Source organism: Urocitellus parryii, chromosome 4 (assembly GCF_045843805.1).
Source record: "Urocitellus parryii isolate mUroPar1 chromosome 4, mUroPar1.hap1, whole genome shotgun sequence".
NCBI lineage: Eukaryota > Metazoa > Chordata > Mammalia > Rodentia > Sciuridae > Urocitellus > Urocitellus parryii.
Genome location: NC_135534.1, coordinates 66819606 through 66951635, shown reverse-complemented (window position 1 = coordinate 66951635; position 132030 = coordinate 66819606). Strand labels below are relative to the sequence as shown.

Genomic DNA, 132030 nt, shown 5'->3' with positions numbered 1-132030 from the left:
CCTCACACCACCCTGAACCCATTTCCTCTGAGCGCCCCCTCAGTCTTCCTGAGAGTGTGTGGGGGGGAGACAGGCCTGGAGACAAACCCCCCCAAACCAAGCTCGGGGCTAGCCTTGGGCCTCCAAGGGCCCGTAAGAGGCTCCACCTCCTCAACTGAACAGGGCTGCCGGACAGGTACAGCCCAGGCCTGAGAGGGAACCGAGAGCCCCGTCCTGCTCCACTGTCATCTGCCTCTTCACGTCTGGCCTGAGCAAGGCTGGGACCAAAAGCCTGATCCCTCTCTTTCAGATCCTTCGACAACTGCAAGCGCTAGAGGGTCACCTAGCGCTCAATGATGTCATTTAACCCCCGAAGCTCTACGGGGCAAATGCAATGATTATACCATTTCATAAGTGAGCAAACTGGGGTGCAGAGGGCAGGGGCTTCTGCAGCCACAGGGCTGATGCGAGGCAGACCCTGGATCCACTCTGAGGTCTCTGACTCGCTGACCAAGTCATGCTTACAGGCATGGTGGGTCAGCCCCTCTCAAGAGGAGAGGAGATTCCTCGCAGCTGACTCAGGCCCTGGGGCAAAGAAGCCACCTCCCTGGAGTCAGCTGGGAGGGAGAAAGTGACACTGGGGAAGTTCTCACACAGCCTTGGGTTGGTACCAGCTGGGAAGCCGGGCTTTGCCGGGTTGTGGGCTTCACTGGCGACACTCATGACAGGCAGTGGGGTAGGGACAACAGATCCAGCTGTCCCTCTGTTCCTTGGGAGGCTGCATGCTGTGGAGAAGGGAAGGCGGCCACAGGGAGAGGGTCTGCAGCCCTGTGGCCCCAGGGAATGCATCTTCTCCAGGGGCCGCTGGAAACCCAAAGGCACCCTTCCTGGGAGCCACCAAAAAGGTGCCCAGAAAATGACCTCTCCAGTTCCCTAACTGTACTTCCCAGGAACAGGATGTCAGCCAAATACACACGCACATCTCTATATGTCTCCACCATCCACATTAGGATACACTGAATAAGTTTTATTTAACTCAATACATCAAAAAATATTTCAACAAATAATCAATATTTAAAATTGTGAATGATCTGTTTTACATCCTTCTTTTGGATCAGGTCTTGAGGTCCTGTGTGTGTCACACTTCGCCACACGTGGCTACTACATGACACAACACGGTTATAGAGGCTCCAGGGTGATCTGGTCTTCCCAGGAAGGCACGGAGCAGGTGAACCTCAGTGCCAGGTGTCCCCTGGGCTGAGGACCCAGAGGTAACAAGAGGGCCCTCAGTACCAAGTGTCCTATGTCATTTAAACTTTCCAGTAACCCCATGAGACAAGTATTTTCACTCTTACTTGGCAGATGAAGGGGCCAGCTCAGAGCAGACAAGTGACTCTCAAAGTCACACAGCAGGACCAGAATTTAGTTGCCACCCAGCACCAAGAGAATTTTTCAGCCCAGCCCAGCCCAGGATTGCTGACCCCCTGAGGTTAGCGAGTGAGGGGTGGCACATGCCGGGGGCCTCAGCCACCTGTCCCTCGGAGGAAGTGGGGCAGGGAGGTCGGGGCCGGTGGGTGGCAGCAACAGCCTCCTCCTTCACCTTGCCCTGTCAAGGCTGGGACAGATGGTGCCACGCAGGCCCCCGAGGACAGGCTTTCCTCCTTCCTGTCTTTCCACACACAGGACAGAGCAGGGGTGCCCCCCGACCTGAGCAGGGGAGAGACTGCGGTACGAGAACCACATGCAGTTGAGAGTCCCACAGGCCACCTCCTCTGTTTCGGGCCCTGTGTGGCAGTATGGCTGTCTGACCAGACTGTCCTTCTACCCCACCCCAGGACCTGTGCTGCTCTGGCTGGGGCACCGCAGAGGCAAGAGGACAGTGAGGCTTGAGGATGTTCCGGTTTAGAGGGTTGGTCTGGATGCCCCCTGCTGCCCACCAAGCCTCCAGCACCCCAGGACTCCCATGGTGACCAGAGACGTCGACAGAAACGCTGGGCTTTCAGAGGTGGGGGGCACCACCCCAGTGTGATTCGGGTGGGAGAGAAGAGCTGCCCACAGTGCGGTGTGACCTCCCTAGAGACAGGGGTCACCTGGGCCAGGAGCTCCCAGCAGAAGACAGGAGAAAGGCCCCGAAGGACCCCAGGTGGAGAGAGCATCTCGGGGGCGGGGGGAGCCTGCCTGTCTCTCATCTCTGCAGGCCTCAGACGCTGCCTCCGGGGCCACGTTAACCCATAGAGCACCCCGGCCAGTCGCCCTCTCTGCGGCCCATCCGCCTGCACACTCCACTCAGTCACATCCACGCTTAGCCCAGAAAACCTCAGAGATTTATCCTGAGGGTTTGTGCCCATTGTTCAGATGGGAAGATGGGGGTCAAGAAAGTGCTGGGGTTTGATTCTCTAGCCTGAGGGCTGCTGGTCCTGGGATCTGTCTGCAGCCTCCTGCTGGCTCTCATAGGACACATCAGGGAGGGTCCCCAGGAAGGCTGGAGCATTTGACGGTCACAGAAGAGAAGGCAGACGTGCAGAGCTCAGGGTCCAACCGTGGGCTCTGACTTTGGATCCACCAGTGTCTGAGGTCTGGGTTTGGACTGCTGATTAGAAATGGCCCTGAGCCTACGGTCACCAAGACAGACAGGTGGCTGCTCCAAACTGGGGTGCCGTTCCTGACCCGAGTTAGCGCCTTCTGCACTTGTGGAGGGAGCACTCCCAGCTCCCAGAGGTGGACAGGGTGAGGGGCAGGGCGGGACGGGTCCAAGGAGAGAGGCCCAGTAAGGAGCATGGCCTGGGAGGTCCGGGAGCAGGCTGTGGCTGTAGGGTCATCATCCCAAACCCAGTTTAAAAACACATGGCTTCATACTTCTGCTCTCTTCCTGATTCATTTTACCTGTGTCTCTCACATGTGCCCTGAGCCTCTAGCTCACTCACTGGGCCGGGGCGGGGGGTTGTACCTGCTGCTTGTTTTCCCACGGGGCCCCTGAGGTTAGAGCATCACCTGCACCAAGGATGCGTGACTGGGTAAAGTGGGTGAGCTGAGGGCAGGGGACCAGCCACCGAGGTCCTCCGTGCCCTCCTGGGAAAGTCACCCCACAGCCTCGGCTTCGCTCCGCTGTAGAAAGGAGGTGGTTGCTCTCCTGAGGCTGCTCTGACAGAGCCCCGCGGACTGGGTGGCTTCGACACAGGAATGTCTTGTCTGGGGTGCCTGCTGGGTGGCTTCCTTGAGGGCTGTGACGGAGACTGTGCCCGGCTCTCCCTCAGCTTCTGCTGGTCCTCTGGCTTGGAGGTGCCTCACCCCCATCTCTGCCTCTTCTTCACACTCTTTCTGGGCACATCTGTCCCCATGTTCCCTTTTTACAAGGACACTAGCCACAGTGGATTAGGGCCTACCCTAGTGACCTCATTTTAACTTGATTACCTCCGTGAAGACCCCATCACATTCTGAGGCACTGGGGGTTAGAACTTCAACGTGTGAATTTTGGGGTGTGAGGAGGGTGGCAGATTCAAGCAAATTACCTCCCAGGCTCAGCGCCCCCTGACCCCCCGCTGCTACCATGAGGACCACATTATGGCCCGCTGGGATGGACCTGGTGTAATGAACTTTCATAAGATACTGATGCTCCACTCCCAGAGATTCTGGTTTGCTTGGTCTGGAGTGGGCCCTGATGTTCCTTCCAGGGGAACCTGATGTGCAGGCAGGGAGGAGAGCCGGGTGCGGGGTCTGCTGCCTCATCAGCAAACCCACAGGTGGTGGGCAAAGCTGCCATGAGTCTGCCCCAAACCCCAGCCACTCAGGGTGGGGCCAGGCAGGGCCAGACAGACAATGGAACAAGAAGGCCTCGTCCCCAGTCCCACACCCCAGGGCGGTGCCCAGTACCTGGACAGTACCTGGGCTATATCTGAGGAGGAGGGCCTTCTCCAGGCGGCAGGTCTGGGAGGTGTGGAAATTTCCAAGTCACTGCTTTCTGTGGATTGCACCAGGGAATTCCTACCTGAGCTTGGGACAGGGAAGGGATGGAGATCTCTGGTCCAGTGGTTCTAAGGCAAAACCTGGAGGAAGTCAGAGAACAGGATGGTCGAGTGGGAACTGGGGAGGGCAGGTGCTCAGAAAGGGAGTGAGGCCATGGAGCATGGTGGTGGCCTGGGTCACCAATCGACACAACTTCTCCAAACCTCAGCTTCTTTCATCTGCAAAATGTGGAGTGGAGAGCCTGCGTGTGTGGAGCGAGGGTGTGGCGGTGTGAGAAGAAGTGCTGGAGCTGGCCCACGTGGCCCTTGGCTTCAATTTCCATCCTTCCTTCCCCGAGATGGAGTCAGTCCCTCTGCGGCACTCCTCTGCAGCCCTGTTGGGGCCACGAGGTCTCCCACACAGGGCAGGCTGCTTGCAACTTCACACCTGTCTTCTGCCCCCGAGACAGAGGATCTGGAGGGAGGGGCCTGGGCATCAGGCTGTGTGCCCCAGACCCAGGGTTCATGCTCAGCTGTTGGTCCCTTCTGAGAACCACAGCTGCAGTGAGATAATCATCTCTAAGGGTTCTGGAGAAGTCCCTCGCGGAGCAGAGCAGCTCGCTTCTGTGTGAAGCAGGCAGTGCTGGCCTGATGCTTTGTTCCATCAGGTGCTAGCAAGTGTGTGGCGGAGGGATGGACGGATTTCCCCATGGGGTCCGCAGAAAACAGCTCTGTGGGGTGTTTGCGAACGAACATTTCCTGCGCGACAGAGCTCAGTGCTCTACCTGCAGGCCTCGCCGGTTCCTCACAACAAACTCACTCAACAAACAGCTTTTTTTCATCCCTGTTTTGCAAACGCCTAGGAGAGAGGCTAGCGGTGGCACATGGGCCACTCCCACCTCACCTTCAGGACAGAGGGCACTAGGCATCATCTCACCCTCGCAGGGCCAGCCCTGGACACCACATCTGTGCCTGGTTGTGACCTCCCAGCAGACTGGGAGTCCCTGGGAGATGGCATTGGATGCCATGCTTCTCTGTGGTCCCCACACCTGGCCCAGCACAGAGCCCCCACAGTCAGTGATTCACTAAGAGTGAGTGAATGGGTGAGCCAGGGAACTAAGGGAGGAAGGTGGGCAAGCCCCAAGGCCCTGTGACCCGGGGGACACACTATAGTCGTGTTCAGGAAGCAGAAGGCCCTAGAAGCAGCTGACTCCCCGTCCACACTCAGGACAACTGAAGCTCTCAGCCTCTGTGCCCAGGTGAGGAAGGAGGTAGGTTGGGGAAGGAGGAGAAGGGGCTTTGGGCACCGTGGAACAAAAAAAGTGCCCTTTCAGGAACTCCTGAGGACCAGGAAGAAGCAGAGGCTCAGGAGGAGCAGCTGGCCCAGGCCACACAGGCACTGAGTGTCGGAGCAGGCTCAGGGCCTGGTGTCCCGGCTTCCTGGTCAGCTGGAGGCCTCTCTCCTCGGCTTTGATATCATGATGACACCGTAGTGACTACTGCCACTACACTTCAGATGGCCTGTAGAAAGTGTCCTTGAGGGACTAGGCTGGCCCAGCTCGGGGACAACAGAGCAGCTCCTGGCTGTGCTTCCCTGACCCAGGCCGTGGCTCTGGCTCACTCCGTTAGCCTTCCAGCCCGGAGGCCGGGTGACACTCCCTGGCTTGGAAACCAGAGGACGAGGCTCAGAGGAGGCTTTACTCACCTGATGGCACACGGCCACAGAAAGCCGAAGGGTTAGGGATGAGGAAAGTGTTGTGGGCTGGGTTGTGTCTGTGGTTGCACCACAGTGTGAATGTCCTCCATGCCACTCAATGAACAGTACACTCAAACAGGACCCAAGGGTAAATGTTACGTTATGCAAATTTTTCTACACACTCCACACCTATGGCCAGGTGGGATGCATACCTGGGACTACAGGGTACCACACCCCATTGTCTTTGCCCTCTTCTGCACAGGGGGACGCGTTGACCTTCTCAGGGCCTCTGTCCGTTCCTTCTTCACAAGCCTTTTCCTGGCTCCTAGTCTGAGCCAGGCCAGGCTGGGCACTGGAGCCTGGTCCAGGGATGGGCAGGTGGGCACGCCCTCCAGGGGCTCAGCCCAGAGACCACCCAGCTCATTTGGGCTATGGGTGCAGGAAACCAGGCAGCAGTGCCATCCAGCCAGGGCCAGAATAGGGACCCCAGTGTCTGCAAGCCACCAGACTTTGCTGGACACAAAAGATGAACTGGTCGAGGATGAATCAAGTGTTATAAATCGCAGCAGGGCACACCCAGGGCCACCTGGAAGGTGGACCCCAGAGGCCAGGACTCTGTGAGAAAGAACACGGAGGCCAGGCCAATGCCACCCAGCCTCACTAGAAGATGAGGGGCGTCCCATGAGTATAGACTGGAACATCAACGTCCCTCTGTTTCCACAGGGTAAGACGGAAACGGTGACGCGCTCAGCTCCAGGCTTCTGGGAACTTCGACTTTGTGCATAAAAATGACCAGCTTAGAGCTCTTTCTCCCTCCTCTTGAACTCCCTGTGCCTCCGCCTTGGCCTCTTACCTCTGACTGTCCCCTGAACAGAGGACAGTGTTCTCAGCTGTGCTGGCCTCAGTCCATGCCCGGGGACTGACCAAGTGAGCCTGTGGCCTGAGCCGGGCTCCTGCTTGGGCCCCTTGTATGTGCCCTTGGCTTTGGGTTTCATCCTCCAGTGAGGTGGGGTTTATTCATATTCCTTCTACAGAGAACAAACCTGGGCTCCTACGGCCGTTTGCTCTAGGCCGTCCACCTCCAGCGTGTGGGGTCCTCCCCTCCTACCTTCCTGACAGGGTTGTGTGCAGTGGACCCAGGCCCCAGGGCTGTCGCACCCTCCTTCTGCCACACTCCATCCTGGGTACTGGGCTCAGAGCCCTGTAGCTCGTCCTGCTGTTGGGCAGGGACTGTGCCCTGGACCAGCTTCCCACAGCCCTGCTCTCCTGCCACCCTGTGGCTGGACCCACCATACACCCACCTGCAGGTGGACACCCAGTGCCACTGCCCGCCACTCTGCTCTTGCCCTGTTGAGCATGGCTTGTTGAAGCCGGGCCTTGACCACACGCTGTCCCCAGCTCATGGCACATGTTCCAGGCTCAGTAAGTGTTTCAGAGAATGTGGAAAGAATGACCCGCTGACATGTCCCTGGCAGCAAGAGCCAAAGCAGCGGGGGCAGGACCGTCTGCTCCAGAGGCTAAACCAGAGCCCTGAGCTGAGAGGAGCCACCAGAAGGGTGTCCAGAGGTTTCCACCTGTGGGGAAGAATGTGAAACCTGGAGCAGGCTCGGAAAAGGTACTTGGGTTGCAGGGTGTCACCCTGGAGTCAACTCCAGATTCACTGGATCACTCAACAGCTCCCCTGAGCACCTTCCCCGGTCACACCTGGGACACTTCATGAATCTGACCCAGAAGTGGGAGCAGAGCTGTGGCCAGGCAAGAGCATCCTCCACGCTGTGTGAGCCAAGTGCCTCCCAGGTGTCTGGAGACCGCTGCGGGGGCAGCTGGAGCACCAGGGACAGATGGCAACTCCAGGACCTGTGGGACCTGAGGACTGGGCAGACAGCTGGGAGACGGCCAGGCCCAGGACACAGCCCTGGAGAGAAACAGGATGGAGAGGTGCTAGGCCCCAGGGCCCCTGTGAGTGCCGGGGAGCCATGGAGGGACACAGAGTTGACAGCCCTGGCCGAGAGGAAGCTCCTCCCCAAGGGAGCCCAGGCCACTTCCGCCCTCTGCTTGGAGCTGGGTGGTGGATTACAGCTGGCCTCAGGCCTTGAGGCACTGGGGCCTTCCTGCTCAGCACACGGAGGAAATAACTTTATTAGCTGGTGGATGAAAAACAGGAAATGTATGCGATGACTCTGGCACCGGCCGTGGTTCACTCACATCTAGTTTCTAGGAAACAGTTATGAGGCCTCAGACTAGGCTGGGGTTTTCTCAGCCAAGTCTTTCTGGAAATGCCATGCTTTTCTCAGGAAAAACCATGTGTCCCCAGACTGGGGGGTAATAGTGACATACAGCCTGGCCACAAGAAGAAGCCCCACTTTCCTTCCCAGTCCCCCACCTCCAGTCTCCACGAGGCTCAGAGTTGGCATTAGCTCGTTTCCTGAGCACCTATTATGTGCTTATAGTAGAAGTCAATTATATACATCAGTTATCACAATAACAAGATGAAGATCGTCAAAGTGCGCAAACAATAATAATTCCAAGAACCCAGAAAAGTTGGAAGTTAGAAGATGAAACAAAATACTCCAAATATTAACTAAAAGAGACTTGAAGATAGAAACATTATTATAATGTTTATATAAAGTCATCATTAAAGAATCAGTTAAGAAAAAATAAAACTGCTTGATTCATATATACCCAATAGCCTGACATTATGGTAAACAGTAGAAAGTCTATCAGGATTTGAATAAACAAAAATCATCAGTGAGCTGCAGGTGTGGTGTAATCCTAGCTACTCCAGAGGCTGAGACAGGAGGATTGTGAGGTTGAGGCCAGCTTTAACATCTTAGGGAGATCTCATCTAAAAATAAAAATAGCTGTCTGGGGATGTAGCTCAGTGGTACATCACTCCTGGGCTCAATTCCCAACACTTCTAATTAACTAATTTAATTTAAATAAAAATAATCAGTAAGACTTCAGCAACCCCAACAAGAAGTGACTTAATGCATATGTATAGAACCCCACATCCAGTGACTAGAAAACACACCCAATTCTAAACACACGTGGGCCTCCTTTACACATTAATAGTGAACCGAGCTATGGATCAAGTCTCAACAAACTCCAAAGACCCACCTTTATATAAGCCATATTCTCTGACCAGAGAATTCAACACTTGAAAAATTGATAAATTAACTGTTTTTATTAACAGAATAAAATAAAATAAAAACTCATAGAATAATTTCAAAAGGTACTTTTGAAATTTTGAGAAAATCTGATATGCACTCATGATTTAAAATAACACTTTTAGCAAATAAGTAACATAAAGAAAACTTCTAACTCTGATCTCTAACCTTGCCTCCCAAAAAGCCGGTTGGAAACATCTTACTAAATTCTGACTCTTGAAAGTACTTTTTTAAAACAAGAATAAGACAAGTATTGCCACATTTATTCAACATAGTATTTGAAGTTCCAGAAAAAAAAAAGTATTAAGAAAAATGAATAGAAAGTTAAAAGGATTTAAAAGAAGGAAATAAAGCTGTCACATTTCTGAGATGGTGATTTTCTACATAAGAAAACCAAGTAATCTACAAATTGTTAGACTTCATAAGAGAGTTTAGCAATTTGATATAAAAATCAATATACAAAGGTCAATTGCACTTCATTTTAGTATCTCTTTTTCACTTAGAAAATGTACTTTAGAAAGGGCATGATTTTTATTAGGAATAAAAATACACAGTATCTTGGAACAAATCTAACAAAAAGATGTGCAAGGTCTTAAGTAAAACTTCACTGAAAGACAGTCAAGGAGTCCAGATAAACAGGGATGTATACCACATCCATGAACAGGAAGGCTCACCACCTCAAAGGTGTCAGTTCTCTCCAAATTGACCTATGAAGTCAATGCAACCCCAGATGAAATTCCCAGTGATGTTTTTATTGGGAAAAAGTCAGTGTGGGTTTGTTCCCTTGTGATTGACATGTGTTAGGATTTGGATCTGGAATGTCCCTCTCACCCCGCCAAAGCTCGTGTATGAGGCGCTGCAGTAATGCTCAGAGGCGGGATGACTGGATCATGAGAGTGGCAACCTCTGTAACCCATTTGGTGGATTAATAACTTGAATGGACGACTGGGTGGTAACTGCAGGCAGGTGAGGCCCGGAGAAAGTAGGCCGTAGAGGTGTGGCCGTGGAGATGATATCTGTCCCTGGCCCCTTCCTGTCTCCCTGTCTCTCTCTCTCCCCACTCCTCCTACCCCCTCCTTCTTGGCTGCCCTTAAACTGAGCTGCTGTCCTCTGCCACATTCTTCTGCCAGGATGCTCTGCCACACTCAGGCCCAGAGTGATGGAGTCAGGCAGTCACGCACTGACGCCTCTGAAACTGTGAGCCAAAAGCAACGTTCCCTCCTCTAAGCTGTTCTTGTCAGGAATTTCGGTCACAGCAATGAAAAGCTGATTGACCCATAGGGCAGGGTAAAAGTTAAAACAGGCTCCCACTGGTCACTGGGACAATTTGGACATCGATAGAAATAATGGCAAATTGACATACATAAAATTAGGAAGTTTATAATAATATTAAAATTACCTTGCTGAGCACCTTCAGAGAAGGCTAGAAAACCAACTCATTATTATGAAAACTGAGGAGTGAAAGGAAAGGCTCATTTGTCCCGACATCTATTTTTACTGCACTTCAAGGAAATGAACGAGTGTAGTTGATGAAAGGAAGTTGTTATTGTTGTTTTAAAGAAAGGAATTCTAGCTAATAAATAGAGAATAGTACAGTTAGAATATCACAATCCTTCCTTTCCTAGAGAATTCCCATATATAGGATGGGGACAGGAGAAATATAAAATCAACATGGAACATCCTGTAGTGCCAGAAAATAAGGACACTACTTTCTCAAAAGGAAGCAGGAGCCAGCTTGAAGGGATTCCCAGTGGCCACACTGCAGACATTTGAAACATCAAAATGAATCACGATAGCAAGAGACTACAACCCACTGAATAAAACTGCAGGTTATTTTTTTTTCTGAACAAAACAGAAAACTATAAGTCAAACTCTGAAACAAATGAATACATTAAAGATCTGATGAGGAATGAGATTGGCATTGTTTCAAAGTATTTCTTTAGAGAATCACAAAGGAGCTGGGCTTGTAATCCCAGCAACTCAAGAGGCTGAGGCAGGAAGATCCCAAGTTCAAAGCCAGTTTCAGCAATTGAGTGAGGCCCTATCCCAAAATAAAAAGGACTGGGGAGGTGGCTCAGTGATTAAGCACCTCTGGGTTCAATCCCCAGTACCAAAAAAAAAAAAAAAAAAAAGAAAAAGAAAAGAAAGAAAGAAAACAGTAACTTCACAGTGGAGAAAACTGGCAGACATCACCTTTATCATCCTGAGCAGGCAGACAAATCAGTCACACAGCACTGGGTAAGACCCCATGAGGAAAAGGCAGGACAACTGATACAGTGTCCGCACTTGGCCTGAGTCCATGGGCTGTAGGAGGCGCTGTTGGGCAACCGGCCAACAAACCCACACTGGTTTCCTGGAGTGGATGGCTGTACGGCTGGTATAGAGGAGACAGTCCTTATTTGTAGGACGCATGAAAGATTTGGGGGGTGTGGTTCAGTGTGTGATTATTTAAATTTGTTTTAATTTTTTTTTTTAGTTTGAAGAGACAGACTATGTCTGGCTTTTATTTTGGATCTTATTCAAGAAAATTTTTTTTTTTATTTTTTTAACCAACAAGTAAAATATATAAATTTATAGTGTGTGACATGATGTTCTGACATATATGCCATGAAATGGCCACATCAAGATATTTAGCATTATCCCATACACTTAACCTTTTTTTTTTTTTTTAGGTGAGAACACTGAAACTTCCACTCTCGAGAAACACAGTTCCTCCCGTCTAAGTGAAATTTGCAACCTTTGACCAACCTTTCCCTAATTCCATAAACAAATTTTAAGAAAAAGTCAACCAGGGAAATTGATCATATTAGAAAATCATTCATTGTTTAAGGTGTGGAAAAGAGTATCTTTTGGAGAGACTTGCTGAAGTATTTATAGATGAAATCATATGATGTCTGGCATCTGCCTGAAAGTAATTCAGGTCTGGGGTCTCGATGGAACACAGCTAGGAACAGATAATCACTGCAGTTAAGGGATGATTTGTTATCCCATCCAATCTGCCTTTAAAATTTCCAAACCAATTGTAATAAAAGCTGCTTAGGAACAGTGAAAATGTAGAGGGTGGATATACAATGTCTATTACATTCTTTATCTGTTTAGTTATTTTCTTAAAAACAAAAACCCACCTTGTGCAGGTGCCTGTGTGATCCCAAAGGCAGCGTGATTTAAGGCTAGTGAAAGTATAAATGATGCCATCTTTCTGAATGGCAATTTGTTAATGAAAGTAAAGTTGATTTAAAAATGAAGCCGCTGGAAGCAACACCAAAGTGTCTAATAAGGAATTGGTTGACTGTTATTACAGTCCTTCTCCCAAATGGGATACTCTGCAAGCATTGTTTTAAAAATAAGGCAGTTCTCTTTTTCCACCATGAGAATATATCTAAGACCTATTTATGAAAAAGTTAATGTCAGATCACATACGAAGAATGATTCCATCATAACATACACACAGATGCATTGTGTAGATGTTGGTATATACACTGACATTTTTCTAGAAGAATGTGTACCAAAGATTGAGCTTTTGCTGCCTCTTTAAATAAATTTTAACATAAATAATTCAAATTTGTAGTGATACCAGTGCTATTTTAAGAGAATTTTTATATAAATGACCCACTAAGAATTCTTCACATGACTGTTAATAGATATAATTATAGTGCAAAGATATTCCAGAGGAACAAGAAGAAGTTGGGAGGATTTGTTCTACCTGCTGTCAAGGCTGACAAAGCAAGCTGAGGCAGTGGCACCACCTGAAATCCCAGCAGCTCGGGAGGCTGAGACAGGAGGTCGTGAGTTCAAAGCCAGCCTCAGCAAATTAAAGAGCCTCTAAGCAACTCAGCAAGACCCTGTCTCTAGCTAAGATATATATCTATTTTTTTAAAAAGGCTGGATTTAAGTGGCTCAGTGGTTAAGCACCCCTAGGTTCAATCCCTGGTACAATTAAAAAAAAAAAAAGACCAACAAAGCCAAATGCAGTCAAATGACTAAAACTCTAGAAGTTAAGACTACAAGGTATTGAGCAAGGACAGATGCAGGACTAAGATGGAACTGAAGATCAATTAATAACCCTAACACTGGAGGATGAGGATATAGCTCAGTTGGTAGAATGTTTGCCTCACATGCACAAGGCCCTGGGTTCAATTCCCAGCACCACCAAAATAATAATAATGATGATACTAATGCTAACACAGATGTTAGTCTATTCTTTAAAATCAAAACTAGATCCTCCGGTTGTGGCTCAGTGGTAGAGCATTTGCCTAGCACGTGTGAGGCACTGAGTTCGATTTTTAGCACCACATATAAATGAATAAATAAATAAAGGTCTATCAACAACTAAAAATATATTTTAAAAAAATGTTTGGAGAGGCATTTCAATTTTTCAGAAAAATATAGAAGCATCTCTTATGACCTTGGAGGAAAGGGGGGTTTCTTAAAAACAGACAATAAAAGTTCAGAGCATAAAGAATAAGGATGGACAAACTTGATGACATTAAAATGAAGAACTGCTGCTCATCACAAGACACCATAAAGAATGTGAAAAGACAAGTCCCAAACTAGGAAGCATGTTTGAAATACAAAACAAGCTAATGACACCACAGCCCAATGCTTGTCTTTATATATTTATACTTATGTATGCAGTTATAAATTCTCAAAAATCAGTAAGAAAGAGACAAGCACCCCAACACCTCCACCAGGTGGCCAGGCACCCTCTTTATACATATGCCCCGGAGGCAGCCCCTCCTCTGAGGACAGCTCTGACCCGGAGGAAGTTCTTCCCCACATGGTGCTGAAAATAGAGCCCTGCTCCCTGTGCCTCTCCTGGGTTCCAGTTCTGCTTACTTCCTGAGGGGCAGCTAGGCCAATGCCAGTTGTAAGGGTTTTGTAGAGCTGTGGTAAAGTACCACAAACTGGGTGGCTTTAAAACAACAAAATGTATTCTTCCCTATTATTATAAGCATGCCAGTCATGGTTGGGCATGGTGGTGCACACTTTTAATCCCAGCAACTCAGGAGGCTGAGGTAGGAGGATTGCAAGTTTGAGTCCAGTCTCAGCAAATTAAGGAGGCTCTCAGCAACTTAGTGGGACACTGTCTCAAAAAAATAAAATAAAAATTAAAAAGAACTGGATGTTAAAGTATTCTTGGGTTAAATCCCCAGTCCAAAAAAAAAAAAAAAAAACAGTCACGGGGCTGGGGCTGTAGCTCAGTGGTAGAGCACTTGCCTTGCACATGTGAGGCACTGAGTTCGATCCTTAGCACCACATAAAAATAAGTAAATAAAGATATTGTACCAATTACAACTAAAAAAAGTTTTAAAAAAATACCAGTCATGTTGGATTGGGGCTTGCACCAATCAAATTATTTTAACTTGATTACATCTGAAAAGACTTATTTCCAAGTAAGATCACACTCATGAGCACCAGGAGTTAGGATTCAGCATATGTTTTAGGGGGAATAAAATTCAGCCCACAATCCAAGCTCACTTCAGCTGCCTGATCACTCTCAGGACCTGAGACTACCCCAACCCAAGGGAAGAGAGAGAATTTTGAGCACAAATGACTCTTAGGCTCATTGAACCCACTGACCAGCCTCCAAGGGGGCCCTCCCAAAGCCCACCCGTGACCATGCATGGCCTTAGAGCCATGTATGTAAAATTAAGTCCTGATTAGGAAATCTTCAACAGTCCATGCCCGTTCCAAGCCTCAGGTTCTTCATCTGTAAAATGGGAAGTGATTCTAAATACCTCAAAGGTTTTTTGTTAAGGTCAAATGGGATGATGCCTGAGGAAGTGCCTGCTGTGGGCCAGGCACATAGTTGGCACTCAGTAAGAACCCTCCCTTCAGCCTCCAGCTGTGCCTCCTGGTGGACAGAGGTGTGTCCTGAGCCTCCTAACTCCCCCATGTGTCCCTGTAGCTGTCTCATCAGTGTCACCATGTCTGAGGCGTGTGACCCGAGGGAAAGGGCAGCCTGACACTGAGAGCCAGCCGGGGGCCTCTGGGAAAGCAGTGGGAGTCTCCACACTCATGTCAGGAAGCGGAGCCTTGACCCCGAGAAAAGAACGAAAAGGACCGAACCCGGACTTCTGAGTGGGCGGCCAGCCACGTCTTCGCTCCCCTTTGCTCCTCCGGAGTCTGGCCCCGTGGAGATTTAGGGATGTTTATTTTGTGTGTGGCTGTGGTGGGGGAAACAGTGGGACGCGATCTTTCCGTGTGTCTGGGGCTATTTTGAGCCGGGTGATGCTCATGCTGATGGACCATGGCTGACCCAGGAGGGCGCTGCCTGCTGGTGTCTCTCCCTCCCAGGACCCAGAGTTCTGTCTAGGTTCCAATCCCAGCCCAGGGACTCAACCCCCGGGGGGTCTGGGGAAAACCTTGATCCCAAGGGGGAGCCTGAGACTTGTGCTGCCCCCTGCTGGCGATTTTCACAGGGGAGGTCGGAGAATGGCTATTTTGCTATCCAGATATTTAGGATGTAGACAACAGGATTGTCACACAGCCTGCTCAGGCCACCATCCCAGAGCTGAAGGAACACCAATGAGGAGTCTCTCTGATCCCCACCAGTCACCTCCCCTCCATTCCCACTCAGTAGCCACACTGGACCATCTGATTCAACCCCAAGCTCCCGCACCCCTTTCCCAGCCTCCCAAGGTCCTTTAAAAGAAGTCAGCCCCCACCCATGGTCTGTAGGGCTCTCTGAGCTGGACACCCCTCCCTCCCCAGCTTCCTTTCTTTCTTTCTTTCTTTTTTTTTTTTTTTTTTTTCTGAATGCTGTGAATCCAGGCTGGCTTCTGTCCACTCCTCAGACTGCTGACAAGTTACCCAGGAGTTTCCCATACTGCCTCTTATTTCATCACCAGAATGACACTTAAAGACAAGCGTACCTTACCGTCAAGGGTTGGCCAGCAGCCGTGTTTTGGAATGAGCCTGCCTGCCGCACAATAGGATCTTAATAAATGTTGGTTTCTTCCTTCCTCACGAACACACACCCTCTTTTCTTTACAAAATCGCAATGCCATACACACAGATCTCCCTCCAGCAGCTGCTGATGCTGGGTGGGCATGGAGGGAGGGGCAGGAAAGTGGACTGAGCGAGGCTGCTAGGGTGGGAGACCTCCTGGCAGCCGGGCTCTCTCAGCCCTGCGCCTGTGCCCTGGAGCCTGGAAGCTGCCCTCCACAGAGATAAGGCTCCATCTACAAAAAGCAGGAGGAGGGCCCTCTCAAAGGCAGGGAGAGAGGAGCAGCCAGACTGAGGTAGGAAGGAGGGAGAATCCCTGAGAAGGGAAGGCACCCTCCCAGTGAGCAGTTCAGGAACTTCAGGACAGTCTACTGGCGGGATGCAGGAGGGAGGAATCTGGGATCCCAACAGCCCTCAAATACGTGACTTGGAAGCCCTTAGGGCATCTCCAGGCCCTTGCTCTTAAAATCTGATCCCAGGACCAGACACATCAGCTGACCCTGGAAGCTTGTTGGAAATGCAGAATCTCAGGCCCAGCCCCAGGCCTGCTAAGCCAGAATCTGCCCATTAACAAGGTCTCCGGGATTTGCAAGCACATTAAAGTTCGAGAAGCTCTGCTCTCAGATTCCTCCACTTTACAATAAAGGAACCAAGACCCCGAAAAGGAAATCCTCTGCCCAGTTTCCTGCAGAGAGTCAGTGATGGTCGTAAGCCTGGAGACCAGGGCGCCAGGGCTCCCTCCAGGGGTCCTTGAACTAGTTCCGCCCCAGGAAGGAAGCTGCCCCCCTTCCTGAATGTGTTGAGCTAGAAAGTGGCTGAAGCTGGGGTAGAAGGGTCCTGGTCGCAGAGAGAGGAGGCCTGGAGGCTAACTTGAGGTGTGACTTGTGCTCTCAGAGCCTCAGTTTCCCCTGTGGTTTTGAGATGGGCAGAGGCAGGCAATGTAAACAGGCAGGACAACCAATCACATTTAGTTATTCTCAACTGCCTGGTGAGGCAGAGAGCCAAGAGATATCATCCACACTCCGTAGACTGGGAAACCGAGGCCTGCCAGGCCATGGCTCATCGGAGGTTGCCAGACCCAGCTGCCTTTCACTGTCTGCACAAACCAAGTCACTCTGCAATTTGTTCCTCAGCCCAGCCTCCCTCTCTCATGGTCTGTCAGCTCCTGTCAGTTATCAGGGGCCCTGGCTCGGCTGACAGCCAGAGAGCCTGTCTGCTGCTGGTGCTTGGATGCCCACATTCCTGGGTTGTGACAGGGTGTACACCCGGGACCCAGGCTGGAGGCACCCAGAGGGGATCCGCTTGGCTGAAAGCCCTGGGGCCTGGTTGTCTGGGGAATGTCAGGAAGCAAAGAACTTTCTCTTCTTCCTGATGCAGCAGGGGAGATGTCTCCAGTTGCTGGTGTGGCGAGGCTGCATAGAGGGTAGATTGAGCCAGGCCCTAAGCAAGGCCTTCCTCTGGTATTGTGAACCCAGGAGGAAGAGAACGGCAGGGATGAACTCAGGACCCAGCTGATCAGGGGAGACCTGTCCGAAAAGCAAGACTGAAAGAACTCAGGCTAGGAAATCAGGCCTGGCTGGGTTTTTATCTAAGCTTTGTCACTTTTTAGCTGTGTGGCTGGGGGCAAATCACCTGTCATCTCTGACAGGTGATTTGCCCCCAGCCACACAGCTAAAGGTGATTCCTTCCTTCATTCTTTCTCTTTACATGTTGGAGATTTGATCCAGGGCCTTGCACATGCCAAGGACACATTCGACCACTAAGCTACACCCCCAGTCCCCAATTATAACTTCTCTTAAATCAGAGATCTGAGGTCAGAGGACAACTAAGTACCCTAAATCCCAAAGAAGGGCAGGCACCTTTGAGGAGAGATGAAACTGGGACAGAGCACAGGAGGATGAGGCCCTGGCCACCAGAAAAGCAAATAGGAAGAAAACAGCTTAAAGCTTAACCAGCTGCTAAAAGCCAAGTGTTGGCTAGCATGACAGTGTGGAGCCCACACTCCAAGGGAATTTCAACATACTTTCAGGCTCTTTTCACTTGGAAGGGTGAATGAGGCACACAGCCCAGAGCACCTGGCTTGGAGCATCTGTGTGGGAGGTCTTCAGAAATCAGGAGCACAGCCTGGTCCTCCCGCCAAGACCCTTCTCTCACATGAACAAAAACCTTAAGCTACCTGGGCAGAGATAACAAACCTGTTGCTCCAAGGGCACAGGAAAAAAATCTCATGGCTGATAGTGGAGGACAGAGGAAAGGAAACTGTCCCAGACCCAGAATCCTAAATGAATACCACCAGGAATCTCTTATTAGGGGAGGAGAGCGGGAAATCCTACACAGTACAAGAATTACCTTTGATGTTTTTGGTAAAGAAGGCGCAGGAATGCTGAGAAAGCCCCTCCCACAGTATCAACAAACCCAAATCCAACTCAAGTCCTGATCTCAACTCCTCTCCATTTATTAATAGCCCTGTAGAAGACATACCTATTTCCAGATGTAAGAACCATTTATTTCAGTTTCCATACTGTTTCTGACAGTTTCTGACATCCAATCAAAAAAAAAAAAAAAAAGACATACCCAAAAAAGCAAGAAACAATCTACTGTAGAGACAAGGCAATCAATAAATCCAGAGATGGAGATGATCCAGATGTTGGAATTATCACTAGGGGGCTTTTAAACAACTGTATTTTCATAACTGGAACTAAATACGTGAGAAAAACAACTTAGAGGAGGAAAGACTTATTGGGGCTCATGGTTTGAGAGGATTCAGTCCATGTCTGCTGGCTCCATTGCGTTGGGCCCAAGGTGAGGCAGAATCATGGCAGAAGGGCATGGTGGAGGGAAGCTGCTCTGAAACTCAGGAAGCAGAGACAGGGAGGAAGGGGCTGAGGACAAGATATACCTGTCCAGGGCATACCCTCAGTGACATACTTTCTCCAACCTGGCCCCAACTCCTACAGTTTCTACCACCTCCCAATAATGCCATCACATCATTAATCCATCAAATGGATCAGTCGAGTAATGAGGTCAGAGCCTCATGATCTAATCACTTTCTAGGAGCTCAACCTCTGAACACTGCGGCACTGAGAACCAGACCTTCAACACACCATGTCTTAGGGGACATTTCATATCAAATCATAACAACAACAAAGAGGAATATGTTACAGAATTTAGTGGAAAAGGTGGACAATATGCAAGAACAGGTGGAAGAGCTTAAGTTAAGAGATAGAAACTATAATATGGAGTCAAACTGAAATCCCCCAAACAAAATTTGCAATACAAGAGATGAAGAATTCTTTTCATAACTTTTCAAAAAACTCAAAATAGCTGAAGAATAAGTCAGTGGACTTGAAGATAGGTCAGTAGAAATTATCCAACCTAAAACACAAAGAAGAGTGAAAACAAAAAAATAAAAACCAAGCAGAGAATCCAAGAGCAGTGGGATGATACCAAACAGTCTAAATAAGTGCCCTTGGAGCCCCAGAAGGAGGAGAGACAGACTATGGGGAACGAGAACTATCTAAGAGATAATGGCTGAGAATTTTCCAACATAATGAAAAATACACAGACATCAAACCACAGATCTAAGAAGCCAAGAAAATCCCCAAATTATTACATATAAACAAACAAACAACAACAACAACAAAAAACAAGCCCCAAAGCTGATACTTCATATTAAATACACACACACAAACAAAGGGAAAATCTTGAAGATCAACAAAGGAAAAAAGAGGATACATAACTGTGAGAGGAACAAAGGTAAAAACTGTGCCAGACTCTTTGTTACAACCATTCAAACCAGAAGAATTTGAATGGTTGTAATACCTTCAAAGCACTGAAAGAGAAAACAGTAGTAACAGCAAGAACTGCTACCCAGGAGCCTATTCCCAGTAAAATAAATTCATTTTCAGACCAAACAAAACCAAAACTAAGAGATACCATTGCTAAAAGACCTAAAGGATAAGAAATGCTAGAAGTTCAGACAGAACACAGGGAATGTCATGCTGCTATAACTTGGATATGAAATGTCCCACAAAGCCCCGTGTGGTAAGGACTTGGTCCCCAGCATGGCTGTGTGTTCTAGGCTCCATTTATTGCTTGAGAAGCAAGAGGTAAAGATACTGACTACATTGGATTTTGGTAAGTTCAGGAGTATATTTTCTTTTCTAAAGAAACCATTTGGAAGGTAGAGTAGAACAAAAAGGAAAGAGAGGAAGATTCCTTCCAATTTTCCCAGTAGAACAAAAAATCAAAAATACAAAATAGTCCAGGTGAAGGTAAGAAAGAGAGAGCAAGAAATAAAACAGACGGACTACATAGAGAGCACAAAATAGCAATAAATAAATAATAGGTATATATCCAGGATATCCATATTTACATGAAATGTAAATAGAGCAAATGCTCTAGTTCAAAGACAGGTTTTCTGTTCATTGAAGGACATTCAAGAGTGAAAACCAAACCATACAGTAAGGAAAAACATTTGCAATATACAACATCAGAAGAAAAAGAAAAGTTAAACCCAGCATACATAAAGAAATAAGAAGAAGCCCAGCATGGCGGCACATGCGTATAATCCTAGCAGCTCGGGAGGCTGAGGTAGGAGGATCACAAGTTCAAAGCCAACCTCAGCAATTTAGTGAGGCCCTAAGCAACTTAGCAAGACCTCATCTCAAAATAAAAAATAAAAATGGCTGGGATATTGCTCAGTGGTTAAGCACCCCTGGGTTTAATCTCTAGTACAATAAATAAATAATTAAGAAAATAATAAGAGTCAAATGGAAAAATGGACAAAATCTTGAACAGCTATATTTTATAAAAAGAAACATCATATGACCTATAAATATATGAAGATCAAATCTACTTTTATAATAATTAGTAAAAATAAAAATATAATTACACTCAAAATCATTTGTCATTAGGGAAAAATGCAAATTCAAACAACAATGAGATTCTACTACATACATATTAGAATGCATAAAATCCAAAATCCTGACAATAACAAATGCTGGTGAGGATGTGGAGAACAGGACCATTCTCCAGTCCTGGGGGCATGCAAAACAGAATAGCTACAATGCAAGAAAATGTGGTGGTTTCTCAAAAAAAAAAAAAAAAAAAACATAGACTTACAATACTGCCCAGCATCACACTCCTAGTAATTTATTAATGTGAACCAAACATGTAAATAAATACAAAATCCTGAGCATGAATGTTTCTAGCTTCTAAGTGATGGGATGAGGCCACCCACATTATGTGATTCAAAATCAGCTGGTTGTAAATGTTAACCACATCTATAAAATACTTTCACAGCACCACTTACATTACAGTTGGATTAAATAACTGGGCCTATAGCTTAACCAAGTTGACACATAAAATAAACTGTCCCATCGTGGTACAATAGAATAATATTCAGTGGTAAAAAGGTGCAAACCATTAATTAATGGGAAAATTATGAATTTGAAATGTATTTTGCTAAGTGAAATAGGCCAGACCAAAGAGGCTACCTGTTATACGAATACAGGTGTGTGTGTATATAGATTTTTTTCCTGAAAAAGGAAAATGATAGGGATGGAAAACAGACCAGTGGTTGACAGAGGTTTGGGGACAGGAGCTGATAACAGACAGGAAAGCATAGGGGAGGTTTTAGAGTGATCGAGCTACTCTGTATGGTTCTGGAGAAGTGACATTATGCAGTTGTCAAAACCTATCAAAATTTACAGCAAAGTGAACTTTAATGCATGTAAATTTTGAAAATCAATCAACCAGAAGGTCAAGGGCTCCCAGGATGGAATGCAGACTGCGACAAAAGAAGCTAACTGTATTACAAATGTATGAAACAACATTTGAAGGGGGTAAAGGAAAAAGGAGCTGAGCTAAGTAACTTTTTGAAAAAAGTGTTTTGACTGAAACTGTAGAGGGTAAAGACAAGAGGAGTTACTCACAGACACTGTTTTCTAGTTGGTAAAGTTTCTTGCAGGGATATGGGTTCACAATTGTGCATAAATACTGAGGTTGAACAAATAGATAAACGGATGGTGGATGGGAGATTTCTCACTGTTGGGGCAGAGACTTACATTTAAGCAAGGGGGAAGGCCAGAGGGAACAGGGTAATACTGGATTTGAGTCTGAGGCATCAGCATAGTTAAGATACATGGACATATACAGAAATGATTAGAGGTGCTGTAGCCATGAATCAGTAGGTTTCTCAGCATGGGGACTGAAAGCAGTGACACCCCAGTAAGAGTGATCACACTCCTCACTCAGATCTTGGTTTCTAATACCACTCTCCATTAAAAGGAACCAGGGCTACTTGGAGAGATGGCTGCTTCTAGAGCAGGGTTAGAAAATATGCAAGATGAGCCTGAAGAATTTAGCAGTGCCAGAAAAGAAGGAAGTATTACAAAAACGAAAGGCTGGGGGACATGCCAAGGGACAAAGGTTCCAATCTGAAGGAGTCTCCAATGATCAAAAACAACTCCAGCAACAAAATAGTGTGGTAGTATATTATAGCCCAAATTATTTTTTAAAAATTATGTCATATTGATATAAATAAATTATTTACTACAGTAAAAAAAATGGGGAGAAGAGACAAATATTTCAAACAGAAGAATTCCAAATAGCTTACATAGATATTTCTTGTCTCCAGAAGTGGAGCATAATATTCTCCCACTTTAAGTGCAGGGAGAGTGTGTGTGTTTGTGTGTGTGTAATTTTCTTCTGAAGAATATGGAAGGGTCATCAGCAGTGATGAGTCACACTGATAGCAGGTACACTTGATCAAATATGATGAGAATTTTGCTTCTGTGGTATTCTTCCCCCAAATTCATAGCCCAAGATTAACCATGAGAAAAACATCAGACAACACAGACTGAGAAACAATCTTCAAAATACCTGACCAATACACCCAAAAATTGTCAAGGCCGTGAAAAACCAGAAAGTCTAAGAAACTGCCATAGACAAGAGATGACTAAGGAGACATAAATGGAGCGTAGTATCCTGGATGGAATCCTGGAACAGAAACAAAGGACATTAGTGGAAAAATTAGCAAAACCCAAATAAAGGGTATTGTTTAATAGTTGGTTTCTCAGTTATAACAAAACAGCCATGGTAATGTCAGATGCTAGCAATAGAGAGAATTGTTACACAAGACTTCTTTCCTATCTTGGCAACCTCTCTATAAATCTACTCTAAAATTTGTGTGTGTGTGTGTGTGTGTGTGTGTGTATTTTTGCAATATGATCACCTGTTCATCATATTGCAAAATATAATTAGTATAAAATGATTACATTTTGCCCAAGATGGGGAATATACTCTGCTGCTAGAATTATAAATTAATACAATCATCTGAGAAAATTATTTGGCATTATCTAGTAAAGCTGAATCAATTCATACAAATTCCTGAGCCTGATAAAATTGCACATGTACAAAAACATTTCTAGCATAATTTTCATAATAGAAAAACTAGAAACCATTCACCTACAGTAGACTGGAAAATCAATTTATATCTAATAAAAAGAACACTACAAGGCTGGGGTGGTGGTTTAGTGGTACAGCACTTGCCTAGCATGTATGAAGCACTGGGTTCAGTGATCAGCACCACAGAAAAATAAACAAATAAAATAAAGGCATTTTGTCCATCTAGAACTAATAAAAATATTTTTAAAAATAACACTATAGAGGGGCCGGGGTTGTGACTAAGTGGCAGAGTGCTTGCCTAGCATGTGTGGGGTATTGGGTTTAATCCCTGGCAAACACATAAAAATAAAGAAATAAAATAAAAGTATTATGTCCATCTACAACTAAATAATAATAATAATAATAATAAATTCTTAAAAAAAGAACACTATTTATACAATAACAATAATGAATAGTCATACCCTTCCATGCACAAGAATCTTATGAACATAATGTCAAATGAAAAAAAACAAATCATGGAAGACTACATCAGCATAACTCTATTTACATAAAAGTTTAAAAAACTGATTAATATATTATTTAAACATGCATAAGTAAGTAGATGCTAAAGTATTTTTTAAAGCAAGGTATTATAACAAAAACCAGGAAAGTGGTTTAGTCTTGAGAAGATAGGAAGAGTATGACCAAGGAGGAGCACACAGACTTATACAGTAGCTAATAATATCTGTATTAATCAGTTTTGCATCACAGTGACCAAAATACCTGACAAGAACAACTTTGATGAGGAAGGATTTATTTTGGCTCATAGTTTGAGAGGTCTTAGTGCATGGTTGGCCAATTTTATTGCTTCAGGTTTGTTACTGTTTAATCTACTGTGTATATAGCAAAAAACAAGATAAGAAACCATTTTCTCAACAAGTTAACACGATAATCATGATCATAACGTGCTTATTGGTCTTCTGTATATCAACTCTGGAGAAATGTTTATGCAAATCCTTTGCTTATTTTTCAGTTGGGTTAACTTTTTATTATTGAGTTCTAAGAGTTATTTGTATGTTTTAGATTCTATGTCTTTATCAAATATTTGATTTGCAAATATTTTCTCCCGTTCTGTAGTTGTTTTCCCTCCTTTTTTTTTTTTTGGTGTGGGGGGGTGGATATTGGGGGTTGAACCCAGGGCCTTGTGCATTCTAGGTAAATGCTGTACATCCCCAGCTTCACTTTCTTGATAGCGTCCATTAATGCAAAAAAAAAAAAAAAGTTCCTTAGTTTTGATGAAGTTTAATTTATCAAATTCTTTCCTTTAGATTGTTTTTGGTTTTATCACCTAATACAACATGACAGAGGTTTAATCTGTTTTTATTTTTAAGAGCAATTGATTTTATTTAGTTCATCATGGATTCTACAAACTTAATAAGCTCATATACTAATGTATTTCTAGTTTTCAATGAATTTTCTACAAAGATATTTATGTCATTTGTGAATACAATTTTACTTATTTTTAATTTTTAAATGTAAATGCATTTTCTTTTCTTGCCTTATTGCATTAGCTGTAACCTCCAGTGCAGTGTTGAGTAAAAGTGACATGAGCATCCTGGTTTTTTGTTTCTGATCCAATGGGAAAAGTATTCAGTCTTTCACCATTAAATATTATGTTAGCTGTGGGGGCCTTTGTAGATGCTCTTTATCAGGTAGAGGAATTTCCCTCTGTTTGTAGTCTTCTCGGAGATTTTATTGGGCATGCATCTGGATTTTTATAAAGTTTTTTTTCTACACCAATTGAGAAATATATCATTTTTAAAAAAATTTATGATTGTGTTGATTGGTTTACAAATGTTAAGCAAACCTTCTCTCTTGGAATAAATTCCACTAGGCTATGATGTATTAGTCTTTTTAAATTAGATTCAGTTTTCTAAAATTTTGTTTGGAATTTTTACAACTGTTTATGAGTAAGATTAGATTGTGGTTTCAATTCTTGTAGTATGTGTGTTTGGGGTATTAAGGAAGCACTATTTCATAGAATGAGTTAGGACGTATTTCCTTCTTTCCTATTTTGTGTAAGAGTTTGCATAGAATTTGCCTGATTTCTTTCTCAAATGTGGGGTAGAATTCACTACTGAGCTCATGTAGGCTTGGACTAATCTATGTGGGAAGATTTTAAACTACAAATTCAATTTGCCATTTTTCCATGCAGTTCTATCAAATTTCCCCCTGATAGAACTTGAAATTCTATTATTAGGCTTATATGGTTCCAGATTATATAGTCTTGATGAATTGATCTTTTCTTGCTGTAAAATAATACTCTTTATCCCTGATAACATTCTTTGCCCTAAAATCTACTTTATCTCTCATTTATATAGTCACTTCAAATTTCTTCTTATTATTTTTTCCTCTTCTTTTTTAATTTTTAAAATTTCTTTTAAGTAGTTATACATGACAGTAGAATGCATTTATGGACTTTGATATATCATACATAGATGGGATATAATTTCTCATTTTTCTGAGTATACATATTGCAGAATCATATTGGTCATGTAGTCACATTATACACACAGTAATAATGCCTGTTTCTTTCTACTATTTTTCCTATAGCCACATCCCCTCTCCTCCCATCACTTTTCTCTACATAATCTAAGGTAATGCTATTCTTCCCTAGTGCCCCACCAGGTACCTTATTGGGAATTAGCATCCACTTATTAGAGAAAACATTCAGCCTTTGTTTTTTTGTGATTGGCTTGTTTCACCTAGCATGATATTCTCCAACTCCAATCATTTACTGGCAAATGCCATAATTTCACTCTTCTTTAAAGCTGAGTAATATTCCATTGAGTATATATAACACATTTTTTAAAATCCATTCCTCTATTGAGGGACACCTAGATTGGTTCCATAGCTTAGCTGCTATAACATTGATGTGGCTGTGTCACTATAGTATGCTGATTTTAAGTCCTTTGGGTATGAATCAAGGAGTGGGATAGCTGGGTCAAATGGTGGTTCCATTCCCAGTTTTCTGAGGAATCTCCATACTGCTTTCCATAATGATTGCACCAATTTGCAGTCCCACTAGCAATATATGAGGGTACCTTTTCCCCCACATCCTTGCCAACATTTATTGTTGCCTGTAATACATTTACTTTTAACTTATTTATGTCTATTTTGAAAATGTATAATTTGATCTTGCTTTTAAATCAAATTAAGGATCTATGCCTTTTTATTAGGAGGACACCATTTACATTTAATGTGATTGATTATGTGATTAGGTTTAAGTCATCTTGCTCTTGGATCTCTCTCTTCTTTGTTCCCATATATACTCATCAGATTTCCCTTAATGACAACATCCTACATAATAGTGTATTATCTATTTATTTTTTTATGCCGTGCTGAGGATCGAACCCAGGCCCTTGCATGTGCTAGGCAAGTGCTCTACAGCTTACTACAATCCCAGCCCCATAACAGTGTATTATCAAAATCACCTTCAGTTTTGAAAAATATTTTCAGTGGATATAGAATATTGGTACTGATTTATTTCAGTATTTGATATTGTTCCACTGTCTGCTTGCTTGAATCATTTATGAAAGGAAATCTATTTATTTAATCTTTGTTCCTTTGTAACATGTCTTCTCTCCTTTGACCTTGATGCTTTTAAGATTTTCTCTTTATCACCAATTTTGAGCAATTCAACTATGAATTATCTTGCCTTAATTTCTTTCATATTTCTTGTGCTTTAGAGTTTATTGAGCTTCTAGACACATGGGTTTATAGTTTTCATCAAACTTGGGGAAATTTCAGCCATTATTTTCAAGTACCTTTTCTCCCATATCTTTTATTTCCCAAGGTATCCACTTAAGGCATATATTAAACTTCTTGAAGTTGTCTCCCAGTTAACTGAAGATCTATTCATTTAAAAAATTATTCTTAGTACTCTCTGTTTCTCATTTTGGGGTAGTTTTTGTTGTTTTAAGTTTATTAGTTTTTCTTCTGAAATGCCTAATCTGCTGTAATTCTGTTCAGTATGTTTATTGGTAGCTGACCTTATAGTTTTAATCTCTGGCAGCTTGATTTGGGTCTATTTTATTTTGCCCACATCTTCACTTAACTTGTGAATGTATCTAACTAGGCAGCTGTGAGAATGGTTTCAATGTTCTTGTCTGCCAGATTTCACATTTGTGTCAATCCTGGGTCAGTTTCGATTGAGTTTTCTCATTATGGGTTGTATTTTCTTTCTTCTTTGCAAGGCTGGCACTTTTTATTCAATCTAACATTATGAATATTACCTTGAGATTTGGACATTTTTATGTCTATATATATATTTGGTGATGCAGTTATGTTGCTTGGCAACAGTTTGGCCCTTTTGGTCTTTCTTTTAAACTTTGGTGGGATGAGAGTAGCATTTACTCTAGGGATTACTATTGCCTGCTACTGAGGCAAGACCCTTCTGAGTCCTCTACCCCATGTCTTGTCAGGCATGAGGTTTTCCAGACTGGACTGGCAGGAAAAGGCACCATTCCTGGCCAGCTCCATTTACACTAATCCTCTCTGGTGCATCTTTTCTTGGCTTCGGGTAGTTTCTTCATATGCACTCTCAGATCTCTTCTGAATGCTTGGCGCGTCCCTCTGCAGGTTCCTGCATGTTCTTGCTACCTTTCTGATTCAGCTGTCTGCTCGATGAATGGAGTCTACCAGGCTTTGCCTGGGTTCTGCTCCCTTTGCTGGGGCAATCACAGGCTTCCCATCTCTCAAGAATTCTAGCCTTTGTTGCTTGATGTCCAGTGCCTTGAAAACCACTGTCATATATTATTGTTTCAGGCAGAACAGAAAATCAAGTCACTGTTATTCCATATTGGCCAGAATTGGAAGACTATGGCCTGAGAGGTCATATTGAGGTATGTTTGCAAGTTAGAAAGATCTAAGAGAGAGGGAGAAGGAAGAGGAAGAGGAGGAGGAGGAAAAGGAGGAGGATTATTATGTTGTACAGATTGGGGGGGGCAAAGTGAGGAGGAAAATCTTTGAGAAGCCAGGTCTTTGGTGGAGGATGAGACCTTACCAAGGAAATGGAACACTTCTCCACTGTGACTAAAGATAGGTGTGTGGGTTCAGCTGTAAGTAGGTCAGTAGAAATCGTGGAGTGGTTGGAAGAAGTGGGTTGCCCTGCAGACTTGGAGACAGGTTATTGATCGTTTATCATTTGTTTAGGATGAGATCCAGGAATCTGGATTATGGGAAAGAGGAAGAGGAGGAGGAGGAGGAGAAGGCAGCAAATAAGGGAAACACTATCAAGCAAGCTGCCACTGTGAGTAAGCCTCAACAGAGCTGAAAACACTTCAGAGTGGCCCAGCTTAAGAGTTGGCTTAATTTTACTCCAGCTTCCATTAGCCCTTGGTCGAATGAGGGGCATGAATTTCCCCAGCACTTCAGTGCCTTTCACAGGGCAAGGTGGCCACTAATGGCCAGATAAAACCCTTAGGCAGAGAGGCAGATGCTGCAGATCAAGCCTGCCCAGCCTGCCCAAATTCGATGACTTAAAGGGCTGCGGCACTAACAGCATCTCGGCAGGTGCTTCAGGGGGTCAGTCACTGCTGCTTGCAATGACAGTATTTTGGTAATAAAATGAGGCAAGGGCATCATCTGGGGCAGAGATTCAAGCAGAGAGAAAATGCCAGTCCCAGGGTGACCCAGGGGAGCCTGCAGGGCCCCCAGTACTGGCTAGCGCTGCTAGTGATGATCAGTGTTTCGTTCTAACACAGGCACACACACGTGGGACATGCAGCTGGCCCCCATATTCCCACAGTGCCAAGAGTCCACAGGCTGTCTACAGTCAGCACAGACGCACCAAGAGGCAACAACTGCAGTGACACAGCCCTGAGGAGGAGCCCTGATCCAGTCTGGGGAGGTATGTCAGTGGGGACTTGGCTTCCCAGTTGGTACAGTGCTGCTACCTGAACTCCCAGGAGCACTATGAGAATGAAGGGAAACAGGGACTTAGTAAACTTGAGAGCAGGTGCCCTGGAGGAACATGAGTCCCAGGGTTGTGTGCGGATGCCTCAGAGCCAACTCTAAAGATTAGCCTCCCAGTAAGGTCCACCCAAGACCACGAGAAAACCTCAGAGGTCAATTGAAGATTTGAAACCAAAAGTGTAGTCTGTGGCCCCCAGCACTAGTCTGGCCTGAGACCTTGTTAAAAATGCAGAAATCAGATCCCAGTCCAGAATCCAATCTGGATCTACTAGATCAGAAAAAGCTAAAATTTTATCCAATGTGACTCAAAGGTGCGTTGAAGTCAGGGATTCACAGGCCGTGTTTGGGGTCAGGGCCAGCGTCTTTCCCTCACTTGCTCCTTTAATTTCTGTGGCTGCTCAGCTATCATGACCTTGGACTTTGGCCTATAGTTCAGATTCTGCTCGGGAGTGAGACTAAGCTGCCTCCCAGGTGACAGCACTAAATTACCCCTCCTCCTCCTCCAGCAAGTCTCTGTATACTCATCGCTGGGCTGGAAAATTAGAACTATGTTCATCATGATTTTGAAGAAATGAGCCAGTGGAATACTGGTCAGGAAAGTATGATAACACATGTCTGAAATTTACTATCTAAAATGGTTAAAATTAACAACAAAAACAACAACAATGTCCTGTTGCTTAATTTATTTGAACTGCAGCAATCCGGAAAAGTCGTCAATGCAAAATGAGTCACTCACTGAAGGTTCTGAATAAGATTCTAAAATCACCACCCGTGGTTTTCCTGTACTTTGAAGTAACAGAACAAATGACAGCAGAGATGGGCACTGTCCCCTGAGTCCAGAATGGATGATACACAAACATCTCACAACAATAACATCCTCATCTAAAAACAAACTGAAATAAGGATGTTATTTCTGCGATTTGCTTGTGCCTTTCAGTTAGTAAGAATCTGTGCACCTGTGTGCAGAGACCTAAAACCAGGATGGCTTGTGGGGTTTTTTGTACAGTCAGTCAACAAACTTGTTGAGGCTTCCTCCACGCAGACCCTGTGCTAAGGTCAACTCTCAGTGTGAAATGCTCATGGAGGAAGAACTAGGATCTCAGGTGAGAACCATAAAAGAGGAATCAGTGAGGAGGCTAAGGGGGAGGGAGACAGGCAAGGCCCAGGAGGTGAATTTGGAGATGCTGGGTCAACAGGGGGTTTGATCAACAACTAGAGGTAAATCACCACACAAGGATGGAGCAGCCTGTGCCAGGTCCAGAGGGAGAAAAGGCCTGATTGTCAGGGTTCTCCCAGCAAGAAGACAATCCAGCGCTGTGGAGGAAAAACTCAAGCAGCTCTTTGGATCATATAACAAACAATGGGTAACTCTACAGATCCTGGCAAGGCTTTGCTATTGTGCGCTGGCCTCTGGGTGACTGCTCCTGGTCACACATACCCAGCCCGTTGCCCACTCACCTTGGGGTGCCCTGTCTGTGCCTCTTCCACCTCTGAACCCCTGTAGTAAATGCCTAATCATCTTCCAGCCTCAGCTCTGGGTTGCCATTTTCTCAGGCCTCCACCATGCTCAGAACACGGACATTTTCCCTCTTCAGCATGGATGGGAGGCCATGGACAGGAGGTAACAGCAGAGTTGGAAGGAAAGGAGTTGGTCTTGGTTTGGGACAACTTAAAGCTGGAACACTTTTAGGAAATCCAGTCATGGGTATCCCAAGGTTTTGACTCAAGGAAGAGTAGCAATTGCAGATATGGATTGGGGAGTCAACAGAAAATTGAAGAAATGCATCTCTCCACCTGCCTGATTCTGTCTCCTCACATCATCTTTTTCTGTTATAATGGATGAGCCCAGCACCCCTATTAGACCTCATCCCCTCTCATTATTCAAGGACACTGCTCCAGTAATTCTCTTTCCTGCATCATGAACTTGAGATCTCTTCTTCATTGGATCAATCTCATCCCAAATCCTCACATTAAAACAAAACTCTTTAGTCCCAGCAACTTAGGAGGCTGAAAGAAAGGAAGAAAGAAAACTAAACAAATGATCAAACAATAACAAAAAACACCTCTTGATCCCACCTGCCCTTCTAGCAACTGTCTCATTTCTCTGTTCCTCTTCACAGTGAATTGTTGAATTATCTGTACTTAGCCTCCACTCCTCCCCTCCCATTCCCCTTAGTTTTTGCTTCCAATTCCACCAAAACTCATCTTCCCAAGGTCACCAATGACTTCCATGTGGCCAACTCCACAAATCTTCTTACTTAGCTGCAGACACTATCTAAGACACCACAATCTCCAGCTTCACCTCCCACCCTTCTGGCTACTCCTACTAAGTCTCTTTCCTAGTGCTGATTTATCTTCCTGACCTGTGTGTTATCCTACCCCAGGACTCTATCCTTGGTTCTCTTTTCTTCTCTGTCTACCTGCATTCTTTATTTGATGCCTCGTAGGCATCTTGAATTGAATATACTCAAAACTGAATCCGTGATATTCGTCCGCCAAATGCAATCTTCCCACAGTCTTTCCCATTTTGGCTAATGGCCATTCTACTCTTCCAAGGTGTCCAGGACTAAAAGCTTGCTGTTGGGTGATGTCAGCAAAATGGCAGAGTAGGTAGCTCCAACCTCCTATCACTGCAAACAGAATCAGTAAACTAACTGAGTGTCAGAACCAACTGTCAGATTTTAGATGAACAGTCATCCAAACACTGAACCAAGAAGAAAAGGAAAATCAAATAGATAGTGGTTACCAGGAACTGGGGGAGGTAGGAACAGGGAGTTAACATGTAATGAGTACAGAGTTTCAGTTTGGGTTGGTGAAAAAGTTCTGGAAATGGATAGTAGTGATGATGGCACAACAATGAACATACTAAATATCACTGAAGTATCCACTTAAAAATAGTTAAAATAGTTAAATGGGGGCTGGGGATGTGGCTCAGCGGTAGAGCACTCGCCTAGCACATGTGAGGCCCTGGGTTCGATCCTCACACCACATAAAAATAAATAAAATAAAGGTATTGTGTCCAACTACAACTAAAAAATAAATATTAAAAAATACTTAAATGGTAGTTTTGCTACATATATACAATATATATGTGGTATATTTTACCACAATAATAAATGAGAAAACACTTTGTGACATTTTTAATAGGACGTGCCCAATTCCCTGACTTGATGACAGTATTGAAGATGTTAGCCCATGTTTGCACTGCAGGACCCTGCTCCCTAGTTCTGGAAGACGAGAGCAGACTTTACTTATAAATTATTCTGCAAGTGTATTCTAACCTATCTCAGGGCTATTTGAAGGATGCAAGATGCTCACCTCAGTTTTGTCTTAACTTCAACTCACCTAGACCAGAATAGTACCAGACAGCACTCTGGAACACTGTCAGGCTGGTGAACAATCTGCAGATGCCTGAGGCAAAGGATTTTGGTTGGGATATGTAAAAGATCACCTAAGGCCAGAAAGGAAAAGCAGGGAGTTTCCTTGGAAATTAGGACATTTAAAAGCACCCTTGTGTAAGAGGAAATTTAGAAAGTCTCATCCCATAAGACGTGTGAGGTTTTAAGACTTCTGATTGGTCCTAGGCCCACTGAAGTCTGGGTAAGGTTAAAAGAGGGATCAGGGCACAGAGGCCATCTGCAAAGACTGGGAGAGGTGTTTTTGTTTGTCTGCTTAGCTTCTGACATTCAAGATCTGTCAATCACTAGCTGATCACAAGCCAAGGAACAGAAATTTAAGGAACCACATTTGAAAAGAAATATAATCTATGAAAAAAAAAAACAAGTAGAAAAGTCACTAAACAAACAAATTAGTATAACCTCCAACAACAACATCAATAAAAAGCCCAGAAAAACCTGCAGCAGGGTCTAAAAGACAATGATTTACATGGTTTAAAAGACAAATGCATTAAAAAGTAATGATAAATATGTTATTGGACACATAAAGATGTAATCTGTAACAACATGGGGGGGGACAAAGTTATATAATTTTTGTATACTGTTGAAGTCAGTATTGGTTCAAACTGGACTGCAATAAATTTAAGACACTTTATATAAATACCCATAACAACCACAAAGGAGATATCTAAAAAAAATGCAAAAAAAAAAAAAAAAATGAGAAGGGACTCAAAACAACTCTTTTTCTCCACACACAAGTACACACAGGGTGGGGCAGTAATGGAGGAAATGAGGGATTGAAAAGGTGCAAGACGATTAAAAAGGCATAAGCAAATACAAAATTGTAGAAAGAAGTCTTTCCAATCGGTAATACCTTAAATGTAGATCAATTAAAATCTCCAATCCAAAAGCAGAAATAGTAGAATGGATTTTAAAATCGTGATCCAATATGCTATCCACAAAATACTTACTTTAGACCCAAAGATACAAATATACTGTAAGTGAAAGGATAGAAAAAAGTATTTCATACAAATTTTAACCAAAAATGAGTTGGGGTGGCTATCAGACAAATAGACCTCAAGTCAAAACGGTTTCAAGAGACAAAGGACAATGTATACTGTTAAATGAGTTGATCCATCAAGAAGACATAACAATTATAAGTGGATATGTACCAAACTACAGAATCCCAAAATATGAGACAAATATTAATAGAATCAAAGGGAGAAAAAATTCCATGATAATGGAAACTTTTGGAAATTTCAGTAACTGCTTTCAATAATATATAGAATGCCTAGGTAAAAGATCAATAAGGAAATAAAAGATTTCAACAACACTATAAACCAACTAGATGTAAAAAAATACATATAGAACACCCCACCCTCCATTACCAGTACACATCCTCACATGTGCATGCACATACCTGTATCATTAGCAAATAGGCCATATGTTAGGCCACAAAACAAGTCTCAATAAGTCTGAAAAGACTGAAATCACACAAAGTATCTTCTCTGACCACAACTGAAAAAACAGAAATAACAGAAAGAAAACTGGAAAATTCACAGATGTGGATATTATACAACCTATGGGTCAAAGAAGAAATCATAAAGGAAATTAGAAAACAATTTGAGATAATGAAAAATGCACAACACACCAAAAGTTACAGGATGCAGTGAAAGATGCTTAAGAGTAAAAAAAAAAAAAAAAAAAAAGGAAGTAGGGACATTATCACTGATTTTATAGACGTAAAAAGAATTGCTTTTAGCGAGCGACGAGGTTGTTGGTTCGGAGGAGCAGTTCTCTGCCGGATTCTGCTCCTGACTCACCGCTGTTCACTCTTGCCGAGGAACAAGTCGGTCAGGAAGCTGCGCCGCAGCCATGGCATTTAAAGACACCGGAAAGACACCCGTGGAACCAGAGGTGGCGATTCATCGAATCAGAATTACCCTTACCAGCCGCAACGTGAAGTCGCTCGAGAAAGTGTGTGCTGACTTGATCAGAGGCGCAAAGGAAAAGAATCTCAAAGTGAAAGGACCTGTTCGCATGCCTACGAAGACTTTGAGGATCACTACAAGAAAAACACCTTGTGGTGAAGGTTCCAAGACATGGGATCATTTCCAGATGAGAATACACAAGCGACTCATTGACTTGCACAGCCCTTCTGAGATTGTTAAACAGATTACTTCCATCAGTATTGAACCAGGAGTGGAAGTCGAAGTCACCATTGCAGATGCCTAAGTCAACTGTTTTAATAAATTGATTTTCAGTTGTTAAAAAAAAAAAAGAATTATAAGAATACTATGAGCCAGACACAGTGGCACACGCCTATAATCCTAGTGGCTCTGGAGGCTGAGGCAGGAGGACTGCAAGTTGAAAGCCAACCTCAGCAACTTTGTGAGGCCCTAAGCAACTTAATGAGAGCCTGTCTCAAAAAAAAAAAAAAAAAAAAAAAAGATACCATGAACAATTGCACATCAACAAATTTGATTGATATAAAAAGTAAAGAGCCAAGGGCTGGGGTGGTGGCTCAGTGGTAGAGTGCTCGCCTAGCATGCATGAGGAACTGGGTTCAATCCTCAGCACCACATAAAAACAAACTAATTGTATCCACCTAAAACTAAAAAGATACATAAGTAAATAAATATTTTTTTAAAAAGAGCCAGGTGCAGTGGTATACCTCTGCAATCTCAATGGCTCAAGAGGCTAAACCAGGAGGATCCCAAGTTTAAGGGCAGCCTGGGCAACTTAGCAAGGTGGGGATGCAGCTCAGTGACAGAGCACAATGTGTTCAATCCCTAGCCCTCCCACAAAAGAATTGTCCAAGACTAGAAAGAAACACTGGCAAACTCTACCAAATACTTAAAAGAATTGACACTAATCCTTCTCAAACTGCTCCCCAAAATAATAGAAGGAACATTTTCTACTTCATTCTTACATGGCTCATATTACCCTGACCCAAACCAGATAAAGACACCACATGGAAAGAAAGTTACAAACGAATATCCCTTATAAATATAGATGAAAAAATCCTCACAAAATAATAGCAAATTAAATTCAACAACAAATAAAATCCAACACCCTTTCATGATGAAAACACTCAGAAAACGAGGAACCGTATGTATATTGTGTGCACATATGAATATATAACATGAAACCCCATCATTATGTACAACTATAATGTACCCATTTTAAAAATGGGGGGAAAACTAGGAACCAGCTCTCCCCCTCCCCTAATGTCCTACTCCTCATTCTCCATTCACTCTAGTCCTCTCTCTTTATTCTCCTTACCCTTGTGCATGTGCCAGGTGTGTAACTCGGGGCCTTTGCATTTGCTGTTCCTGCACCTGAACACTCCTCCTGCAGACACCTGCAGAGCCCTGCAGAGCTAGCTAGCTCTGCAGGTGTCTTCCAAATTTTTTCAAACCCCTTTCTCAGTGAGACCTTCCTTGTCCGCCCTGTCTAAACTTTCACATAGACCTTAGAATTTTATGTTCTCCTCCCTTACTTATTTTTTTTTTCTTGCTATTGCTAAGATTGTATGCATTTTAAATTTATTACCTGTTTAGAATGTAACATAGGGCGGTGTTTTTTTGGTTTTGTTTTGTTTTTTGCTATTGTTTGCTACTATATCCCTAGGAACTGGAACAGTGCCTATGATAAAGCTCTTAATAAATACATTCAATGAATTATCAATTCATCTATATGTAGGTGGAAGTTGAAAGCCCCAGGAAGACTGCAGAGCGAGGATGTGGGTTGAGCACAAACCCTGATGAACACCAGCTCCGATGCAGGAAAACAGGCGATCCTGTGCAGAACTAAATAGGAATGCAATTAGCTGAATAACAGTGAATCTTATCAAGATTAATGATCTCACTAACAGTAACAAATGAACACTGGCCTAAGAAAAAAACTGAGAAAGCTCAGGGCCTATCACTTAATGCTGAAAGAATGTTTTAGGAAGACTCTCTAGAATATTGTATTTCAAGGACTTCGAGAGGTGTGTTGTGGGGGATTCCAAGGAACCCTCATATTGTATTACAGTGCACACCTAGAATTTCTATCAGGTATCATAAGTACTGGGTAACTTCAAAACATATTTTTTAATGTGAATCCTTCCCTATATGGAATCCTTGTATACTGCAAGTCATTCACAGAAAGTAACCTGGGTAAGTACTATTAATCATGTGTTGTTCCTCCCCCAAATGCTAGAGAACCCAGCAGTGGGGAGGGATGGTTCCTCACTGAAGAGATCTGGGCAGCCTTGTTGAAGGAAGGGGAATTCATCAAGCTGAACTTTGAGGGATGAGTGAGACTCTCAAGTGCAGGGCATAAAGTGTGTTTGGGTTAGGGAGGTGTGCAGTGGGCAGAGGCAGTGCAATGGATATGAATCTAGAATGCAAGTTCAGGCTTTGGCTCAGAGCCTTAAATGCCAGAATCATACTGTCTTGGGAAACTTTAGATGTTCCAAAAAATGACAAGGAAATGAGACTGACATAAAAAAGACATGCCATTTTTTTCCTCTAACAAAACAACATGAGTTCATTTTGCCAGTTCCAACGGCTTAAAGTTTTCTAAGAAATTGCCATTGTTCTTAAAATAAAGGCACACTTTCCTGAGCAGAGTTGTGCACACCTATGACTCCAGTGACTTGGGAGGGTGAGGCAGGAGGATCACAAGTTCAAAGCCAACCTGGGTAACTTCTGAAACCCTGTCTCAAAATAAAAAAATAAAATTAAAAGAGATAGAGATGTGGCTTAGTGGCAGAGCATCCCTGGATTCAATTCCCAGTACTGCAAAAACAAACAAAACAACAAAAGAAATAATAACACACCTTTATCATAACCTGCAAAACTGTTTGGCTTCTGCCTTCTGCCATTCCCTTGCTCCTTGTGCTGCAGCTACACAAGCCTACTTGAGATTTTCTCCCACCAGAATTTTGAGTCTGCTGTCCCTACTACATGGACAATTGTCCCCCCTCCTCTTTGCCTAGTTAAATTCTAATTCTTCCTCTTCCTTCAGGTCACAGTTCACACACTCCTTCGTGAGAGACACTCTCCTCAACCTCCCCATTCAAATGTTATCATGGTACAAAGTATTTCTCTATCATGGCTTACCATGTAATACATTGTCCTTGTTTGAATAATATGCCTCTTTAGTAGGCTTGAAACCCCTGGTCAACTGTGTGCCCAATGTCTGCACACAGAAAGTGTCCAGCGACTATTTGTTGCAAGGAGGAGAAAGTCAGGACACTGGGCAGAACTATGTGCAGGGAAGACTACTTATCAATTATTTTAAGGAATCAAATAATGTAATGCTGCTTTATCCCCTGCTGTCTTAAGCTTTTTAGAGTTTGTCCTAAAAGTTCACAGATTGTCAGCTTGTCTGGTTTTTTTTTTTTTTTTTTAAAAGTACTTTCAGTTAGTGTATTTATGAGCAGGGAAGAGGGAAGAAGGCAGAGTGAGCCTTCTTACAAGTATAAATCTGACCCTATTCTTGTTTCAATTCTTCTTTTTCAATATATAGGTTGACACAGCTCAAAGGCTTGCAAGCCTTCAAGCTGAGGCAGCAGACTGTTTTTTCACTATCTTTTCTGGGAAAAGTCTTACTTATATGGTGCTTTTTCACTTTACTTCCTCTTATATGGGATTTGTGACACATAATTGAACTAAGAAACAAACACACCTGAACTGAGCACCTGTGTAAAGACCCTTATGGCCAACAAGACATGCTCGAGAGTTCCACACCAAGTTCCTCTATCCTTCAACGACCAGTTTCCTTCGGTGGCACAAATGTGGCTTTCTAGAGACAGCACTAATTCAGTGGTTCAGCATGATGCCATTTGCATTTAACCTATGAGTTCTGGTACAAGTCTTCAACTTCTTTGAGTCCTTGTTTTCTGTTTATAAAATGGGAGTGGTATAACAAATGGACTCAAAAAAAAAAAAAAAAAGAAAGAAAAAAGAAATGAAAACCACCAACAACAAACTGAGTACCACACCCAATAATTTTACATGAACAATTCACCTACTCTTCACAATTCTCTCATGAGGTCAGAAATACTTTGGGTTATACAGAAACTAATGTGGAGAGGGAATGTGACTTGCTCAAGTTTACATGAGCAATAATTAAAGGAGCCTGGGACTCAAATCCAGATCACCTAACCACTATTTCCTTTGTGCTGTCTCCTACCCAAGACAGGTGACTGTGAGAACCTTACAGAAAAAATGCAAAACAAACAAGTTTTCAGCTATAAAACTATACTAATTAAGGGGCTGGGGCTGTGGCTCAGCGGTAGAGCACTCGCCTCATATGTGCAAGGCCCTGGGTTTAATCCTCAGCACTGAATAAAAATAAATAATAAAATAAAATTACTGTGTCCAACTACAAAAAAATAAATATTAAAAAAACTATACTAATTAAGAATGTTAAGCAATTTGGTACATTATAAAGGAAGAACTATAATTAACCTAATATTTTAAGGTGAAAACTTACCAGAGACAGATTACTTTTCTCTTTAGAATCATTTCTTATACTTCAAAAGTCCTCAATTTAAGTAAGAAAAAAAATAATTTGACTGAAAAAATGGGCACAGGGCCTGAATAGGTATTTCACCAAAGACATACCAATGGCTAAGATGTACCTGAAAAAATGCTCATCGCATCATCAAAGAGATGTAAATCAGAACCACAATGAGGTACCCACTCTACCTACTATGATGGCTAAATAAAAGACAGACAGTAGCAAGGGTCAGCAAGGATGTGGAGAAACTGGAGCTCTATATAGTGCTGGTGGGAATGAAAAACTGGCATTCTCTGTGGAAAACCGTCTGGCAGTTCCTCAAAAGGTTAAATAGTTACTGCATGACCCAACAACCCCATTCTTAGGTATAAACCCACGAGAACAGAAAACATCAGTAAAATTTATACACAAGTGTTCACAGCAATATCACTCATAAGCAGCTCCAAAGTGGAAACAATGTCCATCAACTGATGGATTTTTAAAAGTGACATATCCACATGATGGAATAGTCATAAAAGCCACTGATATGTGCTATATGAGTTTTGACAATATTGTGCTAAGAAGTTAGTTATGAAAGACCATCTATTGTATGATTGTATTTATGATACAATAAGAGGCAAATCCATAGGCAGAAAGTAAAGTAGCTACCACTACAGGCTGGAGTTGGATGTTCAGTGGAATAGTGTTTCTTTGGGTGTTGATGAAAATATTCTAAAATTTGATTATGGCAATAGATAATTAGTACTCTGGAAATGTACTAAAACCCACTTAACTGTACAATTTATATGGCATATGAGTATCCCAATAAAGCTATTTTTTTTTCTATAAGTTGTTTCTAAATTCACCAAAAGCTCTATCTGAAGTATTAGGCACTTATTAAAGTTTACTTTAAACTACATGGTTTTATTTTAAACACCATGATTCTTTCTTATCACTGCTTACCAGTTCTTAGAATTCTAATAACTGGGTAGAATTGCATCATAATCTCTGAATATCCTTCAAAGAGATAATATAAAATTACTTTGAACTTATGAGAATAAACATGAAATATTAACAGATACAATGCTAAGACTTTCAGTAAAAGAATGTCTGAAAATCCATATATGGTGTCACCATTAATCATTCAAGAAACCTCAGCCTCATTTTGGTTTTCTCCTTCCTTCATTCCTCACATCTATTTCATCAGCTGGAAGCCCTGCCCATGAACTTCTGTAAGGGTAGGATTTTATGTTTGTTCACTATGATATCCCAGCTTAGAACAATATCTGGCACACAGAAGAGCCCTAATTAATATTTGTTATTAAGTTAAGTTTGTGGTCTACTTGGCATTAGCACCTTTGAAAGAAAAAAATATCTTAAATCTCTTACTTCATTTTGTACATAGACTATACCAGTTTCATTTGCCATTTCAGTTGCTGAAACATATTAAGGCTAAATTCTCAAAGGGATACAGGTATGCTATGCTTTTAGAATATGCAGAATAACTTTATTCAAGTTCACTCTTGTTATCTGACCCATGAATATTTAGAAGATTTTATTTTATAAAAACTTACATCTGTAAGTAATGGACTGACCACAAGAGAGGGCTTAACCTGGAATACATGGACACATTTAGGGACCCAAGAGTCCCTAAAATTGTATGTGAAATCTAACATGTATATTGGCATGTGTATCTTTTTGGTGAGAGAGTTCATAATTTAATCAGATTTTCAAAGAAGTCTATAACCCAGGAGAAGTTAAAAAATTACTCAACTAGAAACAGTCACAAAGTTTTTCAAATATGAATTTTTACAATGAAATGATATCCAACAGCTCCATCTATGGGTAAGTCATTATCACCTAGTAGAAATATTGACAACCACCATAGACCAGTGCATCTATTTCTGAAAGTTTGTGTTGAAACCTTCAGTGTCATTCTACGGGGAATTTATTAACCATAGTATCACAGCTTTTTTTTCTTTCCTGATGTAGACGCAAAAATTAGGAGACTGTTGATGAATTCTACTTACAGTACTTCAGCACCAAAAAATTGGGCAGTTATGCTGATCTATGTATGTACAGTTCAACATTTGTCAGTCTTAAAATGCTTATTTATAATGAAATCTATATAAAACCGTTAAAAATTTTTCTATTTACATTTTTTAAAAAATGAAAAGTATAGTTTCCTTTGCCACAACTTGTCCAAATTGATTCTTACCCTCCACCCCCTTACCCCTCACTCTACTTGTGACAGTGATCACATGACTTTGCTTAAACAAACTGTGTCTTAAAAAGGTAGAATGCTTAAAATCATTACATTGAGAACTACAGATGAACTTTTTATACACTTCAAAGGGGTTTAAACAAAAGTATGTAAAAATTATTTTCAAAGTCTCAGTCTAACATGAATGTGCAATTTCAACATTAAGAGAGCATCATATGATCGAATAATTTGTTTTCCTTAACATAAATGAACATTTCCTTTGGGCCAGAAAATGTTTCTTTTCCTCTGTTTCACAATGAAACATTTTCTAATAAGTTTTTTTAAAGCAGGGAGACAGCTGAGGGATAATGGGAGGTGGAAAGGGTATGCAATTCTGGTTTACAAGAAATGTGTCAGAAGGAATATGGTCTGCTTTGAAATGTTTACACTTAAATAAATAGAAGGCAAGTGTGCCACCTAGAGCACAAAGGAACAACACAATAAATTAGCATACAACAGATGAGAATGTACAAGCCATCCAAAAAGCACTTCTCACTGGTTAGGGATCTGGTTTCTACCATCCAACAAGGAATCTTTAATGCCAGTACTTTCCTAGATATTTATAAACTAATTATGAACTGAGCAAATGTAAAACTTCAACCAATTCAACACTTCCAGGGATTTTCAAAAGCATACAAGATTTTTTAAAAAATTGTTCCTGACACATCATTTCAAAATACAAACTATTCATGTTCTCTTTTTTTGATGGTATTTTTTTTATGACATTTTGCTCAGTGGAAACCAGTTGAGAAACATTCACAGGAAAGGTCTCTTTCCACTGTAAGACAAAACTTTTCCATTGGCCATGGTCCAACAGAAAAAGAGTATCAAGTCTGAAGTCTCTGTAGATGTGCATCTTTTTCTTTTCTTTCTTTTTTTTTCTATTTTTATTTTTTTTAAAAAAGTACATTCCCCTGTGAGCTTTATCTTGTTAAAATGCTGCTCCTGCAGCAATATCTTGTTGAAACACTGCTGTTTCAGGGTCCACAGCCTACGTACGGGCAAAGTGCTTTTTTTTAGACATCAAAATACAAGTTTCCCTGGACACTTGGTAACCAAGCAGGTTTTAAAGTGCACTCCTGTGTCCAAAACACTAGGACCGTTCGGCAGAACTCTGAGAGGGGCTGGGCTCGGTTCCATCCTCCGTGCTACTGTCTATGTCCTGCTCCATTGCTGTCTCATCATCATCCAGCTGCTGACTGGTGAAGTTGTTTAGCTCCAGAAGCCCACTGGGCTCCACAACCACATTGGAGCTGGCGTGGCAAGGAATAGCATACTGGGGAATGGCCTGGAAGAGAAGAGGCAGGAGAGAATCTTTATGGTAAGAAAAAGTGACAAGGATTTCCCCAATGACATGAAGGAAAGAAAGAAAGAAAGAAAAAAAAAAAAAAAACAACTGACATCTTGGACATCTACATGCAAGGCACTGTGCTAGGTGCTTTCACATGATTTTTTACTACAGCCCCATAACAACCTTATAAGGAAATTACTATTCCCAATTTACAAATGAGGAAACTGGAGAGGGCAAGGACTTAATCAGTCACACAGCTGTCAGGGTTAATGCCAGGATTGAAATCCAAGTTTTGTGCAACTCAAAGTAATCTTTCCTCTCTTTTATGGCACTTCTTCTAACAAAGGAAGTTAAAGTATACTGACAAACTCAGGAAACATATTTTAAAGGATATTTTCATTTGATCATTAAGTCAAATCTTAGTCCTTATTATCTGGAAGATAAATAATTTGCTAACTTCACGATATATTTCAAGCCTCTCTGGCAGTTCAAGGGGAAGTAATTTGTTTGGGATAATGATCTTTACTGAAAATGTGAGTAGTGAAAGCATTCAAGTGCAAGAGAACCCAAAACTTGCCTTTTAAACAATAAAAACACCAGTAGATGGAACACCCTGGCTATAGGTCTGTGGGTAAGTACATATAAACACATTGCCTTGTCACATTATTCTTTTTCCTCACCTTTATCAGATAACTTTAAAAGGATTATCAGTTCATAAACTATATCTGCTAAAAACTCTGTAATCATTACCTTTTGTATTTATCATGCAATTAAAACTCCTCACCATGGCTCCAGCCTCTGGCCAAATTCATTTTTGCACTAGCTTTTCCCCAATTTGGAATCCTTTTCATCAAAAACTCCAGGAGGTTAGCTACTCTGTCATCTGCATCTTAGCTCAAAGGCATAGAGAAAGGCCTCCCTTCCATGACCACTAAACCAAAAGTAATGGGCTGACCCACCCCCCTTACTTTCTGTTACATTTTGTTCACTGCATTTATCACTTGCTGAATTGATCCTGATCCTTGAAAGGTAACTCTGAAAGCATGGATGGCACACAGACTTGGCTATCTTATTAACTGTTAAATACCCTGATCTTTGAACAGAGGCTGGCACATATTAGATGCTCAATAAACATTTGACAAATTAATAACATTATTAACATTAAAAACCCAGAGCAAAGTTGAATATCACCACTTTACAAATTATTTAATCAAAACAACTTTTTATTTGGGGAGAGGTAAATTTAATTTTAACACTATCAAGAAAATAATCTGAGATACCTAGGCATTCCCATTCCATATAGTTAATCACTATTAAAAGTGTTAGAGTCAGGTGTGGATTTTAGTTCAGCTCTGGCTGACTTGCTGTGTGACTCTGAGTAAGTCAGTCCACCTCCCTGAGCCTTAAGTTTGTATAAAGTATAATGGTTGGAAGATATATTCTCTAAAGATCTTTATAATTCTGAGTCTATGAATTCCATATATATAGATTCCTTTGCAAAAGATAATATATCCCTCTTGTTTACTGCTTTATTCTCAGCACTTAGCACAGGGCTTAGAAACACAGTGGTTAAAAAATACATGTGGAATGAACCAATGAATGAACTCAAGATTGTCTACAAAGAAAAATGCTTTTCCTTCAAACATGTAATATCAAAGATGCTGACTTTTGGGGACTGGAGTTGTAACTCAGTGGTTGAACACTTGCCTAGTATGTGTGCGGCACTGGGTTCGATTCTCAGTACTACATATAAATAAATAAAATAAAAGGTCCATTGAAAACTAAAAAATATTTTTTAAAAAAGATGCTGGGTTTTTTTTTTGGAATATTTTTTAGTTGTTGATGTACCTTTATTTTTTTATTTATATGTGGTGCTGAGGATTGAACTCAGTGCCTCACACATGCCAGGCAAGTGCTCTGCCACTGAGCCACAACCCCAGCCCCAAAGATGCTGATTTTTAAAAGAGCATTCTTCAAGTAATCAAAGCACTTCAGTATTTCTTCTTTCATTCCCATAGATATTACTGAATCAGTAAAATCAATTCTTCAGGCTGAAGCTAAGCGTAACTAAACAGATATGAAATGTGTTAACGGTGTATTAATGATGAAAATAATAAGAGAAGCTAACTTTATTGTGCATTGCTCTGTATCAAATATTTTTTTAAAGGAAGAGAGAATATTTTTTAATATATTTATTTTTTAGTTTTTGGTGGACACAATATCTTTATTTTATTTTTTATGTGGTGCTGAGCATCGAACCCAGCGCCCTGCGCATGCCAGGCAAGCGTGTTACCGCTTGAGCCACATCCCCAGCCCTGTATCAAATATTTGATATTTAATATAGTGCTTTATATACTCCCCTCCCCATTTAGTCCTCAAAACAACCCCTGTGAGGTAGGCCTTAACTGTCTCCATTACATAGGTAAAGAAACTGAGATACAGAAGTTAATTCAGCTGCCCAAAGTCACAGTGCTATTATGTAATGAGTACAGGTGGGAATCAAATCTGGAGAACCTTGGCTTCAAAAGTGTGGTTCTTAATCACTGTGTTGCCTCTTCTGACACAGAACACCTGGCACAAGGGACATGCTATAAGTTGTTAGAGTTCTTTAGAGAACCTACTCATTAGCTATCACCCTTGATGTGAAAAAAAATTATATTTTCACTCCTTTTCATCAAGTGACAAAAATAATTTCCAAATAAGCTATCTAAAATGAAATTTCAATATAGTGAGTATATCAATCTACCCCCCCCATTAGCCACATTAAATTCTCATAAAATTAATAATAGTTACCATTTATTGGATAATAGGTATGAGTAAGGCACTGTGCCAGGTGTTGAATTTTGTGTGAACTTCACATCAATTCTATAAAGTAGGTATTACTTATTCCTATTACTAATAAGGAAAACAAGGTGGAGTGAGGTTAAGTAGCACTGCCCAAAGTAGTGAAAGGCAAAGGCAAAATACCATCCTTTTTCCATCATATACCCATCCTCTTCAGAAAAACATTTTTAAAAAAATCACAATAAAACCTTTTGCCAATAATTAATTAATTCACTGAATTTTTTTATATAGAAACAAATGTTTTGAATATTAAATGGCTATTTCTACTCACCTTAATTATTATTAAGCCCCCATAGTTAATTATGTCTCAATTGGTTTAACAGTGGTCGATTTGTATTATCTCACAGCTTGGTATCATGGCAAGGGGAACGTTTACTACAACTTCCAAGTTACACAACAGTGAATTTATGGTAAATCCTAAACTAGCAACATGTCAATAAATCTAAATTCTCAATTAACTAAAATGTGCTGCCCTGATAACTTTCACGCTATATAGCAGCTTAGCAAAAAAATGACAAAAGTCAAGAAGATAACCTAATTCCTTGCAAAGTGAGAGGGAATAAAAACACACTTCTAAGGGCTAGCTAGTCTTGACTCAGTAATTCTTCAGACTTGATCTTTTATGCAGGATGACAGATGCATGGCTTTTAGAATGAAGAAAATGTGAAGCACAGGAAGATATACTGTCAACAAATAATTCCATTATGTTAACTTACCAATGCATGACAATAACCATAACAAGGTTATTAAAATAAAAATGATTGAAATTAAGAAAGTTTACAGTTAATCTCAAATTAAATATAAAAGTAATTAGAAACATCTCTGTACAATGTTTCTCCAGATATTCCAGTTTATTGGGTTTTGTTTGTCCTAAGAAGCATAAATTAGATCAAGAACAAGAACTGTTTTTTCAAGGAAAAACAATCCCTGAAATTAACTTGAAGAGAAGTATCATCTAGTTAAATTCCAAGATTTTTTGAGCAAATATTGGGATCCCAAAGTGTGAACCCAGGAAACTACTGATCTTTTGGGTTGATTTTCTGAGTTAACACATTGGCAAGGATGGCCATAAAATCAAGCTGAAACATGGGCTTGGGGCCCTTTGCTACCTTTACACTATCTTTTGTAACAATATCCACCAATTTTCTATAATTCTCTTCCAGAAAATAAATACAAATTTGTAATTTATAATAAGTAGTCAATGAAATTTTTCAAATACCACCTTGAAGATAATCTCTGGGTATTCTTGCCATCTGGGCTTGACTCTTTTCTGTGATATCCCCCAAATGCACCAAACCCACAACCTCCCATCTGCCCAAGAGTTCTCATTTTCCTTCCAATTCTTACCTGGATGATAATTTCTGCTGGGCTCTCTTCAGCTTTCTTTTGGCCTACATTCTGAATACGCATGAATTGGCCTGTCGCAGGCACTCCTGGTGCATCGATTTTTCTGGCCGTTAGGGGAGGGCCAACAGCAGATGGACTTGAACAGGACTCTCTACATTTCTGTTGCTGGGGAGTGGAATTCGCCATCCCTGCCACCACCATGTGGGTGGAGGGTAATGATCCTGCTTCACCCGTGAGCATACTAGTGGCAAGAGCCTTCTTTGGGGGATCCACTACCATATGCTCTACATTTGTATCAATCTGAGCTTCCATCAAAGACATTTTCAATATGTCTGACACTGCTGTCTTCTCAGAGGCCTGAATGGGAGATATGCTTGTAACTGGTGATGTCAGCTTAGGCACAGAACTGCCACCAGTTATCTTTGTAACTGTGGGAGGCTGGCGCCCCTCAAAAGTTATCTTTGTAACAGAGGATCCTTGAGTTATAATTGGCTGCTCCACCTGAAAATAAATTGGGGTTGTGTGTGTTACAGCTACATCTCTTTGAGAAAAACTAATCAAACACCCCAGACAATATGGCAAAAGAAACATTCGTGCGGTATACTAGGAAGACATTCTGAAGCTCAGTGTTTTAGTAAGAGGGCTGGATGGGAAGGATCTGGTTACTTTTAAGGAACCTAGGGAAAGAGGAGGGGTTGAAAGAATTTTTGTTCAGCCAGCCAAAGTTTATAGTAGTAAAGGAAAAAAAAGTAACAGCAGCCTAGTTTTCCTTTGGGATTTACATCCCTAAACAGTACACATTCAACCTGGCTCAAATTAATTCATATAGTCTTCAGCTTTTTAAAATTAAAAAAAAAAAAGTAAAGTTGTTTTTTTTTCCAATCTTTTGCTTCAAAAAACATTTATACAAACATATTCTATATATATATATATATATATATATATATATATATATATATATATACATACATACACACTTATAATACACACACACACATATCATTCCAGGGTCACTGATTTTTTTCCTAATAAAATTTTTCTTTTGATTATCCACAAATAATTCCTCTGCAATCTAGAATATAAATCTAGATGATAAATTTATTAACTAGATGGATGATGTAAACTACAAAGGAAGATATTCTGTTTAAGGTAAAGTTCCTTAAAAGACTTCAATTTACTTAGTGTTATTGCCACAGAAATAGAAGTTTACAGGCATGAAGGTAAATATTTACACCTAAAAAATAAAAATAATTTGGGGGATACCGCTTCTATGCACTGTTGATCATTGCTGAAGAGATTTCATTAAAAACTGCCTGGAAAATCAAGTTCTGAGTGCTATGCTTTTTTTTTCTTCCTATGTTAATGAGGAGTGCATTTCTTCCCTAATGTCAACCTTCTGACGGGGCAAAGTAATACCAGCGTAATGAGGCTTTTGGTTTCCTCTTGCCAGGAGAAAGCACTGCTATCATGATAGGGTCCTGATGTTCTCATTTTTTTTCCGTGAACAGAGAAGTAACTTTGCATGCTATCAATATTCCGTTACCTGGCTTGCCGGCTGTTTCTCTGACGAGGCAGGGAGCGACATTTGGCTCTGGGGGGTTTGGGGTTGCACGTAGATTTTTGGTTGGTTCGGAGCTTGCTGCAGTTTAGGGAGCTGCTGCGTGGTTTTCACTGCAAGCACCTGTACTACAGTTTGCGGGGGCTGTGCCATTAAAGTAGGAAGCTGCCTGTCTTTGGCCACCATGGGATGCTGTGTGTGCTGTACATCTGGCTTGGGCTGTGCTTGTTCTTGCTGGAGAGGGGTGAGTTTTTGATGCCTGATGGAAAGCTGGGGCATTTGCGGGAGTTTGTGCTGGAGCTGGTCTGCCTGCAGGTGGATGGTCTGCTTCTGTTTAGTCTGGAAGCACTGCAGAGTTTTCACTTGCAGCTGAGTCTGTTCCAGCTGGGACTGGCTAAGTTTCTGCTGTTTAGCTGACTGTGACTGAGTCAGAGCAGATCGGTAAAACAGACCTGTCTGAGGGTCTAAAGTGTCCATCTCTTCAACCTCGCCCTCCTCAGTTCCAAGTTCCTCGCTGTGTTTGGTAAAAGCAGTGTGACTGCTTAATGCCTAAGTAAAAGAGGCACAAAGTAAGAATAAGAAAAACAGCTAATATTGCTACATTTTCCTTGAACTGGAGAAGACTTTATGAGATCATTCAAAAATTTTCACAAGAGCCTAAAAAAACCAAGAAACCCCAAGGGGCTTTAGATCAAAACTCCTGTCATTTGAATTCTCAGGCATTAAGTACTTCAAAATCTGGTTTGCTTGCTAGTACAGGAAATATCCTTGAGGGCCCAGAACTTATAGATCAGAATTAGAGGAATAAGGTGACCCCTAAGCACAGCCCCCAAATAAGACAGGATCCCAAGCTAAGCAAACAGCTCTGTGGCCTAACCATGAGAAACACTCATCTATCTAAGGACAGAATACAGCAACTAAGGAATGAGGTGTCCAGAGAAAAGCCAAGGCTCTGAGAAGCCCACTCTGGCCATGTGCATGTCCAGTGCTGTACAGGTCAGGGATATTGCCTGAGACATGCCCAACCGAGTCCCCACAGAGGGCCTCCTTGAGGAGGATGGAGATGGCTCATAGTGTCTACATGCACTCAGATTTCAGACCTACTAGGGAACAACTTCCTAGTGACCTGGATCCCAGGAGGGAGGGAGATGGGAAGCGGACAGGAGCACTGCTGTCAGTGGAAAGAAGACTGCCTGGTGTCACTTATAATTGTGTTGGGAGATCCATCTTGAGTCACATGTTTAGGGACAGCCTGACTGACCTTTAAGTGCCTTAAGAAAGGTCAATGCCAGGACCTGCAGGTGAAGGCCAGGCTGAGATGCGCTACCCAGCAAAACCTGTAACCAACTGGCTTCCCTCTGGGACACAAGATCACACTACTCTCAACCTTCCCTCTGCCTTGTCACATACTACACCTCCCCTCTAACTTTAAAACTGAGATTCATTTGAAACTTTCAATTCAACATCTCTTCATTGCCTTCCAGAGAGTATGCCTACAATTAGGTTCAACTGCTCTCAGCTGAGTGACAGTGATTTATGTGACTATAGAAAAGTCATGCTTAAAGCTGATATCCATAATACAACTATATAACAGAGGAAGTTCACTTCAGGTTTAAATCCTGGCTCTGCCACCTAGGGCAAGTTATTTAACTTCTGTGAGCATGAGTTTCCTCACTTGTAAAAGAGGGATAATTCACCTTCCACGATCATGGTTGAGAATCAAACAAATTAATGTACTTAAAGCTCAAAGCACAGTGTCTGACTCAAATCATCAACATATTTTTTCTTTCGCCCTCATTACCCTTAATATCAGATGTTTCCATTTTATATTAGCTCACTCTCCTTCCTACTGAGTTTCTTCCTTCTTAATTGGTCACATATAGTTAAAGAGGTCAAATATTTATTTTCCTACTTGTTTATAATGTTTCCATTAGGATTCATTATACAAGTATAAAACAGAACAAACAAAACAAACCATAGCAAACAGCTAATAAGCCAAATACTATTTCATTTGAAAAATCTTAATTTACCTTGGTGATAAATGCTTCCATGACAGTAAGATACACAGTTAACAGTGACCAATTCTGATATCATAGATTCATCTAGACTGCTATCCTTCTGATAAGCTAAGAGTTCACAGAAGGTTCAAAAACACTGTTTCCTATTTTCTGGCATTAAAATCATCCCCAACTCAGTTCCTCTCCACTCCTCACAGATGAAAGAATTATATAACAGTCTACAATTCAGTTATTTCTCCTCCTAAGACAGGAGATGAAACTGAACCTTATTTCAGGATTGAGGAGGTTACAGAAGATAGGAAGGAAAAGAAGATATACAACCTGCTGCATAATGTGGGTGATTGCTCCTGGAGAAGAGGCTGGGATGGACTTCACCACCACCGATGTCTGCGTTGCAGTCTGTGACTGAGCCACGTGTTGGAGCAGGGTCCGCTGGGGCTGGGAGGGCTGTTGGGGCTGGGATCGATGGCTGACTGAAAATAGAGGAGGTGATGATATTTCTCCAGAAATCACCACAGCATCTGTAACCAGTAGTCATTTTAAACAAATGTCTGTGAGCTTGCATCACAGAGAAAGACAGTGGTATTTCGAACTAAGAGGCAGAAGAGCAGAATGTGCCCATCTATGAGCAGTGTAATTCTAAGAAAGTCTCTTATCTTCTCTGAGACTCTCTTTTCTCATCTGTAAAATGGGAATAACAGAGTTATTGTAAGGATGGGAGAAGAAATGTATACAGAAGTGCTGTGAAAACTATTATCACCAAGGAGGAACAAACCCTTTAAAGTTACATCCTCCTGGGAGTTGTCTCACTTTCTCCAATGACTTTTTTCTCATTAAAGGAACAAAGCAATAAGGAGTCTTTGTAATCCCAGACATATCTTTAAGGAAAGTAGGCAATACAAGTTCTTTAATCTCTTCGTCTCAATTCCAAATGCAATGTGAACATCAGAGACACTTCTTTATATGAATTGACAATGTCTCATAGCTTTATGGTTCCTAAAAATTTAAGAGGCTGGGGGGGTACTGCAGAAAGAAAATTAGACCAAGGGTCACACTAAGATTCTGTACCACTCTGTCACCAACCAGCCATGTGATTTGAAGAAGTCACTTACCCTCTAACAACCTCTAAAAACCCTGAGGTTTTGTTTGATTTTTTTTCTTTTCATGGTGCTGAGGATTGAACCCAGGGTCTCTCTCTTAAACATATATATGGTAAACAAAATAGAAAAATCTGTCATCTTAGATTTAGCTCAGCTGACATAAGTGGGCTGAGAGTGTAGTATTTCTACTTCTTATTCTCTTGCTGAAAAGGCCCCAGAGAATAACTAAAACTATATAGGCGCCAATGTATCATATTTTACCTGCCTCGATTTCAACTTTTTAAACATTATAAACATTTGCCACTTCCAAATCTACAGAGCTTTAAAAATGACATATGAGTCAAACTATCTCTTTGAATCAGAAACAGAAAAAGCAAAATAAATCTGTTAATTAGCTAAGGATTTTGAGATTATCAAAACTCAATAATGCATGATCCTACTGTTCATATAACTTTAAGTAGCATTGGTCCCATGTTTAGAAAATAGAAAGGCGTCTAAGATTAAACTGGTCACTAAAGAAACTAATATAAAAATACCATTTATGTCCTAAAGGACAAAAGTTTAAAATTATCTAGCGAAATACATATAAGCTTTATTATCAGCGATACTTTCTCCTATATTCACAAATGCAGTATTTTTCCTGTTGCTAAACAAATGACTACATGTGATGGGAAATTTTATAGGCAGTATTTTTATAACTGTACTGCAGTACCTTACTGTATTTCACAGCATACTTTATATGTACATTTTAAATTACAAAATTGAATAAAATCTTCCATATGTACTTAACTGAACTGAACAAAAGGAAATCAGAGTCTGCATTAAAACAACTACTAAAATAAATTATAATATGACTGAATAGAAGAAAAAATAAATTTGAGTAATATTTAAAGTGAGCAAGTTATTTTTAATGGAAGCATCATTGAAAATACATGGCATTTAAAAAATAGAGAATTTCTGATAAAATTATCAGAAAATATGAAACATTTCTGCTACCCATACTAATCTTCATAACTGTTACATTTTTAATAAAAAAATAAATTTAATAGAATATCAAGTAACTATTTAAAAATAATCTTCTTTAAGACATGATAAATTTCTTCATAGCAAGTCTCCAGAGATTAGGAAACTGAAGTTTAAGAAAGTCATAAAACTAACATCCATTACAGAATTATACAGCAGGCCAGGGCAGCAGTCTTTGAAGTCAAAGTAAAATGCTCAATATGACTGCTTGTATGATGGAAGGAGACTTTGTGGGATGATGTCACAGAGTGAACATTTGGAAAAAGATGAAGTGACCTTAATTGGGCTATATAAACACCATAAAACACTTATATCTTTCAAATAGTCCTCTGTTTTCCAGCATTAAATTGTTCAGTTCTGAGAAAGAATCTTGTTACTCTGCAAAGGAAAATTTCTTTTCACTAAATGGAGCTTACCTTTCCTCTACCAGATCAGAGTAGAGCGCATCCATTTAAGTGTTCCCCTGCCACCAACAATCATCTTTTACCTTCAATTATACTACAAATGGATGCACACCACTTACCTAGAAGGGGAAAAGCAACCTCTGTCCCCTCATCAGTGCGTTCTGAAAAGGATAAGTAAGGGAAGAAATCATAGGTCTTTTCATCTACTTTACAATTTGACAATTTAGTCTACCCTAGAGTTTAATACTCAGTTCCCAACATAACAGTCTCTGCTTTAATTAGCTTTTTTGCTAAACAATTCTAAAGATTCTAGATGGCTTTCCATACTATCAACTGTATTTTCCTTTTGTGCAATTTTAACCCATTGGTCCTAATATATACCCTAAATGATGCCAAAGAATTCCTTTTCCTCTACAGTATTTATATCCTTTAAATACTTATAACTTTATGTTCTCCTTTAATCACTGCTTAAGAAAACTTAAAGACAGGAATTCTCTATATATTTCCTCATTAGTTATCTCTCCTAACCCTTTAATTATTCATAGGATTCTCTAAACTCTTTCAAATCATAAGGTAATGAAGTGTCCAAAACAGAAAGCAGAATTCCACGTGTGGTCTTGCCAGGATATGAGAAAAAGGACCTATTATCCTTCCTATTTTACTTCTCCATATGTGCCATCCCAAAATCTCATTAATGTTTTGCTGCCAGACCACATTTAAACAAATATCTAATCTGCTTTTTGCCAGAACTCATAGAGATTTAAGGTTTTCCACATTTTTGTTTTTTTATATAAAAACAAAAGTAGGGCTGGATTTTCTATTTTATTTTTCTCCTAACTCAACTCCCCCCACCAAAACTAAAAAATCCAAATACATACAAATACTTAATCTTCGACAAAAGATATTTTATGCTCTTCCTACCAGTGTTGCTCTATATTCACAAATATTATTTATGGCCAACTTGTAGTTTTATATTACTTGTAATCTTTCTAACATCCTGTGAATATTTTTTTCCACTAAAGGCAGAGCAAATTCCAAGGATGGTATGAGTTTGCTCTAAAAACAAACAGGAAAAGAGCTAGAAATATAAAGAATATATTCTCCCCCAAATGACCATCCCATGAAATCCAGAAAGGTAGCTTTCCTACCTTAGTACTATGTTTTAAGAGGACACCTACCAGTAGTGATGTATTCAGCAACTAGTTCTGACTCTACCACAGCAATTGATGGACTCTCAGGAGAATGTCTCTTTTCCTGGGTCATCTGAATAGGCACTGCCATTTGACTCAAGTCAATAGTGGGTTGTCTTGGTTTAGATTCCAATTTTTCCTTCACTGCATAAAAAAGTCAGGGGAAAAGTTAAATTTTATTACAAACAAGTACAAAACCAGAGTTGTCCAAGGGAATAATGAACCAGACCTCTGGGATGCCACACTGGCAGCGACTATGGAGACAATGAATTGAAAACAGCAAACTGCTATGTATGGCTATCTAGAGCATAATTTGCATAACCATATCCAGGCAGCCTAGCAAGGGCTCAGATGCAATCACACAAAAACTCCCTCCCCCACATATCTCTAGGTCGAACAGCTGGTTCTTTCCCTTCTATATACTCCCCTCAGGGTATTTCCATTACCCTTCAAGGTAGTCCCTGGAGTTCTCCAACCTAAAAATAAGGGGTAAGTAAGCAGCACATAGCATGATTTGCTCTAGGGCACATCTACTCAGAAGAGTACAATCCACTGACTAATTTAATTTGATCTATTAAAAATTTAAGATATCTCCAAAGAATGTTACTAGGTCTTTAATGACAAAAGAATAAAATTTTCATTGTTAGGAAAAAAAGAGCTGTTAAAGCAAAAACATCTCATAGAATAATCTGGAATCAAGAATGATTTCTGAGTATAGATTTACTATCTAGCATCACTTTTTCTAGAAAATCTATTCATTCAAAGTTTCTACCTCTATAAACATTAATAGAAATGGCTAAATTTGTCAAAGACAAGCATCTATAAGGCCAAAAATAACACCAATAGAAGAATTAACCTAAGATTTACATTAAATGCCAGTATTCTTCAGTTAGTAGACAGTCAAAGTTGGAATAAACAGTAACCAATTACTAAGTCCACTGAAAGATTTTTCCCTGCAAAGGACATAATGTGACAAAATAAAAACAATCATTTTAAACAAAGAAAGCAAAACAACTGTAAATGAATACAAAGTCACCCATAAGCAGAGAAGGACTTTTCAACTAGTGATCAACCAATATGGTGCCTCATTCTGTCACTAACCAATAGGATAAACTCTCTTGAGCGCAACTTTCTTATCCATACAATAAAAAGGTTATATGAGGTCATTGCTCTGTCCCCTTAAATACTGATAATCTTTGACTTTTATTATGAAAACTCCATATCATTATCTAGTTTTGTCCTAGAGTTTATTAAAAATATTTAGTGACTAGAAATAATGATGGGATCTTATTATAGCAAATTAGAATGTTAGCAAGAGCTATTAATAATGTTTTATGAGAGCAAAATTGTACTACCAATATCAAAGAGTATAGTAGGGGTCCTTCCACCTGCCCAAATGTAAGTGGAAACCATACTCATCTATCCTTGTGCTTAGAAGTGACAGACCTACTCCTTTCTGGTGAAAGAGGACTGTACTATTTAAGCAGGAGATGGAGAAGACAGTTCTTCCAACTTCTTCCCCTTTCCATTGACTAAAGTCCATCTGTGCTCCAGTATTCCAATGTACACCTTAAAGAACTAACAAGTAAACAGACTGTACCAATGACAAGTCCAGAGGGGGAAAATGTGCTCAAATAATAGCAAAAAATATATAACAGTGATAGTATTTTAGCACAACCCGTCTCCAGAAAAAACATGCTTCACTCAATTGAGCATGTGAATTCATACCTGTTGTCTGTTGGAGTTCTAAAAGAGCTTTGATTGTTGAAGTAGCTGATTGTGATTCACTGGATACATCCTGATATATTATGGTGGGGCTAGTCTCCATTGCAATCTCATGTTCTGACCAATCCTGACGCCGGGAAGCAATTACATGAACTACAGGCTGGGAATCTGTTTTATATTAGTTAAAAAAAAACAAACCCTATAAACAAAGTTTTTCTTTAAAATAAAACAATTTGTTGTTTTTTCTTTTTTGCTTTATTTTTGTATTTATTGTAAAGTTCATGCTTTATCTCCCCAAGAAGACTGTAAGCCCTCAAAGAATTCCTCAGAATTTCACTTCTGAATTCACTTATTTATTCATCCATTTATTTCATAAATTGGACACCTATGTGTAAGAAACTATATTTGGCACTGAGGACATAAAGGAGCTTACAGAATTATCAGAGGATGCTCAAGAAGCATACAGTCTGGTTGGGAAGACGAACATGTAAAAGACAAAATACAATTCAATGTGATTATTGCTATATAAACAGGTGTGCATTTGCATAGATGAATGCATGTTTGGGTATTAGTAAAACAAAATGTTGTAGGAGTCTTATTTCCCCCAATGCACCTGAAAATGTATTTTGTATTACAGCTAAACATTCAGTCAATACTTATTAAATGGCTGAATTACTGAAAGGAAATCCTGTTCACTGATAACAAGAAAAGTTAGATGATCTAGAAGCAGCATGATGTAAGAGGACAAGCGCAACATTTAGAAGTCAGTCTTGGGATAGAGCCCCAACTTGATCAATTATAAACAAGTTGATTCTTTGGGTCTTAGTCTCACTATTTTTAAATTGAGAACAATAAAATTACCTACTTCAGGATTTCTGAGGATGTGATAAAATGATATACGGTCACATGTCACTTAATAACGGGTATGTTATGAGAAATACGATGTTAGGCAATTCTGTCACTGTGTGAACATCATAGAACATACTTAGACAAACAGATGACAGAGCTTACTATACATGTAGGCTATATGGTATAATCAGTTGTTCCATCATTGTATATGCAAGCCATTGATAACCACAATGTGATGCAGAGCATGGCTATATGTAAACAAGCTTTATAACTATGAGGGACAACTGAAATGTTATTGTTGTCATTGTGGCCTGGAAGCTCTCAATGCTAAGACTTTTTGTTAGTTTCAAAATAATTAACACCCTAATTCAAAGGTTTATCATATTCATGGTATAAAGTTACACTATAAACACTAAATGTGCATCAACTCAAGTAACAAATTACTGAGTTTTCTAGCTATAAAATAAGCATGTTGGACTAGACTATTACTTCCTAAACTCCTCTATTCAAGACACTACACAGGAAGCTGAAGAGGCTATAAAGACATGATCTTACTATCAAATTTAGATTTTATAAAGGAGAGAAACATAAAAATAAATAGCTTTGTATCTTAAGGCAAATATCAAATTTTTAGGGCAAATAGATAAATATATACAAAGAAACTACTTTGATTTGGAATAGTCAAATGAAAATATCATAGAAAAACAAAAAAGAATAAGTAGCCCCAAACCAAGAATAAACATAACAAAAGTTCCACACTGTTAGAGCTTCATATTTTTGAAAGCCACAAAGTTGTCCAAAAATATTGGGGTAAAGGGAACAACTCCTCAAACAAAACAGTCTTCCTGAAGAAAACAAAATCAATATACAACAATAATTTAGAATTTTCAAATACCATTAACAAACTATTTCCCACCACAAAATACTGAGTGAATATATACCACATCAGGGATGTAAAATTTCCACTAAACTTCCAAGAAACAAACAATAAAAATAGTAACAACAAACCCAGATGATTCAAGGACACTCACTCTCCTGTAAGACCAAATGCTGGGTAAAGGACCTAACAGTTTTTCTTTACTCATTCTAAGTAGATATGCAGAATTAAAACTTAAAGATAACTGATTATATTAGAGTATCATTAGTTTTATATAACTTAAGCTCTCAAACTTAAGAAATTATAATGATGATACAAAGAATGACTTTGTAACCCAATTCTATGAGACACACTGAATATCCAGAAGGAGGCAGGGATTTGTAGAGATAAGGTAGAGACAGACAAAGGGCAACATATTTCGAAAGAGGAGCAACAGAGACCATCATCCCAAATAATATCACCCTATATGGACTTGGAGATTGCACCATCTCTTTCTGTCCATACTCAGAAATAAGAGTGGACCCTCACCAAGTATCACAGTAGCAACTTCAACAGCTGTGACACAAAATTAAAATGTGACTATATGTGAAACTCATTGCTTGAATGATTCTCCACCTTAATTTTGGCTTGGAGCCTAATCTAAGAGTATCATCTGCTTATGCAGCATGCATACATCTAGACTTCTCTGCCTCTCTTGAGGACAGTGCCTGCTGCCCCCCACCCCCAGATATTTATTGCACATCTATATGTTGGGTAGTAGTATTACAACCAAAGGCAGACCTGGGCATCTCTATGGGAGAATATCTCCTGTGTCATTATAACAAAAGGTCTACATACATTTTCATATAATCTTAAAATTTTTTTGTTAGAGAGAATCTTGAAGTTCGCTTAATGCTATCATCAATCCTACACTAAAATATTCGCAACAATATCTCCAATCTGGGAACTCCAACACTAGGGAACTTATTTCTTGCTGCACAGCTATGATAATTAGAAAGTTTTCTTATATTGAGTAAAAACAGGTCTTCCAGTGGTTTTTTTTTCTCAATGGTTCTAGTGTATGTCCCTGTATCAACAAAGACCAATTATTTTTTCTCTTCCACATCATAGTCCTCAAAATAACTGACAACAGCTCCCATGTTCCTGCCAGCTCAGTTCCATTTTCTCTTCTCCATGACAAATCTCCTGTCTCCAACCATTCCTCATACAAAACGATTCCCACAGCCAGGCGTAGTGGTACATGCCTGTAATCCCAACAACTTGGGAGGCTGAAGCTGAGGAACCCAATTTCAAAGCCACTTAGGCCCTAAGCAAAGCAACACTCTGTCTCAAAATAAAAAATAAAAAGAAGTTAGGGACTTCACTCAGTAAGTAGTAAAGCACCCCTGGATTCAATCCCCAGTACAAAAGAAAAAAAAAAAAAGATTCCCAGGTGCCTCACCTACATAAACCATGTCTTCTAAACTAGACTTAAGATATCTATATTCCTCCAATGACGTACAAGGTATCCTTCCTCTGAAGCACTACCATAAAGCTCAAGGCCTTCATAGTATTTGATTGCCTAGGCAGCATTGCCCAAAATATTTCAGAGTACATTATTTTCTCAAAATGTTCTGCAAAAGGAGGGTTTCATGTTCAAAAAATTTGAGTAACAGTTAATATTTTATATCCCATTCTACATCCTTCACAACACAAATGAGCACATAATGGTTCTGAAAGATTTTGCAAAAAGTATATTAGTAGTTAACCTAGATTTATTTCCCACCTTCATTCTGACCTACCAAGATCATGAATCTTTAGGAAAAAAATCATCCTAGAAACTCAGTTTTGATTTACTCAAAGCAATATTTTTACAATATCATTTTTGTATTTGCCTCATGCCCTGCTCCATTTTAATACTCTACCTTTGATTTTGTCTCCTTGTTCTCTTCCATTTGACTTAATAAAATCTTCTATTTAACCCACTTTAAAAACCTTTTGGGAATAAGGCTGAATATAGATGAAAAATATTTAATAATTTGAAAAAAATCTAGAACCCAATATGGATGTCCCATTCCTAAGTGAGAAAGGGAAAAACAGAAGAGCCAGTTGGGGAGAAAATAAAGAACAGGACTAATAGGAAGCATACAGTCCAATCTTCAGTAAGTGACCTAGTCAAATAAGGACTTGATCCATTAGACCTGGTCTTTTAGCTATTTATCATTATCTCAGCAATAGTCCAAGAATTATACAACTTAAAAAGCCTATCCATTAGGTTAGGGGGAACTACAAAAAGGAAACATTTTGGATTCAGACAACAAAAATGAATTTATAAGGCTAAAGTTTAACCTTATGCCATAGTCAGTTATAGTTGCTCTTCCACTGTTTGTTCATTCTGAGAAACTTTTACTGGTTACCTACTCGGTGGTACTTAATTTCTTTGCCAAATACCAGATACATGGAGATGAATATTATCCTCGCTTGCCCTTGAAAAGGTGGCAGACTAGTAGAAAAGAAAACAATTATAATAAACCCAACAAAAGGTACAGAGTGGTCACTGTTAAGACAGCTGGTAGAAAAAAGCAATATTGGCAGCATAAAAATGTAAAAAGAGTTATGAATCCTCCCAGGTGATCAAGGGAAGTCTCACAGTGGGGTAACAATAAAACTTTTGTTCTAGCCTGTGAGGAGACAGTTTAGGAATAACACATAAGGCCTAAACGTCTCCTCTTTGGGGAGAAGTATAGGAAGCACAGGTGGAATTGAGGCTATTTCTTTGGGATAAGATATCCTTACACCAGGACTTGCTTATACAGGGAAGTCTCCCCCCCACCCCAAATATCTGAAGTCAAGAAAAGGTTGAGTTTTCCTTGGACTAGAATGTCAACCATCAAATGTACTAAAAAAAAAAAAAAAAAAAGACTTTAATAAATCACCTAAGGATGTTAAAAAAACTGGAAAGCAGTTGATGAGAAACATGATATTTAAGTGGTCTCAAAGCACCTTTCCACAAATAACTATTCATCTCAAAGGGAAATATATTACCTTCATAATGGTGAAAACTGTAAGACATCATCTTAATCAAGTGACATCATATGTCTCCTGATAAAACTGAGGATACGATACCTATCTGTGGAATTTCTGCTCAATCTAATCATAATAAAATATAAGACAAAACTAAATAAAAATATTCTACATGATAACTGACGTACACTATTCAGAAATGTCAAGGTCAAAAAATACAACGAAAGGCTAAAAGACTATTCTAGGCTAAAGGAGAATAAAGAACAAGGACAGTTAAATGTAGCTATATGCAACGCACAATCCTGAATTGGAATGTGGATGGTGTAAAAGCTATAAAGAACATTACTGGATAATTGGTAATATTTGAATATGGATTATTAAATATTAAAATTATAATATTATGACAACATAATATTTCTTGATTTTGATAACTGTACTTAGTTATAAGGAGAATAACCTGTAAGAAATACAGACCTACAAATATGTTAAGGGGCAAAAAGCTACCTATAATTTACTCCAAAATGGTTATGAAATTTTAAATTATACACATGGAAGAGAAAAGCAGAGAGAAAATAAACAGGCTGTAGGTATAATTCAGTGTAGAGTGTGCACTTAGCATTCACAAGGTCTTGGGTTTGATACCCACTCCCCACCAAAAAAAAGTGAATAGGGCAAAATGTAAACAAAGAGTGTATCTAGATAAGAATATATACTGTATACAGTTCTTTTTACTATTCTTGCAACCTTTCTATAAGTATGAAATCTTATCAAAAGAAAAGGTGACCAGGCATGATGGAACATGCCTATAATGGCAGCAGCTTCAAAAGCTGAACGAAGATTACAAGTTCAAGAGACCCAGCAACTTCAAGAGACACCATTTCAAAAAAAAAAAAAAAGGAAGTTGGGGGCTGGAGTTGTAGCTCAGTAGTAAATCCCTAATATTCAAACAAAACAACATCAAAATGTGGCTAAAAACATTGAAAGCAGCAATGTAGCGGGGAAATGGGTTATTAGATACTCCTCACATTCCCAGTAGGCATGGCCCTTCTACACTTTAAAAGTCAGTATGATTCTTGACTGATTAAAACCTTAATCCCTTTCTCTTTAAATGACAGCATATACATTCTCAGCCCTGGCCTTTGTGAGAATGCACTCAAGGAGTTATATAAGCAATGGGGGAGAGGGGAAAACAGAGTATAAAAACTGGCTTTATAGTCAATTCTAATAGATACACTTATTCTAAATTGTGAAAACTTTCTGTTACAGAATACTTTTAATATGCAAGTGGGGCATGGTAGTGCATGCCTGTAACCCCAGCAGCTCAGGAGGCTGAGGCAGGAGGATCTAGAGTTCAAAGCTAACCTCAGCAAAAAAGCAAGGCACCAAGCAACTCCGTGAGACCCTGTCTCTAAATAAAATACAAGAAAGGGCTGGGAGTGTGGCTCAGTGGTCTAGTGCCCCTGAGTTCAGTCCCTGGTATCTCCCATCAAAAGAAAGAATATGTAATGAAAGATATGGAACAAATAATATATGAGGCAGAGATCTGACTAAGGGAATGGCATGTTGGAGAAGTACTAATTGTCCTTTAGCTCCCTTAGGAAAAGACTAGCAATTTCAAAGGATAACCTATATAGTGACATCTACTATTCATGACCCCCTTTTAGCACCAACTCACAAGCTAACCATTTTACCTGCCCTCCATGAAAAATTTCTTATGGGAAAAAAAAAAAAAGATTAGTATTACTTAAGGAACTACCTGAAGACTTAAAAATAAAAGAGGAAAAAGCAGTTGACTGGTTAAACTAAGAACAGAATCTATAAATACCAAATTAGAAGGTCCAAAAGAAATGACTAGAGAATAAACATCACTCCACAAATAGTATATACACTGATTTTATAATCAATACAGAATGATAAAGTCAATCAGAACATCTTTGATAATATGCTGAAAGAAATCATACAGTTTCTAAAATGAGTACTATACTGTTTGTTAAAATCAACATTTTCATTTATTTTTAAGACTGTTTCAAATGCTACCTCCTTCATGAAGATTTCTCATCCTGTCCTCATTGGAGTATGCACTTTCAGCCTTTGACATTTTTTTTGTTGTTGCTGTTTATTAATAAAACTGTTACACTGGAGTTGTATGTGTATTTCCTTTTTTTTTTAAAATTTAATCTCCTCTTCTAGATTTTAAGCTCCTGGAGGGCAAGAACTATATTTTACTCAACCTCTACAGGATCTATCACAATATTTAACACATAGTACACTAATAAATAGTTATCAAATTGAAAAAAAAATAGAATGATCCACAATGTAAACCATATAAAACTAATGTGTGAATACTCCAATAAAGAGTTAAAATATTCAAGTGTTGCCAGGCATGGTGGCAAATGCTTATAATTCCAGCTACCCAGAAGGCTAAGAATGCAGGATTACAAGTTTGAGCCCAGCATGGGCAATACAGTGAGACCCCAACTCAAAATAATGATGATGGTGAAGAAAAAGTATTTGTACAATGTGAAGAATATATTTTAGAAAAGTGATGATGCTAAGAAAGCATGCTAGCAAATCTAACGGGGAGGCAGAAAGAAGAAATGGAGCAAAGAAAGAGCAATAAGGAAAATAAACAACTTTGTTTAGATGCATCAGAATGCATAGACACACAGGCTGAGAACTCTAATCCCCAAATATGAAACTTTTTGAACACTGACAAAGCATCACTGGTGGAAAATTCCACACTTGATCTTAATGGTCCGAGTCAAAATGCAGGTACACTGCAAATGGGAGTCAAAATGCAGGTACACTGCAAATGGGAGTTCATAACCCACTTGAATCAAATGTATGAAATATGATATGTCAAGAGCATTGTACTGTTTTGAGCAACCAACAAAAAAAAATGCAGGTACATTAAAAATAATGTATAAAATTATCCTTAAGCTAAGTATATAGATGCATATGAAACATAAATGAATTCCATACTTAAACATGGGTTCCATTCCCAGGATATCTCATTGTGTATATGCAAAATTCCAAAATCTAATGACTCCAAAATCTGAAACACTTCTGAGTTCCAAGCATTTAGGATAAGGGCTACTCAACCTGTACCACCTGACAAGAAGGGCAGTTAAGATAACTGAGTGATAGGAGAACGAGAGTTGTGCAAAGTTCAAAGTTATGGCTTGAGTTTATTCCAAGAGACTTCCTAGAAAAGTAACATACTTAAAAGAGCATTGAGGACAAACAGCCTCTGTCTTATGGAGTCTAGCTTCAAAGTTTCTTCTTTAAAATTAAGACAACCATAGTATTACCATCATTTTGACAGTGAAAGGGAGCATTATTAATTATGCTAAAACAACACACATAAAAACTAGGACTTATCCCATGTAAACTGAAATTTAAAAGAACCCCACTTATAGCTCATCTCTGGATATCTTGATTCTCTCTCAAGGCTTATCAATAATCATTTCAAAAGGTATATTCAGTTTCTCATATACTTATTCCCTTCCTTACCCAAACCTAACAGCAGAATATAAAAATTACCATTTGGAAATCAAGAGTTTAATATTACCTACCTGGTAAAATTATCATCTGAAGTTTATCAATTATTTGATGAATACATGCCATGTAGGAAAGAATGGTAAACTTTACCAAAAGTAAAATTTTAGCCTACTGATTAAACATCAAACAAAGGAAAAAAAAAAACTAAAATCAAAAGAACTGACATACTGAAGCATACAAATTTGGTTTGAAATCCCTGAAGCAATGTCTATTTTGGATCTAGGGTATTATGTCAGGTAGTACTTACATAAATCAGAATTAAAATGGATCTTACCTTGGGAACTTTGAGAGGACTCTGTGGAAGAGGAACTACTATCCGTATAACTCTGTGGTTCTTCTTTTCCTTCCTGAATAGATGAATTACCAGCCTCTGCTACCCTGGATGCTTGCTGTAATGTTTCTGTTACCAGCTGTCTTGTTTGTTCACTAACAACTGTGGCTTGAAATGTTACTGGTTTGGGTTTAATAAGAACCTACAGGAAAAGCAAAAACAGATGAAATTTTAGAGCATTATTTAAAATGCTAAACTTCTAGATTATGAACTAACATTTTTTCTGGTAAGGAAAACATCATTCTGTGTATGCTTCGGGCACAGCATTGACCAAAGAAAAATTCAATTTATGGACAAAATTACAGTTAAACCATGTACATCACTTTAAATAGTACATGACAGACTGCAACAGTCATAATTTTGACAAGAGCTTTTGTGTCTATTTTTTCTCATCTATAATTATTTCAGAAGTCATTTTACAACCAGTAGCCTTATAATAGAATAATGACCACAAGATAAGGGCAGTAGAACAAAAAGACACAAGGAGCCTAAATTCCCAATGGAATTTTTGAACCACAACATCAGTCTAGAACATCCTCTTGGTTTTTATTAATATAATAAAAATGAAACCCTCACATGTTGAAGCCACTATTTTTAAAGTGTCTTTTCATCAGGAACCAAATGAAATTCTTAACTAACACACCCTTACAAAGAAAATTTGCTTGAGACCTAAGTAATCTTTGAAGAAACTCCAGAGAAACACTGTTGAAACTACTATCAGAAGCAACATAGAAAGTATGATGGATCAACTCCTGGTAAAAGTTAAAATAAATACTGAAACAAATGAAGTGGGAGAAAATTTTCAAACTGAACCTTTCTACTTCAAAATCTGGGCTCAAGGAGATGACTTCAATTCGTCCATGGAATGAAAATGCCAACTTAAATACAGCCATTTTTATTTCTACCATCTACAAGATTATAAACCTTTCAGACTCTGCGAAGTCATTAATTTCTAAGAGTTCAAGAATGAAAACATGGTTTATATTATGATGGAGCAAATAAAACTTTTACTATTGAACTCAGTAGGCAATATGAATTCACCATTAAAATTAGTTTTTTAGGTATGTAAACAATTTGACTACAATCTGAGGGAATAGATCCTAAAGGCAAATTATAAGTTTATAAGTAAATTATTGTCTTTTATAAAAATGTTATATATATATAGCATTTCTCAACCAAAGCTGATATTGCTTTCTTTGTATTCTCAGAAAAGCAATTAAATTATCTACAAAATAGACACTAGCCTGGCAACATAATATTAAATCCTGAGCCTCAAATTCGTAGGCAAATTTTCAGAAAAGTTCCTAGATCTTCAACTAGTAACTCTGTTATAAAGGGTTCAAGTAAAGCAAATTATATAATATGCAATGTACCATAAAAAAAGACTTTGAGGGGCTGTGGTTGTGCTCAGTGGCAGAGCACTCAACTAGCATACATGAGGCACTGGGTTTGATCCTCAGCACCACATAAAAATAAATAAATAAAATAAAGGCATTGTGTCCACCTACAACTAAAAACATATTTTAAAAAAAGTACTAAAGAAAAAAAAACAGATTTTGAGATCAGATTATTATACACTTCAGTCCAAACTTTTCATAATTTTTCTTTTTTTTAAGTTTATTAATCTTTTCCTTCTAATTTCTACCTGAAAATTTTAGGAATTTAAGAACAAAGATCACCATATCTTGTAGCATACCTGTGTTTTCCCTTGCTGCCCATAAACAATTTTTGTTGGGATAATTTTAGCTGCTGGTTGAACTGTAGAACCTATTCCTTTGGGCTGAGTTACAATCATTTTGGTGATAGGTCTTGTAGCAGTGATGATAGCTGGCTTTGCTCCTGTTGGCACTGTCTGAATTGTCTTTTCTCCCTAAGTTGAAATCAATAGTTATATGAGAGATTTATATGCATTTAAATAATAAAAACAGTCCTCTTAGGAAAAAGCACAGAAAGGTTTTTACCAAGATGATGGGAAAAGGATTATATAACAAAGTACAAAGTTCCTAAATTATCAAAAATCCCAGACCTAAATGAAATGATCTTAGAAGTCATCTGAACAACTTTACCAAAGAAAAAATTAAAATTATTTCCTAATGTGTAAATTTTTTTAAATTATTACATCTAAAAATCCTTAATATACTATGCCATTCATAAAACGCACATATTAAAATAGAGCCAGAAAATTCTGGAATATATGCTAATATGTTAACATCCAAGAGTTAGGATCCTAGGTCTCATCCCAACATTCTTCTTTACCTTTCAGTGTATCTGAAATGAATATTTATGAAATTAAAAAGTTATTGTGCAATATATTATAACTAAATATACAAATACAAAATAAACTCCCTTAAATTCTATGTATATGAAATCACAAGGGGACACAACAGAATGTCTACATGAAAAAGTATAGGCAACAGACGAGAAGAGCAAATTTATTAAAATTCTTTCTAAAGTTATATTTAAAAAAAAAGGAAAAACTTAAGGCATTCCCCATGTTTCATTATTAGTATGTTACTAATATCACTAGTTACACTAGTTAAAGTCCAGTAACTTTTCATCATTTTTTGTATTTTCATCTGCCTTATTCTTAAGTATCATTTTCTGGTCATTTATGATTTCAACATTTTTACTTGAAGTTAGCTAAATAACTTCAAATATAGTGATTTTACTAAATTATTAAAAAAATTTACAATTAAGTTGGGCTTGGTGGCATACGTAGTAGTCCCAGCTACTTAGGAGGTTAAGGTGGGAGGATTACTTGAACCCATGAGTTCAAGACCAGCCTAGGCAATATAGTAAGACTCTATTAAAAAAAAAAAAAAGTTTTAAAATTAAGATCCATGAAATAAAAAGGAAATTTAAAAAAGACCTCACAATTTTTACCTTATTAGTTTTTCTTAATTTCTAGATGCGTGGCCTTCCAAACTTAGCAGCCAATAAAAATAAAGTGCTTTTTATCCATGTCAGTTGGATAAAAAGCAATCACTCTGTGGAATTGGAGCTAAATATATTTGCATTACAAAAAAATGTTAAATTTAACTATCTGTGGTAATTATCTAAGGGAAACAAAGTGTCTGCCAATTGTGTGATTACTTATTTCAATACACACACATCCTTGACAGCAGCATTTCTGGAAAGTGGCCAACATCCACTAGATTGCAAGTGGGCACGCCTATCTATTCAACAGCTTGATGGGTCCTATCCAAGTATAACAACGTGAACAAAAATAACTAGCAGACTTTTTTTTTAAGAAGCTTTCCTGATGTGTATTGTAGGCATGCATAGGTGAGCAAGTGCATGTTCCTATGTGGTAAAAAAGCTGTTCTTATATGTTGATCTGCTTATTTTATTAGCATTGCCTATGTCCAACTGTTGCTCAGATATATCTAGTAGAGAGTACTCTCACAGGACTCTTCGATCTCTCCAACCACACAGGACCAATAGTATATGGCATCCCTGCTTATATATCAAGTACTATTGAACTATAAACCACATTTAAAAGGGCTCTGAAAATCTGAATTCTATTCTTGGCTCTATTTTTGGCTTACTATGTGAATTCAATCTAAAAACAATCCGATTTCCCACATGTTGAAAGTCTACTGCTAGATCCCTTCCAACATTCCAAAAATCATGATGCCTAAGAAGCTTTCATGTGATCTACTTAAAAGGACAGCATTCCATTTTCTAGAGAAGTCAGAAAAGGTAAGGACATTACAAAGCCTAAATAGTTAAATACCAAGAGTAGTAGCAATCTAAAGAAAACCAATGATAATGGACTTCCTATGTGCTAGACACTATTTTAAGCCCTTTTAAAATTGCTACCATAATCCCCAATGTACAAATAAGGAAATGAAAGATTAGAGAAGCTGAATAAGTCACCCAAGATCAAACAAGTACAATATTAAGACACAAGATCAGATCTACCTATAAACCTCTTAACAACTGCCTTTGAAGTGGCACCCCCTTTCTCCACAGAAAAGCCCTCTTCACCATGGCTGATTTTAGGACTCTCAGCAAAAGAGTCTCTGCGAAAGAGTCCAATGTAGATAAACTTCCTATTTTCGTGTTGCCCTGTTTACTTGGCCACTGGCCGAGAAGATACCAGCACTCCAGGTGCTAGACACCCCCTTATTAGTTTTTCACAAACATATCCAGAATAGTACTTTGAAGAAATGTGCAAACAAGGCCCTGGCCTTGAGCTGGGCTTCACAGAGATGTCTACATTTTTAAGATAAGTTACAAATGGGCTCCATGGTAACAGCTGGCAGCGGGAGGAAAGAAAGGGGAGAAGAAGCTCTCCCCTTCTCAGGTGTTATCCTTGAAGAGTTAACTTGCCCAGAACAGTGAAAGAAAAAGCTGCTTTTATGTGAACTTCTGCAGACTGTGAACTTCTGAGCCCCTCCCCTTACCTGCTGGGTATAAAATTCTGAAACTCCCTGAACTCGGGGTTCAGGGGATTAATTGATTACAGCAAAAGCTGTGCCCTCTGAACCTGGCTGCAGCCAAATAAAACTGTTTCCTGCTATCTTTGGTGCCTTGTCTCATTTTTCCTGACAACATTTTTAGAACTATAAATCAGTTCTTTGACTTTTTAAAAAACTAGGTCAAAGAGATAAAAATGAAAAAAATTAAAGTAACATATCCCCATAAATTAATTTCATCTTAAACCCAAATATTTCTCTTTGCCAAAATAAAATAAAATAGTCTATGCCAAATACTACTCCAATATCTACTGGCCATAAGTATGAATAAAATCATGTTCCAAAAGAAGTATTTCTGCAGTTAAGCCAATGAAATTCTCCATCTGGACCAAGCTAAGTATCTAAATCATGGTCATAAGCAACCTAACTATGAGCAAATAAGAGCAGATGCTTTAGAAATTATTGTAAAAAATGGCATCAGTTGGTGATGTTTTAATAGTTATTATATCACAGTAGTGGTAAATCAAGTCATTCTGGTCATTGTAGGGTTCAAAAGTCCTTAGGCAAATATTTGTATAGCTAATCTTTAAAATTTTCAGTGTATTGTTGAATCTGCAGTTCAAGCTCTTACTTACTCCAGCATTTAACAATGTTGTGACAACATTTTTGCCAGGGAGGCCTTGAATGGTCGTTCCTTTTCCTGTTGTCTTTTGCACAACAATCACATTAGGCTTGGAAGTCATTGGGATTGTAGTGATTTTGGTAGTTGTTCCTTAGAAAAGGGGGAAGAAAAGGAGGCCTGAGTTAAGAACTAGTGATGATCATTTCTGTTTATGTTGTGCAAAATTAAAACAAAACAAAATCTCTCCTTAAGCAAAGGCAAAAACAAAACAAAACAAAAGTAAACAGACACATAGACCAAGTTGCAGATTCAACATGTACTTTTGTAATCTGCAGAACTCTAGAGATTGTGAGAATGAAATTTTGATTTATACTGTATATTTTATAGGTAGATTTTTATTTTTAACCATTAAGATCTACTATACAAACATAATACCATATTGTCTTCTTCCCTGCATCCTTCCATAAAATTCTTCTCTTCAACCTATCAAATCTAACCATCTATTATATCTATGCTCTATATTCTAATTGTCCAAGTTGAAAATCCTTTTGTAAATCCTTGATTTATGCCTTGTCTTGACTCTGCACCCAGTAACAAAACGAAAGCCCATGAGCTCTGTACTCCTTGTGCCACTGATTCCTTCAGTGCTTAGCACAGTGGATGGAATTACTTTATAACATTTGTTCATTAAGTATGTCAATGAGCTCACTTTATCAGCAAAGTCGTCTTTTAAAATGTTATCAACGCTAGTTCAACAGGCAGGCCCTCCTCTTCTCTAGTTTCCATATTGCCTCCCTATTTCAAGTTTCTCTATCACAGAAACAGCTCTGGTGCGCCCTGACATATCCAACATACTAAAAAAAAAAAAAAAAAAACAACTAATTTTATCATGTCAAGAATCCGGAACATATTAAATTGGTTAAGAACCTCCCTAATCTCCATTGGATCTAATCCCAACTTTCCCTCTTGTGTTTCAAAATCTTACATGTTCTGGCCCTAATTCTACCAATATGATCTTATTAGTTCCTACTCCACGGTAAATTCCATAAATTCTAGGCTAACAAGTAATTATTTCTTTATGGTTTCCCACAAACTACCACATAAAGCCCCAAATTCCTCAGCTAGCTTTTAGGGTTCTGTCAGGTGTGAATTATTAGGTTATCTAACATGTATCTCTCCTTCAGTGTTGGTTTCCATGGTAAGCACACCAACCGCAATGCTACTTTTGCTCCTATAATTTTCTCTGCATAAGAAAGCAGGTAGTCATATTCTTATAAAGGTCTATACATTACTTAACAGTGACTAAGTACAGAATAGGAACTTAATAAAAACATGACTCATATTCTTGAAAAGAAAAATTTAAAAAAATTTTATTATTTTCCATTGGAAATCAGTAGTAATCATTAATAGAATTTTATAAATAAGATTACACTAAGAATAGAAGTATTCTAGTTGTTTTTATTAAGAATTATTAATTTTGTCAATTTTGATATAAAAATACCTTTATAACATACTTGTCATTATCCAAGATCTCATCAGTTCAAAGTAAAACATTCAGAGATTATATAAAAAAGCACTTTTATCCACCAACTAGCTTCACAACAGTTTTTCCCTTTATCTACAGTCTGAATAAGCAAGTTGTTACAAGCCACAAAAACCAAGCTACCCATTAAAGTTAAACCAACTTAAAGAGTAACTCTTAAGTCCAGTCCCTCGTATGTAATTAACTGTGAAGATCTCTTTGGACACTGCACTTCTCACCAAATATTTGATAACTGAAAAAATGTTTTTAGAAAGGAAGCACAAAAATCTACTTCAAGGAAATGTAAACTATGTTTCTAGCTCTACACCAAAATATATGGACCATTTTTTGACAAAACTTGCTCAACCAATGGATTTTATTTGTCTATCCTTTTCATTTCAAAGGCCTGTCAGTTTATAAGAATAGTTGTGAACCATGTCCACCAGTTTAACAAAATGGGGAGGGTGGGGAATAAAGTTAAAAAACTCAAAGAAAAAGGATTAGTATAAGGAAAAGCAAGTTCAACATTATATTAAAATAGAATATAAAATTTGTCTATAATGATCAATTATAAGTATCTGAAATTCCAGGGAGCATGTTTCTATATCTAGAAATATTACTCATTACACACACACACACACACAAAGTGAGAGACCATTTTCTATGCTTTCATAGTAATGAGTTTATAGTTCTCATGATACAACAGAATGCATCCCAAGTCATTTGTTTAGCATTCTTTAGGGCAGAGAATGAAACTCAAGTTCTTAAACTCAAGTCTAAGTATCATAGCATCTGAATCATAACATATCAGAGAACTCACTATATAGTCCATACTTAAAAGTAAAGGCATAATGGTTGCAAATAACTTGTGAATCACATTTGATTCATAATGGGCAATGATTCTGACGCATTCCAATGATTCTTATTTTTTTAAAAAAATACACTTGGAAAAGTTTGCATGTTATGGTAGGTTGGCTTAAAGAGAAACAGAAATTTATTGGCTTCTATTTTACTATTCACAGATTCTTAAAACCCACACAATTTCAGTCTCTTGGGTAATGTTTTATGTTGTTTTTCTCAAATAATGTGACAATGAATGAATGGGAAAAAATGTATAAACAAGAGCTCCTTGTCTGGACATTTTAGTAAAGATTAAGAGAATCATAGTTAAGTCTTGCCATTGTCACAGGTTCTTATAAATGCCCTCAGAGTCAAGATAATGGATTCATTTTGAAAGGATTCAAACTTCTACATAAAATAGGTATATTTCTTCAACCAACACTCAATATGGCTCACAAAAGCTTACAAACCTGATAATTATCATGTATATACACATATAACTATTTGATTAATATATGAATTAAATGGCTGTAAGAACAGTCATCACTTCCATTTAATTGCTTACTCTAGTTTAAAAAAATGAGCTTTCTAGAAAGTATTGAAGAAGCATTAATTTGCCTTCTAGGGTATTATACAAAGGGAGTAAGGAATTCACAAATAATTTATGTATAATAATATTCATTTCAAGATTATTTATAACAATAAAAAGACCTGTAAGCAATCAAAAACATCAACAATAAAAAAAATAGTTAAATTATGGTAAATCACATGAGGGAATATTATGTGGCAACTGGAAGGGATATCAAAATATATTTACTAGGTATGTAAAAATAATCAACACATTTTATGAAACAAGGATAAAAATTATGTCCTAATTTCTAAAAATATACATATATTCACATAAACAAATGAGTAAAAAAGGAATGAAAATACATTTCAATTTTAACACATTTCCATGGGTGGCAAAATTATGTGGTTTTTATCTTTGTACTTTTCTAAATTACCCCACAATGAAAGGAAAGTTTGTTGTTGTTAAGTCTTCTAGTCTTATAGCTAGATGTCTAAATGTATTTTAGGAAAACTGCTTTTTGGTGGGGGAGGGAATTTTATTTATTTATTTTTTCATTTTTCATTGGTGCATTATAGTTGTAGTACATAATGGTGGGACTTGTTATATATTTGTACATGCACACAATATAACCATATAATTTGGCCAATATCATTCCCCAGTATTTCTCCTTTCCCTTGAGGGAGAGAATTTTAGAAACTAATATCTGCTTATGGATGAAGACAGAAAACTACTAACTTCATTCAACCAGATTACCAGTTTATGATGAATAGACAAAGGGATTTAAAAACTACTAATAAACTAACCTAAATCCTAGGATCACAGAATAATAGAATATTACAAAAAAAGAGAACGATCTTTATAAAGAACAGTGATAAGTAAACATAGGATCCATTTAGAACAATCAGGAATGAGGAAAAATGCCAAACAGTGAAGGAAATACGAAGACATCATAATTTTCATGCAATGAATAAAGTTGCATGTATACCAAGTAAGTATATGCTACAGTGCCAGAAAAGCTTAATAACTCTTCCCATGTATACCCATTTACTTGAAATAACAACCAAGTGAGTGGTTCTATATTTAATATGAAGGTGGATAATATATACAGGATATAGATCTTAAATCTCTGCCTCTAGGAAAATATGCCTGCTTATGTTCCTCTAACCTACTACAAAACAACTACATCATGAATAAGGTCTATAAATAAGGCTTCATCTAACATTCCCTTCAAGCTATATGGTATTATAAACTCATATATAAGTAAAAAAAGAAAGAATCCTAAGGTCATAAAAAGTTACCTACCAATGAAAAACATAACTTTTTGAAGAATGCTTAATTGAGTAAATGTTCTATACTATTTGAAGATATTGTCAAGTAATAAATTATAATCTGAGTTATCACTGTGTTATTTAAATATCCTCTTAAAAGTTAAGAGTACAATGACTCTTTCCCTACTTTCATCCTCCTCAGTTTGGCAAACACTGAATTTTCTCACTTACACTTAAAAGAAGAGCCAAAATTAACAGCTTTAAATATAGTGCTTGATGCCAATACCAAGCGCTGCTTTGCTTTTTTTCATTCCTTGAGTTATCAGCAACATCAAATTACTGCCAGAAACTTCAGTCCCTTGATTTTATAATATTAGAACAACTCACCAGGGGCAAACAAAATACGACTAGTCTACAAAAATGGCAGCAGTTAATTCATAAGGCTTGCTTAATCAGAGATTATTTAGATCATTTTAATTAAAAAATAATAATCAGTGAAAACAGATGCCATGTTAACATTCCACGTCAGGATCCATGACCCAAATATTGTAGGCCAATAAAAAACAGGTAAAATTCCAATATACCAATAAATAGGCAGATGGTTAACAACCTTACTATCTGAGTAAAATATTTCTTAAAAGCAAACAGTTAAGATAAATGGTGAAAAGCAACTAAGATATTCAAATATTTTTATTTTTAACAGGCTAAGGTAACATTAGTAACTGAAATTATGAGATATGTTCCTTCAATTGAGTTCAATGTATTAATACTACTTCTTCCACTGCTCTAACTTGTACAGATATGGATAGGTCAGTTGGACCTCTAAATCCAAATCTGTCTTCATTTGTAAAATGGGCACAATAATAACCACCTGAAGAGTTACTATAAAGTCTGACTGGGTTGACAAATGGGAGAATATTTTGTAAATTAAAAATCTCTATGCAAAAATTAACCATAATCTTTGCATTGTGATTAAAAACAAGTAATTATTCTTTTAATTTTAGAACTATCAAAAGCTTTACGTGTGAATATTTAATACTAAAACTAAGAAATATTTAATCTCTAAACACAAGAACTAAAAACAAAGCTTTAGATTTCTAAGAAAAATGAGATCAAGCAATCCTTCAATAGTGAAAATGTTTTTCCTCTCACTATAGGACACCTATGCTTTTGATATATTTCAGATATACCTACCAGAAACTATATTACTGCTAATTATCTTGCCCCCCAAAGTAGCTAATGATTTGGGTACTACTGTAATGATGCTACCACTGGTAGTTTTCACATAGGTTGCAGCTCCAGGTGTTGCAGCCATCCGACCTATGGATGGGCTCACTGTTGGCCGGGTATAGGTTGCCTGTGTACCTACAGAAGAGAAAAAGCCAAAAGAAAAACTCATCATCACTTACAGAAGAATAACTTGCTTAACCATAATTCAATGTAACCTACATTGCTTTAACTTGAAAATGGAATTTTCAGGTGTCAAGACATTAATTTAGAGTTTTACAGTCAGTCTTCAATGCACATAGCAAGAACAAATGCCAAGTCAATTTGAATTAATTTTACACTTAAAATTTTGTGATGTGTTGCATCAAATTACTAACTCAAGAAAAAGTAGCGCTAAGCCTGTTCCCTTCTTCAACTACCTTCTTCCACTAGTTTTATGCCAAAAGAAACTTAAAATTTAATCATCTTTCCTGCCAGAGCATTTTAGATATTTTTATTATAGATTTTAAGGTATCTGCATCTGTTTTATTTTGTCTTAGTTCCAAACCTGACGTCAGCACTCAGCAAATAAGGCAGTATTATTTGTCTAAAATTTTATAAACTTTTACTTTTTTATACTCTCCTGACCTCTAAATATATTTCCATCTTTTAAAGGGTTATTCCATCATTTTACTAGAGATTAAAGCTGAAGCTGCCAAGAGTTGCCAGGAATATTTCTCTATAGCTAAAAATTTTCTCCACTTACATATTTCCTCAACTTTAACTGACCTACTAGAATATTTTTCTTCATATCTCTCAAAGGATTTTATATCCTTTCCCACTATTTTGGGGACTTTTCTCTTTACCAAACAGGAATTAGAAACTAACCAGATGCGCCTTCTTTATTTCTTACACAGCCAGTAAGACTATTACAGTATAGTCTCAGACTATTCCTGAAAAAAAAATTATTAGCCTTGGGGAAATGAAAAAAAAAAAAAAAAAAGCAACAACAACAACCAAGGTAATACTTTTTTCAACTTAATTTTTTTTGTCATAATAATAAGTAGATTCAAAGACTATTCTGATAGCCACTTATATTCCCAACCCCCAAAAAAGTTATTTTAGCAATTTATTAACCTTTAAAAAATACATCCATTACTCAAAAAAGGGAGGAGTGAAGAAACATTTAGTAGAATCAGTTTGAACTGGTTACAAACATACATCCAAATTTAAACAACAACAACAAAAACCCTAGTAGAAAGTAAATATGGCATGGGCACCAAAGGTTTGAATTCTACGAATCATACATTCAATTTTGGCTTTTGTTTTAAAATACGAAACACTTACTCTAATATAGACAAACATGGGCACAGTATAATTTTTCACTGCCCTCCCCTAACATGAGGAATCATATATATATACATAATATTAATATCTTTGAGCCAAATGGAGAAGAGTTTGGGCTAAGTATGATATATTTAATATGAGAATAACAGTGTTTAAAATAGAAACAGAAAGTAAAATGGTGGTTGCCAAGGGTTATAGAAAAGGGGGAAATGGAGAGTTCTTATATAATGGGTATAGAGGTTCAGTGTGGGAAGAGGAAAATGTTGTGGAGATAGATGGTACTAATGGTTGTACAACAATGGGCAAGTACTTTATGCCAATGAAATGAATATTTGAAAGTGGTAAATTTCATATTATGTATATTTTAACCAAAATTAAAAAACAAAACAAAACATAGGTTCTGGAGTCAAACAGATATGGGTTCAAATCTCAGCTCTCTTCTTATTGGCTATGTGACCTTAGGCAAACTGGTTGACGCAAGTCACTGAAAATGGAAATAATAAAGCCTAAAGGAGATTAAATACAATGCTTGTATAGATCTCAACATACTGGTCAATAAAGGACAGCTTATAATACTTGAGATAGGTATCATTTTGTACTGCTAAACAGTACAGTCTAAAACTGTGTCATGTAAATACTGGCCCTCCTCAAAAAGTTTGGTTAAGAGTTAAAGACACTTTGGCCATGGGCATAGCTCAGCAACTGGAGTATCTGCCTAGCATTCATGTGGCCCTGAGTTGAATCACCAGCACAGCACTGGGGGGAAAAAAAAGAATTACAAGACATTTAAAATATTAGTAATGGCTAATTCTAATATTAATAGTAATAGCTACTGAGCACTAGACTATACTGGGGACTTTTTACATACTTGATTTCATTTAAAACTTACAATAATCTATGAGTTAGATATTAGTCTCCCCTTTAAATTAGACAGGGGAAAAGATTTAGAAAAGTAAGTAACCTGCTAAAGGTCACAAAGGATAGTACTATTTACAAGGTCCTACGATATCACTTTCTCAAACACAGGCTGACTGCTTACTCTTTGGGCATAATGGCATCCTGTGCTTCCCTCAGCCTCAATAACACTTACTATCCTATGACACAGGTTCTTGATCTCAGCAGAGTAAGATCTTGTGGGTTGGCACTGTTTTCATTTGGTCAACAAATCCTCAACAAGCACCTACTTACAACAGGCCAACTCTCTATATATGATGAATAAACAAGACGTGATCCCTTACCCTCAGGGAGCTTACAACCTAATAGGTGAAAAATAAATTAACCACTAGCAAAGTATGAGAAATTGTGGTAAGTTCTATAAAGGAAAAGAACAGAGGACCATGAGAAAGAATAGTAAGAGACAGCCAGTTTTAGGGAGGTAGGTGGATCAAGAAAGGTCTCTGAAGAATTATTTCATTAATCTCTTGATCCCCAATGTAGAGAATATCACTGGTACAGAGATTTTGCTTGATGAACATATGAATGAATGGACTGATGCTCATGAGACTTACCCGTAGGAGTGGTTACCAGTTTAGTTGTCATAATTGCACCATTACTGCTAACCACCATAATAGGGGAATTGCTACTGGTGGGAAGAGTTGCAGTCACTGGTTTAGGTAAGATTTTACTTGGCTGAACCTGTTGTGTGATGATTTTAACACCTTTGAAAGAAGAAAGATGAATCTCAGTACAAAGTTTTTTAAAAACATGTCCCTTATACCAACCTAAGAGGGCAGTAATACATATATTTACTCAGTCTTATGCAAGGAGATTTTTTTTTCATATTGATGAGACTCTTTCAACTTTTAGCCTCAAATTCCTGTCTTTCCTAATTTTTCTCATTTCAGGAATGAAAGTAAGACATTATATTAACAAAGTTCTTGAAGAAAAATAAATCTTGACTTTTTGTATATGTTGGGATCATATAAGAGCTTTTAAATCAAAGTTAGCAATTGTACTTTTACAAGCAAATAATCTGTTCCACACAAATACTTGGGATGAAAGGAATATCATAAGAAGTCAAACCAAGTCACAATACTATTTTCGCTGAATAATTCATGAAACAAAATATTTCACTATAGACAACCACCAAGGATTATAACTTTTTTAGATGGTGACTTAGGTTGAGACATTAGGAAGGAAACAGGTCTACGTATTTAACAGCCTTAATAATTAAATAATTCTTAATAACTTAATTCTTAAATATTAAACTTCTTATAGTCAATAAAAAATTAAAATCATGGTATCTAGGCATAATTAAACAAGTTACTTAATCTCTGTGACTTAGTTTTCTCATTATTAAGTAAAAATAATATTAGTTTATATCTCATTGGGCTATTGTGAGGATTAAATAAATTCAAATTACAAACTGACTAATACATGAAAAAATTAAATAATTATTATTGTGAAAATAAATAATTATTGATAATATAATATAATAAGCTATAAACAGTGAAGCTGTAAGATGAATAATGACTTCTATTTCATTAATGACTTCTAATAAAGCAAATATAAAAAGAAGCCACTAAAGAAATAATCAGACACAGAAAAAAAACAAGAGAATCATAAGAGATAATTCTGCTCAATCCTAAACAAATAAACTGAAAATCTGGATTGGATGATATTCTAGGAAAATATCCTTTACTAGAATTGACCCTGGGGGTGCTGGGGTTGTGGCTCAGTGATAGAGTGCTCACCTAGCACATGAAAGGCACTGGGTTTGATCTTCAGCATCACGTAAAAATAAATAAATAAAAATAAAGGTATTGTGTCCGTGTATAAATAAAAACATATATTTTTTTAAAGAAAACTGACCTTGGAAAAGAAAGTCAATTAAAATAGACAAGTTTACATAAAAGAAATTTTTAAGAACTCCATCCCCCATCAATAAGTAGAAGACCCAGATACTTGCACTGGACAATTCTACTGTCCTTTAAAAAAATAATAATTCCAATGTACTTAAAACCATTCCAGAGATACATTTCTGGTAAGATAGCATGAAGGCCTAAGCTAATCTACTAATTCAGTGAAAAGTGATGAAAATTATGAAACAATAATCTTGAAAGGCTCTGGAAATGGTTTCTAGGTCAAATAGCAAATGAAAAAAGAAATCTACTCAAGAAAATCCACCAAAAGTTCATAAGAAAGGCAAGATCTGTGCTATTTGAACTAAAATAGTTTCTTCCTTTGTCCCTTTCAGTTTCAGACTGTTGTGGGCAAGGACATAGGGTTCCTTCTGCCCCTACTCCAGTTGGAGGGCCTTCTTCTTAGAAAGAACAGGACTTAAGCTATCCCACCCTGCCCCTAGCTATTTGTTGTTAAGGCTAAATTCTGAGCAAGTGCAGTTAAGCGGTGGGTGCTTCCTTCTTCTGTTCAGCCCCTAATTCAAGGACAAATGCTCTAACTCAGGTGGGGCATTACTAAGAATACTGGAGCACTGATCACCTCAGCCCAGCTTATGAGGCAGTGGATCTACCACCAGGAGCAGCAAGCTTAACGAACTTCAGACTGCTCTCCAGATCCAACCTTCACTGAGCACTTAGTGCCTAAAGCAGGGGTGCTACCTGGAGAGTAGTTTACCATTGACCCCACTCCTCCCAGTTCCAGAGCGCTGGCTCAGGGACTATGTCTGAAAATAGAAATAAGTCATAAAAACAGACAGCTCCTACTATCTTCCCAAAGGAACTGACTTCATTTGTACCAGATTATGGAGAAGTTCAAGTTTTGACATTTTCAAGAATACTGGAGGATGTGGTGAAAGGTAATTGGAAAGAGATTCAAGAATTTAATGAAGACAACAATCTAGATTACAGGCTAATTTATAGAAGAGAACTGGGGAATAAGAAAACTGAAAGGAGCCCTCCTGGGGTCAGAACAAGTATCAAAAATGAACCCCAGAAACTATTCTGTCAAAGGGTTCAAAATTTGGATTTGTGTATTGAACAATTTGTGTCCCAGGCATTGTTCAAAACAACAGAGAAATTATTCAGCAGTTGTAGAGTTTAATAGCTGGATGTGGCCAGGGGAAAGAAAGAGCCATACTAATATTATTGTCATGCCAAAGTTCCCTGAGGAACAGTATCAGAGTTAACATGGTAGAGGAATGGGGGAAAGTGGGAAGATTGGAATGGGAAAGAGAGTAGAATGAATTAGACATAACTTTCCTATGTTCATATAAGAATACACGATCGGTGTAATTCCACATCAAGTACAACCCACAAGAATGGGAAGTTATATTCCATGTATTTATAATATGTCGAAATACATTCTACTGTCATGTGTAACTAAAAAGAACAAATAAAAACTTTGGGCTGTGGTTATGGATCATGGCTCTAGAGTGCTTGCCTTGCACAGGTGAGGCACTGGGTTCAATCCTCAGCACCACATAAAAATAAACAAACAAAATAAAGATATTGTGTCCATCAATAACTAAAAAATTTAAAGATACATTTAAAAAAATAAATAAAAACACTATAGGGGAGGGGTGCAGGAGGGAGAAGGAAATAGACTTCTAAAATAACTATCTAAACAAATAACCAAGCAAATAACAATAACAAATTCTTGGAGGGAGGAGACCAGTACTTGGCTACATTATATTACCTAAATGTCCAATTTCCAATAAAAACATTAGGGGACATGCAAAGAAACAGGAAGAAATAATGGCTGAAAACTTTCCAAATTTACCAAAATGCAATAACCTACACATCCAGATAGCTTAAAAAACTTCAAGTAAAATAAACATAAAAAGATCCATAGTAAAAATGCTAAAATTCAATGTTAAGGAGAAAAATCTTGTAAAAGAAAAACAATTCATCACTTATAAAGAACTGACATGAGGTTAACAGTTTACTTCTCAGTAAAAACAACAGAAGTTAGCAGGGTAAAGGATAAAATAGAGCTCAAAGAAAAAACTCACTGGAAAATCCTATAATTCAGCAAAGCTATCTTAAAAATGAAGGTGAAACAAAGTCTTTATCACAGAAGCAAAAACTGAAAGAATGTGTTACCAGTACATCTGCCTCACAAGGAACACTAATGGTAGTTTTATGACTAGAAGGAATAAGGAATAAGAGAATAACGTCTGTTTTTCTCACATCTGTTCAATACTGTACTAGAGGTTCAAGTCAGGGAAATTAGGCAAGAAAAAAAGAAATAAAAATATCTCTATTGCAGATGACCTGATCTTTTATTTAGAAAAACCTAAGGAATCCACTTTAAAAAAAAAATAGTTTTCTTTCCTTTTTTTTTTTTTTTTTTTAAGACATGGGGTCCACTATGTTGCACAGGCTGGCCCTGAAATCCTGACCTCAAGCAACCAACCTGAACCTGCCTCAGTCACCTAACCCCCCACCAAGTAACTCATAACTCAGACTATAGGCACACACCAATGTGCCAGGCTAGGAAAATCTAAATTATGGGAAAATATATCATGTCCACAAATCAAATGATTTAACATTAAGATGATAATATTCCTCAAATTAATCTACAGAGTGAATCCAATTCCTATTCTGATGACTTTTGTAGAAATTGATAGGTGAATTACAAATTTCATATTACAACTGCTGAATAATTTCTCTGTTGTTTTAAACAATGCCTGGGACACAAATTGTTCTATACACAAATCCAAAACAGAAAAATCCACACTTTAAGATTTCAAAACTTATTACAAACCAATGGAAATCAAACCAGTACAGTACTGGCATAACACACAGACACAGACCAATGGAACAGAACTGAGTCCAGAAATAAACCAATACACCTATGGTCAACTAATTTTTTTTACAGAGTTACCAGGACAATTCAATGGGGAAAAAATATTTTTTCAAGAAGTTATGCTGGGATAATTTAGATAGCATATACAGAATAATGAAATAGGACCTTGTATTTGTCTATTTTTTTTTATTACTACACCAAAATCCTTGGGACAGGCTAGTTTTATAAAGTAAAGAGGCTTATCTAGCTCATAGTTTTGGAGTATGAAAGTTCAAGATCATTGGCCCTACTGATTTAGCCTCTGGTGAGATCACTGTGGTAGAAGTGTAAGCAAGAATAAAACATCATCAAAGAATAATTCATGGGTAGGACTCAATTGTGTGTGTGTGTGTGTGTGTGTGTGTGTGTCTATGTTTGTGCTAGGGATCAAACTAAGGGCCTTGCACATGCTAGTGCTTTAACACTACACTACATCCCCAACCCTAGGCTGTCTTGTAACAGACTCTCACAATAACTCAGGGGTACCACAAGAGTTTCTGAGGATAGCTGATCAATGACCTAAGGATCTGCCATTAGACCCCATCTCTTAAAGGTCCACACCACCTCTCACATTATCACTCCGTGGACCAAACTTCTCACACATAAACCCTTATAGAACACAATCAAACCATATCCAAACAGCATACCTTTATCTCACATATATATATACAAAATTAAGTAAAAAATGATCAAAGATACCAAAGAGGTAAAACAAAGTGTTAGAAGATAGAAAAAAAACTTTATGATCTTGGGTCTTGGCAAAGAATCATTAAATATAACACTAAAAACACATGCAAAAATGGGGCTGGGGTTGTAGCTCAGTGGCAGAGCATGTGTGAGGCACTGGGTTCTATCCTCAGCACCACATATAAATAAATAAAAAATAAAGGTACATCAACAACTAAAAAATATTAAAATAACACATGCAGCAAAAGAAAATGATGGGGCTGGAGATGTGGCTCAGCGGTGGCGCGCTCGCCTGGCATGCGTGCGGCCCGGGTTCGATCCTCAGCACCACATACCAACAAAGATGTTGTGTCCGCCAAGAACTAAAAAATAAATATTAAAAATTCTCTCTCTCTCTCTCTCTCTCTGTCTCTCCTCTCTCACTCTCTCTTTAAAAAAAAAATGATATGAACTAGACATCATCAAAAGTTTAATTTTTTTTGTACTTTAAAGGATATCAACAAGAAACTGAAGAAACAACTAAAGAGAATGGGAGGAATATATGGATATTGCATGTGATAAGAGTTTAATGTAAGCATATAAATTCATACAATTCAATGGCAAAAAGACAAACAACCCAATTTAAAAATGAGCAAAGAATCTGAGTATGTATTTCTTCAAGGAAGATATGTGAAAGGTCCAACAAGTACATAAAAAGATGCTTAATATCCTTGTCATCAGAGAAATGCAAATTCAGACCATAATGAAATACCACTTGTTAGACATTAGGATGGCTAGAATCAAAAAGTAGGAGAACTACAAGTATTGGCAAGAATGTAGGGTATTTGGAATTCTCATGCATTCATTGCTGGTGGGAATATAAAACGATGCAGTTCTTTAGAAAATAGTCTGGCAGTTCTTCAAAGAATTAAATATAGAGTTATCATATAACCCAGCAATTCTAATACACACACAACATACACACACACGAAAACTGAATATTCAAAAATTCACACACAAATGTTTTTAGCAGCATTTTCATAATTGCCAGCAGGTAAAAACCATCCAAATATATATCAATGTCCATCCAAAAGAACAAACAAATGCATACCCATGTTTTTAGTAGCACAATCCACAACAGCCATAGTATGGATCCAGCCATGGTGTTCATTAACAGATGAATGGGCAAAGAAAATGTGGTATTTGTTCACAATGGATTCAATCATAAAGAAAAATGAAATTGTCATTTGCAGGAAAGTGGATGGAATATAAGAACATTATGCCAAGCAAAATAAGCCAAAGGTCATGGGTTGAATGTTTTCTCATATGTGGAAGCTAGACAGAAAAAAGGAAAAGAAATGTGGAGCAGGGACCTCATGAAAAATCTAAGGGAGATCAGTAGAGTAAAGGAACCAGGGGGAGGAAGGAGGGGAGGGAAGGGGAAATACTGGGGAATGATACTGGCCAAATCATATTATGTGCATACACAAATATATAACAACAAATCCCATGATAACACACTAATAAAAAAAATACAGAAAAAAGAATCAAATACTAATATATGCAACAACATACATAAACCTTAAAAACATGTTAAGTGAATAAAACCAGACACAAAAGATCACATATTATATAATTTCTTTCATATCAAAGTACAGGATATGAAAATCTAGAAATCAAAAATAATAGGGAGCCAGGCATGGTAGCTCGTGCCTAAAATCCCAGCACCTAGCGAGGCTGAGGCAGGAGGATAGCAAGTTCAAAACCAGCCTCAGCAAATTAGCAAGGCCCTAAGCAACTCAGTGATACTCTGTCTCAAAAAATAAAAAATAAAAAGGGTTGGGGATGTGACTCAATGTTTAAGCACCCCTGGGTTCAATACCTGGTACTAAAAAAAAAGAAAAGAAAAACATAACAGGGGATGCTTATGGATGGGTACAAGGAATAGGAGGTAATAGCTAAAGTTATAGGGTTTCTTTTTTTTTTTTTAATTTTTAATATTTATTTTTTAGTTCTTGGCGGACACAACATCTTTGTTGGTATGTGGTGCTGAGGATCGAACCCGGGCCGCATGCACGCTAGGCGAGCGAGCTACCGCTTGAGCCACATCCCCAGCCCCTATAGGATTTCTTTTTGAGGTGATAGAAATATTTTAAAATCATAATAGATGATCTGTGAACATATTAAATACCAGTGATGGGCTGATGTTGTAGTGTAGTTCAGTGGTAGAGTGCTCACCTAGCACGTGTGAGGCCCTGGGTTCCATCCCTAGCACCACATAAAAATAAGTAAATAAAATAAAGGCATTGTGTCCAACTACACCTAAAAATTAAATATTTTTTAAAAATACCATTGAATTGAACACATTTAATGAGTTAAGCAAACGCTTTGTGAAATAATCTCAAGAAAACTTGATTTTATTTTTAATCCATACAAAAAAGGGAAAATTTTAAAATTCTTGCTAGGAAGCACACATAACATGGAAACAAAAACCTGACGAAGCCATGAGTGGTGGTGCACACCTGTAATCCCAATGGCTGGGGAGGCTGAGGCAGAAGGGTCGCAAGTTCAAAGCCAGCCTCGGCAAAATGGAGATGCTAAGCAACTTAGTGAGACCCTATTTCTAAATAAAATACAAAAAGGGCTGAGGATGTGGCTGTGGTCAAGTGCCCCTGAGTTCAATCCCTGGTACCAAGAAAAAAACAAAAACAAAAACAAAAACAAAAAAACACCTGACATGAACTGTACACACACACACACACTACACACACACACACACACACACAAGACTACAGATGAATGTCAAAATAAATAAATAAATAAATAACTGAATCACAAATAAAAATGTAACCAAAACACCTCAGAAACTAGAACCTTGCAAAACTAGGAAACAGTGCATGTATACATATAATAAAATCCCCTTTTTACTAGAAAGATAAAACTATTTCAAATACAGTATAATATGCAGGGAAAAAAAATCAACTGTGATAATTTTTTCCAGTATATTATAATACCACATTACACTAAACAAACACTAAGGAAATAGAACAAAATGATATATACATTATAAATAAATCAAAATTGAATCCTAAAATATTTTCAAACAAGCTAGAGGAAGGCAAGAAAATACAAGAATAACAAGAAATAGAAGAAACAAACAGAAAACAAATAATAAAATAGCACTTAAGCTCTACCATATCAACAATTACCTTAAATGTAAGTGGTCCAAAGACATAATTTATAAGAGAAAGACTGGCAGAGTGAATTTTAAAAAACCCAACCACACTAAGTTCTGTCTACAAGAAAATCATTTCAAATACAACACACACAGTTGAAAATAAGATGATGGGAAATTATATATTGTTGAGATAATGAATCCAAAGAAAACAGGAGTGGCTATCTTAATTATAGATAAAGTAGACTTTAAAAGGCAATACAATTCACTGTGTCCAATCAACATAATACCTGGCAAATCCAAAATCACTGTAGTTTTCTACTACATGGACTAAATATACTAATGTGGGTTTGATATCATCATTTTGTAGATTATGTGTCAAGCTTTCCAAATTGAAATTGGAATAAAACTTTAAGAGTGGAAATAAAAATAAAACATCATCTTTTTTTTCCCCCCTAAGAAAAGTAGACTTCAGAGCAAAGAAAATTACTGAGGGAAAAAAAAAGGGATACTAAATAATGAAAAAGAACCAATCTACCAAGATATATAATGTTTCTAAATATATATGTATAAACAACAGATGCATTAAAATACATAAAGGAGGGCGGGGTTGTGGCTCAGAGGTAGAGCGCTTGCGTGAGGCATTTGGTTCAATCCTCAGCACCACATAAAGTAAAATAAAGACACTGTATCCACCTATAACTAAAAAATTTTAAAAAATAAATAAATAAAATAAAATACATGAAGCAAAACCACATAAATAATTCTGGGGTGAAGTCCTACAAATATAGTTGCAAACTTTAACATTTCATTCTGACCAGTGATAGATAACCATATGAGAAATTTAACCATATAGGAAATCTAATAAGACTACAAGATAACTGCCAGGCTTGGTGGTGCATGCCTCTAATCCCAGCAGTTTAGGAGACTGAGACAGGAGGATTGCAAGTTCTAAGCCAGCCGCAGCAACTTAGTGAGGCCCCAAGTAAGACCCTGTCAGCAAGACCCTGTCTCTAAATAAAAGATAAAAAGGGCTGGGGAGGTGGCTCAGTGGTAAAGAGCCTCTGGTTTCAACCCCAGGTACCAAAAAACAAAGACAAAAACCAGGATAAATTAATAAAACAAAGAACAAGATCTGACTTACACATTAAACATATGCACCCAATATTAGTATATTTCTTTAAGCACCCTGGAACATTTACCACAGTAGAACATATCTTGAGCCAAAAACAAGCCTCAACAAATTTAAAATAACTGAAATGATGTTATGTATGTTCTCAGACCACAGTGAAATCAAACTAAAAATTAATATTGAAAAGACCATAGAAAAATCTCCAACCATTTAGAAATAAAATAAAACACTTATAAATAATCCAGGGATCAAATAGGAGGTCTCAAAGGAAATTTTAAAAACACACAAAATTGGATGAAAATGAAAATACAACATATCAAAACATACAGGATACTACTAAAACATGCCTGAGAGAAATTTATCACAAACATATCTATACAGATGTAGACATAAATGTTAAATGCTTAGAAAAAGTCTTAATAATGTAAGTTCCAATCTCAAGAAAGTAGAAGAGCAAATAAACCCACCCAAAATAAAAGGAAGGATATAATACTGAATTTGAAAACAGAAAAATGATGGGAAGGAACAATCAAAAATCTATTTCTTAAAAAACAAAAAAACTTGGGCTGAGGTTGTAGCTCAGTGGTAGAGTGCTCGTCTCACATGTGGAAGGCACTGGATTCAATCCTCAGCACCACATAAAAATGAAAATAAGGATATTGTGTCCATCTACAACCAAAAAAAAAAAACATTAAAAAAACAAAAAACTTCAGGCTGGGAATAGGGTTCAGTGATAAAATGGGCTCAATCCCCATTACCACACACACACACAAAATCTTCAATAAAATAAATAAACCTCTTACAAGTCTGACAAAGAAAAAGACATAAAACCACCAATATAAAATGAAACAAGGAACATTAATATAGATCCTGTTGCCACGAAAAGGATAATAAGGAACTAATACTAACAAATATATATATATATATATATATATATATATATATATATACACACATATATACATATATATACACACACAAATATATATACACTCATAAATTTTGATAACTTAGAAGAAATGGACTGAAAATCATAAACCATCAAAATTCAACCAAGATGAAACAGATAATCAGAATAGTCCTCTATTAAAAGAAACTGAATCATAATTTAAAAGATCCTAAAACAGAAATCTCCAGGCCCTGATGGTTTCATGTAAAGAATTAATGCTAATGTTATACAATCTCTTTCAGAAAATAGAGAAGGAAGAAACACTTCCAAACTCATTTTATGAGCTCAAGCAAACTGAAGACAGTACAAAATAAGAAAACAACAGGTCAATATTTCTGATGAACAGAAACAAAAATTCAAGCCAGCAATGTGTAAAACAGAATTATACATCAAAACCAAGTATGGTTTATGTCAGATATGCAAGGCTGGTTCAACAGAAAAATCAATCAATGTAATCCAGCGTACTAACAGACTAAAAAAAAATCATATCCATTGAACAGAGAAAAGGTACTTAACAAAATCCAACATCTATTCATAACACAGTCCCAGAAAAATAGGAGGGGTACTTCCTCGACTTGATAAAAAGCATCTTCAAAAAACCTACAGCTGGCATCATACTTAACGACGAAAGCGAATGCTCTCTCATCAATCATTTAACAACATAGTACTGGGAATTCTAGCCAGTGGGAGAAGGCAGGAAGAAGGAAGGAGAGCAAGGAGGCAGGGAAGGAAAAAGAAAAAGAAAGGAAGGAGAGACAGGAAAAGGAAGGGGGGGAAGAATGGAAGGAGCGAAGGAAGGCAGGCAGACAGGCAAAAAGTTTTCTCTATTTATAGATGACATAATTAAAAAATTATTCTAGGCTGGGCACACATGCCTATAATCTCAGCAATTTAGGAGGCTGAGGCAGTTCAAGCCCAACCTTAGTAACTTAGTGAGACCCTATGTCATAATAAAAAATAAAAAAAGGGCTGGGTATGTAGCTGAGTGATAAAGCACTTCTGGGATCCATTCCCAGTAACAAAAAAGAAAAAATGTAAAGGTAAATTATTCTATGTATGTAGAAAAATCTCAAGGAATTTACATAAATATTCCTAGATATAATAAGTGAGTTCAGCAAGGTTTAAGGACATACATTTAATACCATTTTTATACACCAATGAAAACCTCAAAAACTGATACTAAAAATCACAATGCCATTTATAATAATTCCAAGAAAATTAAATACCTGGGTATAAATCTAACAAAACATGTACAGCAGTTGTCAAAGACAACCTAAATACATAGACACACCATGTTACGGACTGGAGGACTCAGAGAACGGGTGATTAGGAAAGAGGTAGCATATCTTGTAAACATTTTCCAATTACCTGACTCCTGTTTGATTTGGATGGTAGGTTTGATACCAGGTGGCAAAGGGGACTGCTGAGGCTGTTGCTGATGAGATACTGGAGAAGGCTGGGCCACCTGTTGCTGTGTCTGTTGTTGCACTTGATGTAACTGCTGCTTAGGAGACTGTTGATGCTGTTTAGGAAACTGTGCGAGAATCTGGGTTGGAGCACTCACTAAGCTTTTGGGGGAAGGAAGTCTTGTTGATGCCATTTTAATTGCTGATGTAGATACACCTATAGAAAGGTAAAGAGAATTGGACAGGAAAGCATAACTAAAATTACTTTAGATTACTACAGTAGATAATAAAGTCCAAGAAATTTAACAAAAACTATGGTTTACTGAGCACCCTGTAAGATATAATGTATGGGGCTTTATATATTTGATGCCTTGTCCTCAAACTGCAAGGTAGGCAGTACGAAAACAACTGATTTTCCCTTGGTGAAGGGTAGAAAGAAAGAGTAGCAGACAGAAAATTTGCAGAAAGATCTCTCTATAGGAAGTGAACTAATTATTTAATCCTATATGCAATACATATTTATAATAAATAATAATAATAATAATAAATTGTCATCATCCAATTTAAACATGGCATCAGATAAAATAACTCACACTTAACCATTTGTCTTTTCAATTATTTAGCATGGCAAAGTAGCTTTTCTATATCTCATCGCTAATCATCTATAAATTCATTTCTTAAGAACTCTTGGTCATTAAATAATCTTATGAAAAGTTATAAGTGTGCATGTGCAATATATCCACAGTTAAAATTCTGGTGGTTCTTTTCAGTAGTATATTGGTATTAGCAAGCACACTCAGGTAAAGAGTACTAGTAACTTCCACTAAATATATATGAGTTTGAAAAGTTCTTCCCTCTCTCAGAATTTTCAGCTGTAATATTATTGTAATTTATTAACTCTTCAACTGGACATTGTCAATGAGCTAAGATTCCTAGCAGGAACAACTGGAATATAACTCACCATATTAATTTTTTAAGTTTTGCTGAAAAGATAAAAAGAAACTAAGTATAAGGCTAGGGTTGCAGCTCAGTGGTGGAGTGCTTGCCTCACATGTGTGAGGCACTGGGTTTGGTACTCAGCATCACATAAAAATAAATAAATAAAATGAAATGAAGGTATTGTGTCCATCTACAACTAAAAAAAAATTAAAACTTAAAAAAAAAACTAAGTATAAACAACCTAATACTCAAGTACTAGGGATGTTATTTAACAGCTTCCTCTACCACATTTCTACCATGGCAAATACATGCATTACAAAATAACAACAACAACACATTCTCTTTTAATGCAGGGGATAGGTGGGCAATCTTTTGGGTGGAGGGACTGAATCCAGAGCATCCAGCAAGGCAAGTACCCTACCCCTGAACTACATCCCCAGTCCTAATACCACATTCTTATGTAAATGTCTCTCAAGAATAGCAAAGATGGAGATGGATAAACCTTTTTTTTTTTTTTTTTTTTTTTTAAAGAGAGAGTGAGAGAGGAGAGAGAGAGAGAGAGAGAATTTTATTTATTTTTTAGTTCTCGGCAGACACAACATCCCTGTTGGTATGTGGTGCTGAGGATCGAACCCGGGTCGGACGCATGCCAGGCGAGCGCGCTACCGCTTGAGCCACCTCCCCAGCCCAGAGATGGATAAACCTTAAGAAGTCAGTCTCAATAGGCTCAATGTCCTCATGTGTTGTAATTTTCCTTTCCTTACAATTCTGCAAGAGTTACTGTGTGGATTATGTAAAACCAAAGACGAGGAACAGTTTTCATTACTTAGACATTTCCCCATCTCCTTCACTCCCACCCATTTCTTGAAATCAGCTTGTTGGAGCAGAAAAGGAATGCAAGTAGGAGATTCTAGAGGCAGGTTCTCATTTAACTCAAAGAGAGGACATTGGGAATTGTCCCTCATTACAGTACCAGGTTCACATTCTTCATTATGGTCTATTAGAGGCAGTGCTCATTATGTTACGAGTCATTTTTGTGACATATGTATTCTATATTGCTTAATCATGTTGAATTAGACTATCTCTGGACCCCCTTTTGGTGCCAACATTTTACGAGTTTATTATCCAATGAGTATAAAGTGTCATACAGGTGAAAGATTATTTTTAAACTATTTAACCTCTATATCTCTATATTACCTCTATATTATAATATTATTGTATTATATCCATATACTTTTTTTAAAAAAAGGGACAATTTCCTTTATAATAAGAAAAATGAATATAACTTACCTGAAAGTTTTAGAGTTCTTCAGTATTGTCAAACAATATAACGAGTAAACCTCTGTGAGGTAAAAAGATTTTCACTCCATGTGCTTTTTTTTTTTTTTTTAGTTGTAGTGGTATATATTTTATACATGTATGGTGCTGAGGATCGAATCTAGTTCCTCACACATGCTAGGCAAGCGTTCTACCACTGAGCTACAACCCCAGCCCTCCATACACTTTTGTATATGAAAAGTATCAGATGTAAAAGCATTCAGGGTGACTTAAGAATCAAAGAATTCTATTTAATTCATGCCTTCAACACATAAACACATAACAGCCTGTGACCTGAATGATGTACTTAGACTCTGAGTATTTATTCATTCAGTAATAAATCACTGAACACAAACTATATGCTACATCTTGGGGAAACTATTTTGCGAATAGTCCCTACCTCGGGGAGGGTTCAAGTTTAGAGAAGCCTAGCATAAATGAGGAGCCGGGTTTAAGTCCTAGCATTGCAAAAACAAAGCATACAGGAGAAAATAATCATATGTGATCACACAAATCTATCCTTTCAAAGAAAGGGGTTATGTGTGCTTTAACAAGTAAAAGGTCCTCTTCCTTTGCCCTTAGGTTCCCAAGCAAAGGGGTGGCTGGGGAATGGTGTCAGAACTCAACTGATGTGAGGCAGAAGTATGTAGGTTATCAGATCTAATGGAGGGAAGAGAGAAACTGCTTAGGGAAGGAGGCCATAGCCTCAAGGATGAGAAATAGGTTACATATTAGAGGACTGATAAAACAAGTTAATATATGATAGTGGAGGCTAGGTTTTCCACTATTAAAGTAGGGAAAGAGAAAAGTAGAATTTAACATGCAGTGTTTGATTGAAACTGGATGTATCAGTATGAACAGTTTTCAACATATGGGAAATACATGTAAACATAAATATGTGTGTGTATTAATGTGAGTGAACATGTGCATGTAGACACACATGCACAAGTTTTTATACACACATATTCTCCATCAGTAAGCATATTTAGCACTCATATCTTAGCTTCTGCTTATCACCTTCCACTAAACAAACTATGGCTCCTTGGAGAAATAGCTGATCCCAAGGCTGGATTAGCAAAAGTACAGGATGAGCTTGATAATTATCCCCAGATTTTTTTTCACCCTCTTTTATAATTCCTTTAAAAATCAAACAAGTGCCTGTTTAAGCCTATTAACAAGGCAAAGTTCATATAATAGAGGTTTGTACATATACAAAAACCATAACACAAAGATGGGACAGAGGAAATGCATTCATTCTAACATAAAACCCCAAGTGTCTTATTGTTTGAAGGTAGATTGTCATAAATTTAAAATGCATATTCTAAGCTCTAAAGCTGGGTTCTCAATTGAGGGCAATTAAGATATTTGGCAATCACTGCGGACACTTTTTACTGTTTTGAGTGGGTACACTACCAGCATCTAATAGTTAAGGCCAAGGATAATGCCAAACATCCTACAATGAAAAAGTCAGTCACCACAACAAAGAATTATCTGGACCAAAATGTCAATATGGAGTATAATAATATTGAGAACATATGCTGGAACACCTTACTTTAGGATACCCATTTTTTTTTTGGGTGTGGCTGAAGGAGGTGGGTCATTGGAGTGTGACTTTGTGGTATATTCTTCGTCCTTGGTGAGAGAAGAACTCTCTCTGCTTCCTAATAGCCATGTCCTGAGCTGCTTTCCTCCATGACATTCTTCCAACATAATGTTCTGCCATACCTCAGGTACAGAGCAAGGAAGTCAGCCTTCTATGGACCAAGACGTCTAGAATTGTTATCCCCAAGTAAAATGTTTCTCTTCTAAAATTGCTCATGTCAGGTCTTTTGGTCACAGAAAAAAAAAAAAAAAAAGCTGTTTAAAACAAGCTGACATCCAAAGTTTCCATAATAAAGTGTATGTCTAAAAAGTGTTACTAGGTGAAGTCTGCTTGCTGCCTTTTTCTGACAGAGTGCTTTCTGATGGTTAGAGCCAAAAAAGCCACCAAAAACCTGAGAATTCTTTGTTTGTTTGATATCAGGGAATGAACCCAGGGGCACTCTGCCTCTGAGCTACATTCCCTGACCTTTACTTTTCAAATTTTTATTCTGAGAAGGGTTCTCGCCAATTTGCTTAGGCTGACCTTGAACTTGCAATCCTCCTGCTTCAGCCTCCATAACAGCTGGGATTACAGGTATGTGCCATGACCTACCAAGACCTGAGACGTTTTTACTGGGGTGAATTGAACAATAAGATAGAAGGTGGGTCTACAGCATCTCCATAGGGTCCTGCACTGCCCACTCCAGAAAGAAGGAAAAATTCTCTTTATTTTTTCTAAGTCACTTTAGAAGTTTTTTTTTTTATTTTATTTTTTTATTGGTTGTTCACAACATTACAAAGCTCTTGACATATCATATTTCATACATTAGATTGAAGTGGGTTATGAACTCCCAATTTTACCCCAAATGCAGATTGCAGAATCATGTCGGTTACACATCCACAATTTTACATAATGCCCAATTAGTAATTGTTGTATTCTGCTACCTTTCCTATCCCCTACTATCCCCCCTCCCCTCCCCTCCCATCTTCTCTCTCTACCCCATCTACTGTAATTCATTTCTCTCCTTGTTTATTTTCCTATTCCCCTCACAACCTCTTATATGTAATTTTGTATAGTAATGAGGGTCTCCCTTCATTTCCATGCAATTTCCCTTTTCTCTCCCTTTCCCTCCCATCTCATGTCTCTGTTTAATGTTAATCTTTTCTTCCTGCTCTTCCTCCCTGCTCTGTTCATAGTTGCTCTCATTATATCAAAGAAGACATTTGGTATTTGTTTTTTAGGGATTGACTAGCTTCACTAAGCATAATCTGCTCTAGTGCCAGGATACCTATTTTTTCTTAAGTATAACTATTAAGCCAATGGAGGAAATAAAATTGAAATCCTTTTTTAAAAAAAAGAAAACACAATAAACTCTAAAAAGGACTGGAAAGGGAACAAACAACAGATAAGATAAAAACAACTGTCAAGATGATAAACTTAAGCTAAATCATATTGATATTTAAATTAAATGTTAAATGGATAAAAACATTCCAATTAAAAGTTAGAAATGGTAAGACTGGATAGAAAAGCAAGACCTAATTGTACAATGTTCATAGGAAATATATTTTTAAACAAAGACATGAATTAAAATGAAAAGGACAATCATAATAAGAAAGTTGGAGTAGCTATATTAATGTCAGAAAAGGTGGATATTGAAACACTAATGTTAATTAACATCAAGAGTTACCAGAGTTAAAGATGGGCATTTCATCTTTATGATTCATGAATTGACCGAAAGGGTCAATTCATCAAGATACAACAATCCTAAATTTGTATACCTAATAAGAGAGTTCAAAATACATGAAACAAAACCCGACAAAATAAAAGGGAGAAATGTACAAAGCTATAAATATAGCTAGAAATTCTTCTATTCCTCTCTCAGTAACTGATACAAGTAGACCCCCCCCCCAAAAAAAAAGAAAAGTCAATACAAGCAGGATTTAGCCGGGCATGCTGGTGCACTCCCAGCAGCTCAAGAGGCTGAGGCAGGAGGATCTTGTTCAAAAGCCTCAGCAACTTAGCACGACCCTAAGCAGCTTAGGGAGACCTGTCTTTAAATAAAATATGAAAAAGAGCTGGGGATGACTCAATGGCACCCCGGAGTTCAACTCCGGTACCCCCAAAAAACCAAACAAACAAACAAAAAAAACAAGTAGGATTTAAATAATTTTTATCAATCACTTTTAGGTTTATCAGTTTTATCAATCATTTTTTTTTTTTTTAGAGAGAGAGAGAGAGAGAGAGAGAGAGGGAGAATTTTTTAATACTTATTTTTTAGTTTTTGGTGGACACAACATCTTTATTTTTTTTTATTTTTATGTGGTGCTGAGGATCGAACCCAGTGTCCCCCCGCACACGCCAGGCAAGCGCGCTACCACTTGAACCACATTCCCAGCCTGTATCAATCAGTTTTATATTTAGATTTATCAATCTCAGACATGTACAGATTCAAATGAAAAATCAATTGTTCTAAGACCATCTATTAAATAATCTAATGCAGCACACACTCTTGGTTGTCAATCTGGTTTCCTTTCTCCTTTGCCCTCCCTCCTTTTAAACAGAACCCTTTTTTCTTCTTGTAAGGATCTATATTCCTGGATATTGGCATGTACTTTTGGGGAGAATGGCCCTAAGGCCAGCCCTAGAGGGCAATTCCTAACTGATTTAAGCTAGTCATGGTAGCCCAATTACTTTTGCCAACATAACATGAAGGGAATCTTGTCCTCAGAGACTTTTGGGAAAGGTTTTCTCTTTCCCAAGATATATCTAAATAAGGAAATTGTATCTTCAGTCTCTAGGGATATTTTCAAACCTGAATGTAATACTTGTAATGTACTCATCCTGCTCATGATGGCATTACCTGGAAAAAAAGCTGATAAACCAAAAAAAAAACCGAAAAGCAAAAAGTCCTTGATGGTCAATATGCTACTGCCTAACTTAAGTGAAGCGTTCCTCCTCTGGACTTCTGGTTTTGTGAAATAATAAATTTTCTTTTTGTTAAAAATCAGTCATTCAACCAATACAGATTTATGTGAAGTCATGTATTCAATCACTTATCACTGTAACCACTACAAACACTTACTTGGCAAGTAAAATTGGGTATTAGCAATCCAGGAGCTCTGTAACAATTTATTAAACATTTGAATGTCCAAAAGAATATCAGTGAACACGACTAAAATAAACATATTAGTCCATGTTTGGAAGAACTATAGTTCAGGCTACATTTTGGTAATTCAGAATAAATGTGTGTTACAGTTTAGATATGGTTTGAGTGTCTCCCCACAGGGCTCACATTTTGAAAATTAATACAAAAAATAATATATTAAAAGGGAGAAATAATCCAAGTATGGTATTTAGAGGCAGAACATTTAGGAGATAGCTCTGAAAAGGAGGGAAAGAAGCTAGGCAAGTGGTACACACCTGCAATTCCAGCAATTCAGGAGGCTGAGGCACAAAGATCTCAAGTTTGAGACCAGCTTCAGTGACTTAGCAACAAATCTTTAAGCAATTTAGAGACCCTCTCTCAAAATAAAAAATAAAAAGGGCTGGGATGTGGTAAAGCACCCTGGGATCAATCCCTAGGACCAAAAAAATAAAAAAAAAAATTAGAAAAAAAACATGAAAAAAGACCTGAAGAGAGACACATTTGGGCTCCCTGTCTTTTGTCATGTAATGCGCTACACTATCCTGGAACTCTGCCAGCAAGAAGGCCATCACCAGATGAGGGTCCTTGACCTTAGATCTTCAAAACCATGAGCCAAATAAACCTCTTTTGTTTATAAAGTTATACACTTTCAGATAGTTCATTGGAATAATAAAAAGGAATATGAAATATTTGAATTGTAACATGAGCCCCAGAGAAAAAATGTAGCCACCCCCTAAACAAACACTAAAAAGTAAAGCCAAGTAAATGAAAAGATGATATATAAATGTAAGAATATAACCTATGTTTTGTCTTTTAGGATGTTAAAGAATATTAAACAATATGCTGGTTAAACAGTATCAATCATTTTCATCCTAGGCATTTTGCCTCTACCATTTTTTTTTAGTTTTGTTTTGCTTTTTTTGTAAATAAAATGAATAAGGAATTAATATTGGCCAAATCCTAGAGAAATATTCCAAGATAACATGGTGTAGTCAGATAAAATATGACACACAGCAAACTCTACCAAAAAAATTCCAAACCTGCTGGGCAGTTAAGCCCCTAAGCAACTCAGCAAGACCCTGTCTCTAAATAAAAAATTAAAAAAGGACTGAGAATGTAGCTTAGTGGTAAAGCGTCCGTGGTTCAATCCCCAGTATAAAAAGAAAAAAAAAAAGAAAATGGCAAAATACAATATATACATGTTTACTTCTTTGTTTAAAAATGGAGCGATAAATAAAAAACCAATTAAAAGAAAAAAAAAATTAACCAAAAAAAAAAGGACAAGACAGAATGTAGGAGTCAGATACAAGACAACTGAGTAACCTACCAATTTGACATTCTCAAACTGAGTGAAGTGGAAGAGTAAGTAATCACTTATCTAACAGTACAGATCTTCACACATACCCAGTTTTCTTCAAATTTCCATACACCAACAGAGACAGAATTAAATGGTAAATCACTCACCTTGTGCTACTGTTGACATGACTACAGACGGTGTGGAGGATACCACAGCTGTTACTGCAACTGTATTAGGAATAGGTGATGGCGTAGAACTGCTGCTGCCACTGCTGCTACTACTGACTAGAGAGGACTGTGAAGCAGTTATAACAACCGGTGGCTTCTGAGTTGTGGAAGCAATGACTGATGTTGGTACAAGCTTAGTGACTGCTGCATAATTATGGGATTTGGAGAGAATGTTGGGCACGAAGGTTGAACTTGGTGATGTGGTCACTATAATTACCTAAAGAAGGAAAAATGAGTTATTTCCACATATATCTACTATACTATAAATGCATTCAGACTCATATACTACTTAGAAATAGATTATAAACTACAAAAAAATTCAACAGAGAGGAATATACAACTAAAAATATATGAAAACTCTACTAGCAATCATCAAAATTATTTAAAAATAACAATTTTTGCTAAATATTTTAAAGGTAATATACAGTAAGATGGAGTGAACATTTCAACCTACTACTTAGGGAGTATAAATTGGCACAATCTTTCTAAAAAGTAATTTGGACATTCATTTATAAATATATATTGAGCATCTACTATGTGCCAGGCATGGTTCTAAATGCAGGGGATAGAAAAAGAACAAAACACTTTCATGGAATTTACATTCTAGTATGGCGAGAGAAAATATAAAATAAATAATGTCATGAAGTTATAACTGAAGGAACAATAAAGCGAGGTAAAGAAATAAAGCATGATAGGAGTACTGCATGGTATTTTACAAAGTATTCAATGAAAACCTCTCTTTAAGATGGCATTTGAGCAGAAAGCAGGAGGTAGGTGTATGAACCGTATTTCTATCTAGAGGAGTGTCTGATGGTACAGGTAGTAGCAAACACAAAGTCCTTAGGGCAGAAATGAGCTTGGTACAACCTAAAGAATATGATTGAAATTTATATGGCAGAGAGCAGTAGGAGACAACCACAAAGAGGTAATGATGGATTAGGTCATGTAAAACCATGATGACTCTTTATACCTTCAACAGGATGAGATGAAAGTGGTACTTTCTTTCTGTGGTTTTTCTCCCGAAGCCTATAACCCTAATCTAATAATGAGAAAAACATCACACAAATCTTAATAGTGAGGCATCCTACAAAATATCTGAATGGTACTCTTCAAAATTGTTAAAGTCATCTAAAACAAGGAAAGTCTGAAAAACTCCAGTCAAAAGGAGTTTAAGGAGACATGACAATTAAATACAAAGTAGCAATCCTGGAAGGAATCCTGGAACAGAAAAGGACAATAAGTAAAAACCAAATAAATCTAAATAAACTATGGACTTCAGTTAATACTAAAGCATTAATATTATTCATTACAACAATGTTTCATATAATGAAAAATATTAATAGGGGAAATAGTATAAGGTGTATGAGAACTCTTTGTTCCATCTTCTTAACTTTTCTATAAATCTAAAGCTGTTCTAACAAATAAGATTTTGTTGTTCTTTTTTAAGTGTCACTGTATCTGATAGGTAGAAAGTACAGGAGGGCAGTGAAGGTAGAAACAGAGACAAATTAGGAACTTTTGTAATAAATGAAGTAGAAATGATGATGACCAAAGTGTTTGCAGTGGAAGTCATAAAAAGTGAACAGATTCTGAATATGTTTTAAAGGAAAAACCAACAGAATTTGTTCATAGGTTGGTATGGAAAAATGCAAAAAGAAAGGCAGGAAAAAGACATCAAGGTTTACAGCCTATACGGCTAGAAAATTGTAGATTGCTTTGAGAAAATGCATTTCAAACTAAGAGAACAGTATTGAATAAAAAACCTAATGTCAGAATTAGCAATGTATTTATAAACAGAAAAAAAAGGAAGTGTAGTAAAAGCATATAGGGCAAGGAGAGATTAGAGTAAGCAGAGGCCAGATCAAATTTGAAACCTAAAGAATTTAGATTTTATACTAAGAATAATGAGAAATTATGGGAGCATTTTACATAAAGAAACAACAAAATGGGTTTCATATTTAAGATTACTCTAGATGCTATGTAGTGAGAGGTAAGAAGAGAAGCAGTGAGAAGCTACTGGAGTAGATTAGGCAAGTTTTTCATAGTACAAATAAAAAAATTATCAAATTCAGATTATTCTGAGAAGTAGAGAAAATAAAACTGGTTGATGAATGGAAATGGCAAGATGAGGAAAAAAATAGAAAAGAGAATACCTCCTAGAGCTAACATATATTGGCTTTTTAAAATAAGCCAACAATCCTATGATACAGATACTATTATTATCCCCATTGTATAATTGAAAACCCTAAAACTATTCATAAATCTGTAGTATCACAGTTTTACTCTGAGGTGAAAAAAATGCTCCTTTAGCAATATCCAAAAGAGAACAGAGTATCTTCTTCCAAAACAGAACAGAGTATCTTCCTCTTCTTTCACTGACATTATCTTTACCTATCCAGCACAGAAAAAAAAAAAAAAAAAAGTTTTGAAAAATCCCAAGAATTTAAGGGAGAAATTATTTTTCATTTTTACACTGGTCGTAAAGAAAGCCTGAAGTTAAATCAATCAAAATGTACTAAATAAGTCTGTACTCAGTTATCTGCATCTCAAAGAAGCTTCAACTATAATAATGTTATTTATTTTCAGCTTTATAAAGAATTGCAAGATATAAGTACTTGTCCATTACAAGTAATTATTTGAGGAGTCAAGAAAGATAGGTCTTGAATAATAAGCACCTTTATCAGCAAATATCTACATAGTATTTAAAAAAACAAAACAAAACAAAACAACCACCAAGAAACCATCATGCAAACTGAGAAGACGACCAATAGGATAACAGGACTATAAACATAAGAGTCAAATGAACCTGTGCTTAGATCCTGCCTCAGCCACTTAGAAATGGCAGGCCCCTAGACGATAAAATCTCTGGTCTCCATTTTTCATCTATAAAATGGGGATAATAATGCCCACCTTGCAAAAATCATTACAAGGGTTAGAAAAAATAATCATGCAAAACATTTACTAGGCACATAGCAGGTGGTCAATATTTGGCAGTTAACAAACAGTACTTATTAGTAGATTATTCCTACATAATAAATGTTAAAGGGTTATCAGTAAAGGCATTATGTATCAAATCAATCTGGAAATGTATTTAAATGTGCTTCATTTTTGTTTCATTAAAAACATTTTCTTTATCTTCACTCCAAATTCTACTACCCCTTAAAATCCAAAAAACTCATAGCTACTACTACAACCAAACTTAGAGTAGCAACAGCCATTAGGTTTCACTTTTGTCAATTCTAAACCAGTAGTAGTATCTTCCTGGAGACACAATGTTTATAATGACTGTGATACAGAAGAGCATTTAACCACAGTGTGGCAGGAAAGTATGCCTCAGTTAATTAGCAATTTCTGTCATGGGCAAGGGAAAAGGAAGAGATCACTTTGTTATATATTGCAATTTCAGAACAAGAGTATGCATGTAGACTTATAACATTAAGACAACAAAAATTTCAGCAAAATAAATCTGGAGTCTTTAAGAGCACATTTTAGGTTATAGATACAAATGATAAAGCATATTTTGAGATCACTGTGCAAGATGATTTCTGATCTGTAAAGACGCTACCCAAAATTAGAGATCCACCATGGGGAAATCTACTTGCACTTTAAAGTTACTTGTTACAATAGGGAAGTAAAGGGATTTTGAAACCAAGTGAACCAAACAGTTTATTCAGGCCATAATTCAAATTACTGACCTTCTAGCACTCACAAAAACTCCTTAAGAGTGCTGGGACTTGCACCCTAAGGACAAAATGAAAAATATCAATCAAGCACATGAAAGCATAAAGCTATATTCTGCTGCTTTGTTTATATCAGTGCTGTACCAATGTTATATTTAAAATTAAGGCACCACATTAATTAAAGGTGGAGATTTGTCTACTCTGAAAACGAACAACTTATCTGAATTTGAATAAAGTCCACAAATTGATAAATAATTATACTTAATTTAAAAGTCACTTTACCTAAAATAATGCCTAAGTTGACTTATACAAGATTTGGGAGAAATTCAAGGCAAATGCAATAATGACAACAGCCTTGGATAGATTCCAAGGAAATCCAATTACCCAGCAAAAGGACAACAAAAGAATAAAACAGCCACAGAATATTTAGTAGTCCAACCCATGCTTCACTTGACCAAGAAATAATAAAACTGATGGCACTGAGTACACATGAAGTAGAAGAGTTTTACCTCTGGAACTTAGTAGATGCTCAATAATTACTTGTAGAATAAATGAGTCTTTTTTTTTAATCTCCCTTTAATGTTTAGCTTTAAATACAGTAAACAAATCTAAGATTTTGAATCTGAAATTTCATGGTATGGCTCATAAGTGACTTTGGAGATAAATGTGCCGTCTTAAAAGTACCACAAGCCTGATAAACTTAACTACCCACTCTCAACTGAAAATTCGAAAGAATAAAATAAAGACATACTAAAATCAATGAATTAAAAGAAACTTAGTTTACAGGCATCACTTACACATGAACCCCAGCTATTATAAGCATTTTTACATGAGTCTACCAAGAAAGAAAGACTGTAAAGTTAATAATGTTAGGTGACATAAAGTACAATGTTAAGTATTTTCCAAGAATCATCCCTTTTAATTCTCCTAATAACTCAAGAAGTACTATTATTATCTTTATTTTACAAAGAAGCTGAGGCTCTAGGGAAGTAGCAGAGCTAGTATTGGAACCAGATCTATTTATTCGTTTTAATTAATTCACTCATTCAACAAATATTAATTAGCAACTAGTACATACCAAGCATTATTCTAAACACTAGAGAATACAGTGATGAATAGGACAAAGTCTCCATCCTCAGTAGCATATATTATATAGAAGAAATAGAAAATAAGCAAGTTTAAACTATAATGTGTCATTTTATTCATAAGTATAATGAATAAAAATAAAACACAGTAAGGGAGCAGACGGATATGAATCAGAGATAGGTGCTCTTTTAGCTATGGGTTACTATGCTATTTCTCAGATACAACATTTTTAAAAATAGAAGACAGGAAGAGAGAATTACTACTGATATAATAAGATCCAGTAATAAAGGTAGTAAAAACATTACAGTAAATAGCCTTAGCAATTCAAAATATAGCAGGCTAATGCCACCTAATCTAGGACCAGCTCAGAAAACAAGAACTAAAATACTATATAACAAGTAACATTCAGAAGGATTATCTTAAGTGTCATCAAATAAAATATAAAAATTATGCTCAGTATGACATTTAAAGATTCATCAAAATAGTTAGTTTTAACACATCAAGCCATAAGCTTCGGAAAACTGATAAACTTACTTAATTTGGAATAACTCCTTGCCAACAGTGTAGATAAACAAAACACTACTTTCTATAAAACACCTAGAAAGAGACAGAAAGGAAGCTAACCTTCTTTTAGTACATACCTTATATTTCACTTTACCCAATCTCATTTAATCCTCACAAAAACCTCTTAAGATGGGCATTACTCTCATCTCAAAGATAAAGAAAAAGATTTAGAAAGACTGATTTATCTGAATTCACGCTGGAAAACTGGATTTCCAACCCAAGACTCCTGAAACAAAATTTCTTGCTTGATTTTAATACTATACTATAACCACTTATCCTCGGACTGAAAATAAAACCAGCTCCATTTATCACTTCCAGTCATTAAGAATAATTTATATATTATGTAATGATATTGTTTCAGAAAACTCAAAGAGATTCTAATAAAGTTATCATGAAATTAAAGATTCGAAAGTGGAAATACCATGCACTGAACAGAATTTATGTCTACTCCTTCCCCATAATCCCTCTAAAACAGTGGGGTTTGTATTTATTTATTTGTTTGTTTGTTTATTAAGGGGGAAAAAGCACATAAATCTTGTAGAGTTAAAACAAAAAACAGCTAAGTGGGAGGCTGAGGCAGGGGGATCATTTCTGCCCCAAGAGTTCAAGGACAGCCTGGGCAACATGGTAAGATGTTATCTTAAAAGAAAAAAGAGAGAGGGAGACACAGCTACAAAGTTTTGGAAACTGCAAAACAGACAAGTAATGGATCAAGCATACCCAAGAAAGTGGGAACCTATGGCAGCAAACAAAAGAGCAAGAAAAAAACAAACAAACAAAAAACCCCTGAATATCCCAGAAAGACTCAGGAATTAAGAACACCAGACACTTCTGAAGTGAGAATAAAAGTGGGACTAAAGAGAGGAAAATTAGTTAAAAATCTCAAGGAAGACTAGGACTTCACTGTCTCAAGAGAAGGACTAAATCTGAAGGAATCTGATAACACTAGATATAGCTGAGGTGGGCTGGTGTTATCCTGAAAATAGATTAAGTCAAGTCAATATAATGAGTTTATCCAGACCTCTTCTTCTAGTTAATCTCAAATACTGGCAGTTAGAGTTATACTGCTCAAGGCAGGAGACTGGAAGATTCTTCTCTGAGGAATCTGACCAATAAAAAAAAAAGCCCTAAAAAACAGTGACAAGTGCTGGAGATAAAAAGATAGTGTTTCTTAACAAAACAGCCGCTAGGAAAATTCACAAAAAAGTTACCAGTCGGGGCTGGGATTGTGGCTCGGCGGCAGAGTGCTTGCCTCACATGTATGTGGCACTGGGTTCAATCCTCAGCACCACATAAAAATAAATAAATAAAATAAAGGTATTGTGTCCACCTACAACTAAAAAAATATTTAAAAAGTTACCAGTCAACATGCCCCACTCATATAGACAGATTTCTGTCTTCTTTAGTTCCCACTTTCATATATAAATAGACAGCCAGACACTTAAGGAAATTCTGAAATGAAAAAGATCAAAACAAATAGATAAAAAGGAACTTACAAGTAAGATACAGAACGTGAAAAAAATTATCATGAATATCATCAAGTAAAATAATACAATGATTCTAAGCTTTCATAGAATCTTTAGCAACATGCTATTTCAATTAAAAAAAGGAACTTTCAGAGAAGAAGAAAGAGTTACTAGAAATTAAAAGTATGACAAGCAAAAATGAAAAATTCCATACAAATAGTGAAGAAGGTTAAAAGATCAGAATACACTAACAATACTTACAGAACATTTACTATGCACTAGGCTGTATTCAAATAGCTTTACATAAATTATCTCATTTATTTATATCCCCAAATCCTAAAAAATATATTGTTTTCTCTATTTTATAGATAAGAATTTTTATTATACAGTTTAGTTTTCCCACAGTTATATATCTAAGAAGTGGCAAGAGCTGGGATTCGAATCCACAAAGTCTGCTTCCAGAATTCAAATTTTTAACAACTATGCAAAAATGGGGAGTGGGGGAAGCAAATGGAAAATGGGAATGACAAGAAATAAGAAAACATCAGGATCAATTCAGGTAGTTCAACATCCTAAATAATAGATGATGCAAAAAGAAGAAATGGGGGAAAAAAAAAGAAGTAACTCAAGAAATGTCTGAGTCCTGAAGAACATAAATATTTAAAATGAAAAGGCTCACTGAGGATACAAGCTTATGGATAAAATGAAGATCCAAATCAAAGAACATTACCTTGAAATTTCAGAACTCTGAAAGTTATTGAGAGTTTTCAAAGACAACAGGATTTGAAATTAGAATGGCACTGGGTTTCCCAAAAGCAACAGTGGAAGCCAGAAGCCAATGGAACAATATCTTAAAAGCCTACAAGAAAAATGATTTCCAGCCTACAACACTTTACCTAACTAAACCATTAGGAAAGTGAAAGGGTAGGAAAAAAAAATTTTGCACTCTACCATGCAAAGTCTCAAGAAATTGACTTGTCATCTACCCATACACCAGAAAACTACTAGAAAATATGCTCTAGAAAAATGAATGCATAAACTAAAAGAGGGGACGATCAGAATGATGGTAAAGGGAGATTCCAGAAATACAGGTGCACAACAAGCCTAGAAAGCCATGAGTCCACATTAGTGTGGGAAGACTGGGGGTTCTAATAACATGAAATTGACAGAATACTGAGGTCTTAAACATACCTAGGGAAGAGCTTAGGAACACATTCATGATAGCATTCAAAGAATAAAAAAGAAAATAACAATTATTCACTTAATTATACTCCTCCATTTTTCTAAGAAACACCTATTCTGACAGCTTCATTATCTGACAGAGAAAAAAAATGAGTTCCTAAAGGTAAGCTTACTGTTAAGTTCAAAAAACTTTTTTATTTCAAATTTTTTCCAAAAGACATTACAATTATCAAATAGAGCACAAGTCTAGAAGTATACCTGCTAGCTATGTCACCTTAGGCAAATCATTCCACATCTAAGTCTCATATACAAAAAGTGAAATAATAATACCTATCTCAAGTTTTACATGCAGAATTAAACAAGTAAGACATGTGAACATTCCCAGCATAATGCCAAGCACACAGTAAGCACTCCGTGCAAGTCTGTTAAATCAAAATCATACTTTCCCAAAGCGATGGAAAGAAAAACTGGTAGAGACTCCCTCCACTACATACCTTCTGTGTTGTTGTGTTTGTCGTTTGTGTTGATGGTTTGGTGAAGGTTATTTTCACAGGAGACATGTGGGGTGGTAAGGAGTTGGCAATACTCTGCATGATGTTGCTCATCTTGGGACTGCCACTCACAGGCACAGTGATGGTCTTTGAGACTGGAACAACAGCCTTTGGAACTTCCTTTAGGACAACGGGAGAGGAGCTAGAGGAGTTTGTTCGCCTTCGTTTTCTGGGTTTTTCATCTTCATCTGAACAGCTAACACCTGAAAGGCAATGATAATATTGTTATATTTATATCAAACTAATACTGTATTTTATACTTATCTTTAAAACCTGTTTGTGATCAAGTCATCCTTGACCTTTCCTTTTGCCTTTTGTCCAAACAACCAAGGAGCCCTGAAATTTCTCCCTCTTTTTTTCTAGCCACTTCTCCATGTCAAGCCTTCTTACCTCCTGCCTGTATTTTAGCAATCACCTCCTAAAAGATGTTGGTATTTCCAGTCTTTCCACCTGTATTCTACCTTCCATCCTTTTACTGGTTACTAAATTTCACATCTAATCATGACAAATTCACTGCCTAAAAATTCTTTAGTAGTTTTAGCTCCCTGTAAGATGTGGCACAAAATCACTACCATATCATTAAAGGCCCCATATCTTTCCAAAAACATAATGCCTTGTGCATCTGATCCTGGACACCTCTATAATCCTGGCATACTGAACTACTCATCATTCCCCAGAGATACTCAATTTCTGGGTCTCTATGTAGGATTGTTCTTTGGGGAAAAACAAAGACCATTAAAGACCTCTTCATCATCCTGCAAACTATTTCCTTAGTGAAGCTTTCCCTTACTCCTCTAAGCAAAGCTAATCTACATCTCCTCAGAACTTACAAAGCACTTTGTAAATTCTCTTCTGTACCACTTATCACATGGCAATGTGACTACTTATGGGCATATCTCCCATTATTAAAAAGCTCCCAGAAGGAAATAACTAAATCTTACGGGTTGGTTTCCCCAGTATAGCGCCTTACACATACAAAGTTAGGTAAATCAACAATTGATTGTATCCTAAACTGATGTCATTTAGTCTGATTTCTGAGTATAAAGCAATATACTTCTTATTTAAAATTGCATGCTTTGTGAAATGGTCTATTCATGTTGGAATTCACTTCCAGTGTTTAAAAACTAATGGTCAAAAATTGGGTTTGTAGAGTTATTTTAAAAGACCACCTTGGCTAAATCCACAGAAATCAATTATAAACTTATTAATAGTCCAAGGCTCTCAGTTTATTCTTTATGCACTAAAAACCTCAACTGTATTTGTAGACTTCTTAAAAATCAAATTAGAAATATACATAGCAACCTACACAGGAGGTGTAGGGAAGACTTACAAAAAATTTTACATTATAACTCATGGGTTGGTAATAAAATGTAACTCTTTATGCCTTTAATGTTTAGACACTAAACAGGGCTGACAATGATCTAGAATTAGCTCTATCTAAAATAGCAAACTCACTTCTAAATGTTACAAATTCACCTTACAACTACATTGAGTAAAATGAAAAGCAAATGCTAATGATTTCCAGTTGACATCAAAAGCGAAACAAAAAACAAAATTATTTTTAAGTAAAATAACTTTTTACAGTATCACTAAAAAAAAAACAGAAAAAAAAACAAAAAGCTAACAGCACATCAGAATGCTACATAGGGTAGAATCAAGGAGTTAAAAATCACAAAAATAAAAACTTTTTTAAAAGTTACAACCAAGTAGAAATATAAAAGACTATAGAATGCTTCACTGAATTTAACATTTAGATAATATTTTATATGAAATATAAAACACTACAAAGATTACAATTATAGGAATAGACATTGAATAAATCACATAAGCTCATTCTTTCCATTTCTATTCACACTTCTATTCCATGACAATCAAAACAAGTGAAAACTTGAAGGATAGCACGTTCAAAGCAGATTCCCCAGAGAGAACAAAAGAGAAGTTATTTTTCAAACCCCAGAACTGATTTGAAAGCAGTATATTCCTGGTCACATGTAAGAAAGGAATTCTTTAGAATCTTTGAAAACTAACCACTGCTAATAGTGGCCTGATGATTTATTCCAGGAAGCAGATCTAATTGGAGCCTATGCTGCAGTATTTAGCCAAGATGGCCCTGATAACACTGAGAGTATCACTTACTTTTGACATAAACAGTACTTCCACTTGGCAAGACAACTACATTGGAGGCAGGACTGGCAGGTCTTGGAGACTTAACCGTTGCTATGCTGCCACTTGGAACAGGGGTAGAGGTTGGGGTTGACGTGGTACTTGTGTAGGAATAACAAACCACTACTGAAGGAACGATAAAAAAGTTTGCTGTTAACTTTTACCAAAATTGCCCAGGCACACAGAAAAATTATTTTTATTGCAGGCCAATTTTATTATTTTCATGTGATCAGAGATTAGAGGCCAGTATTAGGTATTAGGTCCATGGATTAAAAGATATTATCCTGAAAATCATCACTTAAAGGAGTTTCCCCAAAATATTTAACAGTTTATCTGCAGGTGACTTTGCCAATGGAAAACACAGCTACAAAGAAATCAAACTCAAAGCTATACTAAGAAAAAAATGAAAATCATTTTTCATTCATGGCAAGAGTTGGACAACGACACATATTTGTATTCCCTTTTAATACTAATGGCATCAAAGACGGGGTGATGGATAATTCTTCCCTAACCATAGCAATTTCCAGAAGAACCAAGATAAGGTTCTTTTATATAAGCCAACTCACTAGTCATTTGTCACCCAAGTGGTACAACAGTAACTCACTAAAATAATGACAACATTAAATTTCAACCTCTTTGTCATTCAGTGAAGGGATACAGCTCAACAACAGCAAGAATAATAGCTCATAGGCACCATTTACTGGATACCATGCACTATATGCCAAATCCTCTCCATACATTATCACTAATTTTCACACCACCGAATCCTCATTTTAGAGAGGATCAAAGGCTCACAGATGCTAAGACTTGCTGACAGTCACAAAACTAGGAAATGGCAAACTCAGATTCAAATATAGATTTGACTACTGGAAATCATATATTCTTTCCACTCTACCACAGTTGGTAGGTGGAAAAGGCAAAAGTGGGAAGAGAAGAAAGATGCCTCTCCAACAACAGAGAAAGCTGGAACCAAGTGGAGGCTAAGTTTTGCACACTAATAACTACTTCCCTGCAAATACAGCTTCCTTGAGAACCTGGCATGCATGAAGTATCTCATTCTGCTCCATAGCCCATGGGTAGGCAAGAAAAAGCAATTCTTCATAGTCTGACAAAATGCATTGTTTTCAGGGTTGTTGTCTTACAAAACCAGCCTAAACTACTACAGTCAATTTAAATATGGTCTCAAATTTAATATGACTCTTAGTGGCCTCAGGAGAATTCAAGAATTTTTAAAGCATGTGTCAATGACTAGATTAAACAACAATGAGAAAGTATTTCCATCTGCCAGGTAATGGATTCAGCACACTGACTAGAACAGATCGGAGGTATATACCATTGATTCCAGAAGACAAAAAAAAAAAGAGAGAGTTCTATTTTCTAAAGAAATTAGTTTAGTATCTTTTTTTTTTCCAGCACCTGAATGACTTTTGCCATCTTATTTATTTTCTAATGCCTTCCATTAAAGTCTTCTACCCATTTCTAACAAGATACACTGATGTCAAAAATTCATCCCAAGAAGGCTTTTGCAATTTTATATTAACATAATTCACATTTTCAATAAAAGGAAGATTTAATTTGGGCTGAGGCTAAAAACTTGGTAGTTTTTTAGTTTCAGAATAGTTATCCATTATAACCTTTAAATACTGGGACAAATATAGATGAAAAATAAGATAACTTTTATTGAAAATTCTGGGAAAAGTAATTACTAATACAGAATTATTTTTCTACTCACCTTCTTTGCTTCCTGTTTCTGCAGGCACTGGAAGGGATGCATTGTGCTGGATGGCTGCATTTGCAACAGCATTAGCTGTTACAGTGAAGGCAGTTTGGGGAACTAGCCGGGGCATCAGTGGTACCAACCGACGACCTTCAATGGACCATTCTGAGGAGCTATTAGGTCCAGACATACTAAACAAAAGAGAAAATGCTGCTACAAGGGTTCTCAATTATTAAAAATGAATCAAATAAACATAACTTTTTAAATTACAAAAAGTACTCTTAATGAATAGGAGAGGCTTTATTTTAAGCAAGCAAGATCAAACTTATGAATACAAGGGATATCATACACTTAGATTTTATACATTTTATTCTATAATCTCAATCTTATAATAAACATAATTGATAATATGAAATTTTTCTTGCCTTCTAAATATTTTGTTTTCATTAATTTAAATGTTTTCACTAATAAAAACTGTTATTTCTACTAACTCTTAGAACTTTATTTTATACTTAAACCAAGAAAATAAAAAGTGCTCATAAAAAAATCAGATTTTCTTTAATAATTAAGGATAGAATTCACTGAACTTTTGCAGAATTATCTAACTGCCTGAATGGCCAGAGGTTCTAAAGGCTTTCAAACAAGGGAAACTGAGGCAGTAAACGAGGGGAACTAATAAGTAGTAAAGGAAGAAGACAGCTGTATGACAGTATGTGTCACTGTCCATGTTCATCAGATTATTATATTAATTTCCTATTAAAAATAGACCACATATGAGGATGGTAAAAGAAATCTGCTGCTATTTTATATTTATTTGTTGATACCACCCTTCACTCTAAGACAGATTTGAGGCAATTTGACTGTCTCTAGGCAGACAGCACTATTAGTTTTCTACCCTAAATTCTTGAGCAAGTTTTGTTCCAGGAATCTGACCAGAGATTGCAATATCAAAAGACATTATCAGTTCTCTTAATTTGGTTCCATGAAAGACCCTAATGATTTATCCAGAAACAATTGATCTCTTCACAAAATCAGAAATATCTGGACTTTTTTTGAAACCACAGATTATACAACCCAACCTAGAGTTTAAGATTCTGTATATTCACTGATTCTTTAGATTTAGATAGACTACACAAAAGCCCTTGTTAGTGGGCGGTGGAATTATGACAATGATGATGATAATGATGATGGCAGCAATGATAATTAAAATCAATTAAGGACTTCATATCAGGCATTATTCTAAACATTTTACGTGTATTAACTCATGTAATTCTCTCAACAATCTATGAAGTTGATAGTCTTATTATCTGTATTTTATAGATGAAGAAACTGAGTTACAGACCAGTGCAATAACTTGCCTAAGATCCCACAACTAATAAATGTCTCCTTCAACAAGCATACAACATGCTGCTGAAATTATCTGCTTACATAAGTAGAAAATATAAAATTTTCCAAATGGCTTTTATGTCTAACTTTTGCCCTTGATTTACACCAATTTGTGCACTGTTGTCTAATGACTACCAACTTTCACTGAATAGAATAAATTACTTCACAGCTTAAGAAGGACATTAGTTCAGAAAGGACTTTCTAGAAATTGAGGAGTCAACATGTGTTACTGTGGAAAATCTATAAATTCCCTCATAATGTAACACAGTCCTATCTAAGACAAAGAAAAGAGGAGATCCTGAAACCCTGATAAGCCTCACAAATTACATAAGATCCACATTGATACTAGTTGGAAAACAAAAGTGGCATGAATAAGACAGAAAAGAGTATAGCTAACTGGTTAAGGAAAAAATTCTAAAAGCTACTTAATATTTATTGGCTTACTTCTATTTTGCTAACATTTTATTAGAGAATCCCTAATAAACTTGCGTGGTGTGAGTTACCACACAAAGTGATATCTACACTTACCTGGTGCATTGTTTAAATGGTGGCAGAAATTATGGAAGATTAATAATCTGACGCACATGAATATATGCTATTGAAAAGACAAACTTACGGTGCGAAAGGCACAACTGCAACTTTTTAGATCTATAAATCTTCCAAATTTCCACTCATGCAAGCATGCTCAAACTTTTTTAAGTAAGTGAAATATTAAATACTGTGTTAGAATTAGATCAAAATTCCTATTTGCTTAGTAATGAAGGTGTAAATATGCATTAGTTTACACAAGTCATCTAAACTGAATTTACAAACTGTGAATATCTTACTGAAGGGCTTCACGGGATATCTTGGTATAGATGTAAGCATGCCTCTCTATTTATACTAAGTAGGACAAAGGAAGGTGGAAACCTTGCTCTAGGCCTTATTCTAAGAAATCTAAAATGATACTAATGAAACTACCTTGACCCTCACATCAATCCTTTGGTGTGTTGGGTACCACCAATAAGAAATTCTCATCCTCATATAGAAACACAAGTATCCTGGGAACAAGTGACTGATGGTGAAAGGATTAAAGAGGGCAGAAATTCCAGACAGACACTTTATTCTTACTGTAGAGACGAAGCAGGCAAGAATGGCCCAACAACAACAACAAAAAAAAAATCTGAAGCTTTAATATTCTGTTATAATTCAAAACTGAATTATAGTATCAAACTTAATAAGTGGCCTGGTGCTAAACAATAAACACGTGCTATGCTTTAAACCACAAGCATGGCTTCACTTTGATCCCAGACACCGCACTTTTGATCCCTTTGTTCTCCTTCCTTTGTGCTCAATCTCTTCTGGGCTTTCCAATCACCTTTCAACCACATTCTTTCTGGCCTAAACTGCTGTAGTCAGTGGGGGAGGGAAAAGAGAGGAGAAAGGGAATGTAGGCAGTTCAGATGCATTCCTCTAGTTGTTTTTTCAAACTCAAGAGTATGAAGCCCTCCCATAGATAATCTTTGGAACTAGGCTCTTTGCTACTTCTCAGAAGAAGGCAGTCATCAGTCCCCACTCACCCTTGGGCTCACCAAATAAATACATCTGGTCAAACCAAAACCACAATGTAAAATATTAAAACAGGAATATAGAAAGACCTAAGAAGCTTAAAATTATACACTGAAGTAAACTCTTCAAAAAATGAAATTCATATATTAAAGAAATCAGAAAGGAGAGAAAAAAAGAGGAAACACAGGCAGATAAAAGCCAACTCTCAATTATCCATGCTAATGGAGAGAGGAGGGAAAGGGAGAGGTCATATAGATTAAAGAAAGCCATATATTATCCAAAAATATTTTGGCAAATACTAGTAAATTCTTCCATCAAATCTTTTCCAGGACAACTAACAAGTAGTGAAATGACTAATTAAAATTTTCTCCTCCTCTCCCTTCCCACCCTCTGACTAGAGGTACTCCCAAGCAGCAAAATGGCTAAAGGATGGGCAATATTAGGAAGGGGAGGAGGGGAAGAGAAGGAAAAGCAAGGGGCATGGTTAATTAATAAATGGAATGATGTGCCCCTGAATAATTGAGAGCTTCAATTTGGAAATAAATACAAGAAAAAGCCTGAAATAATAATAACCTATTTGCATACCTGTAACTTGGTCTTTCACCCAAATATAAGGATAAATTCATTCTTTAAAGGGGAAAAAAGGAAAAGGAGACTAAATAAATGTTATCCTTTAAGTATGATACTGATGCATCAACTTACAACTAGTTGCCCCACAATACTGTTCCAACGCTTCTAAAGTACTAATTTTGTCTCTAAGTGCCTCTGAACACAAGCTACTGTTGTTTTCTGTTTTATTATCTAGCACAAAAATTTCCTATTACCAGTTCTCAAAATGGAATCTAAGGTCAGTTATTATTATTTTTAGAGCATCCCAATTCAAAAGTTTGGAAACAAATTAAAGAAGGAACACATTAATATTTGAATGTTTCAACCATGTTACCCTAACAACTAAATTCTAAATGTCTCTAATAGAAAATTTCCAAATTTCTACAGTGCATACCTCCCACTGAAGAATCTCAAAATTGCAGGATTAACAGCTCAACTTTCAAACTATGCTGTTAAAAAGACAGCACCCCATTTTATGTGTTAAGTAAAATGAGGAACAGTGAAGCACAACATAAAATTAAAGGATCTTTAAGGTAAATTCAAATTCTGCCAATTGATTTAAATACAAGTTTAAGTTATCACATTATGGAAATGCACTGAATTTTTTCCTTTATTTTTATTTCATGTTAAAACATAAAAATTAAAAACAGTATAGTATAACATTTTATGAAATGTTTCTATCATCTTATATTAACAATGAAAGGATCATTTTGTTTCACTCTATTCTTTAGGAGGCACTGTCTCCATTCATATTCAATTAATGTTTGATTCCTGCTCTCGGTCCTCCACCACCCCCCACCCATCTGTCACTTCTAATGATCTAAAATTTGATATGAATTTGATATGAATCCTTTATCATTTTGTTGGTTTTTTAAGGTAAATTAAAATATATTCATATTTTTTAAAAGCAGAACATACCTTTTACAGTCTTGTTTTCTGAATCTCAAAATATGGGAAATAATTAGAGCCAGATATCAAAGTTATAATGCCTACTTATGAAATTACATACATATCAAATATCATTACAAAGAACCTCTAAGGGACTTTCAATTTGAGGAGGCATATTATTTTGTTATTGAACTTAGCCTTCAAGTAAGTGTATCATCTGCTAACCTGAGTTGATCTTTGGTTAAACAGAGATTACCTTGTAACGGGATTTGACCTGAGTACTTCAAGCTTGCCTTCAGCTATCTACTAACAAAATGCAAAAAATATAACCAATTGAATAAACAGTTACCATTATGGTCAGGATCCCTGAGTATAGAGATATTGTTATTAAGATAAAGGACTCAGGAATCTGCTACACAATAGGAAGACTGTTTCAAAACTATGTTATACTATGTCATAAAAAATCAGGGTGGTATGACTAATGGCTTACTTATGTGCAATTGTTGTTAACCGTTCATCGTTTACTGCTCTCCGAACTTCAGCACGATGGCGTTCTGTTGAGATGCTATGAAAAAAAATAGCCATTATAGAACTCTGCCAAGCAGGCAGTTCTCTTCTATACTTTCATTAATGGTTAAACCAACATTTTGTTGCGGGCAGGAAACAAGATTGTTTTGTGAAAAGATATAGACAAGAGCCTAATATATATCTCTAAATGCTTCAAAGTTTTAGAAAAGGATTCATACTGATTCTGTGTTAACTGAAGAAAAAAAAATAGCTGTAAACTAGAAATTACAGGCAGATAAATCAGCCTGCTATCCATCAAGGCATTACTTCCAAATCTTAGAAATCTTTGGTCATGGACAAGATTAGCAGAGTTTCTATTTATCTAAATACGCAAACAGATATTCAATGACCTCCTAATCATGATGCTGATTGCCTGAATGCATGAAAAGAAGATTTGGGACTTAGAACAAAATCTTCTAAGATCTTTCCTAAAGCTTAAGTGTCCATAATTCATGTTTAGTGAACATAATAAAGAAATGAGAGTGGCAATATAATGCTATGTGCTATGAAACTTAACACCAGGGCAAAAATATTTTATTACTCATTACTTCAGCTATCATCTACATTTTTGTATGTTAACAGTGGTAAAAATGTGCTTATATTGATCCTTTGCCTGCAGTGAATACATATAAAGTTAATACTAAACATTTTTTTAAAAGAAAAACCCATTCTATTCATAAATAATAAAATAAATACCACTCTTTACTACTTAATTCTTTAAGTACTTAAATTCTTTACTACTTAAAGCTAAAGGTGTACCATGGACCAAAACATTTAAACGGCTAAAAAGCAAAATTCATGAGGAAACATAAACAACAAACAATAAGACTGAGAATTTGGCTCAACAATACCCCTATATTAATGTGAAATAAGAGGACGAGCCTCTTCCATATTTTCACTTAAAAAAAAAAAAAAGACAAAATGGGTTTAAATGCAGAAAGCAAATTTCAATTTAGAAAACATTTTCTAAAAACCGCTCCAGATGTTAGAATGGATCAAGACAAAAGTACCAAAGAATACCTTTCACCATAACTTTTTACTGGATTCAAGTACCACTCTAGTAAAGCAGAAGGGACAGTTTGTGTAAGATTATAGTACCACCCACTTTCATATCAGGTATCTTCCTTGCATCCCTTTCTTCCCTCCAACTCTAGATCTTACATTCATTTGCTGCCACCTTTTCTTTCCTTCACCTATGTCAAAAGTATCTTCCTTTCCCAAGAGGTCCAAAATTAAAATAGCCTGCTTTATACCCTTTCTGAGTGGATTACAAAATAAAGGGTAAGTCACACAATTTTCTGTAACGAAGCACACAAACTGAAATAGGATCTCAAAGCACTAAAAATTTGAATACCTCTGTTCTTCAACTTTAGAGTGAAAAGTAATGAACCCCCTCAAAATGAAATGTCTAGAGTCACATCACCCAAACTTTTATGATAATTTACCTAAGAACTTTTGAGAGTTCTCCAAGAAGATCTTTCTTTTCCTTGGTGAGATCCCCCTGTGCCCGAAGTGCACTGATAACTCCAGCATATGCCTCCAATTCTAGAAGAAGAAAATTATTTTATCAAGATAGGCCTTTAATATTTTAATACTATGGCTATGCATACTTAAACTTCAGAGTTAGAAGCCTAACATCAGTTAAAAGCAACTATTTTTTAAATTCCTTTCAAAAATTGAATCTAATAAGATTAAAATGTAGCTTTTACAATTTATAGCATTTATTTCCTATTGCCTCACATCAATCATATGTAAAATGTTTTGGTATAAAAATCTCACACATCATCACTGAAGAAACTTTAACTCACATGCTACCAACACTTGGAATAAGTTCTAGGTTATATAATTAGGCTGATAAGTTCTTAGCATTATTGAAAGGTACCTTCACTGATGAACCCTTGAAATAATTCCTTAAGCCTGACTAAGAACTTAAACTATACTCTGCCTGCCACCTGGGTAGTTTAGAATACTCTAAGTGCCTCAGAACTGAAATTCAGGAACAAAAATTCTGGTTCCAGCACTGCTGCTTACTAGGTGTGTGATCTTGGACAAATCCTTTCTCATCTCTGAACCTGTTTCTTTACCTAAAAGGAACTTTGTAGGTAACTTCCAGATCTAAGATCCTCTACATCTACAAAAACTACCATCAAAATGTCTAGTTAAGTAACATGAAACATTCTTAAAAAGGGGGGGGGCATAATGTACTGAATTATAATACCCAACAGCTTCATTTCACTCTTCACACAGAAACAACCATTATGAAATGAAACTGTCAGTCTCTAGTACTGGTTAAAATATAAAACCAAAAGTTTTTAAGTGCTCTCAATGAAACATGCCTATGTAGCCTATGTAGCCTTTGTACAATCCTCCCACACTGACTTTAGGCTTGGCGACTTGCTCTGACCCAAGGAATATGAACAAATAGGGTGCAAGCAGATGCTTGCAAAGCACTTGCACTTGAGGCTTTACTCTCTTGAAACCCAAAGATCACCAATCTGTGAAGAAGCCCAGAAAAAAAGGGCACATGATGAGATGCAGTCACCTCAGCTGTACCTAGTCCCCAGCTAAGCTCAGCCAAGTAAAGCTATACAAGAGAGCTCAGATAATGCCAGCAATTTACAGAATGGAAAGAAATAATATTTGTTGTTTTCAGCCATTAACACTATGAAACAGATGTTTGAACTAAACAGAATGGTGGGATATAAATATTCAGATTAGAGATATCTGCTACAAGTATTTGCTAATGACAATGCCTGACACAACAGACAATAAATGTGGAACATACAACACAGGCATGCCTACAGACTAAGTGCTATACCAATAATAAGGCCAGTAGCCTCATTCAGTTCATATCATTCACAATTCTGTCAAAAAGAAGCTTTATATCGAAGAGTAGCCTAATTACATTAGACAGAAATGTCAGGTCCAACTGTATTACCCTAAGCACGGCCATCCTGAATGTTCACTCTGTACTAGATACTATGGACATTTACGGTTTCTTTTGAAGGACAAGGCTCTGCCACTCTGAAATAGTAAAGGAAATACTTAATTCAAGGAAACAGACCCAGAATAGAGTACAAAAAGGCACTGAGGGTAACCAAATAAAGAATTCACTATACTCTCAATGTTTATGCCCCCATTTATAGACTATTTTATACAACAAATCAATAATGAGTTCTATTACACATATGCCAGATAAAACCATGCCCCTGAGGAGTTAACTGTAGAATACAGCTACAGTGAAACCAGTCATTAGGCAATTATGATACAGTTTACATGCAGTGCAAATGCACAGAAGAGAAACAATCCTCTAGTTTGGAAACACAAGCTTTATTCAGAAAGAGAATTGTTTCCAAGTGGAGATGGGAGGGTGCAAATGTGGAAAAAGAATAGAGAGGGTAGAGTAGATAGTATTTTATATTACTTCAGTTAACTTCCAAAAACATTTATTAACTTACAATTGAGAGTTTTACACTAAAGAAAGTAAAATGATTGACTTGAATAGTCACTGGTTGCTGCCTGCCCAGCCTGATCTGACAGTCACTAATTCATTTCAAACTACTCACTGAATATTACTACTATAAGATGCCACGAAAAACACTTACAGGACCAAAAGTTCATTCCTCAAAATGATTAAAATAGAACAAGGGAACTATATAAATATATAAAAAGAACTATTATAAAAGTCTTATTCACACATGTATGGGAATAAAGAAGATAAAAATGGAAAAGTAGGGTTGGGGTTATGGCTCAGTGGCAGAGTGCTTGCCCAGCACATATGAGGCACTGGGTTTGATCCTCAGCACCACATAATTAATAAATAAATAAATAAATAAATAAATAAATAAATAAATGTCATGATGTCCATCTCCAACTAAAAAATGTATTTTTAAAAAAAAATATGGAAAAGTAGTTTGTGGCCAGGCTAAGAAAAGTCTCTGATTCCCGCCCAAAAAGTTTTATTTGCTAGGGCAAAGTAATTGACTGATTGTGGAAGTAATGGCAGAAGAAAAAAAGTCAAGTTTTACCATTTGTAAAGTGTTTAGAATGGCAATGCCATAAAAAGAAATAGATCAGAGGAAGGAGGAAGTTAGAAGAAAAAGAAAAAGAAATTCCCTTTGACCTATGGAATTTATGATGATCAAGATACTATTTCAAAGAAAAAAAAATATTGCAAATATTTAAGTCTCCCCCCACCCCCACTGAGGATTGAACTCAGGGGCATTTTGCCACTAAGCTACATCTGAGTCTTTTTTTTTTAGAGAGAGACAGGATCTCACTAAATTGCTGAGGCTGACCCGAAAACCTGGATCCCTCAGTTTGAGCCTCCTGAACTTGCTAGTATTGACCACTGCGCATCCTGGTCAAGTCTCATTTTAAATCTAAATAAAAAGACATACACAAAACTAGAAGGTAGTAACCTCACACAAACAAAACTAGGACTCTGACCAGTTATCACATCTAGGCAATCCATAGCACTTCCTTCAAGAAATTCACTCACTGTGAAGAAGCCTTTCTAGCTTCCCAAATTCCTTCACGTTTGTTGACAACCATTTTCATGGGTTTTCTCAAATCTTCATATATGTTAAACTTGGAATTGTTTTTACTCTTTAATTTTTTTTTTTTTTTTTTTTAGTTTTAAATGGACACAATACCTTTGTTTTATATTTATGTGGTGCTGAGGGTTGAAACCAGTGCCTCACAGGTGCCATGTAAGCGATCTACCACTGAGCTATAATCTAAGCCCCTCTGGTATTATCATTATCATTATTATTATTACTATTATTATTATTATTATTATTTGTGGTGCTGGGCATTGAACCCAGGGCCCCGTGCATACAAGACAAGCACTCTACCAACTGAGCTATATCTCCAGCCCATATGGTATTATTTTTTATGCCATTCTTTTATAGTGTTAACCCCAATAACAGTAAGTATAATGAAATAATAAACAAGAACACTTCAGAAAACAAAAGAATAGTCAAACCATTTTTATAAAGCCCTCAAGCCATTCCATTTAGCCAAATCAGCTATTCAATTATACTCTAGTCCATAAAGCCTCATGTTAGTGATATAGCTCAGGAGTGTTCTTAAAAATAGGACAAGGGAGAAACAGGACAGAAAGTAAAAAGCATTTACCTATTACTGGTATATTCAGTGTATCATAAAGAAATTCTCTATACCAATTTCCTGATAATTAAGTAAAATCTGTTTAGCACATAACTATTATAATTATTTTAAAAGGACAAAACTAATCTTAAAACTGATTTTTAAATAAGGAATCTTCCAGAAACTTCCCTAAACTTTGGACCTTTGGCTAGCATTTGAAGGCAATTCAAAGGTTTGTTGTTATGATAATGAGCCAACAGGTGGGGAGGAAGTGTTTTGGCAAATCTCTAAGAAGACTCACACTCCCAAAGGGTCACAGAAGATGATATTACCATGTAGGATAGCTGTTTTCCTCCAGCAGCATTACCCACACAGCTCTAATTTTTTTTAAATTTGCATTTATTTTATAATGAATTACTTCTGTACTGTACATTTTTGTTTCTTCAGTTTCTTCTCTGATACATTCTTTTTTCATGCAACCTTCTTTTCTGGTTTAGGAATAACTTGTTCCTTTTCAGTAGGATCATCTTGATGTGAAAGGGGGAGCTCATGAATGGGTTAACCTGATCCTAAACTAATTTGTTCACCTGGATATACTCAAAGACCAGAAAATCTACACATAAACCCCAAAGTTCAGCATTATTCACTGTGTGTTAAAGCATGTGCTTCAAAAATTCAGCATTCTTTTCCAGATACTGACCCTGTATCCAGTTCCTGTTTGCTCTGGGCAAATCTCCTAGCATTGTAATGATAGAATGGTACTCATCACATCTACAAAATGACATCTTTCAGATACTTCGTGGCTTTTCAGGTATGCATACCTTTAACAGTCTGGGCAGCTTCACTGGTATGCTTAAAGTGAACATGAAGATTTTAACCTCTTGCTTTTGTAGGGTTTTCTTGGTCACATGAATAACTAACCATTTTCATAGATCACTTCAGCCATTTATGAGAACAACTAGGGATAAATTTAGACTTAACAGATACTGGGTTACCATTTTTATATTAAAATATGACATCTAGATTCAGGCCCCAAAACCTAGAAACTCTAATTTAATCTACTGTCTGTTCCTCCGTAACAATTTCAGTTATGAAATAAATATGAGTCTCACTTATAATCAGCAGATAGGAAAGTATGTTAATTGCTAGCGCATAGAAAACGATCTTCAAATTAGTACTAAAAGTTGAGATATAGCATAAAATTTTAAAGAGATGAACGATTGACATCTTCCAGCACACCCCCAGAAAAAATAACTCTCTTCAACTTGCTAAAATACAATACTAGGAAGTGGTTTGAAATCCTCAAAGTAGCCTGAGGGAGGGAAATAAAAAGGGCAAGAATTATTAGAAGGCAGGGCTAAAATAGTGATGATTCTATCTAATTTAAATACAAGAATTCCCAACAAAGATTTCCTTTGAAGCAAAGATTTAGCTGCAAATAAGTGATGTTTGAAAGTAACTACTTTAAACATGCTCAGATGTCAGGAATCATCACAGGCCCTTATCTAAGTAATTTATACCCACTGCCAACACATTTGCTTTCCTTTTTCAAGTTATTTTTCATTTACTTCATTTATTATACTAGCCTGAGACTTCAGTGATAAGTCTGCCTTAGAGTCTAAGGCAGCATTTCTCAACTATGGATCTTCATCTGAATCAAAGAACACAGAAAACAACTTGGGTAACTTTTTCTCAAATTTTACCAATGATGACACATGACTAACACCATTCTAGATGCATGGGAGAAGTCAGTCCATTACATACAATAGATGCCTTGGCATTAGGACTTAATTCTCTCCCTAAATGTCAGTTGAGAAAGGTTGCTATAAGGAAAAAGAAGCGCTAAATTGTATATTATTAATGTAAAGTGTGTTTTATTTCTGATACTAATAAAATATAAGTTAGAAAAGAAGGCAAATCTTGCATTAACTGAGAATACAAAAATAGTACATAATTCACACATATGCTAATGTGTGACTGAAAATCATATTCTCTAGATCAAATACTGACTCCAAGACTTACTGTCAGCATTATCTTGGGTTCCAACCTTCAATCTTCAAGATACAGGACCAAAAAAAAGAACCCCTACCTTTTAGGCTTAAGTGAGAATTATGTGCGATATTGAGTGTAATGGACCCAGAATAGTCAAACAGCTCTCAATGAGTCTTAACTACTCATATTATGATGATTCATGCACCTCCTATGTACGAATCGCCATGCTAAGCACTGGAAAAATAACAAGAAAAGTGAGGACTATACCACCAAAGGATCTGCGGTATATCAGGAGATATTACATCCATACAAACAACCATGATCCAAATTGAAAGGGAAAACATCATAGCATGAAATAATGAAACATCATTTCATTTCATCAAAAATGAAAATCATACCCAATTTTCGAAGAATCCTTTTGCATTCATCCCTGCTGAGATCCAAAAGGGTTGGCCACACAACAGGCATTGCTGCTTCTGTTTGGTAGCCCCAAAGAGCTTGTCCTCCCTACCAGAAGTAAAAACAAAATAGCAAATTACCAAAGTACATTCCAAAGGCCACTCACCTGGAAATCCATCCACAGGTTAAGAAGTTAAAAACAGTAAGATGTCTCACAATAATGTTTTACTACCACACTTTCCAACTTCTGACAAGTGAAAAATTAAATTACCATTGAAGAGTTTACTATCACAGGAAAGATCATAAGCTTTAGAGTCAGTTCCTAGTTCCAATTTACTGGTTGTGTGATCCTGGGTAAACTGACCTCTCTGAACCTACACTTTACAAATCTATTGAAACAGAGTAAATACTACCAGTTTGTTTTGAGTATTAAAGAACAGTGCATGTCAAGTTCTTTCATAGTGGCTGACATGTAATTTAAAAATAGACGCGTGTACCTGTGCAACCTTGGACACGATAGTTGACTTCCCTGAGCTTCCTCTTGAGATAAATAGGTAAGGTTCCTAGCGTGTCACTTGGGTTAATGGAACTCAATAAAGAACTCTCCCGTCAAATCTTAGCCATGAAATATTAATTTAGACCCTGTAGTCTTTAAACCATTACTTGCCGAAAGTTTAGATGCCAGGAACTTATTTCCTACTGGGAATTCCCTAGTCTAGAAGACAAAAAGACACAGCGCTGGGTGTTCACACAAAACCTGCTTAGCACACTGTAGACCAGCTGTAAATATTTGCAAAACAGATTTAAAAGAATGGCTGGCGGGAGAATAAAATGAATGAATGAATGAATGAATGCGCTCACTGTCTAGCCTAGGAGTAAAACACTGAACAAAAACAACTGTGTATCCTGTTCCAGGTGCTGGGGCTGCTAACTCCGACTCTACGCCCGAAGTTGAGCCCCCCTCCCCCTACTTCCCATAGTCCTCTCAGCTCAGAACCAACCCAGAGCAAGCAGAACTGGACTGCGCGCCGCAGCTGGCAGGATGACATAAAGAAAAGGGGTGTGGAGGAGGAAGAAGGGGCAGAGCCAAAGGAATCCTCTCCCTCCACAAGCCTGTCCCCGCCTCCCGATAGGATCCTGAAGGCGGCCGGCGACCGCCGGAATCGAGCACCACGTCACGGCATCCCAACGCGTCCCCGCCAGCAGAACCCACCGCCCGGCCGCAGCGCATCAGAAACCGGGCAGTGGTTGCCAGAGCCCGCTCTCGGAACACGGATCTCGTAGAATCCTCCCCCACTCAAGTGTCAAGGAGGCATGCCCGCCCCGCCCCCTCTGCAAACACGCACTCTCTCTCACCACCACAACAAGAGCAGCCCGCCCAGGCCCTGCGCCCGCGCCTCTCAGAGCCGATCCCAATGTCAAGCCCGCGAGACCCAAGTCCCTTCAGCCAGCAGCCGGTGTCAGGGGCTCCAGCCGGCATCCGCGCCGCGCTCCCTCCTCAGCGGAGAGGACAACGGAGAAAGAGTAGGCGCGGGGACAGCCAGCCAGAGCGGACTCGACGGGAGGCTGCCAGAGCTGGACCCCGGCATCCCAGCACCAGGCCTGCCGGAGGTCCCCTCAGTCCACCTCCAGGAGCCCCACGATCCCGTTAGGAAACAACGGAGGATGGGGCTGGGCGCCCCAAGCCGGGCTCCGAATGCCTGGCTCGGCACTCCTCTGCCCTGGCTGCTTGCCAATTCTTCCCAGGACCCTGCCTAAGAGTCACCCACCTGCCCGGCCTTTCGGGGCTCATCTAAAATGCTCCTCCGCCAAGACTAGGAGACACCAGGAATTGGGTTTGTTTGCGGTGCCTCAGAAGGGGCAAGATGGCGACAAGTACCAGGGCGCAGGCGCAGCCGCGCGCTGCAGGTCGGGAGGTGTAGTTCGCCTTTCCCGCCTTTCGAAGAACGGGTACCAAAAGGCCCTCCATTCATCCTGTCCCTCTTTTCCTTCGCGTATTGAAAGGGCAGGCATCGCGTGGGCTGCTGGGAGTTGTGGTCCGAATCCAAACTCCATCCTCTTTCGCTCCCGGTTTGCCGTCGCACGCGCAAAGAAGGCTGGGATTGTAGTTCCTTTGGCTTTGGCTTCTCCCACATACCCTCCTGTCTCCGGCTTCGCGCGCCTCTCCTTCGGCTGCTGTCTTGCAGCCAATCGACTGCTCTCTCTGCTACGTGTGACGCCACACGTAGCGGCCAAGATGGCGCTGGTATCTGGAGCTGAGGCTTCTTGGCGACCTTTACTCCAGCGAGGTTAGGTACATAGCTTCGTTTCTGAAGGGCGATTGAGGATTAGGATCAGATTCCTCAGCGTCGTGGGGGCAAATATCAGTGTCCTCCAGCCGCCTAGACGACCACTCGAGAAGAGATAGTCCACGCAACGAGAACAGTGAACATCGCAGAGATCGTGCCCGATCTCGGGGTAACGGAGTTGCGAGTAGAGAAGGAGAACCGGAGGTTTTTCGACCGGGTTCCTGCATACGTGAAGTGGGAATGATAATGGTATCTGGCGCTATATCTGTCAAAGGAAAGAAGCAGAAGGGGTTTATTTGAGGCACTACAACGTGGTAGGTTCACCCTCAGCCTTTGGTCTTGTTTAATCACTCAACAATTTTGTAAAGGTCTTGTCACCCCATACTTTACAGATAGAAAAGCGCCCAGTATATTGTTATTCAGGGCCGTGAGATCGAAGCCAGTGCCTGGTATTTTTGAAGATTCTAGCAAAGTTTTCTAAATTTTGTCCTTATGGTAATATAGAATGCTGTAGAAATGCTTAAGTCAAAAGGAGTTTTTATTATGCATTCTGCTATTTCCATTCCTTCTCGAAAAATAAGAGTTGCGGCTGGGCAAGCAGCTGAGTGGTAGAGTGCGGGAGGTCCTCGGTTTGATTCCCCAGCTCCGCGGGGAAAAAAAGAAGAAAGGAAAGTAGGAATACTACCCAGTGGGGATGTTGTGATACACAACTTAGATAAAATTTTTTTTTTATAAATTATGAACCAATATGAACAAATGTGTGAGATCATTGGTGTTGGTGGATAGGAAGAGAAAATAAGTGACAGCATTTAAATTTCTTACCCTACCTTACCCTTCCTCTTTGATCTTCCAGTACATTTGTTTGAGGCCAGTAGCTTAAGAATTCTTGGTAAGATGGTAAATGAAATCTTAATAGAAGACTTTGTAAAATTTAACATACATTCTTGGATTTGAGCCTTGCAACATCTCAGGCAATTGTAATTAAGATCCAATTAAGGGCTGGGGATGTGGCTCAAGCGGTAGCGCGCTCGCCTGGCATGCGTGCGGCCCAGGTTCAATCCTCAGCACCACATACAAACAAAGATGTTGTGTCCCCGGAGAACAAAAAAATAAATATTAAAAAAAAAAATTCTCTCTCTCTCTCACTCTCACTCTCTCTCACTCTCTAAAGAAAAAAAATCCAATTAATTAATTGGGGTTGTGGCTCAGTGGTAGAGCACTTGCCTAGCATGGATGAGGCACTGGGTTCCGTCTCTGGCACCACATAAAAATAAATACAATGAAGGTACTGTGTCCATCTACAATTTATATATCCCCCATGCTATGAATGAAACTGGAACTCATCCAGTTTCACACAGCTAGGAATTGATAACTGGGCTGTGTAACCCCAAGTCTTTTGGAACTCCAAGTGTCCTTTCTGTACAAGGAATATCAAAATGACAGAAATGGAAATACAAGGACTTATAAAAACGGAACCTTACATGAGAAGCAGCATTTAAGTGAATGTGGTTACCTGCATTTGCTAGGTGCCAACCATTGTTCTAAACAATTTAAAGTTTAGTATAGTTACCAACCACTTCTTGAGGTAGAAACTGTTATTATCCCTAATTATAGTTAAGGCAACTGAGGCGGAAGAAGGAGGTTAAATAGCTTGATAAAGGTCAGACGTAGTTTTTAACGAGCTCCTAAGTGATGGTGCTGTCAACCACTACTTTCTACCTCACTCCCCTTTTTTCCTAATAATTTTTATTTATTTTACTTTTTTGCAATCAGAAACTACTGTTTCCATTTTGTCTCTAGCTGCTTCATAATATTTTCTTCTTAAAGGATCAGACTCAAACTACCCTCAAAAAACTTTCCCTACCCCTATCATTCCCTATAGGATGAAACAGGCAGTCAATCCCATGTCTGTCCCCACATCACTTACTACACACGTTATTACAAAGCGCAGAACACTAATTTATGGTCATTTGAAAATTCCTGACTATAGATAACAATTTTTTAAGGCAAGGGGCCCACCAGATCTGTGTACTCTTGTGCCTAACACATAGCTAAAATGTATCCAGGGCTTTCTCTGTTCCAGGTGCCTCATACTAGCCCAATTTTATGAATGAAGAAATTAAGCCATAGAATGTTTAAATAACTTGCCCAAGGTAACAGGCTAGTAATTAGCAAAACCATGATTTCATGTGAAGGTACTTTGGCTCCAGGAAGTGTGTGGTCAATAAAATGAGAGTCACCCTACACTTACAAAGAAGAAACTTAAGTGGTTTTTTTGTTTGTTTGTTTGTTTTGTTGGTTGGTTGGTTGGTTTTTTTTGGGGGGAGGTGGGTATGGGTGTGATGCTAGGGATTGAACCCAGGGCCTTGTGCATGCAAGGCAAGCACTCTACCAACTGAGCTATATCTCCAGGCCCCAAAACTAAGATTTAATTATTCTATTAGACACAAATAATTATAACTACCTCTAGCCTGGGAAAATGTACAAAAGCATAATACCTGTCTAAGCTTCATTCCCCTACCAACTAAGCAGCTTGGCCTTAAATTTCAAGATGCCTTCTATCTACCACTCTTTTATTGTCATGCTATATTGGTAAAGGTAGATCTCACCATTATGACAAAAGTGTCTGTGAAAGGCAAATTAGAATGGGTAAGTCCTTAGAGATTTGTTTCTACATTTTAAAAAAAGAAAAGAAAAATCAGTTATGGTCGTGGATGCCATTAATTAAGTAGCTTGGGAAGCTGAGGCAGGATGATCACAAGTTTAAGGCCACTCTGGGCAACTTAGCAAGACTTGTCTAAAAATAAAAAAAGACTGGGAATGTGGCTCAGTGGTATAATGTCCCTGGATTCAATCCTCAGTACTGAAAAAATATAATGAGATCTTAAGAAGTCAAATGATTTAACCAAAGTCAATGGGAATTTCATGGCAGTACTGGAGCTGGACTTTGTTGACTGCTCTTCTCTATATAATATGGCCCTTAAATTCTTACTTTTAGGGAGTTTATTACCACACTGATAATAGCCAAAGTGTGTACTAAGAATGGAAATATCAAGTCAAAAGAGTAGAATATCAAATATTAGATAACATAAGTAGATCCAGGAGACAGAAAAAAATAAACTGGAGATACCTTAGAATTACATACCCAGGTTCAAAGGATTATCAAAAAACAATTCTGAACAATCTAAAATGGATTGGAAAGTAATTATTAGTTGTCTTCATTCAGCACCCTCGCCTTCCATTGAATTTTAGTAGTTTCTGCTTCCCAAATAGCAAGCTTCATTATTTTAGTGGAGTGACAGGTCCTTATCACCTCTGTGGATTGGGCTTTTTACAAACCCTTTTCCTTCACAGGAACTTCAGTGTAGCCTTTGCCCAGTACGTCCATCATATTTCTACGGCTAGTGAGAGTGAGCAGTCAAAAACTCATTGTATCAGTTCTCTTAAATTTTTCCATGACTCCTAATTACCAACAAAATAAAAATTATAGTGTTTTTTTGCAAGCAAGCCTGTGCTAGCTGTATATCTCACCTTTTCCTAGAGCACTGCTGCCACCTCTTTACCTTGTCTAGAATCTTGCATTTTCCTTAAATTCATTGGTTCTCTTGAAGTTCTTTTGAGACTTCTTCCTGCTCTCCCACTTTCCATGTCTTGAACCAGGAATAAAAATTGACATTCTTGTAACTTGTCACTACAATATCCAAACCAATCTACATTGAGGCTTTCACCATTAAGCCATGTAATCTCCATTCCTTGACTGTTAGGGAGAAGATTTTTGACAAGTGTGCTATCATTGTCCACTGTGACCTTAACACCAGTATAAAAGCCTTTCATTACTGCTGCTGTTCATTTCTGGGACCATATCCTGCACTTTGTTCTCCTGAACTGTTCTGAATATCAGCAGCCATGGCAGTTCATGTTCTAAACAAATCCTTCTTTTATTTCAGATTTCTTAGTCCTTTGCACTCACCAAACCTGCTCTTCAACTTCAGTGAAATCTGCTGGCTTACAGTTTTCCTAGTTCTCCAAGTCTGTTCCCCTTCACTGGATTTACTTCTTCCCATTCTATCCTGGACCCTACAGTCATTTATTTCAAACTCAAGTCTTTTCAACACTTTTCAGTTTCTCTCTCCTTCCACATTGACCCTAAAACAGACCTTAACTACAGGTCAGTTTTTTCCTTACATCCTTGCCCCTTATGTATAGAACTATTAACCATTAGTGCATCATAAATTATCCCAAATTTTAGGGGCTTAACAACATTTAATACGTGTATTATAAATTTCATACTGTTTTTGCAGTTTCTGTTGGAATCAAAAGTGCCTTAGCATAGGGCAGAAGGGTGGGAAGGAAAGGGAAGGGGCAGGGGATTAGCAAGGATAGTGGAATGTGATAGACATCATTATCCAAAGTACATGTATGAAGACACAAATTGGTGTCAACATACTTTATATACAACCAGAGATACGAAAAACTGTGCTGTATATGTGTAATAAGAATTGTAATCCATTCCGCTGTCATTTAATTTTTAGAAAAATCAATAAAAAAATAAATGGGAAAAAAAAGTGACTTAGCTAGGTGATTTTTGCTCAGGTCTCTCAAGAGTTTGCAGTCATCTGAGCCTGATAGACTGGAGGGTCAGTTTCCAAGGCAGCTCACTCAGTGTGGTTGACAAGTTAGAAAGGCAAGAGGTCTCAGTTCCTTAGTAAGTGGATCTCCCTACAAGGTTGAGCATTTTCAGGATGTGGTAGCTGAGTTGCCCCAGAACAGTGATCCAAAAAAGAACAGTATAAAAGCTACAGTATCACAGTGTGTACATATGTAGAAATATATGATATAAAATGAAGTTTATAAATACATGCATAAATGGATATAACACATCCCCTGAAAGGGAGTTTGTACAAAGCAGAAAAGCTAGAAAAACTTGATGGGAACATGTTGAAAAAGCATTAGATAGCATTTGCCAGGTGTGGTGGTGCACTCCCGTAATACCAGTGGCTTGGGAGGCTGAGACAGGAAGATTTCCAGTTCAAAGGTAGCCCTAGCAAAAAAAAAAAAAAAGGCACTAAGCAACTTAGTGAGACCCTATCTCTAAATAAAATACAAAATAGGGCTTAGGATGGGCTCAATGATCAAGTGCTCCTGAGTTCAGTCCCCTGTACCCCCCCCCACCAAAAAAAAAATGTGTGTGTGTGTGTGTGTGTGTGTATAGTGTGTATATATATATTAGATAGCATTTATTGAAAACCCATTATAAAAGAATAACTAGTGTGCATCTCATTTAAACCTTATGCCGTCCCTAAGATATAGTAATTATTGTTCCATTTTACAGCTGAGGAAACCAAGCCCTAGACAGAAAAAATAATTCATCCAAAGTCACGTATCTCCGAAGACTCTTCCCAAGAACACACAGATATTAAGGAATTCTAGTTATCCATGTTTGCCTAACAAACCATTGCTCACAAATTTCTAATTTGAGTAGGGCTTTGTAGGGTTAATTAACCTCTACTCACATCATCTGGACCAGTCTGAAGGCTGAGAGATGAGGTATGGAATCATCTAAGAGCTCTTTTATTCTATAATCAACGTAGGCTGTTGACTGGAATCTGGTGAGGTTATCAGCTGAAACATCTGTTTGTGGCATCTCCATATGAGGTAGGCTTCTTTACAACATATGGGCAGATTCCAAGGCAAGTGACCAGAGAAAGATGAGGAAATTATCACTTTTATAATGAAACTCTGGAGGCAATTTAGCCTTATTTCTGCCATATTCTTTATTAGAACAGTCAAGCCTACCTAGATTCAAGGAAAAGGAAAATAGATTCTATCTCTTGATGGAAGTGTGGTAGAATTCATAAAGACCATGTGGGACCAGGACTATTACTATGGCCATTTTTAGAAAATATCAACTACCACAGTTCATAACAATTTATATCCCCCCATACATGCAAAAATAGTCCTTCAATTTCCCTTACCCAGGATCCCTCAGAGTTTCTTCCCATTATGGCAGAAGACTTAGGCTTGAGGACAAGGATTCTGTCATCTAAGTCAGAGCCAGGTGTAGGTGAGATTTCTCAGTTGTAGTTCCTCTTCCTGTGAAGACCTGAGAACTAAAGAGACTTTTCACTATACATCCAACATACAATGGTGGGACAGCCATAGGATAACCACTTTACACATTTATGTTAAAAAGGGAAGCAAAGGCCCACAGAGTCATTGGACCATAATAATTCTGAAACTATTTCTCTAATAAGGGCTCAAGTCTTATGGCCTATGCATGATCCTCTGCAGCTCTTGATTCCACCTTTAGTACTTTGTGAGTTCAGCTTTCTGAGTCATTCTTTTTCCATTAAAAAAAAAAAAAAAAAAAGCTGATGTTTGAAGCCAAGTAATTTCTCATTCTCCCAGCTCAGAGAAGTTCAGGAATCCAAAGGCCAATTTTCTTTTTAAGTATTCTGTTGCCTTTGATCTAAATGTGAAGTATTTACTTGGATACAATTATCTTAAAAAATTTTTTTAGTTTTGTTTTGTTTTGTTTGTAGTACTGGGGATCAAACCCACAGCTCACACATGCTGGGCAAGTCCTCTACCAAGAGCTACATCTCCAACCCTGAATCTTTCTAACAAACCATATGAAAAACCCACTCACAAACCTCAAGATAAACTCTTCTGAATCTTGCTCTTCCTGTAAGGGTATTGTGGGGCAATAAGCTTAACATTTATTACAATTTTATTCTTTCTTAAAGATCTTCTTTCTTTTAAGATCCTCAGCAGGGAGCTGGGGCTGTATGTAGCTCAGTGGCAGAGCTGCTTACCTAGCATGTATGAGGCACTATGTTCAAACCTTAGCACCACATACAAATAAACAAATACAATAAAAGCATTCTGTCCATCTTCAACTACAAAAAAAAAATTTAAAAACAAAAAAGATCATCAACAGGACTTTTGTCTGAAACGCCACCGTAACTGAGGTCATGCCCTTGACTTTACCTTTAGACCATGTTGTCCTAATAGCACCCAAGATTTAATCTCCATCCAGAAGTAATTTCTTAATTTTAATATCATCTGCCTTCTGTAGAAGCTAA

General features: G+C 37.8%; 1 protein-coding gene and 1 pseudogene across 1 annotated transcript; one reads left to right on the top strand and one right to left on the bottom strand.

Moving 5' to 3' along the window:
- Positions 1–34269: 34269 nt before the first annotated feature.
- Positions 34270–34764, top strand: LOC144254461 (small ribosomal subunit protein uS10 pseudogene; annotated as a pseudogene).
- Positions 34765–40582: 5818 nt separating this feature from the next.
- Positions 40583–124533, bottom strand: Emsy (EMSY transcriptional repressor, BRCA2 interacting). Its single transcript, XM_026387298.2, has 22 exons — positions 124427–124533; positions 122657–122765; positions 116603–116702; positions 115081–115155; positions 113679–113720; positions 110175–110350; positions 108416–108568; positions 106223–106482; positions 97691–97967; positions 89206–89460; positions 77676–77825; positions 74809–74979; positions 69427–69563; positions 66067–66240; positions 64314–64512; positions 55753–55917; positions 54013–54168; positions 52954–52995; positions 50629–50780; positions 48275–48838; positions 46732–47232; positions 40583–42537 (listed from the first exon to the last, which is right to left on the bottom strand). Exons 2-22 carry the CDS (start codon positions 122724–122726, stop codon positions 42343–42345), a joined length of 4014 nt encoding a protein of 1337 aa, XP_026243083.1. The 5' UTR covers positions 122727–122765; positions 124427–124533; the 3' UTR covers positions 40583–42342.
- Positions 124534–132030: the final 7497 nt, after the last annotated feature.

Coding starts and splice junctions, on each gene's coding strand:
- Emsy (XM_026387298.2), bottom strand. CDS start 122,726: ATGCCTGTTGTGTGGCCAACCCTTTTGGATCTCAGCAGGGATGAATGC. Junction 110,351..113,678: donor GGTGAAAGACCAAGTTACAG/GTATGCAAATAG, acceptor TCTTTTGTTTAG/TATGTCTGGACCTAATAGCT. Junction 66,241..69,426: donor CAACATTGTTAAATGCTGGA/GTAAGTAAGAGC, acceptor ATTTCAACTTAG/GGAGAAAAGACAATTCAGAC.